The sequence below is a fragment of the Strongylocentrotus purpuratus genome, unplaced genomic scaffold (assembly GCF_000002235.5).
Source record: "Strongylocentrotus purpuratus isolate Spur 01 unplaced genomic scaffold, Spur_5.0 spur5_scaffold_4, whole genome shotgun sequence".
Lineage (NCBI taxonomy): Eukaryota > Metazoa > Echinodermata > Echinoidea > Camarodonta > Strongylocentrotidae > Strongylocentrotus > Strongylocentrotus purpuratus.
Window position 1 is genome coordinate 12,944,426 of NW_022145610.1, and position 144,179 is coordinate 13,088,604.

Genomic DNA, 144,179 nt, shown 5'->3' on the forward strand with positions numbered 1-144,179 from the left:
GTGACGATATATGACCATTGACCCTGTGCAGAAACCAGTTACACCTTTGACTCTAATTTACATCATAAAGAACGCATTTTGACGACTTTATCTAATTCAAAGAAATGAAAATGTAATTGATAAATAAGAGCTCATGCCTGAATAATAAAAAGTGAATAGTGTTTGACGTCACGATGTCCCGGCGTAAATGAAAATTCAAAATAAATGTGGGAATACATATTAATTAAGCGATCATTTATAGTTGTTGACGTGAGATTCGCTAGTTGCTTGATAATAAAATCTTTAAATATCGGATGGATATACACTGTCACTGTATTAGGAATTGGAGTAGATCGAAGTTGAATTAACAGGAAATAGTGTAGAAAAGAGAAAGACTGACATGCAGGGAGTGTGACTTGGTTAACAGACGCTAGTCTTTCAATAAATATCGATGAATTTACTTTTATCCGTGAGAACAGAAACCATGGTCGTAGCGGGGGTATTGAAATGCATACAGCGGACTTACATAATTATTTCCAAAGAGATGACCTGACGCTTGATTCAGAAATATGTGACTCCATTTTTATAGAAATAGTTTAGAAAAGAGAAAGAATATTATAGTTGGTTGGGTATACAAACCCCTAAATACTCAGACCGAATGTTTTTCTGAAGCACTGGAGATTGTGTTCAACAAAATAACTAGCGACAACAAAATGTGTTATGTAATGGGTGATTATAATATCGATTTATTACAACATGTCCACTCAGTAAAAAAAACGTGATCGATATAGAATCCAGTAACTCATGCTACCCCTTAATCGACAAACCTTCACGAATTACGAAGTCATCGACCGCTTTAGTAGATAATATACTTTCAAATAACCTACTTTCATTTCATGATACTGGTCTATTGTATGGTGATGTATCGAATCACTTGCATTTTGTTACCATTTCAAATTTAATGTTGCAGATGTAAAGTCATCGAAAGTAAACATCGGTCACAGAATTATAAATCAGAGGAATAGTGAGGCCTTAATTAGGAATTTGCAAGAAGTCGACTGGAGGGATGTTTGTGCTGTAGAAGATCCAAACGTTAGTTATAATATTTTTTAAACAAACTTCGTGCATTGTATGATAAGAATTTTCCAATTGTATATTGAAAAAAAAGAAAACAAGAAATTAAAATGTTGGATGACGAATGGACTGTTACAGTCGATCCGACATAAGAATAAATTATGCAAAATTTATATAATAAACAGTCAGACCAAAATGCTTATGTGTATAACAATTATCTTGACGCCTTAGAAGCAAATGAATCTGCAGTTGGAGTTCTTACAGATCTGTCAAAGGCCTTTGACACAATTAATCACAATATTTTAATATTTAAACTAAATCGTTATGGAATACGCGGTGTAGCTCATAAAATGTTCACCAGCTATCTTAACAATCTATTACAAGGTACTAAGTATCAATCTTCTATTTCGGAGTTTTGGACAGTAACATGCGGAATTCCACAGGGTAGCCTGCTTGGGCCACTGATATTTATATTATATGTGAATGATGTTTATAAATCTGCTTATGAATCGTCTTTTATACTGTATGCAGACGAAACAAACATATTTCACAGAGATTCAAACTTGAAGTCTCTTATGGATACAGAAAATGTAGGCCTTGCATATATATGTGAATGGTTCAAATAAAATTATTTCTACATGTAAAGAAATGTAATTATATGATTTTTCACAATCAAAATAATGCAGATTTAAATGGTTTGAATATTGTTCTTGATAACGGAGTATGGCCAAGGGTAGATAATGGTCAAATTTCTTGGCGTTTATTCAGATAGTTCCTTGTCGGTCTTGGAAATATCATATTCACGAAGTTGAAAGTAAGGTGTCCAAAAAACATTGGCATTATATCAAGACTCAAACATCTCTTGCCCAATCACATTCTACGAATGTTATACCGTGCTAATATACAATTTTTTTTTTACTGTAATCTTGAAAAATGCTCATGTTCCCTATGAAGCTCAATTTAAGTATTTTATAACCAGAGAATAAAAGAAGTCAGTCAGTCACTCAATAGTGTCTGACAGTAGAGTCTAGAGAGTAAATGGGTTTTATTCAAATGAAAATTGGGACATGATTTCATCATCTGATCAAAAAAACTAAAACCACACTTTTTATAGGCCATGGTCTCAGCTATAACATACCGAAATTTGAGAGAGAACGGAGCACAAATAAGCTAGATAGTGATCAAAGATGAGTGTCATGCAGATTCATGATGTGAACGGAATTCACCTTCCTTAGATATTACACGCAAATTAAGAAAAATCTGACATATGGCCTTTAATTGAATGTTGTACTATGATGACGTCATTAAAATGAAAATTGATGTTTATTAATCTTGTAGAAAATTGCCTCGACTACAACATATTAAAATTTGAGCAACAATTAATCAATATTAAGAGAATTACACTAAATTTTCCATAAATATAATGACGTCATAGTATGCAATTTTGTATTTTGAATTCCAAGGCCATTATGATGACGTCAAGATGTACTTGATGGCTAAATGAGATATTAAATCATACCTCCGACTCATATTCTATCTAAATATTGACAAAAAATAAGCAGTCCTTATTCATCTCAATGGACTTTTTATGGGCATGTTTTTGCCCATATATGCTATGTAATACAAAAATCGCGCGTACGGACGGTTATCTTGAACGGACGCTCATTCTGTTATTAATAGTGATAAAGAGATAAACATGGTATCAAATTATTCGGAAAAATATGAGGAATGTTCTGTCAAAAGTTTTTGCGGGGGATTTTTTTTTCGTTCGGCCGTGACGAACGAAAACGTGCAAAAATGCGTGTTTTGCGTGATTTTTTATGAAATGCTTATAATGGCCTGAAACGTATGCAAACAAAATTTAAGACGATTTTGAGCAATTTACATTTTTACGCGCGCGTTAAAGCGCGCACGTAAGCGTACGAATTTTTTTGTGCGCATTTATTGATCGGAAATTGACCGGACAAATATTGACCTTGATCGTGTTAAATATGAATGAGAAATGGCTTTCTGTTGTGAAGATATGGTCATGAGTTGATTTTCACAAAATGGCGCCTAGATGACGTCATGATGACCTTGAGTCACTGAAAAGTCACGCAATTCTAAGTTAGACTAAGATCCATCATCATAGTAAGTTTCAAGACGATGGGTTTATCCATTCTTGAGATTTCTTGCGAACAAAATCGAAGAAGAACAATAATAATTTTTTGTGAATAATAAAAATCTTGACGAAATAAAAAGTTGATACGTCTACGTACGTATCACTTAATAAGTAATAAATAAAAAAATAATAAAAATCTTGACGAAATCAAAAGGTGACACGTAGACTTCGTTACGTATCACCTAATTACAACTGTTAACAAATGTACATGTGTTAGACTTTCTCACTCATTTTCATCAGATCTATACAAATCCTAGAAAGCGAAAGCTAATACACCTCCTGGATACAGAATAATGTTTGCCTATTTTTCAATTGACAGGAGCAAGCTTCAACGATCGAGTAGTCATGATTATCAATAGACATTAAAGAAGATCCTCTATCAAAGTAAGTGACGGAGAGACTCCTTGGCATGAGCGGAAAACGGAGGAGGGGGCGGTGTGGAGCGCCCCCAAGATTTTCGAAGTGGGACACAATTTCCAATCACTCCCCACGATTTTTTGGTAATCACGTGTATAGGGGTAGAAAGAAGAACCCAATTTACATATCCTATTGTAGTTCCAAATGCTTTTTTTAATAAAATAGCAAGAGAACTTGGGAAGAAAGTAACTCCCAAACTTATGGTGACATTCTTAATGTATATTCTTATTTTTATTCTGCAAAATAAAACGAGTAATCGAAAATAATAGTGTTTCTCCTAAACTCCCAGGTTATAATTGCGAAAAATTTCTTGAATTTGAAAGTTAAAATCTCTTACTCTTCGAAAATCTACAATCGGTTTACTGGTTTTGTGACTGTGATGTTATTCTGATCAAAAGTTATATTTGTTTTCTACTAAAATATCATACATTCTCAACTGCCTTCATAAAAGATGTACTCTATTCTCTAAGAAGACATGTGCAGAAGATGGTAATTATGTTGTTCCTTCAGAGAAGACATTAAAAGAAACCGAGTAAAACTAGTCGGTACAAAATGTCACTGAGAAATAAAAACATTTTCTATCATAATATCCAAGTATAAAGGAGTTGATGTACAGTATATATGACAGTGATTAAACGAATCTACCCATGAGAGATTCCCATAATCATTTACAAAAGGTTGTATTGCAGAGTCTAAAATAAAAATGAATTTCCCTTGTGTAAAGCTCCACTGCGACCAAATAGATAGTCAGAATTTTCTTTGCTGTCACTGGACCATTTAGAAAATGTCGATACAACAACAAAATTTGTCAAAACCTGTTAATACCGAATCTTTAGAATCAAACATCGGATTCCTTTTCAGTAGGCACATTGTATCTTGATTGTAAATCATTACGAACGGTCTGATATGCTTCATATGCAATCATGGCTGAATGAATACCATACAGCGATGTTAGGGGCTCCAGAAGAACACCGATGACCATGCCTTGGGTATGTCCGTAAAATGTTGTCAGCTCTACCCAGGAGGCAATTTCCAAACTTTCAATCGCCCACTGAGTCGCGTTCAGGATACCGGTGTAGATCAGGCAAATAAGCGTCCATCTCGCTTGATCCGTACCAACAATCTTCTGCCGCTGAACGACGACTAAGAAGGATGTCATGACCCAGGCTGAGTAGGTTTGGAAGATGGCGAATATACCAGTGTAGCAAGCGAGAACTTTGTTCTCACGAGGTCCGGAGATTTCTGCAAGGATCCCTACTGCACTGGCAAAGCGGAATATGTTTAATGTGAAAATACCAACACAGCTTATCAGGATAACGCGGTCTTGTTCTCCTATTAAACCTGATACAAGAGATACTGTGTGTCTCGGACGAAAGGTCTTGGCACTATCAGTCAGGAATATACGAAAGTGGTACATGACCAACAAAGGCAGATAAAATACGATATGCAGGAACCATTTTAGATATGTTAGAGTTCTTTCGGTTGAAGGAAGTGATTCTTGTAATCCCAAGCTGGAATAATAAAAAACTTGGCGTAAGGAAAAATACGTGATTCCTAGCAATACATAGAAGGCCACTGTTAAAGTGATATTCAGTGGGGTTTCTCGGAAATCGCTTTCTTTTCGGTCTTTTGATTTTGGCACGAGGCTTCGTCTTTCTTCTTTAGATGATCCTAACAAAAGGAACTTCAACTTTCTACAACGGAAGATATTCTTCAGCCAAGCACGGATCGTTCCCCAGAATGGTCCAACGTAGGTTGGACCGAGACTCTGAAACTGTGAGGTGCTTTGAGCCGTCTTCAGAAGGGCTCCTGGGAGTGTAGAGTACCACATTTGCCACATCATTGCAGCAGCAATAATGGCGCTTTCAGCGTAAAAAGGAGTCAGAGCTAACTCATGGTGTTTGGAAAAAAGTTCGAAGTTTCCAGGAAGGGAACAAGAATAGTCCGGCTGCCCGTAGTTTGAAGTCATCAATTCACCCAAGGGTAATATTATCTTGACGGCGGCGATCCAGAAGCAACCGGCGACCGCTACTGATAGGGGGAAAGTAAACTTTTTTCTGTCGACGAAAACTGCATCATAGTAGTTCCTGAAGAAAAATATCGCAAATAATATCAAAGTGGCGAATGTGAAATCTAGTAGCACTTGTCCTACAAGGACAACATTGGCAACTACGGAACCGTCCAAAGTTATAAGGCACATGATGTTGTCAAGGAGTGGTATGGGAAGGTTGATCACGGCAATTGTGCCAAAAAAGTAGAAGGTGTTCAGCAGAGACATGTGTGGTTTGTGATACAGTTGATGAACTTCACTGAATGGATTCGCCTTTCTATCCGAAGAAGACGAAAGAGATTCGGCCTCACCATCTTCATCGTTATCCGTAAGGTACGGTAGAAGGCCTACGGCATGGGCACAGTGTCGGCATCTCAATGGCCAAAAGACTTCCTGCTTCTCATGAAAATTATCTCTCTTCCGAACAACGTACCACACAAACGTTTCAAAGAATATCAGGACGACTGTGAGACAGGACCGAGTGATGGCGTAGATTAAATCCCCGCGTGGAGAATTTGTGTCGTTTTCTCCGAACGGTAAGCTTGGGAGGACAGCGGCGCATATTCCCAAACTGAGTGTAAAGCACAGCATAAGCGAGTTGTGGTAGACAGACCGTTTTACCCCGGCATCTACCTGCTCCGAATGGCACTCCATTTCTTCTATTTATTGCGGAGTTCAATCATTGAGTTTTTTCTCCTTTATTTGATACATAAATAACTGACTGGAGAATAGTACCTCGGAGGTTGTGTTTAACCCAATCTTCGAAAGTGACTGCTGGAGCTAGGCCAAATCATGAAGTTATATTTGTTTTTAAGATCAAGAAGCTGATGCATATACTTTGTAATTTAAAAAGAAATAGGTAATTGATACAAACATTACTTGTAACTTGACGATAACAAACTCCTGATATTTTATATCCCTAATAAAAGTTGTACAGCGAAACCAAAACACCCATAAATAACTTGTTCAGCATTATCATGTAAACAATAAATTCAAATAAATTAAACTTTCTTATAATATGGACTGAAGATATATAATGGATTTTTTTTTCCATTATTTTTATAATTATCATTACTTAAACCGCGCTTTTTCAACAAGCCCCGATTCGTTAACAATCAAATCAGCAACGCAACAGGGTATGAGGTATTAGTGGTGACTGTAGTTTATGTAGGTTCAGAGGCCTCGGGTAGGGAGTGTAGTACAATATGATTAATTAAATGGTTCAATTAATTGGTGTAGTGTTGTGTATTAATGTATTTTGAAGAGGCTCACATATAATATGATGTGCTAAATAAAGACTTCGAGATGATCTTCATTATTGCATTGTCATTGAATTCATGCAGATCTACATTAACGTCACAGTTAAGATAGACTAATATCTTTTTAATGTAAACCAAAAGTTAATTGGGTTTGTTTACTGTAACAGAGAACAAGAGACTGCAACTCGGTATTTGGGGAATAGGATTGGAACATTTAAGTATGTTTGCAAGTTGCAATAAGTAGCCTATAGGCCTACAAAGATTAATAATTTACTGTCTGGTTACCTCGCCTACATTATCAGTTGTCAGTAATATATGACGTTTCTGCAAAACCGACTGTTTATACTTTTTGATGAGAATCTGTACTTGCATTTATAACTGCCATTTCCTGATTGATTTGCTGGGTTTTTAACTACTGCTAAAGTAGACGATCATCAAATAAAATTGGCTCATCAGCCACTCCTCAATCACTAGCTGCTTGGTTGAGTGATTCCCGTATCAGGACAATTACCCCCTGGGCGATCACTCCCCGGAAAATTACCCCCGGAAAACTACCCCCGTAGGACGATCACTCCCCGGAAAATTACCCCCGTAGGACGATTACTCTCCGGAAAAATTCCCCCGGAGAAATACCCCCCGACGACAATTACCCCCCAAGGACAATTACCCCCGGAGAATTACCCCTGAGACAATTACCGCCCGAAGACAACTTCCCCCGAGGACAATTACCCCCAGAGGACAACTAACCCTCCCCCCTCCGAGAACAACTCCCCCTCCCCCCAGGACAGTAACTCCCGGAGGACAACTATCCCCAATGACAATCACCCCCCGAGGAATTTATAAAACTGTGACGTTTAATGCAAGCTTCTCTCCAAATTGCTATTTACAAAAAAATTCATAAACCTTAATTTTCTTTGTTTTTTATGAAGTTAATTTCAGTCTTTTCAAATTATTTAATTCGATATGGGGGGGGGGGGGGGGGGTGGAGGTTGCCCAATTCCCCCGTAGTTTTGCTACCGAGTAAAGAACAGGAACTACATTTCTTAGAATTTGAACAATACATTGCGCGCAGATGAGTACGCGTTACAACCCTCTCTCACCACCAATGGCACAACAAAGAAATTAGGATGTAAGATTTCCTTTAGGCATCCTCTGTAACTTTTTTAATCAGCTGATCGTGTATTTGTCTTTGTATGTATAAAGGGCCCTCATCCATGCCTCATCTATTTATTTCTGTTGTCATGCTGAAGTATAATATGTTTTCGTGTACGTAAAATTGTTTTGAAATAGATATTGCCTTCGAGTTATATGTACGGTGCCATGTTGAAAGAAAATAAATTGATTTTGTAAAAAAAAAATCAAATACCAGAAACGGTTAAAATATGTAATTACATGATAATTTAATTTTGAAGATATTAAAGTATCTTCCTTCCTCGCTCGCTGACAGTATTTTGACAGCAAGGCAAATAAGGGCAACGAGAGGCCCGAACATCCTCATATTCGTGTATCAAGGTCATGACCGAATATATCACTTTTTATTTATGCACATTCGGCGGGAAGGTGCCCGCATACAGTACTTTAAATAGTTTCTAGTTTGTGGATTACAAACTAATTTTTTACCAGTTTGAAAATGTCTTCACCTTTTTATTCTTAAATGTGCCCATACGTGTGTGCATAGCACTTGACGAGAGCCAGAGTCATGCACAATTAATAGTCTGTAAAGACTTTGGGATTTGGGAGAAACTTATCATTTCTTAAGAGGGTACCGTGACTATAAACAAAGAGTTAAAATAACGCTGCTCTAAAGAAATGTATGTCTATGCATTTTGAAAAGTGCTACAGCCTTCGTGGTAATTAGCAACCGCACTGGCGTTGAATAAATTATAATAAAAGGGAAATGTGTAGTAATGAGAAAGACAACGCTATAGTATTTGAAAGCATATGGGCTCATGCAGGGGATCTTATGGGCTCGTAGCCATCTCTTAATGTGTCAGATCGTCTTTTGCTATTGAATGCTGATTTTCCACGGGGGTAGTTGTTCTCGGGGGGGGGGGGGGGTAATTGTCATCGGGGGGTAATTATCATCGGGGGGTAGTTGTCCTCGGGGGGTAATTGTCGTCGGAGGTGATAGTCATCGGGGGGGGGGGAGGGTAGTTGTCTTCGGGGGGTAATTGTCCTATGGGGTAATTGTCCTTGGGGTAATTGTCCTAGGGGGTAATTGTCCTCTGGGTTAATTATCCTAGGGGGTAATTGTCCTCGGTTGGGTGATTCTTCGGGGGTTAATATTCCAGGGGGTAATTGTCCTTTAGTGGTAGTTTTCCGGGGGATAATTTTCCGGGGATGATTGCTAAGGGGGTAATTGTCCTAGAACCGATACTCGCACATCGTGGAAATATTGTAAAAGCGTGTTTTTTTTTTTTTATAGGGATGAGAAGACATGAGCCCCTGAACGCTGGCGTTCTGATAAGGGGGGGGGGGGGGGGGGAGGGGGGGGGGGTAGGTCATTTCTTATTCGATATCAATGATTTAAAAATGCTGCTGAAACTGTGAAAGACATATTTTTCCGGGTAAGTCATTTCCTGTTAACTTTTCTTTGAATGGAATTTTATGTGTTTTAATTCAGGTTTTGTTTATAATTGTTATGTTCTTTGGGGTTAAAAATACAAACCATTTTTACTCCTTTACTGCTTTTTTTTTTTGGAGGGGGGGGGGGGTCGTTTTGGGGGGTAATAATGAATTTTGCCCCCCCCCCACTTTTTTTGGTGGGGGGAGGGGGGGCAAGTGCCCCCCTGCCACCCCACTCCCGGCGCCTATGTCCTACCCTTCCCCCGCCTCCTTATTATCATCATCATCCCCATCGTCACAATAATATATCATCATCATTATCACTACCACTATTATACCACCATTATCGTTTTCATCATCAACATCATCATCATCATCATCATTATCATATCATCATCATCATCATTATCATCACCATCATCATTATCATCATCATAATCTACATCAATATCTCCAATATAGAAACCGGTGATTTTCGCAAAGAGGTGTAAAGAAATTGAATGCAGAGAAATTTACGGGTAGAAGTATTTATTAATCAATAGGCCCAAACAAATTCCAATACCAATCCGAGAAAAAATATATCAAAGAGAAGGACATTACGACTACGTCATGTTTGTATATTGCACGTAAACACTTTATCTCAAACAGATATACAGTACTAATATTAATAACATATACGTAAGTCGATCACTGACTGCAGTAATAGGTACTTTAAATTTATTGTAATAATTATATTTCTTTTTCTCACAACCAATTACCAGACGTTATCATCTCTAATCTTGACACAATCAAAATTATGAGCGCAACTTCCTTGTAGAATCGTGGATGGTTTCCAGTAGCAGATCCACAATACCTGGTGGGCTGGCAAGGGGGGGGGGGGAGAATATTTCGAAAATTCAAAAATTCGGAAAAGCAAATCTTATTTCATTTTTTTGAAAGTATAGACATTCGGAATAATGAACCCTATTTCACTTTTGGAATAAACGAAACTTCGGCATAACGCAACAAAATGTATAACATCCTATTTCATTTTTTCCGAATTATGACCCCCCCCCCCCGGTATAGAAATTTGGGATTCGGAATAACCATAATTATGATGATAAACCTACGGATTATCATGAGCATTTGGAAAATTGAACTTTCGGACAAATGAACGAACGAATAAATGAATTTATTACCATTTCTGAAAAGAATATATTTACAGGGTATAACCAAACTACATGTATATGGTAATGGGACACCACGAAATGGCTGAAATGGATAATGCCGGAAAATATGGTTCGTTGATCATGCTGATTATGATACGTCATAATACCATAATACTGGGATAATAATTAAATAATATTGACTGCCTTCAGGGCAATACGACATAATCGCCAGAACCGAAGGTGAGGGTGATATACAACTGTATGGATATGAGAAGCCGCATTGCCCTGAATTAAGCAGTTAATATATGCGCAATGAAAATTACAAATACTTTGATGTTGGCTATGCATTATTGCCCGCTAGTTTAACACGCATTTTGCCGTTGACTTTTCTGATCGGGCAAAAATATTTGTTCATTGGTTAACTGAGTATTATTATTCAATAATATTTCTTTCGCCCGTAGTTTTGTTGGCTTATCAATGAAAACTTGAAAATTGCCTTGCTCAGATGTTTAATACGGTTAATAATATGATTTTTGTCAACACTAGTTAAAAAGAAAAGCACTGTATTTTATATCATAATAAATTAATATAGCAAACTGCTTTATAATTATATGCCTTGGAAATGGTTTATATTATGATGTATTTCAAAACTACTTAAAAAGCAAAGCACTATATTTTATCTCATAATAAATTAAGATAGCAAACTACTTTATGATTATACAACTTCGAAATGGTTAATAATATGATGCATTTCAACACTAGTTAAAAAGCAAAGCACTATATTTTATATTATAATAAATCAAGATAACAAACAACTTTATGATTATACGCCTTGGAAATGATTAATAATATGATGTATTTCAAAACTAGTTAAAAGGCAAAGCACTGTATTTTATCTCATAATAAATTAAGATAGCAAACTACTATGATTATACACCTTGGAAATGTGAAGAAAAAAAAAGCGAGTGCTTCTCCATTGTTCTTGTTTTGTATTCTTTAGCTAATCTTTTCATATGTGACTAAAGAAATGAAATGGAATGACATAAAATCATTAAAATCTTGGTTGGAGTCGTTTGCCGACCAGCTCAAAACGGAATGAGATCAGTGTGGTCTTTGACGACCACCACGCCCACTGCGATATGATTGGTTTTCTTGGCTGTCGTTTGGGTTATCGGTGCCTTCATTATTATCATTCCTTCTGGGTTTCTAAATAACAGTAATCACGACTTCATTACGATGAGGCTGAGGGTCCGTTGGTTTGTCATAAACTGTAAGAAAAATACAATAAATAAATAAGTACATCAAATTACTTGTACGTTTAATTTTTCTTAACTAAGGGTATACGCAGCCTCATCAGCTTCACGCTTGTTCATCCTGATGGCCCTTCAATTTGTTAATGTTGTTTGCTTGTTTGTTTGTTTTACCGGACTGCTAAAAAGTCATGTGTAAGTTTGAAGGAAGCAAGGAGGGAACCGAATGCGTTAGGTCCTCTCCGAGGGACTTGTTATTGCCAGGTACACATTCACACTGAGGTGGAGAGTGGCAAATGTGGATTAGTGTCTGGCCAAAGGACGTTAGTGCCGGCACGCTGAGATTTGAACCCTCAACCCTTGGATATAAATTGAGTGAATGAACCACTATACCACGATACCCCCATGATGTGATGATGTTGATGATGACAATTATAATAACAATAATAATTATAATCATAATCAATACTACTACTACTACTAAAATAAATAATAGTTATCATCATCACCATCACCATCTAAAATAATATACAATAAAGAAAATAATAATAGTATGGTTATCGGGAAAGTTTTCCTAAGTGGATGATTGCCACATGTACTACATAATTACTCACCTGCAACATTATACAAGTTTCCATAGTATAGAATGCCCTGCTCGTCGAGGTATTTACGAAGCTTTTCGTATTGCTCCACCTCATTGTGATTGGGCCCAAGAAAGGTGATGCCGTAGAGCTCAAAAGCATCCAAGTGCAGTAGCTGAATCCCAGAGTCCTTTAAAAAGAATGAAATCCACAATATCGATTAATTCGATTTGAAACATTTCCCGTTATTTATCATGTTTTCAAACAGAAGTTGTAGCTTTTTTTTGGGGGGGGGGGGGGAGGGGGGGGGGTTCAAACGTTCCCCCAATTGGTTCAGCCTTATTCAAGATTATTTAAGTAAAATTTGGGCCGTCAGTGCCTTTCAACAAGATGATAGTGAGAAAGAAAGAAATAACGAGTCCTTAGATCCTCAAAACTGCCGATGTAAAGGATAGCTTATTTAGAAAGTAAGGATGACAGCAACTATAGCGGACCAGGCAGGTATGGCAGGCGGAACGTCCCATATTAATTACAGCTATACAACTTTATATAACTCACTTAAGAAATCCAGCCGTCTGATTGGTCGGAATTGTAGACGTGATTTTAGCCATTCCCGTAAAGCAAAAGAAAAATGTCAATACCGGTTTAGTCCAAGAGTGAGATCCCTCAAAACTCCGGTTACCATAAAAATAGCAGAATTTTGCTGCGATACCTATTAATTTACGTGCTAAAATGTTCCTTGTGCGAGCGCGGATACCATACAGTGCTTTTTGTCTGCGATTCCCAATGATTGAAATTTCAGTCATTTTTTAAGCAAAGATTACAGACAGTGTCTCAGATTTTCAGTGATGTTTTAACCAATCTCTACTCAATAAACGGATAAGGTAAGAATTTTTGATAGATTTTTGTTTCAATTCGGCATATAAAAGACATATCGACTGCTTTGATATTCGAGGTCTGGCTGCTTTATATGCTGTCGGGAACTAGCACATCCTGCCATGATCCCTCGGTGGCCGGCGCAATTTTTGTGTACACGCTAGCCTCGCCAGTTTCGCAATAATACTCGTAAAAGTGCGCTGGTGGGAAAGCCTACACATAAATATAACATACTTTGTAAATTTAGTCTTTATTTGTAGAGGACAAAGGTAGCCAGTCTAGCATTTTCTTAAATTAGCAATGCCTTTACTCCTATGTGTAATTATAATTGAAGTAGTTATTAATTTAGGTATGTGCACACAACATGTTATGAGTTCAAAACTATCATTATGTCTCTCTATTTTTAGTCAAAATTGTTAAATTAATATCAATAATATTTTCAGTAATTCATTAATTCATATGACAATTGACTGGTTCCAGTAACTTTCGGTTTCAATTGCTTCCATTTACAGGGGGTGGTTAATAATAACCCAAAGAGTAATGTTAAATCTCTGATTGTACAAAGACAACAGGCTTGGCATGCACATAACCAAGTCTTTTGGCGTCACTTAAAAAATAAGGTAATCTTTGCTATAAAAGCCGTAAAGTCTTACCCACCTACAATCGATGAGTTAATTAAAACCAATTGCACTTACTTCATATTTTGCGAAGATTGCAGAGTCATTTATTGCAAAATGGCTGTGGGAAGATATTTCAGCCAAATTGATCCAAATCAATTTGGAAATAGATAGAACATGGCTACATGTCACTATCTGATTGGACTATTACACGTCTTGTATATTAATGCTGAAAAACTTAAGTCACTGTCAACACTCATTCTGACTGATTTTTCAGCATTTGATCGGATTAACCATAATATCATCATTGCTAAATTATGTGAATAGATAATAGATTTTTTGAGTAGTCGTCAACAAACCGTTAAGTATAGAGGTCAGTTATCAGAATCAAAATACAATGGTGTAGGCGTGCCTTAAGGAAAAAAACTTGGCCCAATTTTATTTTTGATAATGATAAATGATGCCTGCAGAGATACTTCGTTGTCATATTTATTATGTAGGTGATTAAACACTAGTAGAAAACCAACAAATACAATTTACGAAGCGTGAATAAGTATCAAGGATTTTCTTGTAAAACTAAGCGATTCCAGAACAGTGCTCTTCCCAATCTCACACGTATGTTAAACTTTTACTATGCAAATCCAAACTTATAATTGGCTTAAGAACTGTGCAATAGTATGCTATTTTTAAAAGTATGGCAATATCTATCAGTCATTTTAAATTCAAATTTAAATGTACTACCTATCAAATTTTAAATGATGCTTGTACACATTATATTTAATTCCATTTTTCCTGATCTCATGTTGTTATTTTATACTTGCATTGCATTTTACCTGCACTGTGAAAGCATTACAATTCAGTCTTGACTGCCATTCATGTCTTTAATAAACCTTGATTGATTTGATTTGATTTGAGAGGGAGAGATTGACAAATTCAAACTGATTGTAAACTTCTCCAATACCCCAATGTGGGTGACATGAGAATACATTGTCATTGTCATTTGTTGCTCGCTGATAATTGGCATGCATGATGTGTATAATGCACCTAGCATGGAGGCTGCTAGACTCTATTACACTCACAGTAACAAAATGAAACGGGATGCGTTTTTGCGGGTACTTGAGATTTAATAGAGGATGGAATCTTGTTACCCCGAATATCAACATCATGACAATAATAACAACTACGACACAAACTTTCCCAACTGAATATAAAATACTTTTACTTAAACGTTACAATGCTCCAACCCGCCCCAGGGAAGGACCCGGGTATTATTTTCGAATCTTTTGATCAATTTATACAAGTATCTGCACCTGAAAAACTGGATGGAGCGCACAATCCAAAGTACTCTCTGCATCGGGCCACCAACAGAAGAGAACTTGTATACAACCCCCCACAGCCCGTAAAAAGGCGACACTGTTTCCTCATTAAAGAGGGCGAGCAGAGTTTACCTTCTCATTTGGAATTTAACTGTGAGTACCACAAAGTGGGCTAAACGTATAACACCCCTCTGCATACAAAGAAGACACACAGTTCCACTGCATCAAACAGGCGAACAGATGCCTACTTTACAGGCGGGTACATGTTATAAATAAACGACAGGACGAAATGCCTGTTATCATCGGGGCCCCAACCGGAAACCAATAAATATTGAGCTCTACAAGATGCAATGGCCAATTAAAATAATCCAATTCATATTCTCAAAAACACAAACTTCCCATGAGGTATTTTGCAGCAGTGCGTAATACGCATAATAACCTTTATATGTATATATTAACATATACACAATATATATATGCGAAGAGGCAAAAATGCCAATTTCCGAAAGATATAGGGGAAAAAAGGAACTTGGACGAAGAGTTGTCATAGTTAATTTATGACAACCCCATGATCGGAACCACCAACGACTCCGCACCAGCCCGGGACGGCCCGTCGTCGCTCGCCATGGACAAGTTCGGCCAACATAAAGAAACGTACGCCCTCTTTCGAACTTGCCATCCTAAGTGCAACGAAAAAGCCGACCCGGCGTTAGTGCGGAGACGAAGGAGGTCCCGACCCTTACCCCAGGATTGGGTGAAACCCTGGTAAAACCGCAAAGCGGGAACAAAAAATCGCAGGAAAGTCCCAACCTGCCAAGCATTGCTTCGACATCAAGATTACTTGACTAAGGTGAAAAAAAAACAATTATTACTAATCCGTTATATTAATCACTTGACACACTTCCAGACCACTTAATATTTAGTAAAACATACTATCGAATACACTTGAACAACGTAAGGAGGAATGAAGTTCGGGGTGTTGGAGGGTAAATTAATTTGCCACCGAATAATGTCTACGTCCATCCTCTAAAAAATCTGCAAGGTGAATGAGAATTCTCACGCCAACACCGTGGGAACCCAATACATCCCGGCTAAAATAATTCAATATATAGATTCGAAACATACCTTGCGCAAATTCCGTTTATAGATACGCGTACATGAAAGAAACCGCGCGGCTGACTCAAAGGGTGTCGGCATGTTATTGTTTTCTCCCAAGATGCCGCTAAGGGTCAACACAGAAGAGAAGCCGCCGCGAACTCGTGATGTCACTGATGAATGTATATCGCCCTACGTTCGACAAAATTTCTTATATACCTCACTTTAGAAATCCAGCCATTTGATTGGTCGAAATTAGAGTCGTGATTTTAGCCATTCCCGTAAAGAAACGTAAAATGCCAAAACCGGTCAATAGTCTTTTGAAAAAACGCCCTAGGGAACTATTCAAAAGACTATTGACCGTTTTTGGCATGTTACGTATATGCGTGTAATCTCAATGGGAAGGATTTTAGCACACAAACTCGAGTGTTGCGTGATAAGGCAGCGTAAAAAAAAAATTGATTACCATAATTGGTGATCGCCATGACTGTATTCGGACCCTTTTTGGTATATAAAAGTTATAATGACTGCTTTTATATTCGACCATAGTTGTTGTTATAGGCTCTCGGGGAGGTTACATCGTGCTATCCTCCCTCGGCACGCCTCAGGGCGAAAGCACGATGTAACCTACCCTTGGGCGTATACAAAACTATGTCTCTCATAGCAATCATTATTTTACTATAATATTAGTCGCTTCCATGGTATTTATCACAAAAATGGCAAGGCTAGCGTGTATACCAAATTTGCCCGTGCCGCCCACCCAGGCGCATCTCAGGGTCATGACAGGAGGTGCGCGCGTTCCCTTGAGCATAAAAAAACAGCCAGGCTTCTTCAAGCAGTCGATATCTCTACATTTATTATATGGATGTATAGTTTTAACCAATCAGAACGCATGAAACTGTACGAATATACAACCATAACGGGCCAAGCAGGCCAATATTCGTATAATTATTCAACTATACGATTATACGTCTATCCAGCCATCCAATCAAAACGCAGGAAATTCTACATCTATACAACTATAATTTATATACAACTATAAATCCATTCGAAGGCTGTATAATCGTATACAGTCGCACAGTTGTATAGTGTAAACACGTACAGTAGAAAGTACAGGTTCCTGCTGTACTGTACGTGCCGAGCAGGCCAATATTCGTACAATTATCCAACGATGATTATTATAAACTGTATTGCCCGAACTCACAAAGGAGGTTTGTCGACAAACCTTGGTTTTCGTGCGTCATAATGACGCGTTTCGACGCGTTTTTACAAACCAGGTTTGTAAAAAAAACGTGTAAAAACGCGTCATATGGCGTACATAAATTGCGTCGCTTATTTCTCTTCTTATTTCTCGGCTATTTCACCGGACATTTTTCACCAACCCCTTTCACAGTGGCCGTTTCATCTGATGCGTCCGCACTAGACGCATCCGATGAAATTCTGGGCCCCGTTGCAAAAAAACTTACCATTGATGGTAACTGTGCCATCAATGGTAACTACCATGGAAACCTTGATTTTGATTGGCTCTTGAGCCCTCTTACCATTTTATTTGCTATTGATGGCAAAGTTCCCATCAGTGGTATGTTTTATGCAACGGGGCCTTCACTGTGCCCTAAACTTACCGCCATAAGGAATTCTCATTAAAAAAAAGGCTTCCCTAATCCAGGAGATATGGATTGACAAGCTGAAGTATTTTCTGGCGGGACAACGGGTTCACTGTCTGTTTAAGATGTTTAAGCGCAACCAAATCTGGTGTCAGCGAATTATGATGCAATACACCTGGACACTATACTACTGCGTGGTTTTAAAGGTACTATGTCCCATTTGCAGGCCAAACAAATTAAAAGGTAAAGACCAGTTATGGTCATGCGATTGCATTATGAAAGAAACGTTGTGGAATCGATCAGAAAAGGTTGATCATCTAGCATTTAAGTATTGGTGTGTACTGCAAGGTTCTGGAATCATCAAAATGATAAGAAATATGGCCCAGTCTTCGTAAAGTTACAAGCACTGTACACAGAAAGATGTATATTGGACTATACGCACACATGGGCGACACGTGCGTTTATCTCTCACATACCATGTAGATAAACTAATTTACCCAATATATCAATTAGTAGGTGGTTTCCCGGCAAATTTGTTATCATCATGTATTAGTCAAAACATATTCCTTCACATGATTGGTAATTACAGCTTCCATTTCATTTTTTGAAATTGGGGCGTTTCCAATATTGGTCTTTACCTTTAAAATAAAAGGACTTGAAAATGTCTGTTGAATCGAATTTTAGCGAGCGCACTCGTTTAATTAAATAGTCTGATTTTCAGACCCTTGTACCCAATGGTCGTACGTTTTGTGCTGCGTAAAGATTCAATCAGTTTAATTTTGGCTATTACAAGAAGTGTGTAATGGATGTAGACAAATGCTCATGTAGGCTACTGTATGTTATCACCACAGAAAGAAAAGTCTGTCAGTCAGTCACTCAACTAGTGTCTGACAGTGAAGTCTAGAAAGTAAACGAGTTTCCTTGCATAGTTTGAATACTAGGACACTGCTAACGTTTAAATATTACCGATATGATATACGTATTATTATGTATATTATATTCATAATTCCTGCAAAGTTCTACATAATTTGATGTTGGCTGAAAAAGGAATACACTACCTGGGATTTAATTTTTGTACCTGTGATGGGATTGGAGCGGTTTCTTGCGAAGCTTCAGGGATGAAGCGGAAAAGTTCGTAGATTTGGTCACAGCAAGGGAAAGATCCTGATTGGCCGGTACACGAGGAATTTTGCCCGGGTTTGTTTTTCTCGACTCTCAAAAAGATTGGTGTTGACTCAATCATGTTGTTGTCTAGCAAAACAATTCGACATGAAAGAAATGTTGATAAAATACAAGCCAAATACAATATTTATCTTTACAAGTGCCATATTATACATCCCTCCTATATTAGCTTGAAACAATTCATCAAGAATACAAAAAGAAACGGAATATTACATTGCCAAAAAAGAATGTAAATTGCCGTTTCATTTTAGGAAGCGGAAGTTTAAAATCTAATCTGCCATCTTCACTTTTCTCCCATGTCGAATGACTGATTTAAAATGATATCTATGCTTATATTTTAAAGGAGGAGAGGGAGTCATTTATTCTCGTTTGTTTTATTTAAAAAAGATAAAGTAGGCACAGTAAGATATCTGTAGAAGTCCTCATTCCATTTTCTTCCCTCGGCTTGTCCCCCTCCCCGCCCCTCCTCCCTTCCATATCTTTTCTCTTACTTTCTCTTTAAAAAGGCTTTTATATTCAAATAGATAAGGAAACAGGCTACTGGATTGCTATTTTCTATTTTTGGATAATGCTTACTATATATTATTCTTAATAATTAGAGGTATATTGTACACAAAATATACGAATACATAAATTATGGCGATATTCTTCCAAAGCTAACGTAAAGAAAAGCAAGACGTTGGAAATCAAACGAGAATTAAAAAAAATATACTAAATGTATAATTCGAATAGATGAAAATCATCAAGAAATAATCATCAAAAAATGATGTAGAAGATAATTTTGATTTTATCAATTTCTTGCCTGGTTATGATTATTAATTACTTGTTAAATCCGATAAGGGTACGTCCTTTTTAGGAGTAGAATGCATTATGCTAGTGCACATAAACCTAATATTTGTTTGTTTTTGTTTTACGGCAGCTAACCAATGTTGTCCATTTATTATCAAATACCCGTTTAAACTTATTGTTTTAATCAAAGGTTTAGTATTGTAATGAACGATAATATCTTAAAATGGCTTTGAAATAATTGATCAACGATAAGCTAGACTTACGTTTGATAGAAAGCGTGTAGTATTTGGCGTATAAGATGATAACATTAGATCGAATTCATTCACTTCCATGAAATCCAAACAAAAAGCTGACCGTATTTAAAGTAATTTTATCATCTAAAATCAAATGTTGGATAAACCTTCTTCTAAATTTGGCAATCTCAGTATAAGTGTTCTATGCTTTCTTCGGAATTATAACAAAATGTACAAAAGTCTGATTCTCAAAGCTTACCTTCAAGGTAGGCATCGAGGTCACCTACGACTAAACCTATTGCTTCAGTTCGGTCGCAGGTTGGAGCGACCTTATGCACCCATGCACTTTGTTCCATCCGTCTCTTCCACATATCTGAACCAATTTCTTCTAATGTAGTATAGACGGGGCACTCGTAGACTGCAGATAGATAATTAAATAAATTGATAGATAGGTAAATAGGGTGCCAGGTAAAAATGTCAGAGGAAAAAATATCAGAGGTAAAAATGTCAGAGGAAAAAATGTCAGAGGAAAAAATGTCAGAGGTAAAAATGTCAGAGGTAAAAATGTCAGAGGTAAAAATGTCAGAGGTAAAAATGTCAGAGGTAAAAATGTCAGAGGTAAAAAATGTCAGAGGTAAAAATGTCAGAGGAAAAAATGTCAGATGTAAAAATGTCAGAGGTAAAAATGTCAGAGGTAAAAATGTCAGAGGAAAAAATGTCAAAGGTAAAAATGTCAGAGATACCAAAAAAAAGGAAGGTTAAAAAAAAAATGTAGGGGAAAAATTGGTGCCATCATAATATCTCGGCACTTTATCACACAAAATGTCAAGATGTAAGCTACTGGGCTAGTCTATTATATTTTATAAATGTCTGTGTGGTATACTTCGTACATGTCCTGAGGATAATACAATGTGGAAAATTGAAACTTGTATTTTGTGATGGTTTGCATATATTAATTTCTATCATTTTTCGATATTTTAAATTGGTTGATGTTTTAATGTTTATTTGGTTTTGAGGAAGTAGGCCTAAGTACATAGAATATTAAGATTGAATGAGATACAACAGGGAATCAGTTATAAAGATTGCACAGAAATTCCACAAATTTAGTAATTAGACCCATCTTCATGTCAATCCCAGCAAAGACTGTTATAACAAGAAAACATTAATAAAAAGACTCGGATGCTTTGTCCCCCTCATCGATACTTTATTACAAAAGTTTAACAAACAATATCAAAGCTTCGCTTGAAGAATGTCAGATAGTAGGCCTACAAGTGGTAAACGTTGAGACATATCTACCTAGGTATTTTGTCATGTGCTTTCGAGTTTCGACCATAACACTGCGTAACTTTATATTTAAAAAAAAAAAATCATGTTTGTGATTAAGAAACGTGGGAGAAATACAGTATAAGTACCTCAATTTCAACTGTTTTTGTTCTGCCAAATTCATGATGCATTGTGTTTAATGTGTAGACTTGTACGAATATGTACCTGCTGGAAACTGTCGTATACAGTGTATGCCAGCACACCTCGTATAAATCCTGCACCAAATATCCTTTAAACAATATTATCATGTATACAAGCAGTATCATGATCAGGGGCGTCAATCCTGGGGGGGGGGGGGGGGGGCGGGGGGACACGTCCCCCCCCCACACGAATTTTCAGGTGGTGAAATGTACCCCCTATGTTTTGTCAGAAAAGAAGTTCTTTGATAATTTAATGTAACGTCAAAGCTTCCGCGCGGGAGGGGGGGGGGGGGGGGAGGAACTGAATTCAAACAAGGATTAAGAGTCGAGAACGGTATACAACGAATCGTCTTCTTTCTCTAAAAATGTAATGAAACGTCAAATATAAAAAAGGCAATGAATGAACCGGTCACCAATGAAATTACATGCCGTGAAACAGAATAATAGAGAGAGAGAGTGTGTGTAGCAACATAACGTGGTATACTTGTCAAAGTAACTGTTAATGTGACATGTTTATTGTGTCCCCCCCCCCCATGCTCTAACTCGGATTGACGCCCTTGATCATGATGCTATAAATGTGTACAGTAAAACTATGTTTCTGATATGTTACTCATGAATAAATATTTGTCAATTTCAGAGTTTGATCTCTCACAGCAAATAATTATAGAACGATGTAGCTTAAACAGAACCTCTACAGAGCGCGCACTTATCTGGAATGTGATGGTGCGGTTAGTATTTGATGTAACATTGGCGGCTTTCTGCTTTGTATCAGAGTATCGAGCTGCTTATCGATGTTCTCCCAGACTATTTATACCGCAATAGTGATCGACGATCAACTCTTTGCAAAGCGCACGCTTCTCTGGAATGTGATGGTGCGGTTAGCATTTGATACAGCCCACAAAAAGTGAAATTGTTGGAAATATGCATTTGTAGGAAATTACATTTTATAGTAGTCATTGCCACATTTTAAAATGTCCATCAATCTTCAGAAGGGATGGTGAAGTGGGGGCGGACGGGGGGCGGAGGGGTGGCGGGGGTGGCGGAGGACTCACAGCGTGATATCTTATCTTCTTTCTTTTTTTGGGGGGGGGGGGAGGGGGGGCTGTGATGACTTTTCTTTTTATTTAATGATTACACCATCGAGCCACAACTCGGCCTATAATTATTCATTGCCAAACTATTCGATTTTAGACATTCTTGTTTCCCAGAAGTTTGCTCAGTGTACCAGTATCACTTGCTTAGACAAAGGCATATGAGGGGGAGGCAGCCGGGTCACTACGAAGGATGCACCCCCCCTTGTCTCCCCTCGGCAATAATCGGGCAAAAGGTCCCAATTTCGGGCAGAAAGATAATTATAAAAGTTACAGAAAGAAGAAAATAAAGCAGCGCTGAAATTAATGAAATTTTTTACCTCTGACATTTTTTCCTCTGGCATTTTTACCTCTGACATTTTTACCTCTGACTTTTTTTCCTCTGACATTTTTACCTCTGACATTTTTACCTCTGACATTTTTACCTCTGACATTTTTACCTCTGACATTTTTTCCTCTGACATTTTTACACCGAGCCGTAAATAGATGAAAAAACAAAAAAACAAACATGGATCAATAAATCAATAAATGCACAACTAGATAAATAAATGAATACATAAAAAATACTTTCATACATAGTCTACTAAATGCACAAATACATAATTATATACAAATAAATTAATATATCTATTGAAAGACTCACTTGCACATTTGGGAATTCCATTAGGAGGCTGTGGGGTCGTGGTCGGGGTCGTGGCCGGGACTGCGGTAATCGACATCGCGATGAAAGTGAGGAGACAAACTGCCAACATGATTAACGATTCTGTGTGAAGAAAACAAATATTGAAAAATCTTCTCAAACACGATGGCAAAGATTTTCAAAAAAAATATTTTTTAGTAGATAAAGCAAGTTTAATAACTAAACAAACGTGCTAAAGGTGGAAATTGAATTAATTCTTAATTTTTAAGCAAATAAGGTGGACGATGCTCCGCATGTTAGTTGATGCCAAGAAAACAAAACTAACGGGTGTTAAAAAAAGCTACAAAAATCGGATCGCAGCTTTGCGGCTCGTAAACGATGCTCTGCATCGTAATTGGGTCAACCCTCCCCCCCCCCTGGGAAAAAGCTAGATCCGCCCCTGCTTTTTTGTAATATTCATATGGAAACGTTTGCTTGTATTTGTCTCATAAAAGAATTTGATCACGAATGGACTCCCACACGGTGTTGAGTGCTCAGTGGTCATAGGCCACTGGCTTCATCGGGCAGGTAGTTCCATTATGTGAATGGGTAAATTAACTATTACAAAAAGGGGGGACACATTAAATTGTACAATAGGGACACACATTGTTTTTTATTGTGCAAAACATACTCTTTTATTGACTTACTTATTGCATGGAACTATAAAACCAAAATGCATTTTGTATTCTAACAATTGGAGTACAAAGAATAATAACAGGTGAATGAAATGCATAAACAGCACAAACACCTGGGGAGGAAGCATTCATAAATTTGAATACATATAGTTGATAAACGACTCCGATGAAACTATAAAACCAAAATGAAATTTGCGTTCTGGCAATTGGAGTACAAAGCATGATAGTAGGTGAATGAAATGCTTCAACAGCAACACAAACACCTGGGAAGCTAGGAAGTATCCATAAATTTGAATAATTTAGTTGATAAACGACTCCGCATGTGGACGTTTGTTGGAGCAGAAAGCAGTGGATTCTTAACAACACGAACCCATTTAACAGAATGTCGGAACGTTAATTAAATGCATCTTTCTACCCTGCGACTTTAATGGTACGATCCAGTAAATTAAAACAGTAAAATGGGTCTTATTTCAAAATTACTCATTAAACAAAACCAAAAACTTCAGTGATATCAGAAAAAATATGTTATATCTTACTAATAATTAAAAAAAGATGTATAAACATTGTGAAAGTGTCGCATTTTACGATAAAAGATACCGATTTAGCAAAGATGACGTCATTAGTGCGCTTGCATCAGGGAATTCAAGGTCAAAATGTCACTTCAGACGCTGATAAGTTATTGGTCGAGCCTTTTTGTTTCCTTTATTCCGACAAAATTATACAATCAATCAAAATAAGTTTGATACCAGAAGAAAGCTAACGATTAGTGTTTTCATTAACCGCAGTGAAACGAGTGAGAGCTTGCGAGAGCGGCCAAAGTGTGATTGAAACTCGCTATTTGCTCTTCTCCAACGCAAAAAGAAACGACATTGTGCTGGATAAATGTATTTTTTCCGACAAAAGTACAGAAAATTTGCATATGGTCTTTTTATATTATACTTTATGAAATGTTACCCGAGTGACTTCCGGGCGCCCCAATGATGGAAAGAAACGCACATTTTAGAAAACTTCACTTTTTCATGGAAAAATGCTTATTTGTTCTATGCACGCAAGTCAGATTGAGCGGATGATACAACGTTTCCATATGGTATGCAAGAAATTGCCACTCCCGGTGGTAACATTTCACACTGACTATATGCGTACGCATGATTATTATAACTTACGCGTAATTAATAAATGTAATTTTTAGGGCGGTTTGCAAACACTAAAAAGCCTACATGTACTTGTATTATTTTATTTTATTTTATTGAAATATATTTATTCAGGATAACAAGAATGAGATATACATTGTCGATACAAAATCTGTTTTACATCATGGTCCTGAACACGATAAAAATGTAGTACACGGAAGTAATGACTATCTCCAAAGCTCACAAGCAAAGGTAAGAACAGTATAAAACTAACATATAAGCATAATACGCATTAAAAGTTGTAAAAAGCACAAAACAAAACAAAAACGACAATGTTATAATTGAAATTAACAGCGGAAAAAACATCAAATCACTTTTATAAAAGGCATTAAAATATCACCCCCCCAAAAAGAAGAGGAGAAAAGATATAAGTAAACTGGTAAAAAGTAAAGGAGGAAAAAGGGAAAGAAAGAAAGAGGGGAGAGGGAAATGGAGAGAGAGAGAGAGAGAGAAATAAGCCATCATGATGTCAAAGCAGTAATGAATCGGCATTGTATCACACAGGTTTAAAAAATTGTCCTTGTACATACATTTAAAAACATCGATAGATTTAGCATTTTGAAAAGCAGAAGGTAAACTAGTCCTGTCATTTTACCACCAGCGTATCTAAAACAATTCTTAAAACATTCAAGATTAGGCTTGGGTAAAACAACATCCAGCGTATTGCCAAGTCTAGTGTTAAAACCATGTCTGTCAAAAACCATTTCCACTTCATTGCATAATCGTACTGGGGCTTTTACATGAATACAGTTGTTGTTGTTTGGTATTATCGGCGTTTCATTCTTTATTCTGTACATTATACATGATAAAAAATAGTCCCGTCATTTTGGATTGCCATTTTAATGAATTCATTATATTCAAGCTATGTACATCATAATCAAAGTTCCCTACGACAATACGTGCGGCTCTTTTTTTGTAGTCTTAAAATAAATTTCTGTTTTGTAAAGAACAGTTTCCCCATACGGAACAAGAATAATCTAAGATTGGCTGTATGGTACATTTGTATATTTTATTCAAAATGGAAGAGCTTAAAAATTTACTGAGCTTTCTCAAAGTAAAAATCTTATAACTTAATGATTTGGTAAGAGATTTAATGCGGATATCCCAAAATAATCTATTATCAATTTCAATCCCTAAATATCTGATACTTCTTACTTGTTTTATTGTTTCAGTATCAATATGCACCTTCAGACTTAATTCATCGTTACCTCGTGTGTTACTACTCAACAGCAACACACTACTCTTATTAGTATTAATACGTAATCCATTTTTACAATATCGTTCATTTATAGCATATAAATCTGCTTGGAGCTTAGATGATATAAATATCCATACCAGAAACATATATTTGTAAAGCGCTTAGAGACATTTGTATTAAGCGCTATATAAAAATTAAATATTATTATTATTTTTATTTTTATATACGACAACATCATCAGCGTATATATTACATGTACTTAACCGTAAGCAATCAGTTATATCATTTATAAAAACTAGAAAGAGGGAGGGGCCTAAAATACTCCCCTGAGGAATTCCTATAGTAATGTCCTTTGTTTCGGACAGTTTACCATGACAGTAAACTGCTTGTTTCCGACCAGATAAAAAAACTAGAAAACCATTTCAGTTCAGTATTTAAAATACTTTACTTATTCAATTTGGACAACAAAAGTTCATGGTCAATACGATCCAATTTTTTTGAAATATCAAGGTAAAAATCCACAATTTAAACCTTCATTAAAAGGACAGTTAAGAGAAACATTAATATAAGGAGCTGAAATTTGAAGTAATTTTCTATCAAATTCTAAGATATCAAGGCTACTCTCTTTCGACAATAGAGAGAGATTATGTTTAGTTTTCCCGGGACTGATTGATTTCAAGACGAAGTATGTATACTTTCAGGATGGTTCCATGATAGATCATGATTACTGAAAGCTTCTGAATTTTTTTACCAATATTTACAAAATAATCGTTCAATTTATCACTGTGTAAATCAGATGGTAAAACATAATCCGCATGGCACTTCTTTCAAAGAAATGAAACAGTTTCGCGTCACCCCAATCCTAAATAATTTACAGAAGATTCAGTTAGGATCACTCTAACACGCGTCAAGTACCATCTACACTATGGCAATTTTTTTCTTCTAAATTTTGCGACCGACCGGAGCAAGCGAGCAAAAAATTATGATACTTTTGTTATGATAACAAAATTTACCTTATGATTAACACACATGATAAAATATAGAATTAAGAGCGCGAGAATCTCGCTGCAGAAAACATGAATGCCAAAATCATTTGATGCGGTCGATTCGATGCACGAACATGAAGAGATTCGGGCTTCTCATTGGTCAGAATAATTATCATCTTTCTAAATGTTGCGAGCGAGTGAAGCAAATGAGCGTGGTCAAAATGTAATTTGATATAAAGGATGTAATATATATTCAGGCAACTCTCTATTAAATAAAAGTCTATTTAATGGGCACTTCATTGCTCAACGATGAAGGTATTCAGGCACTTCGCCTGCCAGAAATTATCCTGTTTTTAAAAGTTGTGAGCAGCGAAGAGAGCGAGGAACAAAGACACTCTATCACCTTCGAAATGCTATTTCCTCATCAAATTACATACTCTAACGGTTTGTAATAATTTGGTTTTCATATAATCGACATTATTCCCAAATAATGATTTTTAAAAAGTATTACTCAAATTCTCTCGCGGCACCCCGGTTGAAAATTAGGTGCCTTCTTAGATAGCACAAAATCTAATAAAATCTTATTCAATGCGCTCAATGTTCACGAACTCGAAAACGGGTATTTCTTTGTAAAGATCAATTAATTTGAGGAAAAGCGACATATTCTCAGTATCGATGTTCGCAAACTTTGCAGATCGACATGTGAATGTGTATATATATATATATATTTGTTTTGTTGTGTGTGTATGTTGCGAATGAAACATGGCACTACTTTTAAATGTGTACTCAATTAGCAAAAAAAGGGTTAGACCTATAATTTATATAGTTCCCATTTTGTACTTGTAAAGTTAAAAAAGGGGTCACGTACGTATTGAGGTAAATATTCTTGAACGTATGCAAAATTAAAGGGTCATTAAAGGGACTTTGTAACATTGTACAGATCAGAGATAGCAGTGCTAAGGTAGTGACGTTAATGCTAGATGTACAATTGAAGATAATCTGAAAATCTGAGTGAAAACGGATCATTATTCATGGTACAAATTAGGAAAAACTGATCTGATCGATTCCTTAATTCTCCCAACTATATTATTCTACTTCTATTCTGCTACTTGTCAAAGCCCGTTCAGCATCAATACAAGGACAATTTAATTACATTTTAGGTGAATGTAAATCGTCACAAAGCAATAAAATGGCTCTACATTCCATTCCAAACAGTTAAGAGTTGACATATTTTTATAGCCTGTTTTATGTATTTTTCTCATGGAAAAACGGTTGGGAAAATTCAAAAATGGTTGGGAGAATTTACTGTTAATCAGTGTAAGAGGGTGCCTCACATCGACGCCTTCAAAGAAAACCATAAATATCTTTGTGGTTTAAGAATTTGTTCAGGATTTGTTGCATGTCAAAGGGTTAGTATAGTAGAAGGAATATAGTAAGTAACATTTTATACAACAAATTTAAGCAATTTTTTTCATCAACCTTCAACAATGTTACCGAGTCATTTTAAATTATTGACTCCGCGCTAACCAGCGTGATCGAAAACTTTAGAACAGTTGTTAAAAGTGAATTGGCATCACTGCGTCCACTAAACGTAACTTACCAATGGTTTACTGTATTTGTAGAGAGTCTTTAGAGTCTTGCAAACGGCCACCCTTTGTGCTGCTCAGTGTATGACGTTCTGGTTTGCCCGTATCAACAGCTTTGACTCCAAGCTGAGGATACTGGTGGTTTTATGGCTTTCCAATAGTAGCGTATGAAGAGGCCAGGCCGGGCGGCGATTTTTTTTCCCAAACAGTTTTACCTATGAGCGTAAAATCCTACCTGATTGGTTCAGAGGTATACGCATCATGAGTATTCATGACTGAGCTGCAAAGATACTAGTAGTATTACGCATGCGCGTGACACAAGTCGAATTAGCTGCTTATATCATGCAGCTATATGCTAGCTAGCTGTGTACGTACGTACTCTGCATGCATGCGCAGTGATTGCTTCAAAGATGTAACTTTTACATGAGCAATTATGGCGGCGTCTGAATCTTAGAATAAATAGTGAGAGTTCAGGTTTTATTTAAAATTGGGATATTTTAATGCTTAAATTCATGAAAGTAGGTCAAAGGTTATGAACCTGCTGATTGTATTTATTGTTGAAAGCTCAAATTAATGCAAAGAAATGGAAGTCCTTTAAATATTAAGACTCAATATGTTGTTTTTAGATCAAGGGGCAAAAGAATCCCAGATAATATTGACCCCCTGACAATAGGTGGTCATCTGATCAACCGGAGTCAAAATGTAAGGTTTCTTGGAGTTACAGTTGATGAGCATTTAACTTGGAAAGATCACCTCAGCAATGTTTGTACCAAGGTCTCGAGGAGTGTTGGTGTGATTTTTAAGTTACGCTTTTTTTTACCAGAGCAAACTTTAGTAACTCTTTATAATGCTATCATTATGCCTCACTTAACTTATTGTAATGTTGCATGGGGAAATACATAAAGGAGCCATATAAACAAGTTAATAGTCCTTCAGAAGAAAGCTATCAGGCTCATTACAAATTCAAATTACAGAAATCCAAGTAATCCTTTATTTGTGCAACTTCAGATGTTGCCTCTTGATGAATTAGTCTCCATGAATTGTTTGATATTCATGTACAAATCTCAATCTGCTCAAAATAATTCATTTTTAAAAGATGCGTTTATTGTAAATTCGACTGTCCATTCGTACAACACACGTCAGAGAAATCTTATCCATCAGCCGTTTGCGAGAACACAAACTGCTTCGAACTCTTTTGTAATTAATTGTATCAAAGAATGGAATAAGTTGCCACAAAACATCAGATCCAGTCCAACACTACCTATGTTTAAACATAAATGTCGAGAATATCTTTTTGAGAGATTACAAAATATGTTAAAGTAAATCCTGGAAAGCCATGTGTGTATGTGTGTATGTGGGTGTGTCTGTGTGTGTGTGCGTGGGTGTGTATGTGTATGTGTGTTATCTTTTTTTTCTGTTCCCATATTTACTCATTAGTTATCATTGTAAATATGTTTTTGTCATCGGTTATTCTAAATACTGTTATTTTGTTTTTGTTTATGTACCTTTTAAGGGGCCCCCCTATCACAAGCTCTGCTTCTCCGGGGTCCCAAACCTATCATGTTTTTTATTTCTTTTGTGTCAATTGATTGTAAAATGTTGTGTTTGATTGGTTTGAATAAACTTGAACTTGAACTTGAACTTATTGTTTCGTTTCTGATTTAAGTTGGATGATCTTGAGAAAAGAAGTTTGAAGATATATAAAAGATTGCAAAAGGACTTAGTCAGATAAATCAGTATAATGTGCACTAGGTATGCATATTTATAATAGAAGCTTGTCTTTGACACGACTTATGTATTACTTTATTTTCTTTGTTTTTTCTGGCCAGGTTCTTCTGTCACAAAGGAACCAGAACCACTGATATGTCAGGATATCATGTCCAGAGCAACACAGTAGCTTTGACCCACACCTTACTATCCAACGGCGTACGCAGGGGGGGGGGGGGGGTTAACCCCCCTTGAGTTTTTTATGTGTATGTTTTGTGTATGATTTTTTTTTTGGGGAAAGAACTCTTTTGAGTTTTAAAATTTTTTTTTTTTAAAATATTAAAAAAAAATAAAAAATAAAAAAATAGAGGACCTAAAAAAGATGACCTTACCCTCCCCCAAAAACGGTATGCCGATGGGTCAGAATTTCAAATTTCGGCCCCCCCCCCAAAAAAAAAAAAATGTCCTCTTACCCCCCCCCCCCCCTGCTTATTCAGTGACTGGGTGAGTCGTTGCGATTTTTAGGGACCCCCCCCCCCCCCCGCTTATTCAGCGGCTGGCTGAGTCGTTTAAAAGAATTGGCCCGATTAAAAAAAAAAACATTGAAAAATCCTTCGTACGCCCCTGCGACCATCTCATGTCTTCAAGGACCATCCTGATAAGATTCATACTCATTGTGTGTGTCTATTGTGTATTATTGATAGCTAGTGTGTGCATTTGTTGCTTATGTGTTTGTAAATACATGAGGGTGGGTTGGTATATGTTTAGAGAGACAGGGAGAGAGAGAAAGAGAGAAGAGAGAGAGAGAGAGAGAGAGAGAGAGAGAGAGAGAAAGAGAGTGTTTGTATGTATAGCCTATGTGTGAAATTGCAAATATAAGTGTGTGTACTGTAAGTGAACTCTGTGTCAAAAAATCCGCAGTGTAAAAAATAGATGTGGGAAACTATACAAACCAAACATGCACCAGAACAACCAGGAATATTCACAAACACACAGACACCCCCACCCTCACTATGAACATGACTGACTAAGAAAGCGGACAAAATATACAGTTCCTCAGGTAGACAAAGGAACATCCCTTCACTGCTATTATGTAAAAAGGTGAATATGCATGTGAGTGACACCTGTTTTACATAATAGCAGTGAAGGGATGTTCCTTTGTCTATCTGAGGGTCAGGTACAAGTTGCTAACAAGTTGCGGATCGGGATTAGGGTGGGGCAAAAGGCCTTTGCCTCCTCCCGCCCCCGCTAAAAAAAGAAAGAAGGAAGGAAAAGGAAAAAAGGAGAGCTAAAAGGAACCAACAAAAAGGAGGAAGAAGACAAAAAAGGGTGAATTTTTTTTTCGATGCGGTGTTCGAGTAGAATTCTGTGAGATGATGCTATACTTTCTGACTCGTAGCTTGAAGTGTCTATATCCAGATATCTGTTGATAGTATTATAGAATATAGGAGCCTGAAATGACCTTCTGCTCGTAACCGACAAGTCACCGCATTGAAATTAAATTGCAAATAGTGTTCAACAACACGATGGTGGATGAAGCTTTCTAATATTCGAAGATATATGACCCTGAGACCATATTGTTTCATTATTTTTTATTCAATCAATCAACGTCAAAGAATTGATTTATCATCGCTCTTCAATTTATTATTTCACCTTTGTATGTACACTGTTGGTCATAATGGTGGAATAATTATTTTTACCCCAGTTTAGGGAAGGATTTTATTTTTTTTTATTTCTAATTGATCTAGATAATGGCATACATTCTCAGATTTTATTGAATATTAATTTGCGAGTGTTTGTTTTGCGTGACTGCTAAATCATATGTGTGCTACTATGCTAATCAGCTAGGGAACCTACGTCCTTAAATCATAATTGACAGTAATGAGGATTAATGCCTCACAAAAGGGCATTAATATAGCTGATCGACACGATTTTTATACTGGGGCCTCACAGTAATGAGGCCATTCTTTAGCCCCGGAATCATGACTGTACGCAGTGTTTGCTAGGGTACGCGGCCCCTTCCACAAATCCCCCCAAAACGAAGAAAATGCAATAAATTGTCAAAAATTCATTGCATTTTTCCCTGGCCCCCAACAGGAAAAATTCCTCTGTAGGGCCATGCATTATGGTTCAAGGCATGGCCACACAGAGGAATTTTTCCTGTTGGGGGCCGGGGGAAAATGCAATGAATTTTTGACAATTTATTGCATTTTCTTCGTTTTGGGGGATTTGTGGAAGGGGCCGCGTACCCTAGCAATCACTGCGTACAGTCATGATTCAGGGGCTAAGCAATGGCCTCGTTACTGTGAGGCCCCAGTATAAAAATCGTGTCGATCAGCTATATATTAGTACTCTTTTGTGAGGCATTAATCCTCATTACTGTAAATTATGACTTAGGACGTAGGTCCCTTAGCTCATTAGCATAGTAGCACACATATGATTAAGCAGTCACGCAAAACAAACACTTGCAAATTAATATTCAATAAAATCTGAGAATGTATGCCATTATCTAGATCTATTAGAAATAAGTAATTTTTTTTAAATCCTTCCCTAAACTGGGGTAAAAATAAATATTCCACCATTATGACCAACAGTGTACTTTCATTCGTATGCATCACGACAGAACACTGAATTAGATTCTCCAATGTTTGTTTTGATTAATTTTCTCTCCTTTTCTTCTCCCTGTTAAACACTGATACAATTTTCAATTTTTCTTAATCAAGGCACAATATTATTTTCATATTTACCTTTATGCAAGACAGGGAGAGAGAGAGAGAGAGAGAATATGTTAAAGGGAAAGTCCACCCTGAAATTAAGTTAGTTTTAATAGGAGTAGAAAAATGAGAGAAACAAGTCAGTGAAAGTTTGAGCATATTCCGATTAAAAATAAGGAAGTTAGGATTTTTGAAGTTGTGATCAATCAAACACAAATTGGCAACTCTATGACGTATCACGCGAGCTCAACTTCCATTTGCTCAGTACTAAAAAAATCTAAAATTTTCATTTTTCCTCAAGAAAAATTTCAACCATACATGCACCCTAAATATAATAATTGCAAATATGTTTCTATACTCCCCCTGCAAGGAACAAATATATATTCCGTCATCAATAACGAAGAAAACATGATTTTATGGAATATTATGCACAAAGCAAATGAAGGAGAGCTCGTATACTAAGTCACAGAGTTGCCAATTTGTATTTGATTGATCACAACTTCAATAATTCATAACTTTCTTATTTTCATTCAGAATTTGCTCAAACTTTCACTCACCTGATTTTCTTATTATTCTGCCTCTATCGAAACAAACTTATTTTGGGGGTGGACTTTCCCTTTAAGTGAGAATTATCGAGTACAACCATGAATTGCATCCTTTTTTAATATTATTCAATTCGCTGAAAATATTCATAATATGAATATGATAAATCCACATAATACACCAACGCTGTTCAACGCATCCAACGCTCCAACCATAGCCCATATGCCAATGCACCATATTTATCAAATATGAAAAGATTTTTAAATGAAATGTGAAGAAAAATCAAATGTACAATGCACTAACGGGCATCAGTTGAAATCATGAATTCTCTGTGACTGGCTTAGCACTAGTTTCTGAGGGACCAGTCACTGAAGAGGAGATAAAGGGAAGGAAAATTAAGGAAGAAGTAAAGAAAAGAAGGGGGATATCAGTTGCAATTTTCCCGCCAACAAGTTGCGGATCGGGATTAGGGTGGGGCAAAAGGCCTTTGCCTCCCCCCGCCCCCACTAAAAAAAGAGAGAAGAAAGGAAAAGGAAAAAAAGGAGAGCTAAAAGGAACCACAAAAAAAGGAGGAAGAAGACAAAAAAAAGGTGAAAAGAATTTCGATGCGGTGTTCGAGTAGAATTCTGTGAGATGATGATATACTTTCTGACTCGTAGCTCGAAGTGTCTATATCCAGATATCTGTTGATAGTATTATAGAATATAGAAGCCTGAAATGACCTTCTGCTCGTAACCGACAAGTCACCGCATTAAAATTAAATTGCAAGTAGTGTTCAACAACACGATGGTGGATGAAACTTTCTAATATTCGAAGATATATGACCCTGAGACCATATTGTTTCATTATTTTTTATTCAATCAATCAACGTCAAAGAATAGATTTATCATCGCTCTTCAATTTGTTATTTCACCTTTGAATGTACTTTCATTCGTATGCATCACGACAGAACACTGAATGGGATTCTCCAATGTTTGTTTTGATTAATTTTCTCTCCTTTTCTTCTCCTTGTTAAACACTGATACAATGTTCAATTTTTCTTAATCAAGGCAAAATATTATTTTCATATTTACCTTTATGCAAGACAGGGAGAGAGAGAGAGAGAGAGAGAGAGAATATGTTAAGTGAGAATTATCGAGTACAACCATGAATTGCATCCTTTTTTAATATTATTCAATTCGCTGAAAATATTCATAATATGAATATGATAAATCCACATAATACACCAACGCTGTTCAACGCATCCAACGCTCCAACCATAGCCCATATGCCAATGCACCATATTTATCAAATATGAAAAGATTTTTAAATGAAATGTGAAGAAAAATCAAATGTACAATGCACTAACGGGCATCAGTTGAAATCATGAATTCTCTGTGACTGGCTTAGCACTAGTTTCTGAGGGACCAGTCACTGAAGAGGAGATAAAGGGAAGGAAAATTAAGGAAGAAGTAAAGAAAAGAAGGGGGATATCAGTTGCAATTTTCCCGCCAACAAGTTGCGGATCGGGATTAGGGTGGGGCAAAAGGCCTTTGCCTCCCCCCGCCCCCACTAAAAAAAGAGAGAAGAAAGGAAAAGGAAAAAAGGAGAGCTAAAAGGAACCACAAAAAAAGGAGGAAGAAGACAAAAAAAAGGTGAAAAGAATTTCGATGCGGTGTTCGAGTAGAATTCTGTGAGATGATGATATACTTTCTGACTCGTAGCTCGAAGTGTCTATATCCAGATATCTGTTGATAGTATTATAGAATATAGAAGCCTGAAATGACCTTCTGCTCGTAACCGACAAGTCACCGCATTAAAATTAAATTGCAAATAGTGTTCAACAACACGATGGTGGATGAAACTTTCTAATATTCGAAGATATATGACCCTGAGACCATATTGTTTCATTATTTTTTATTCAATCAATCAACGTCAAAGAATAGATTTATCATCGCTCTTCAATTTATTATTTCACCTTTGTATGTACTTTCATTTGTACGCATCACGACAGAACACTGAATCGGATTCTTCAATGTTTTTTTTGGATTAATTTCCTCCCCTTTCCTACTCCCTGTTTAATACTGATACGATTTTCAAATTTTCTTAATCAAGGCAAAATATTTTTTTTCATATGTTCGTCTTATTTCTCTACTGATTTAATGAAACGTCAAAGCTTCCGCGCTTCGCGCGGACGGGGGAGGGGGGGGGGGGTAAAATGAATTCAGTCGAGGATTAATTTTCGATAACGGTACAACGAAACGTCCCTGCAACATCCTTGCTGATGTTCTTCTCAATATTTATTTATTGGTCGAGTTACATTATTTGTTGTTCTTTTAGAACAACCATATTTCAGAGGATTCTTTTTACAACGAAAAACCTCTCTATGTTTCAGTCCTTGCGCGATCGTCTCCAGCTCCAGCAGATATTGGGCGTCAGCGTGCACATCGGTACTACCGGTGCAGTATAGCCACTGCTGACGGCCGCATTAGCTGCACTGCGAGCTTCCGTTGTTTGTACCGGTAATACATAGAGATGGGAGAGAAAGCGCCATCTAAGTTCCATTTCATTGGTTTAAGGTTTGAAAATTGAAACTTATTTTGTGTTAAAGTTATATAAGAAAATATAATCTTTATTTTATAATTCCACGGGGGCGACTTTTAATTTTGCAATCGTCCCCGTGGGCAACCTGACGGGGGCGATTATGGAGCTCACGGGGGCGAGATGCCCATCGCCCCCGTGTATTTTGGGCGCTGATAAGGAGTAATATGAAAGTACAACAAACAGGAGCAATTGATAATGTTAGTTTATATTTTGCACGATTGGAGAAATAAAGTATCTTAAATCGTAATCTTGAATTTTGTGCAAGAGTATTGATTTAACTTAATAAGATTTCGTTTGTGATGTGAGCAAAATCAACGCAAATTTCTAAACGAATGTCAATCAATGATTTGTTACCTTCCTTCCATTACCCCCACCTAACAAAACAAACAAAAAACCGGATACACATTAGTATACTCGGGAGAGGGAGGAAGAAAAAATAATGAGTGCAGTTTTCACATTTTAATGAGATTTATTGAATGGAAGAGTCAAATCAACCCAAATTTCTAAACGACTATAACGATTTTTTATAATTCATTGCTTTCCTTTCATTATTCATCACCCTCTCCATCTAAATAATGATAATAATAATACCAAGATGATGATTATAATGATAATAACAATCCGGAGAAACACTAGCGTACCGGGGGAAGGGGGGGGGGGGGGCACGGGGCAGAATGCGGATAGGAAGGCAGACTGCACCCATAATTGGTGGCCAGTGAAGAAACAAAAGAGAGGGAGAAAAGAGAGAGAAAGAGAAGAGAGGGAGGAAAAGAGATGATCCAGAGCAAGAGAAAATATTTTCTTTGGAGAGGGCTTTATACCAAGTTCAAAGAAAAAAAAATATTTAAAACCTTCCGTAAAATGTGTTTTGCCTCAATGAGTCAAATGACAATGGAATAGCATAGTCTCCAAACAAGAATTCATGAATCAACACATTGGCTGTATGGGCAGCACGCAATTGTTTATACCAGCGAGAGAGAGAAAAAAACACTAGTCTTTATTTCCATGAATTGCTGAAAAATTAAATATGAATGGGGCTCCCATAACCCGTGTGTCTAGACACCTCCAAGTTACCTCCCCGAAAAAATCTACTTTTTAAATATTCATTCGGTTATATATACACAGATAAAACGTTGTTTAAAATGCTAACAGTTCATTACAATACAACAGCTTGTTGAATTTTTTGAACAGGTGTTATTATTTGTAAACAACCCTTTTAAACGGTGTTTTGATTGTGCATAATGATCCATTCCAAACATACAGTGTGCAGTGCTAATTAGACACGAAATCAAGCATAGATAAAATAACTTAGTTTAGCCGCAGAGGGAGTATGACGAGTATGACGAATCTTTCAATGGGTTGAAAATTAATCGCGGTTTTTCTGGCTTGAAAAAGACGTCACGGTCTTCGTACACACACAATGCGGCTTTTCGTGGGCAAATCGCACATCTGGGTTAACTCAATACAGTTTTCATGCATGCGCTCTCAGGTTAAAAGGCTGCAGCTTCTCGCACATGAGAATTAATCCAAGGCGCCTTAGGAGGGTCTGCGCTGTTAAGTGGAAATATAATAATATGCAATCCATCGATATTTGTTAAAAGTGCCCCAAGAGTGAAGGCCTTTAGAAGAAAAACAGCAACTAATGATATTTATGCACATGACAAACGGCAGACTTACCCGCGACTACGTCACAATCCACTGATCAAACTGCAAATTTGGGATTCGCATATAATTAGTGAACTCATATTTCAAACATCCATAACTTTCTTATCATTGGCCCGATTTGTTTTAAACTTTCGCCATTGTGTTTATCTTTTTTTTATGCTTTAATACTAATGAACTTATTACAAGGGTTGGATTGTTCTTTAAGAAAATGCTCATTTACAATCACAATTCATGATATTCTCTTTGCAATGATCACATAATCTTGAATATCTTTTTCATGAAAGTATATTTTCAATTTTTTGGGTAATTTATCAACAAGTTTTCTTTCTTGTACTTACTAAATCTTTGAGGTTAGTACACTCATGAGTTTTCATGTGCTGTTCGTGACAAAAACTTGCATGCACCTTTAATACACATCTTATGCAATTTGAAATGATGCAACGGACAAGTGAACAGGTAGATCTTAGATAATAAGACAAGACGTTAGTAGGCTGTTTCAAATAATTTTAGGTTATCCTGTCGATTGAAACTATGTCCTTTGAAAGCTTAGACAAATTGGATCACTTTAAACAGAGTGCGCCCCACATTCTCGAGCACCCCCAAAAGTACCCCTTTATTTCTTTCTGGAAAATGCCCCTTTACTTCAGATTAGTGTCCCACCCCCTTTTCAAAAGTGCCCCTTTTCACCTCTGATGAGTGCCCCTTTTTAAATAGGAAGATTGTATCTTTGTACTTTGTACTTTGTACAAATGAGTGCCCTTTTTACTTTCTAACAAGTGCCCAACGTTCCCTATTCTTATATAATAGGTTCCCTTTTTACTTTGACAAGTGCACTATTGTAATAATTTGTAATAAATGCACCCATTTCACATTTTATAAGTGCGCCTTTTCAGGTGCAAGAAGTGCTCCTGTTTACCTCTGAAAAGTGCCCCTTTTCCTTAGCTTGCAATAATTGCATTTCCCCTTCAAAGAAGTGTACCCTTACATCTCTGATGAGTGCCCCTTTTTACGTATGAGAATTACCCATTTTAAGCTCTGATTATCAAGATATTTATGATTGGAATTACAAATTTACAATTTTCATAACACTACCCATAGGAAAGAAATGAGCCTGCCGCATACTCCTGCGGCAGACTTGCGGCAGACTTGCCGCAGATCTGCAGCAGACCTGCCGCAGACAGTCATCTTTTTCACATGCAAATTAGTTTTGCCGCAGACTTGCCGCAGACTTGCCGCATACTCTTTCAGTATGATGAAGAGTCTGCGGCAGGTCTGCCGCAGACTTGCTGCAGACTTGCCGCATACTCTTTCAGTATGATAAAGAGTCTGCGGCAGGTCTGCCGCAGACTTGCTGCAGACCTGCCGCAGACTCTTCATCATGAATATCCATATCTCATATAGACCTGCTGCAGACCTGCCGCATACTCTTTCATATCCAGTACGTGGCAATAAAGTATGCATGTAGAAGAACCAGTGATAAACTGATCGATACTTCATAATTGATATTGGAAATATCGATATTACCAATTAGGTAATACCAATATATATCGATATTACCAATTAAGTATATTCTATTCTCAATTGTATTAACTCCATCACATAGATCATTTTAAGTGTATTCAAGAGTAACATTTAAGCGACACAGGCTCGTACACTTATAATATATACTAAATATGTATATTGTTTCTTGGTTAGTAATCATATAATCAATATCAATCTATCAATTTATTGCTAAAACGTGAATGTAATTGTAACATGATCAGACAAAATAATCTATTGGTTAATAATGGCAAAAGGAAAAAAGAAATCACAAAAATGATGTACATTGTCTTAATTTGCTTAACAAATCATGATAAATGTATTTTTCTGTCACACGTGTAAAGTAATAATGAATATGCATGAGATGATTGGTTTCAATTGGTTTCAATTGGCCCTATTAGACTTTAATGGGATTTCAATTGGACCAATCTGCCCCATTAGACTTTAAAAGGTTTTCGATTGGTTTCAATTGGACCAATTGAAGTCCAACTTTAGGCCAATGGGGTCCCATTAAAGTCTAATGGGGCGTAGGCCAATGGGGGCCAATGGGCCCAATTGGTCCAAAAGGGACAATCTGGACCAATTGAAACCATCTGAAGTCCTATTAAAGTCCCATTGAAACCTGTTAAAACCTATTGAGACCAATTGAAACCAATTGAAAATTCAATTGGTGTTCAATTAGTTTCAATTGGATTTTCGTCTTGGGTAGTTACAACAAAAAAGTGAGTTAGTGGGGCTGAAGATAAGATCACATATGGCACAACAAAAAAGTTTGAAACAGTCCGTTAATTCCTCAGTCTCCTCTTATGTAATAAATTCCTCTTATGGTACCAGTTGAACTTGAAGCAAATTGTTTGGTTTGACAGAAGCTAAAAAGACAATTAACAGTGCTAATTAACACAGGAATTTACAAGATCATGGGCTCAGCCTTCAACCTCATATGGTACTGCATGTCCTACAAAATGGCCGCCTTTAGCCTTGCTTCAGACTGTATAATTTCCCACATTTCTGTGGCAGACCTGCCGCAGACTGTTCCTGTGGCGTACTGGTATGCGGCAAGTCTGGAGCAAAGTTTCGCCCTGCCGCAGACCGTTCCTGTGGCATACTAGTATGCAGCAAGTCTGGAGCAAAGTTTCATCCTACCGCAGATCTGCCGCAGACTGTTCCTGTGGCATACTAGTATGCGGGCGGCAAGTCTGGAGCAAAGTTTCATCCTGCCGCAGATCTGCCGCAGACTGTTCCTGTGGCATACTAGTATGCGGCAAGTCTGGAGCAAAGTTTCATCCTGCCGCAGATCTGCCGCAGACTGTTCCTGTGGCGTACTGGTATGCGGCAAGTCTGCAGCAAAATTTCATCCTGCCGCAGACTGTTCCTGTGGCATACTGGTATGCGGCAAGTCTGCTGCAAAATTTCCTTCTGCCGCATACTTCGGCATACTCTTTGCCGCAGACTAAAAGTCTCTGCGGCAGGTCTGCGGCATACTTTTCACTTTCCTATGGGTACATTCTAAAGGGGAAAAGGAGTGTGGTGAAACCGGTCACTCAAATTTTTTTTTTTTTACTTTTTTGAGGCACTTCTTGATCATTATGTAGCGCCTCTTTTTTAGGGATCCAATATTACATCATATCACCTCTTACACCCCCCCCCCTGCTTATTCGAAATTTTTGGGCCGATTTCGAAATGTAAACCCCCACCCCCCCCCCCCCCCCCCCCCCCCCCTTGAAAAAATCCTGCGTACGCCACTGGTTACATTGGATGTTGTACAGAACCCTCCGAGGAGTCTTTCATTGTGCGCTCATCCTTGGGATGCACTAAGGAACCACGTAGTTTTTGAGAAGGGTGTTGTCGTGGTGTCAATGTTGTACTTCTTGAGGACCCTCTGGAAGCTAGCTTCTGATGTTCCCTTGACATATGATGGTAACCATGTCTTTCCGTCTAGTGTTACGGGTTGGTTCTGATCCAGGGGTTGTGGGTTTCATGCCGGGGTTTCATGGCTGCTTCCGTTTTTCTGAAGACCCATTAATCCGGGTAGCCACACCTCTTAAGGCATGCTTCGATGTGGTTGGTTTCTGTCTCTAGACAGGGTCTGTGAGTGGAGACTGGGCATCCCATCGAGGCTCCGAACTTCTTGCGGTAGATCTGACCATCGAATTAGAAATAGGTAGTGGTGACAGTGGCGGATCCAGGGGGGGGGGGGGGGGGCCGCCCCCGGGAAAAAACGTGTAAAAACACGTGATTTTTAGCCTTTTTGGGGGATGCCCCCCCCCCAGGCGCCCAAGAGTGGGGGGGGGGGGGTTAAAAAAATTTAAATTTTCGAGGCCCCCCCCCCCCAAAAAAAAAAAAAAAGAACTGTGCTCACACAGCGCTAATATTGCTGTAAGTTGGTATTCTGAACCTTGTTGTATCCCTGTGTTATCTCTTGAAGGACCGCCTCTATCTTATCTTTGATCACTTTTGACACGCCCATCTTTATGGACCCTACCAATCAAAATCTGTTTTATATAAGCATGATAAGTAGGTTAACCAATATGAATACTTTATGCCATATCAGAAGATGCGCCTTGGGCGTAATTAGTTAATTGAGCGCTTATTACGCTCAAAAATTCGAAAAATTCCTATATTTTAATTTGATCATGATATTGTAGAAGTTGTTGATGAATACGTCTATCTTGGAACTACTTTTAACTACATCAACAAATTTCGTAAAGCACAAATTAAGCAACTTAATCAAGCTAGACGAGCAATGGATAGTCTATTATCTAAAACTTATCAACTGCACTTACCTATTGATATCCTCTTGGAATTATTTGATCAACTTGTGTTGCCCATTCTGCTCTATGGAAGTGAGATATAAGGATTTTAAGTGCTACATGATCTTGAAATTTTCCACATGAAATTTTGTAAGCAAGCCCTTTCTGTCAACAAAACAACTGCAAATTGTATGGTACTTGGTGAATTGGGGAGGCTTAAACTTGAGAAATATATCGAAAGCAGAATGATAAACTTCTGGTGTAGGATTGTACATAGTGGACAGGATAAATTTTCTGGTAAGGTGTATATTATCTTAAAATTACTCGTTGAGAAGAATATATATCAGGCACTATGGTTAAAAAAAAATCAAGCTGACTCTGGACAATATGGGGATGTCTAATTTATGGGAAATTTGTGAAAATACTAGCTATGAGTGGGTCAAACAAACTGTGGAACGTCGATTGAGAGATTCTCATGCTCAGTATTGGTCTGCTTGAATGTACGATAATTCGCATTGTGTTAACTATCGAATCTTCAAACATTCTTTATGTTTAGAAAGATACTTACTCGATTTCATTAAAAGAGATCGGACAATATTAAGTCGTTTTCGCTGTGGCAATCATTACCTGCCGATTGTAGCTGGTAGATATTCAAATACTCCAAGGGAAATGAGGCTATGTACGCTGTGCAATTTGCAATCGCTTGGGGATGAGTTTCATTACTTGTTTGTATGCCCTACCTTTCGTTCAGAAAGAAAATTGTTCATCGATAAATATTTTATTGAGAGACCAAATACACTGAAAATGGATCAGCTTTTTAACTCCAATAATGTACAAACACGTTTAAACTTAGTAAAATTCTGTCGAAAAATAATGCTTCGTTTTCATTAATTTAAGTATGTGCAAAAACATGTTATGAGTTTAATATTAACTTTATGTTTCTCTTTTTTGTCTTATATCAATTTATTAAATTGATATCAAGAATGTTTTCAGTAATTCATTAATTCAGATATCAATTTACTGGTGCCAGTAAATTTCTTTTTCAATTGCTTCCATTAATTTCGTCATTAATTATCGTTTTAATTAATATTATCGTTTTGTTTTTGATTATTATTATTATTATCATCATCAATATTGTTATTATCATTATCATCATAATTTTTCTCACTATTGTCGATAGTGTTATTTTGTATGGATTAACATTAACTCTATTTGTATTGTATATTTCACAGTGTTTAATTGACAAATTCAAACTGATTGTAAACTTCTCCAATACCCCAATGTGGGTGACATGAGAATAAATTGTCATTGTCATTGTCATTGTCATTGCGCGTCATCATATGCGCTGTGGTATGTGGATCATGAACACAAGTCACGCTTTCACTTTTATTGGTATGATGAGAGCATTAAAATCGTCATATCCTAGCTTGTAATATCTTTAAAAGTTCTCATCTGTGATGTTTCTGGTCAACACACAATCTTCTTCCAACTCGTCTATTGGCACGTAGTTTGTTCTGGGCAAGAAAGATTGCCGCCATAGTATCACCACAACAATACAACAACCCCCTGCCTGTTGTAAATATTGTTGTAAATACCATGCAAGATAAGATAAGATAAAAGATACAACAACTTCCAGAATACCAATTATCTCAACATATTATCTCTCTTGCGCATATGCAAATGAGGATTAAATTTTATAAATAATTGGAACATTTTAGTATGTTTGCAAGTTTCAATAAGTAGCCTATACGCCTACAATGATAATTAATAATTTACTATCTGATTACCTCGCCTACATTGTAAGTTGTCAGTGATGAATGATGATCCTGCAAAACTGACTGGTTATACATGTTGATGAGAATCTGTACTTGCATTTATAACTGCCATTTTTGATTGATTTGCAGGGTTTTAAATTACTGCTGAAGTAGATGATCATCAAATAAATTGGCTCATCACCCACTCCTCACGTACTAGCTGCTTGGTTGAGTGATTCTTTGTAGCTTCTGTACTACGCTCTACTTTTACTCTTACCCCGTATTACGACATTTCGAGACAGAATGAAGTCCATCAAGCGTACCTTTACTGATAATTATGTATCAATTATTCATGATCGATTTTAATATTTTTAGCCTAGGTGGCCTACTCAGAAATTAGCTGGTCTACCGGGGAAGCCCTGGAAAACATGGTAACTACCTAATACATGTAAGGACATGAAATAAATACTCATTAATGTGTAAAAGCATTAAAATACAATTGAATTCGATATAATTATAGATGAACATAAACTAAAAATAATACTAAAAATTACAAAAGATTTGTATGTCATGTCTTTTAATAACTCACTGCTAGAGAACAATAATCATTAAATCGTATGCAAAGCAGTTTTGTGAATAAACAATATATTACAAACTTTGGGATTTAAAAATAAGATTTTTTTAAAATTTTCATATCTTGCGTTAAAATGATTGGAATTGTCAGCACACTTAAACATATTATAAAACATTTGTACATGCAAGCCAATTAATATATACGTCACACGATCGTTAGATAAGAGCCATTTCATGTTATGAAAGTTTTCTTTTGAGGGCGTATAAAAGTTGCATGTTAGGATTATTCTAGCCGCTATTTTTGCAAGTTTGATGATTATAAAAAAATCGCAGCCTCCATCTTTCATAGCAATAATTTGATTTGACAAATCATAGGTCTGACCCTTCGTAACCAAATTATCAATATAGATTAAGAAAAGAAGGTCCTAGAATGGACCCTTGCGGCACTCCTAAAGAAACAGAATGTTTACATCAGGGTGTTTTTACTCTTTCCAGACAGACTTAGACTTGATTTTGTTTTTTGTTTTGTTTCATGAGATTCATTGGAAGCATCGTGATAATGTTGACAGAGTATAAAGAAAACTGCACAGAATTTGTAGCTATGTCTTCCTTGCCTAATTTCTAGTGTTTTCCCCTCCGCACAATCACATTATTTATCTCAAGTGTGACATCGAATGTTAGTTTCAAAACGGCAGTTTAGTTATTTGGGATTCATCTCTCTGCAGTTAAAGCAGCATTTGTATCTTATGTCAAACTTGTGCAAATACCATGCAGTGTTTCCAATCGTCAGAATAACATTTTCTGAAATAGAACATCGGATTTCGTTGGTTTGAATTCCCTGATATTTCTCAAAATTCCTCTTACGCTCCATTTATGTTGTTTACTAGGCCGAGGATAACGTCATACGTCTTTTGGTACACCATACTAATCAACTAAAACCTCCAGTTTTGCGAGGAAAATTAATATACTGATACCATGGTTCGCTAAACACTCGACTGTCAAAGCGGTCTGGGTGGGCACTGTGGGGATATGTCAAGTGTTCCTCGCGTTGATTGGTTACTTAAAACGGGCATTTCTCTTCCTGATCAGGGTGCCTGTTAGCCGCGACATCCGCATATTGGATATTAACCCGTGAAAGTTGGCATTAAACCCCGAGTGTTTCGATAGACGTGTTCATTGTTTCTCATTTTGTTGTCGAAACAGAATTAGGCAAATTGTAATGTGAGTTACATTTCGAGAAAAAACAACAACAGACTATTTGCAATACTGGATCTTTTATTCACGTTTTTACTTTATTTTGAGGAGTTAAGGAGTAAAGACTACATTGCAAGAAAAACTTTACAGAAACTATAATGCTGCTGGATGAACAAGTGTCGAGTCGTTTTGAATTATAAAGACAACACAGCAAGGAAGTTGAGCAAAATCTTCCGAAAACCTAAATTATGGCATTCTTGGATGGTTGCTTCGCATTTTAAATACATTTTGTCTCATTCTAAGAGTTTACTTTATTTGAAATGTAAAGACAACGTTGCAAAAACAAAATACAATCAACCAACTGTTGTTCGACTGGATTTTATCGAATAATTGGGATTTCTGTTCCATCAGTCAAAATGGTGAGTCCTCGCCTTTATTTATTTAATTGCAAACATATGCATATATGCCCATGTATTTTTTCGCTTTGGGAAGCCCCTTGTAGGTGCCCCTATTTTCTGTAAAAAGTGCCCTTTTTGTAGATGTCTTTACTTTGAAAGATGCACCACCCCCTACATAAATGAGGATGCTAAAATGAATACAGAAAAAATGTATAAATTATTACTTTCATCTGCATATAACTGGACAAACATGTGTTTCGTATATAAATGGTATAAAATGCGATATCGATTTAAGATTTTTTTTTAAAAGATCGTGGATAAATACCTTGGCTGTTTTTCTCTTCCTGTTTAAGTTATTACATGCATTGAATATCCATATTAATTCATATTAATTTACTTTTACTTAAGATATAAGTCGAAAAAACGCCTTGCCTGTTATATTAAGAATATCTCAAATTTCATGGTATTTTTAATAATTCATTTGGTAATGCAACCAAATTTATTCTTGTGAAACGCCTCGATGCAAATTAGTCAGAATACAAATTGAATACATAGGACAAACATTATGGTTTGCCCTACCTTATACAACACATAATACATGAAATGTTGACTATTGAAATTCTGTGCAATCATTCGTATGGAGGCCCTTAAGTATACATTTGGTTACATTACGAAAATGGCCTATTTAGAGGGACTGAGGTCTTAAAGATGAATGTCCATTTACAAGATTTATCTGCAGGGAAGTAGAGTTAATTGTCCAAAAATGGCAACATATCACATGCAGTCTCTGAATTATTATGTACAGTTACGTCAACTGAGCTGCATTTATCAGTATTAATTAATAGACATTTTGATCATCGAACTTTATGCCTCTTATCATCTAATATGAAGCCTTTTCCATTTCTTTTTTTTTTCACATGGAAAGGACAAATATCTCATACGAGGCGTGATCCTTGTTTTCCTGACATGTGTATCCTTCGGTACGTATGATTCTGGTATTAAACGATGATTCATCATTATCATTATTATTATCATCATTATTAATACAGTGATAGAAGTAATAGTAGTATCAATATTAGTAGAAGAAGTATTAGTAGTAGTCGTAGTAGTAGTAGCAGTAGTAGTAGCAGTATTCAACATAAATACAATGAAACATTGATATTGACATTATTAATCAAAAATTGATGTTATTACCATTTATTTGGCGCTTTCAATACATGTATAAACAAAAAGAACGTACAAATGAGTGAGCAAAATATGGAAATAATTTCATTTTCAATTTCAATTTTTATCTCAATGGTGGACCCACGCTCCGCTATATGGTGTAGTTACTGGGTTCTAATGGGTTAACACCAGAAAAGATTTATACTCTTTACTCAATTTGTATTTTCTCCTTTTATATCTCATTCAAAGCCTCTGTCGTTTCTTCGAATGAGAACACGGGTACTTGTTGTTCGGACGGATTAGGGCTGAGTTACACCTTACCAATGTTCAACGAATGTAAGAAGGAAATGCATCATAATGGCAGTATGGTACAGACAATTCCAAAGCTCATCCCATACACATCTAAGGAAGCTTCTTGTCCAAGAAGGAAGAGTAAACTGGGGATCCCGCCCGGACACAAAGTGTGCAGATTTCCTGGTAAGTCGTTCTTTTCGAGTTAAATGATGATGCCTGCTACAATAGTAATAAATTGTAGCTGATCTCCCGCCCCTCCCCCACTTTACACACCAGAGATAGGGGTTGCTTTCAAAGGAATGGAACATGCAAACGCGTACCCTAAATAACACTGAGGGGGGGGGGGGGGGGGTGGACCTGTTCTACGGTTCGATTCTTTTGAAAAATGTAATCATGTAAATCCTTGCCAAAAGTGCCATAAGATTCGACACTATGTTAGAGATTATTTCATTGTCAACAGCGGTTGAAAGTATATCCATAGCATCCGGGTGTTATATCCTGAGAGCAGCCGGAAAAAAATGCCCCCCTCCCAAAGATTGTGTGACTCCATCTAGTCCATGACAAACCTTTGTCAAAAAAAGAAGCGATGTCATTTTACATTACAAAACACAAAAAAGACTCACAAAAGCCGAAATCTTTTGTTTTTAGTTCCTAGGTAGATGGGGTTGATAATCCCTGGTAAAACAGGTAAAAAGGTTTACATAATCCTCTACGGTTTATGATGAATTTTATATACCTCTCTTTAGTATTTTGAATGAATCTAGTCATCCGATTGGTCTAAATTGGAGTCGTGATTTTAGCCATGCCCGTCTTACGGTCAATAGTTAATATAAAAGATGCCCGTTGCCCTTGGTAACGGGCTTCATAGGTAAATTTGGCTGAAGACAAGATTGAATCGCCCAAACGGACAGGGTTTTATAAGGGGGAGCTTTAGGTGCTAAACCGACGGTTAACGGTTAGGTTGACTTATTACACGATGGAAAAACTCTTTTTATGAAGTTCTGAAATCAATTGTCATATAATTCAATTATTTTAATTTGATTGATTGATTTATTTGCAGTTTTATTTAACAGTGTAGCATTGCCAATTTCAAAATTGCTTTCCACAAAGGCGTTTGTGGTCTTGACTAAGTCTGTATACAATATGATTAATTACCAACATTATAATTTCTAAATTTCTATTCAAGCCTATCTGCACTAATTTAGCCAGGAGGGATTAGACCTCTCTGCGTGGTCACGGAAAGGTGGTTATCTCATCAAACCAGCTCTCAATTAACATAGGGAAAAGGGGATTATGGGGGACCAACTGTTGGTTACATAGAGGGCACAAGTAGCTACAAGAAGTGCAGTCCCAATTAGTGTTGTTTCCCCAAAAGCTTTATATTCGATTATAGTTGAAAAGGCAATTTGTTAACCAGAAATCGCTGATTATTAAGAATATGTCGGAAGGCATTGCAACCAAAATCAAAACAATTAATTATTTTGTGGGGGTGTGGGCGAATATGGAAGAGTGTGCATGTGATCCTGTTTCCAAACTCTGTATTTGTTTAATTTACTGTACTTCCATATCAGGATTGGTCTGCCTGCCTACTTACGAATAATATGATACATCTCGTCCTCCATCATGAGGTCAAGAACGAGCTACACTTAAGTAAATTAATTCCATTTTGTTGGTGTGTAGTACGTTACGCGTGTGGTTGTCTTAGCAACACAAAATGTCGATATACCCGAGTGATTCTAAAGCTAATCTAATTATTGGATGATTAATTAGCCAACTGGTCCTTTTAACAAGTTTACGATTATTAGTAGCACACTTTTTCAATGAGAGGTTTTAAAACGAGATCTGTATAAGTCAGTATTAATATTAGAAACTTCTACTAACTACTACTACTACTACTACTACTACTACTACTACTACGACTACTAAAACGAGTACTGCTACTACTACTCCTACTACTACTACTACTACTACTACTACTACTACGACTACTAAAACGAGTACTGCTACTACTACTCCTACTACTACTACTACTACGACTTTTTTCAGACCCCTCCTCCACTTCCTGGGGGGGGGGGGGGGGTCCATATTGTCCGCCAAAATGGCTTATATAAAGTGCAATGGGGAAATTGGGTGTCTTCGGGAAAATTTGAACCCCATCAATTTCTGATAGCTTAAATGCCTAAATGAATCAAAAATGCACCAAAAAAAAAAATGGCAAAAAAGTCCTACGGGAGCTGTTTCAGTGACATACCGTACCACACTAATATAGTTGCAGTGTCTTGTTCTCCTCTTTTAACTAAAGATTGTGGCGAAAATACCTGTCAAAATGGCTGGTGTGAGGAGACTATGGAAAACTACAAATGCCACTGCTCTGCTGGATATCGGGGGAAACGCTGCAATGAACGTGAGAATAAAAGCAATCACAATAATTATCTGAAAAGTCGGTTTGACAAAATTAATTAAAAACCATCTATACAACTAATTTTCATCATAATCAACCGATAGTCAGACCCCCCTTCCATCGTTCTCTCTCTGTCCCCTCCCCTTCTCCCTCTTCTTCTCCCCTTTGTCCTCCATATTTTTTGTCTGCCCCTCTCTCTCTTTCTCTCTCTCTCTCTCTCTGCCTTTATCTTTCTCTCTCGATCTTGCTTTTGTTATTTATCTTTCCTATTTCCCCTTCTCTTTCTCAATTCTCTCCTTCTCTCTTTCTATTTCACTTTTCGCCTCTCTTTATCTGTCTATCTTTTTCTGCCTCTCTCTCTTACGTTTATAATTTTCTTAATTTGTTCATTCTCTCTGACTTTCTCTCTCTCTCTCTGTGTCCGTCTGTCTATCTGTCTGCCTCTCTCGTTTACGTTTATAATTTTCTTAATTTGTTCATTCTCCCTCACTTTATCTCTCTCTCCCCTCTCTCTCTCTCTCTCTCTGTCCGTCTGTATGTCTGTATGTCTGTCTGTCTGCCTGTCTATCTCTCTGTCTCTCTTTTTTTTTTCTCTCTCTCTCTCGGCCTTTCTCTTTCTCTCTCGATTTCTATTTTAGCTGTCTTTCTCGACTTCCCTGCTCTCCATCCCTCCATGCCTCTCTCTTTCGCTTTCACTTTCACGTGTATATAATATGCTACACCGTGAAAGTAACATCTTGTTCTCGGCAGTCGATGAGGTATCAAAAGCTAGGAATTGAATATCATGTAAGGATTTGTTCAGTCAAATTTTAGTAAATATAAATTTAAATGTAGTTTGCTCCCCGGTTGTGTCATCAGGGCCCTGTTTTACAAAGAGTCTTACAAAGTCCTCTAATCAATTGCGAGTTTACAGTCCCCCATCTCTTTTGTACATAATTGCGATCGATATCAATCGCAAATAAGTTGCGACTAATATTAACTCTTTGTAAGACAGGGCCCCGGTGTATAAATCATATTTCTTCTTCAGAAACAACTACTACACAGGACACCAAAACGATGTCCACGATGGATAGCACCACCTCGGATCCTACCACTACTACTCGTAAGAAAACTACATTTTAATACACTATCTCTCTCTCTCTCTCTCTCTCATCCTTCTCTTTCCCTCTCGATTACTATTTTACATGTTTTCTCACTTCCCTACTCTCTCTATCTCTCTCTCTTTCTCTCTTTCTCTCTCTCTCTCCAATTTTCTCTCTCCGTCTCTCAATGCCTATCTATTTCACTTTTACTTTCACGTGTACAGAATATGCTACCACGTCCAGCAGCATGCATCTTGTTTTCGGCTGCCACCCAAGCGTTAAAACCTATAATATCATGTGATGATTTATCCTGTAAAGTTGGGGAGATATGAATATATTTTTATTTGGACGAAGGTTGTCTTGTCAAGTAAATATATATATATATATATATATATATATATATATATATATATATATATATATATATATATATATCTATCATATTTCTTCTTCAGAATCAACTACTGCACAAGACACCACAACGATGTCCACATTGGAAGCCACTACCTCACATCCTACCACTACTACTCGTAAGAAACCTTCATTTTACAATCTCTGTCTCTCTCTTTCATTTCTTCCTCTCTCTTTCTCTCTCTCTCTCTCTCTCTCTCTCTTTCTATCTTTCTCTCTATCTCTATCTCTCTCCCTCCTTCGTTCTCTCTAAACATGCTCACCCTTTTCGGCTACAATTTCACAATTTTTTTCATTTACCTTCACTCTCTGTCCGTCTCTCTTTCTCTCTCTCTCTCTCCGCCTTTTCTTTCATTCTCGAATATTATTTTTCATGATTTTCCTCTTCCCTTTACTCCCTCAACATTTTTTTCTCTCCGTCTTTCTCCTCTTCTCTCTCTCTCTCTCTCTCATCCTTCTCTTTCCCTCTCGATTACTATTTTACATGTTTTCTCACTTCCCTACTCTCTCTATCTCTCTCTCTTTCTCTCTTTCTCTCTCTCTCTCTCCAATTTTCTCTCTCCGTCTCTTAATGCCTATCTATTTCACTTTTACTTTCACGTGTACAGAATATGCTACCACGTACAGCAGCATGCATCTTGTTTTCGGCTGCCACCCAAGCGGTAAAACCTATAATATCATGTGATGATTTATCCTGTAAAGTTGGGGAGATATGAATATATTTTTATTTGGACGAAGGTTGTCTTGTCAAGTAAATATATATATATATATATATCATATTTCTTCTTCAGAATCAACTACTGCACAAGACACCACAACGATGTCCACATTGGAAGCCACTACCTCACATCCTACCACTACTACTCGTAAGAAACCTTCATTTTACAATCTCTGTCTCTCTCTTTCATTTCTTCCTCTCTCTTTTCTCTCTCTCTCTCTCTCTCTCTCTCTCTCTTTCTACCTTTCTCTCTATCTCTATCCCTCTCCCTCCTTCGTTCTCTCTAAACATGCTCACCCTTTTCGGCTACAATTTCACAATTTTTTTCATTTACCTTCACTCTCTGTCCGTCTCTCTTTCTCTCTCTCTCTCTCTCCGCCTTTTCTTTCATTCTCGAATATTATTTTTCATGATTTTCCTCTTCCCTTTACTCCCTCAACATTTTTTTCTCTCCGTCTTTCTCCTCTTCTCTCTCTCTCTCTCTCTCTCTCTATTCCACTTTCCAAGCGTCATGTGATGATGTAGCCTGTAAGATTTGTTTAATTAGGGTAAATGTGAATATGATTTTTGTTTTGCCCCAGGTTGTATTATCAGGTGTATATATGATATTTCTTCTTCAGAATCAACTACTACACAAGACACCGTAACGATGTCCACGATTGAAGCCACCACCTCACATCCTACCACTACTACTCGTAAGAAAACTACATTTACACTATTTCTCTCTATCTCCTTCATCTCTCTATTACATCTTTCTCTCTCTCCCTTTCCCTCCCTCTCACTGTCTATCGTTTACCTCTCTCTCTCTTTTTTTCTTCTCTTTCTCTCTCCCTCACCCTCTCTCTCTTTCTCCCTGTTTCGTTCTCTCTAACGATGCTCACCCTTTTCGGTTACAATTTCACAATATTTTCATTTACATTCACTCTCTGTCCGTCTCCCACTCTCTCCTTCCTTTCTTCCCTTCTCGAATACTACTTATATGATTTTTCACTTCTCTTTTCACCTCAACAATTTTCTCTCTCCGTCTGTCTTTCTCTTTCTATCTCTCTTTTTTTTCTCTCTATCTCTCTTTTTCACTTCTCTTTTCACCTCAACAATTTTCTCTCTCCGTCTGTCTTTCTCTCTCTATCTCTCTTTTTTTTCCTCTCTCTCTGCCCCCCCCCTTTCTTTCTCTCTCTCTCTCTCTCTATTCCACTTTTACTTTCATGATCATAAAATATGCTACCACATAGCAGCATCTTGTTCTCGGCAGCCACCCAGGCGTCAAAAGCTAGAAATTAAATAGCATGTGACGATTTATCCTGTAAGATTTGTTAAATTTTGGTAAATATGAATATGATTTTTATGTGGCCCCAGATTGTATTAACATTTACATTCACTCTCTGTCTGTCTCTTTCTCTCTCTCTCTCCTTCCTTTCTTCCCTTCTCGAATACTACTTATATGTTTTTTCACTTCTCTTTTCACCTCAACAATTTTCTCTCTCCGTCTCTCTTTCTCTCTCTCTCTCTCTCTCTCTCTTCCCCTCTCTCTCTCTCTCTCTCTCTCTCTCTCTTTCTCTCTCTATTTCGCTCTCGCTCGCTGTCTATTGCACTTTTACTTTCATGATTATAGAATATGCTACCACGTAGCAGCATCTTGTTCTCGGCAGCCACCCAGGCGTCAAAAGCTAGGAATTAAATAGCATGTGATGATTTATCCTGTAAGATTTGTTAAATTTTGGTAAATATGAATATGATTTTTATTTGGCCCCTGATTGTATTGAGAGGTGTATATATCATATTTCTTCTTCAGAATCAACTACTACACAAGACACCATAACGATGTCCACGTTGGAAGCCACTACCTCACATCCTACCACTACTACTCGTAAGAAACCTTCATTTTACAATCTCTGTCTCTCTCTTTCATTTCTTCCTCTCTCTCTTTTTTTCTCTCTCTCTCCCTCTCTCTCTCTCTCTCTCTCTTTCTCTCTCTCTTTCTCTCTATCTCTATCTCTCTCCCTCCTTCGTTCTCTCTAAACATGCTCACCCTTTTCGGCTACAATTTCACAATTTTTTTTCATTTACCTTCACTCTCTGTCCGTCTCTCTCTCTCTCTCTCTCCGCTTTTTCTTTCATTCTCGAATATTATTTTTCATGATTTTCCTCTTCCCTTTACTCCCTCAACATTTTTATCTCTCCGTCTTTCTCCTCTTCTCTCTCTTTCTTTCTATCTCTCTCTCTCTCTCTCTATTCCACTTTCCAAGCGACATGTGATGATTTATCCTGTAAGATTTGTTAAATTTTGGTAAATATGAATATGATTTTTATTTGGCCCCTGATTGTATTAACAGGTGTATATATCATGTTTCTTCTTCAGAATCAACTACTACACAAGACACCATAACGATGTCTACGATTGAAGCCACCACCTCACATCCTACTACTACTACTCGTAAGGAAAATACATTTTCACAATCCCCCCTCTCTTTCCCTCTCTCTTTCTCTCTCTTTCATCTCTCTCTCTTTCATCTTTCTCTCTTTTCCTTTCTCTCTTTTTCTTCTCTTTCTCTCTCTCTCCTCTTCCTTCTTCCTCTGTTTATTCCACTTTTTCTTACATGATTATAGAATTATGCTACCGCGTAAAGTAACATCTTGTTCTCGGCAGGCACCCAGGCGTCAAAAGCTGGGCAGTAAATAGTATAGTAATAATAACTGCTTTGAGAGACAAACTTGTTTTTAAACGCTCAAGGGGAGGTTACAATCGTGCTATTGCCCTCGGCTTAACCTCCCCGAGAGCGCATAAAAACAACTATGTCTCGAAAATTAAAGCAGTCACTATTACTTTTATATACTGAAAAAAGAGTCAACTTATGACACCACCTTTGCTTTTCTCTAGTTTATCTGCACGGTTGTTTTTTGTGAGTGTATCTTTGAGAGTTAGATAGTCTAGATCTAAGTATGTAGCATTTCCTCCTAATTCCTCACAAATTTCAAAGCTGTTGAGTGTCATAACATCAATAAATACCTTGTCCTGAAGACCAACAGGATCATCCAAGGGTACGTTTATGCTCAATTTTGAAGGCAGAATGAGCGATTTGAAAAGCTCATCGTAAACGTTTATCGTAATCGCAGTTCCACGGTGTACTGTTTATGCTCACTTCTCTGGCTCCTCCAGGCATGATTCTGGCTCAGAGCCAGAATCATGCCTGGAGGAGCCAGAGAAGTGCAGTGCAGAGTCTGCACTGCGCATGCTACGTTGACCCCATTTAAACGCGTTTACAAATGATTGTGCGTTTATGCTTCCCCAGAATCGCCGATCCAAAACGCACCTTTTCGTGAGTTTACGATCAGCGATTACGATCACCGTTTTTCTGTGATTCTACAAAAATGAAAAAGGACGCAACCGTGTTTTGAACTAAACGCGTAACAAATGCCTCATTCTGGCCAGAAAAAGTTGAGCATAAACGTACCCCAAATCGAGCGAACCTTGGATTTTGTCCATGTCTCCTGCCGAGACAGCTGGTTTGTGAGTCACAACTCCCTTTCCTTCTTGTTTAAGCATTGCTGAAAAACGCTTAAAAACCATCGTCGAATTGGAAAAATCTTCATGCTTAATTTATGATGTCGACATTGTTAGAATTGAGGAAATGACGCCGAAGTCCGAATCTAACAGTTAAAATTGATTTCTTCATGCATACAAAACCGTTGTTCCGTCTAGACTATAGCACCAGTGTAAAACTTTTGGAGTAGGCCTAGGCCTAGATCTACGTTGTCCAGCTCCAAATTTGGCAGTTTTTTTACGCTATCGAGGTCTGTGTTGATAACTTGCAGCTAGCCTAGATCTAGACCTAATCATGGAATATATTTATGAAGATTTTTACGTACCATTTTGGTGTTCTTGCTGTCAGCAGAATTAATCAAATCTTGAAATAATTGATCATCATCAAGAAGTTGAAATCTAGGAATAGTTTATTCAGGCATTTTTGCCTTGTTTGGAAACTATAAGTAGAATCTAGGTCGGATTTAGTAGTACGATCGACATCGTCGGTCGTCTTATTAAAAAATATAACAAGTTAAGCGACCAATTCGCACACACACAATGTATGGTATTCGCTCTCGCTCAAATCATATTTTAACACGTGAACCAATAGGTATGTCAGCAAGATTGAACTATTTTCCCGGTAACTGTAATTTGCCGGGATTTTACTGATTTACTCTACAACTATTGCATAGGTTTGGCATTTTTCGTTTATTCACGGGAAAGGCTTAAACCACGACTGCAATTTTGACCAATCAGAAGGCTTGATTTCATAAGTGAGGTATATAACATGTGATGATGTTTCCTGTAAGATTTCTTAACTAGCCCCAAGTTGTATTATCAGGTATATATATTATATTTCTTCTTCAGAATCAACTACTACACAAGACACCACACCGATGTCTACGATGGATACCACCACCTCGCATCGTACCACTACTACTCGTAAGAAAACCACATCTTCTCTCTCTCTCTCTCTCCATGTCTCTCTCTCTCTTTCTTCTCTTTCATATCTCTCTCTCTCTCTCACTTTCTTCTCTCTCCCTCTCTCTTTCTCTCTCTCTCTCTTTCTCTCTCTCGCTATACCACTTTTACTGACATGATTATAGAATATGCTACCACGTAAAGTGACATCTTGTTCTCGGCAGCCACCCAGGCGTCAAAAGCTAGGAATTAAATAGCATGTGATGATTTTATCCTGTAAGATTTGTTAAATTTTGGTAAATATGAATATGATTTTTATTTGGCCCCAGGTTGAATTATCAGGTATAATATATATAATTTTCCTCTTCAGAATCAACTACTACAGAAGACACCATAACGATGTCCACGATTGAAGCCACCACCTCACATCCTACCACTACTACTCGTAAGAAAAATACATTTTCACAATCTCATCCTCTCTTTCCCTCTCTCTTTCTCTCTCTTTCATCTCTCTCTCTTTCATCTTTCTCTCTTTTCCTTTCTCTCTCTGTATATTTTCTCTCTCTCCTTCTCTCTCTCTTTTCATATTTCTCCCTAGTCACTTTCCAATTCTCTCTCTCTCTTTTTCCCTCTGAATTTGCCTATCTTTCACTTAGTGCAAAAATGTATTCGTTTTATTTTTCCTTTCCTTACATTCATTTTTTCTTTCGGCGCTTCTTTTGAAAAAGTTTTTTAGAGTTCCATATTTAATACATGTATAATTGTCTTTTTCGAAATTGTAACGATTGATGATCGTATATGCAGTGGCATTTACTCTTTTTTTATAATTTGAATTTTAAAAAACAAGTAAGACCAAGAATTAGCCTACAATAGGCTGAAATCTTTAGAAAGTGTAAATGATAACATTGAAGAATAAAAGAGTAGATGTAGAAGGAGAACCCCTATTAACATGGAACTAATGCCTCGGAGAAGAACAGAGCTGTTTAATGGTTCTGAATAGAGCAATCTTTAACGTATATTCTTTGAATAATTTATGTGCCTATTTCTTAAACTTCATATGTATTGATACGGATCTTTTCAGTTTATCTACTGTAGGTGATATATACATTATCGAAACTTTGTGGAATAAATTTCCTTCCTTTCACCCATCTGTTTAAGCATCGACTGCCAAGATCTTTGTGACAGATGAAAGCACCGAAAACAAGATTTTTGTTGCATATCTACGAGACGACCTAGTCTTCACTTCTATACCATCCACTAAAGAACCGCGTTATATTACCTATGATTCCGTGGAGAAGAAGATCTACTGGACTGACAAGGATACAAAACGAGTCTATCGTGCTGATGAGGATGGTGGAAATAGGGAAGCGGTCACTTCTGAAAGCGGTGATGGTATGATGTATTCACGTAGTCTTAAAAAAAAATCTTGATATGATTGTATGCATTTGCGAGGAATAATGTAGATCAGAATATGATGTTGTTTGTATTTACAATCCAAACATAATAATACTCGTGTGGCTAAGTTATTCATATTACATACATTACGTTGAAAATAGAGCCAATGGTCTTGCAGATTTTCCATATAAGAGATGCAGGCTGCACACCTTATGTAAAAAGAAAGTTTATACACATGTTTATATAACATAAAGTTGAGGGTTGTTGACATCTTTATTGAATGGAATCAGAAAATGATATTGATACACTGTTGGTCATAATGGTGGAATATTTTTTTTACCCCAATTTATGAGATGATTGTGACAATGATGTATTCCTAATAGATATAGATAATAGTATACATTCTAAGATTTTCTTCAATAATAATTTGTGAGTGTTTGTTTTGCGGGACTGCTAAAGCATGTGTGTGCTTCTATGCACATCAAATAGAAAAGAAACTTCAATTAGTTATCAACAGTTCATTGCATTTTGCCTCGACCCCCAACATAAACAAATCCTCTATGTGGACATGTCTTGAACCATAATGCATGGCCCTACAGAGGATTTTTTCCTGTTGGGGACCGGGGGAAATGCAATGAAATTATTGATAATTGATTGCATTTTCTTAGTTTTTTTTTTGGTATTTGTGGGGGCGGCAAAGTTCCCTAGCCCCCGCTGCGTACAGTCATGATTCATTGGCTAAGCAATAGCCTCGTTACTGTGAGTCCCCGGAATCAAGACCGTGTCGATCAGCTATATTAGTGCCCTTTTGTGAGGCATCAATCCTCATTTCTGTCAGTTATGACTTAAGGACGTAGGTCCCCTAGTCGATTAGGATAGTAGCAGACACATGCTTTAGCAGTCACGCAAAACAAACACTCACAAATTATTATTCAATAACATCTGAGAATGTATACTATTATCTAGATCTATTAGGAATAATTCATTGTCAAAATCATTCCATAAATAGGGGTGAAAAATAATTATTCCACCATTATGACCAACAGTGTATATCGACCGCTATGAGAGGCCAAGCTCTTTTTAAAGGCTCAAGGGGACATTGCATCCTGCCATAACCCCTCAACGCCTGTCTCCGAGAGCCAGTACAGAAACAGCTAGGCCCAAATATTAAAGCAGTCGATATATATATATATAATTTGTATACACCGAATTCACACAAAATTCTACCAAGAATTCATACCTTATCCTTTTCTTGAGTAAAGATTGGTTAAAACATCACAGAAAATCTGAGACACTGTCTGTTAATCTTCGCTGGAAAAATGACTGAATGTTACAATCAATTGGGAATCGCACACACACTGCATTGTATGGTATCTGCGCTCGCACAAAGTAACTCTTAACACGTAAACCAATGGGGATCACATCAAAATGTATTTATGCGGCCCGTTAATCGCGGCATGCGGGTATCTTTTCAAAAGATTATTGACCGGTAGGCGGGCATGGCTAAAATCACGACTCCAATTTCCACCAATCAGATGGCTAGATTTCTAAAGAGAGGAATATAATTATATAATATTGACTGGCCTTGAGGGGTATATCAGATATATTGACCAAGCTCAGATCATATTGCCCCGAGTCGAAAGACGAGGGCAATATGGTCTTAGCGCGGTCAATATTTCTGATATCCCCGAAAGTAAAGCCAGTCAATATTTTTATTGTTATCCAAATCAGACATCTAGAGCAAATACAGAAATCCACCATGTCAATCTCAAGAACTGAACAAACTTTGTCAAACCAGCACTGTGCATCCAGTGCTTGACAAAATTTTCGATACACTGCAAACAGTGTGCATTTGGTGTGATTATTACGTCACAATAGAGTGCGCGCAAAGTGCGCAGGTTCTCGTACGCATAATAGATGCGCAATGAAAATGACAAAATACGGCGCGGAGACCGTGGAAAATACTTAAGTAATATTGACTGCCTTCTGGGCAATACGACATATATCGCCCGAACCGAAGGTGAGGGTGATATATGACAAGTCGTATTGCCCTGAATTAGGCAGTCAATATTACTATTATTAACCACATCAGACATCTAGAGCAAACAAGAAACTCTTACTATCTTATACTCTTAAATTATGTAGGCTACACAGGGTTTCCTAGCATTAGAATTTGCAAAAACATTGTCAAACCAGCACTGTTCATCCAGTGTTTGACAGATTTTCGATACACTGCAAACAGTTTGCCTAGGGTGTGATTGTTACGTCACAATGGAGTTCGCGCAAAGTGCGCATTTTCTAATACACGATGCGCGATGTAAATTACAATAGCTGATGCGCGATGTAAATTACAACTGGCACTACATTATTGCGCACTAGTTTAACACGCATTTTGCCATTGACTTTTCAGAGCGGGCTAAAATATTTGTCCATTGACTTACTGTATAACCTATATTGCCCGCCAAATTACACACAAATCCCATTGACTCTTCTGAGCGGGGTAAAATATTTGCGCATTGGTTTTCTATATAACCTATATTGCCCGCCAAATTACACACAAAATCCCATTGACTTTTCTGCGCGGACTAACTTATTGTAATTTTGTTGACTTATCCATCAAAACCTTGAGGGCAATACCATTTAAAAATTGCCCTGCTCAGATGTCTGATACGGTTAATAATAAGGTATATTTTCACTCGTCTCTACACGCAAAGTCAATACGCGCAGGGAGACCAAGGAAAACACAAAGAATATACCCCTCCGTTCCCACTGCTAGTGAAAACTAGGGCAATACGGTTTTGTAAATGACCAGCTCAGATGTCTGATACGGGTAATAATATTGTTTAAAGGCCTCCTCACTATTATGGGGGTAATGATCTCCTTATTTATTGCTAATTCGTTTCATTATTTCATTTGTTAAGAGGTATCACCGGTAGGTGGGTATGCGGGCATCTTTTTATAGATTATTGACCGGTAGGCGGGCATGGCTAAAATCACGACTCTAATTTCCACCAATCAGATGGCTAGGTTTCTAAAGAGAGGAATATAATATTGTTTAAAGACCTCCTCACTATTATGGGGGTAATGATCTCCTTACTTATTGCTAATTCGTTTCATTATTTCATTTGTTAAGAGGTCTCGCCTGCCTTGTTCCGACAAAATTTATATTGTTTTAATTAAATCCTAGAACTACGAGGAATTGCTATTGACGAGACATCTCGCATTCTCTACATCGCGAACAAAAGTCCGAAGAAAATAACATATGTATCGATCGCACAAGGAAGCTCGTTTCCTAGGGATGAGACGCCCTTTACGACCGAGTTCTCTGAAGAGCTATATTCCGTAGAAGTGGATGAAGAGAAAGGGTGAGTCTACCATGGTGTATTTAAGATATACCATGTCCCTTTTTTTCATAGTGGAACAAAAATTGAGGTATTTAATGTCACTTGATTTGATTTGATTGATTTATTTACCAACAGCAATACAGTACATTTCATACACTGATATTGACAAGTACAACAAGATCAGAGACACTATTGGTTGGTAAAAGGGGCCATTTAATTGCTCATGTGCTAGTCGAGCCCAACTCCTTACAGTTCTTTTGGTACAAGTAAGTTCAGAAAACGAAACAAAACAAAACAATGAATTTTCTAATACAATCTGGGATCTTATTTTGTCATGTTTATGTAAGATCATTTCCTACCGCCCCTCCCATCATATGGAAGTATTATTTATTGTTCAATAGAGCGAACATAAACATAAGATGCGCCATTTGGTTGAAGAAAATGTTGAATCAGGAATGTATAAGTATAGGTTAGTATTCATGTTATGTTCATTGTCTATCACGTTAAAATATGATTTTGACCTTACCGCTAATTCCAGTCATGACATCTAAATCTCTAAGACATTTAGGACGCACAACTGCTCGGTGTTTAGAACATTTTTTTGATGAAATACGGATACGGAGGTGCATTTCAAGACCAACGAACAATCTCCATGCCAAATGAATCGTTTAATCGCCCGCCAGTAGCGATAGAACCCAGGAAAAACGAGATGCCCCTCTACTTTTCCAAAACCAAGACAAAATAGAGGGGAATTTATCATATCGGTAGAGGGGGCAGAAGTAAGCATATTGTGCTTATACAAAACATGTTAAATGTCGGGGGGGGGGGGGGGGGGGGTCTTATACATTTTCAGTTGGGATCAATCTTGCATGCATTAGCGTTAATGAATTATTACAACAATAACATCGCGAAGATATACATGTAAGAAGGTATACACTGGAATCAATATGCACATGCCTATAGAGCCACTTGACGTATTACATAACTTTTTCTCAAATAATACAGCCACATACAGCCTCAAGAAAGATATCATTATACATTCGTTCCATTAGCTCAACATTGGTACAAATTGATTTTCACAAGACAGAAATATTATGAATAGGGTACCATTGTACAGAAAAACAAGTTATTCTTCATCATGAAAAAGATTTTTAAAGCCATATTGGTTATGACTTTTGAATCAGAAGCTACTAAATTCGGGTTCGCCTATTTTATACTCACTGTAGACATGTATGATCTTTTAAAAACATTAAGTCATAAAGACGATAATTTTTTTCATCAATTAGAGTGGAGATTTTAACATCCGTACGCAATGATATCAATCTTTTACATGATGTATTTATAGAAGCCCCTTTCCCCAAAATGTGCCCTCTTTGGCAACGCTCCTCCCGCACGCTTTGAAAACAAGTTAATCTCTGATTATGTTTATGTTGATATTAAATGACAGGACACATTTTTTTCCTTCAGATTCTTGTATTGGTCAGTGAACGACGAGATCCTACGCAGACCTCTCGATAAGTCTTCAGGCAGAACTACTGTATACCAAAACGACGATCTATCCAAAATCACCGGATTAAGCATTGATCTCAGCCGTATGTATTATTTAGAAGGATTTAGTAAAATGACATGTAATTTAGCAAGACAAATTATCTTCATGGTTCCACTCAGGTGTTAATGGTTACCCGGTATGATGCGAACGTCATTGTGGTTGGATTAGCATGTAGGCGACTAATGTTAATGCCCTTGTTTGGAGTGAAGATTGTGCACTGTATTATGCAAAATGGTGATATAATTCAATAACTGGGGTAGTAATAACACTGTTAGCGTGGTAGTATAAGCTGTTCGTGAAAAACTGATATAATCATTTTTGTTTCTTTTTTTTCCTCGCTGATTCTCTAACACTAAGGCATTTCAAAACCTTGACAAAGAGATGAATTCGATGAGAGAATGAAAATTATAAATGGAGAAACCAATAGTTGTTTTGATGGGGATAGGCACCGAATTTTGAAAATTCTGTACACAATGCATTGGTATTGTTATAAACAAAAAGTGTAGTTAGAAAATGTCATTAAAAATAATAAAGACAAGACATGCAATACAATAATTATATGAGTTCCAAGCACTGAAAATGATAATAATTTGTGTCGGTTCTAGTATTTGACCCTGGTGCTCTACTGATATTACCCTTGTATTGATATAAGCCGTGTATGTATTTCGTAGTTATAAGGCCAAATTGACATTAGCTATGTACGTGGATACATGGAACGATTTTTCTCGACGGTCTTTGGAATGCAAACTACTGTATTTATCATGAAAAGATAACTATATGCTGCATTTTCATTACAATTTCACGGTATTTCCCTCATTCCATAATGGAAACATGACTTTGATGATATGATATAATCAGGTAACAGTCATTGTAACGGTCCCTCACATTATCTTTATTAACCGGGCACGGTGGCTCAGTGGTAAGAGCGCCCACCTCATGAACGGGAGGTCGTGGGTGGGTTTGAATCCCGGCCGAGTCATACCAAAGACTTATAACAATGGGACAACGCCACATATACCACACACATTCAATATATTCAGGTTGAACGTAATCTTGTCTTGTCTTCTAAGACTATATTTTTAAAAAACTAAATATTAAATTCTTAAGAAGACAAATTCGTCTCATTTCCTTGTAAGATTTGCTGATTTTCTTTGTTTATGCAGGAGATCCACGACGCATGTTTTTCTGTGACTTTGCGGAGGAAATATATTTTTACCAGGACATAGACACCGGGAGTCTGCCTGTGATTATCCCTGGCACCAGTGGCGAAGAAAAACTGCGAGATGTGAGCTACTTCAATGGCGACCTCTACTGGACAAAGGATGACAGTCAAAGAGGCATCGCTGTACTGACCAATTACGGTAAAAGCAGCCCATTATTCGACATCAAAGAAACCAGTGAGATTAAGTCACCCTTTCAATTGGTCATCACAGATGTAGAAAGAGATATTATATTACATTAACTCGATATTATACGAATAATGAATGGTTATGAGTTTAATAGTGCGTAAACGAATGAAAGACATTAATTATTGGTTTTATACAACATCGAAGAAGATCTAATAGAACGTTAATCAACAAATTATGCTTTACTCCTTATATTAAAGATAAATTAAAGTTGGAGTCAAGCCTCCTCAATTACATTTAGATTGCCTTCGCGTCAGATACACGCAGGAATACGCACACGGCAGAGAGGTACGCAGTCTGCATATTATACAAATATACAATGACACTCGAGGATCTAGCTGAAACTATTCGCATCGAAGGAACATCAACTAGTACTATTCTCTCGAGGGTCATCGGCCCGAGGGAGAAAAGTACTAATGATGTTCCTGAGTGCGAATAGTTTTAGCTTGTTCCGAGAATGAGTCATTTTATATTAGTTTTATATCCCTTTCATCTGTATTTAATACACTTCTGTAATAACATGAACCTTATAATCACATTCACATCTACATTCAGATCGAAAAGAAATAAAGAAAATTGCACGGCTCAAATGAAACATTATAGTATTAATGACTGCTTTGAGAGAAATAGTTGTTTTATTACGCTCAAGGGAAGGTTAGAATTGTGCTATTCCCCGAGGCTTGCCGAGGGGAATAGCCCAATTCTAACCTTCCCGAGAGCGTATGAAAACAACTATTTCTCGAATATTAAAGCAGTCATTAATACTTTTATATGCCGAAAAAAAAATAGACTAAAAAATGAAAAATTAAAAATATTTATCATTTTTGTCGAAGACGAGATTCGAACTCTTGCGTACAACAAGAGGTGTACCGTAAACCAACGCTTAGACCACTCGGCTATGGCCCACCGTTAACATGCTTGGCAGTTTTCTCCAATATATACATTAAAATGGATTGAAACCGGCTTCGCGTGTGATGAATGCTTACTTTTGCAATGCATATTGGCACGAACTTAGATCAAGATCTATCGGCAGATGTTGTTTTTAATACTAGCAGTCATTAATACTTTTATATGCCGAAAAAAATAGACTAAAAAATGAAAAATTAAAAATATTTATCATTTTTGTCGAAGACGGGATTCGAACTCTTGCGTACAACAAAAGGTGTACCGAAAACCAACGCTTAGACCACTCGGCTATGGCCCGCCGATAACATGCTTGGCAGTTTTCTCCAATATATACATTAAAATGGATTGAAACCGGCTTCGCGTGTGATGAATGCTTCGCAAAAGCTCCATATACGGACTCTTCTTTTACTTTTGCAATGCATATTGGCACGAACTTAGATCAAGATCTATCGGCAGATGTTGTTTTTTTGTTTTTGGAAGTTTATTTTCGTCTTCATGTCAACAATGCAAGATAAAATTGTCGGTAAGATCGATCGAGATTCAATTGTATTGAAATTACCGACCAATCCTTCGCACACATACGGCATCCTCCATCGCTCAAACCATTTTTTAACATGTAAACCTATGGGGTAACCATGGACGCTGACCAACTTTTTTTAATAACCATGGTTATTAAAAATATTGAAATGTTTTATGCATGGTTACCGAGAATTTTACAGGAACAGTTGAAGTTTATGAATGCAATTCGACCAATCAGATGGCTGGATTTCTTAAGTGAGGTATATAATGAAGGATGTAAAAATGTTTAGCTGGCGCTATTGTAGTGCAGTTATCGCACAGCGTAAATTGCATATGGCTTGAGCGCCGTGACAGCGCAGGGGTTGACCGCGCAGAGGCACTTAAAATCATGTACGCGCTCGCTGGGAAAACGCATAGTTCAAGAATATGATTTTTTTTTATTGTGATGTCACGCATAGTACCTTTTTTTCCCTAGGGAAAAAAAGGTACTATGCGTGAATACATCAATAAAAATGAACTATTTCGATCTAGTCGGCAGGAAACGTCTTTTACAGTAAAACTATTCTTTTTCTTGTTGTGTACACACCTAATGCAACAATCTTACGATAAGGGATATAAAACCAAATATGCACGGCGCATATAACCAAAAATGCACGCCCGTGCAATATAACATCAATTGAATATCATGTGACCAACAATCCTCCAATCAAATGACAAGGATCCACATAGGTGTTGTATAAACTCGCATAATTAATCTGACTAGCTGTATTAATGTCCCGTGGGGAACAAATACTTTGATTTTGAGACCTGGTTTAAATCTAATAAATTGTCATTAAATCTTAGTAAAACAAATTTCATTTATTTTAAACAGACCAACGTACATGACATACGAAATTGTAATATTGAGATTGATCGCTTGCCTCTCATTGAAAAACAACCTGTAAAATTGTTAGGAGTCACCATTAACTCTCATCTACATTTTGATGAGCATATATGTAATATACATACATCAAAAATTGGAATACTGTATAACTTTAAAAAATTCTTTCTGAAAGATCTATGATTATATTATACAATTCTCTAATTTTATCACTTGTGATATATTGTAATATTTTATGGAGTAATTGTAGTTTAACAAGATTTTTTTTTTTTTTTTTGCTTCAAAAGAGAGCGATTAGCATGATCACTAACTCACATCATATATCACACACGGAACCTTTCAGCGTTTGAAAATATTACAAATACAAGATATTCACATTTTTTAGACATGCATTTTTATGTATAAATATTCTCATAATCAACTACCATCCCTATTTCACAATATTTACAGTTTAAACTCAAACATTCACACATACCCAACCCGTTGTTCAACAAATTATCACTTAGAAAATCCTAAAATACTTTTGGCCTAAAGATCAGTTAGATATCATGGACCAGATGTTTGGAACTCCTTACCAAATTCAATAAAGCATTGTTCATCTCTCTTTTCTTTTATAGCATCTCTCAAAAAAAACTCTTATATCGAAGTATCTACATTAACTGATTTCAACATGCAGTAGATAATTGTCAAATGTTGGTCACATTGCAACTCAGGTTTGCAAATTTTGTTTTCTATTTCGTATTCTTGGTTTCCTTTATTGCAAAGGCTATATTTGTTTCCACTCCACTATACCACACAGAGCTACGTGCACTTCCACTATTCGTTACAAACACATACAAAAACGCACGCTCGCGTGCACATGCACACACACACACGCACACACACACACACACAATACATATATATATATGTTACCCGGGCCGGGGTAAATAATATAAATTCTGAAAAAGAAATGAAGACGCTGGTCAGAATAAGTGTTCCCTGTGAAGCATCAGGTATAAAACTCCTTTAATAACATAAACAATAAACATGGAATAACATATTCCACTAATGAAATTAAATACAAGTAATACGGATTAAATATGAATATGAACACAGCTAACTCTAAATTCATAAACAACATTGGCATAGGCATCTGACTGCTTATCTTCTAATCTGAACACGGCTAACTGTAATTATAGACCAAGGTGAACCAGTTAGAAGTAGGTTTGTGTCTTTTTACACAATAACCTAACTTTCTCCAATATCCTGACCTGTCTATAGTCGCAGTAACCCTAAAATCCTTTTCTAAACTAATACACAATTACTTTCTCAATTCTAGCAAAACTTTTCTCTATATGCAGGGACAAAAGTATAATAAAAGATACAAGGAATATATTCTAACAAAATCACACTCAATCTTCAAATATGATATCAACAGTTAAAGAGAGAAACCAGAAATGAGAGGGAGTAAAAGAGAGAGACATGAGAGAAAGCGAAAGAGAAAAAGAAAGAGAGAGAGAGAAAAACCACGAATGCATAACAACTCATTTATCAAAGACCTGAATCTTGAACTATGAACCCAAATTCTCTCTTTTCTACGATATTCCCTCATTTGTCCAGTTGGTGGACTACTGCTGACCACAAGTCATTAGTCATAGCATGTCACAGTTATCTCTGATAAAGACCAGAGAAACTTCTCCCAATGCACAGACTATTGAATTGGTATCAGGATTAACTTTACTACTACTCTTGTAGAGTGGGGTATGAACTCGTCACTATACATCTCACATTAAGCATACACACATTATGAGGTGTGTTCACACTAGTTGGTTTAACCTGACTTAGTATGAATATATAAAGATTTACTACTTCTACTACACAGTTAAAATTTTTGTGAACAAGTTGTTTAAAAGTTTAAACAACTCTTGATTAACGGGTGACCTGATCTGAGAGTTGTTTAAAATGTTAAGCATCTCGAGTTGTTTAAAGTTTAAACACTTAGTTGATCAACATTTTGAACAACTTGTTTAAAATCACAATTTAAACAACTGGTGTTGTTTAAAGACGGTTGTTTAAAAAGGAGCTGTTGTTCAGTGGGGGTTGTTTACACCAACTGGATTGTTTAAAGAAAGTTGTTTAAAAAGGAGCTGTTGTTCAGTGGGGGTTGTTTACACCAACTGGGTTGTTTAAAGAAAGTTGTTTAAAAAGGAGATGTTGTTCAGTGGGGGTTGTTTACACCAACTGGGTTGTTTAAAGAAAGTTGTTTAAAAAGGAGCTGTTGTTCAGTGGGGATTGTTAACACCAACTGGGTTGTTTAAAGAAAGTTGTTTAAAAAGGAGCTGTTGTTCAGTGGGGGTTGTTTACACCAACTGGGTTGTTTAAAGAAAGTTGTTTAAAAAGGAGCTCTTGTTCAGTGGGGGTTGTTTACAACAAAAGGGTTGTATAATGGGGTATAATTTGGGTTTGATACTCTGAATAAGTGCACCACTACTTCTGGGTCTCTATATAGGTATATGAAGACTAACAATATGGTAGGGTAATTCTGCAATTCATGAATTAGCGCCAAAACAGTGCCCATTTTGCATGAGCGCGCATGCACGCACCTATAAACTGCATATATGGGGACGCATGCAATCTCTATGGCAAGGAATTTAGCACACGTTATAACCGAGTGCGCGATCAGTGCCGCACTGCATGACGCGACGATTTTAAGTCTACCTATATTCTGACATTTGCGTACAGATACTGAAAATTGTAACTGTGAACTTACGCTATAAGTTAAAAAGTTCAAATTGGTTAATAGAAAAGTGATTTCAATTAAGCCATTGAATCCCCAGTGACTTAGAAGCACGTCGGTAGCTTGGTCGGCCATGATGTGTGTTGTGTTGTGGGTTGGAAAGTAAAAACTATTAAGCTAAATAAATGTAAGTATAGAGACAAACAAAATGGAGCCTGCAGAAACACGTGTGGTTGCTTTGGTAGTTTAATCCAGACTCAATGTCCATGTGCTTTTACATATGTATCAATCTGTGTAGTCAACAGAAGACCCTTGCATATACTTGCATTGTGTGTATGCATCTAATATGAATAACAATGAGCTGTGCCTGAACAGCTGCACTGCATTTCTAAGTGGCATGTTAATTTCAATTGCATGTTAGTTTCAAGGAACCTGTTTCTAAACATAACAATGTGAAATAAAGCTTTTAGCCAGCGCGCACTTTACTGGCACGAGACACATGACGTCATATGTAAACAACACTGTCTAAAAGCTTTCGTATAGTAAATATAGCAGTCATTAAATTTTAAACAACGAATGTTTAACAAAATTACTTTTGTTTCGAGCAACATTGTTTACAATTTGTTCAACTGTTGTTTAAGATAGTGTACAACTGTAAGTGAACATCACTTTTTTACGCAGCGTTTTTACTGTGTACATAATAATACAACCATTATATAATCTAAATGCTTCATAAACATAACTAACACCATACAATAGACACCATGTCACGTAGATACATATGTTAAGCCTGCATCTCTCATGATCAGTCTGGTTTAATAAAATACACTTAATTGGTTCGAATATCACTAATAACATTCATTTCATCATTAAACACGAGTTGCAGCACAACAATGTAATATATGAATTGAACAATAATAATTAACTTAGACAGAATTGAAAGAGATTAAAAGTTGTAATTTCTTACCTGAAAAAGAAATGAAGACGCTGGTCAGAATAAGTGTTTCCTGTGAAGCATCAGGTATAAAACTGATGCTATCAGGCAGAAACCACTGACATGACCAACGCCTTCGATTTGGTTTCGTTTTTGGGAGAGGGCACAATATGAGTCACCACTTCTTGGAAACAGGGGTTGGGTTTCTGCATCTTTGCAGCAAGCACTGAAGAATGTGTAAACTTTTTAAGATACTGGTGTGTAAAATATATGACAAGAATAAAAGATATATGTACACAAAATTTAGAGGGAGGCCTATTTTCCAGGGCCTTACATATATATATATATATACACTTGCACGACACACTCACCAACTCATACACAAAGACCGTTTAAACACTTTTTCATTTTAAGTTTTACCCTAAGATTTTTTTTTTTTAGGCCGCCATTCTTGTCAAGCTTTGCTTATGATTGCAGTCTTCTGCACCTTTCCAACAGAATAGTTCGGATAATACTTTGAATTTATGATAATATGTTATGGAAATATTAAGTTTCGTTATGATAAGTACATAATTATGTAAAAAAAACATTTTGACATAAAGAAATTATTGTTTGTATATGTTGTATTATACCTTACATTTATATGTTCTTTGTTATTCAGTTATATTATATTTGGAAAAATGCAGAAATAAAATTAAAAAAAAAAAAAAAAAAAAGAGAACATGCATGATCAACTATTGGACACAAAAGAGCCTAGCTGTCTCCTGTTTAATTGATTCAACGTTGTGAACATTGTCATGTCAGATACGACGTACGTGGTAAACGCTGCATTTTTTGTGTTGGGGGGGGGGGGGGCGAGGTTTTTCTTCAATGAATGCCATCAAAGGCCCTGCACGTATTTACAGACCTCTGTGTTGTAAGATACAGACATGTGGAAGTATTACACTTCATTTTTGCGTCAACTGCCGCGGTTTTCCAACGTCATATCCGAAAGAGGCTGAAAGGTGGTGTGTCCCTGCATGTTGCAGGCTGAAAATAGAAACTTGTTTTAAACAAGAGATAATACCCCCAAAAAACTCACCTGAAAAATGGTAGAGACTCTTTGAAGTGATAGTTTTGTATCATGCTTGCTCGAATACCAGCGATCAAACTCTCATTTGCTATCAAACTTTCCATTCTCATAACTAATATTTGTATATATTGGCCATAAAAAATGAAAGTTATTGTAGTCCAATGTCATTATCTACGGAATCTCAATACAGTCTCGTAAAATGTTGAGAATGCAGGTAAACTGATAAGAGACACTTGTATTAAAATCACTACCAATTGTTTATTAATCATATACACTACTTGTACATAGTATTTCAGTATATTGATAATTTATTTTCTTCAAATTTGTTGTTCATAGGTGTTACTAACAATGAAGAAGATTTTATCTTCTGATTGAGTAAAATATATCTTTCTCTATATATAATATTTATATATAAATATATAAATACATATATGAGAGTATCTATGTATCATGTAGAAGGTAAATTATGTAACTGTACATATTTATTTAATCATAATAAACATAATATAAGGTATATTATATTCTTAGGGATGATATGGGCCTTGATGTGCTCAGCATTGGTCAAAACTACATTACTTTTAAATATTTTGTTGCAAAACGTTCATTTGTTTGCTGTTGGTTGCTGTGGAAATTAAATTAGACTGATTGTGTTACACCTAAAAAGAGAGAATCCATTGTAATGATTGTGTGTCATGTTTTAAAAACCAAATAATGCTACGCGGTTGTAAAAGGTTGGCAAAGAGGTACGATTTCCATACAGTAGTATGTTTCGTATGTTTATGGGTTAATGGCTGTATGATATATTTGATGAACTTCTAATATCTTCCTGTATATAAATATTGGAAATCTAAATACCGAAAATACACGTTAAATAAATACAACCTAGCAATAGAGGGAGTTTGGTTATGCTCATCGGTGTTCTCTGACTATCGACAGTATATACAGTAGGCTTGCGGATGCACCATGTGAGAGAGAGAGGGAGGATTGAGGAGTCCTGAAAAGGACTCTCGGTAGTCTTTCTTGATCATATGTAGTCCTGTAAAGGACTGGTGGTGTAGTCTTGAAAAAAACTGTTGGTTATCTTTCTTAGCATATAGTTCTAAGGAGAACTATAAGCCAAGAAAGATACTCAACAGTCTTTTTCAGGACTATTACACCAACAGTCCTTCTCAGGACCACACAACCTCACAAATGTTGACCTAAATGTTGCCGGGAGTTTGTGCGACATACTAAAATATGTCGTTGGTACCAATTTAGTGTGATTCCAAGTGAAAATTGTCACTAATTCTAGTATTTTCTCTAAATTCTGTGTCTGTAACGTGTCGCAAGCTGTTGCAGCCGAATGTGATACTAGCTTTACATCCATTCCTAGTGCGATGTCACTTATATTGCGCGTCAAAGATCACGCGTGTCGTTGACGCAGTCCTAAGTTAGTAGATGACGTCTCATGTGCAACGGTAATAACTACTTTTGAACTTGAGATGAATTATTGACGTATTCCAAATTCTCTGGATCAGCGATGTCATCGTAAACCCCTTCTTGGATGATGCTGCTCCCCGTTCCTTTGAGGCCCTGGTAGACATGTTGCCTGACTACACTCGGTTGAGGTAGCTCGTAGTGAGGGCTCTGTGGATCGCCTGCTGATGGGACAGCATGTAAACGAGACAGGTCCTCCTTCTTCTGCTTTCGCTTGCTGTTGGTCGATTTAGAGAAAACAGACAGAAATGGTCGATAATCACTATCGTCATCATCACCATCACCATCCATCTTCCCAATCATCATCATATCCATCTTCCCCATTATTATCATCTCCATCTTCCCCATCATCATCATGATCATGATCATCATCTCCATCTTCCCAATCATCATCATCATCATCATCATCATTATTATTATCATTATCATCAAAATTATCATTATAGTCGGCGAATCATCAAATACTATTAGTGTAAAGATACTATGTATGAGAAAATTTGCATTGCAAGGTCTTTAACCTTCCACGATTTTTCTGATTGTTCGGGAACGCATATGGATGGCGTCCCGCCGCTCGCAGACTTTTTTCTTTCGAGTCTTGCGCATTTTTAAAAAGATTATTTCAGAAAATCGGATCTACAGTTACAAGGTCACGTGACCTTTTGTCTTTGCATGTCAGCCCGAAAATCGCTCATTTTCGTGATTTGCGTACAAAACATATCGAAATGTCATTTTTCCTAAAAATAGATCAAACATTGGTTATTGGGTCTTGTTTAAAGTTTAGGTAGTTGTTTTGGGAGTCAAAATAGTTAAATTGTAGTTGGAAATGAAATAAAACAACAAAAACAATAAAATACATGAGTTAACAAAACAATGAAATACATAATAAATCATCAAAACAAGAGATAACATTTAGGAATAAGCTGGCTCTTCCAAATTTTGTTGTATTATCATTCCAAACGATCTTATGAATATATGTAGTGAAAAAATTGCTTAAATATGAATACTATATGATTTATGGGTTAAAATGTGATTTTCATGACCTTATTTGCATAAATTACCATAAATATGCAAATGAGCGAATTTTTCAAAAAAAATTAAAATTATCATAGTATTCTATACACTTCTTTTGACATGCGTTCCCCCTTTCGCGGAGATCGGCCGTTTCACGGCCGAGATCTTAAGGGGGGGGGCATAATGGACCCCCCCCAGCCGTACTAAGACCTCGAATAGCCCGGCCTTTTTAGGGTTAACGGAATCCAAGAATAGTGTATAACCACTTCATAATTATATTGCAGAATTTCAGGTTTATGATTATCATGATGAGATTAACATGATTTTTGTTACCCTTTTACCTAAAAATGCCTTTTTTGCAATGCAGACTGTACAAGAGAAATAGATGGCAAGCAGCTCTATTGTATGCATTATGTCTGACCCGAGTAAATGGCCATAGAGTTGGGTATTGAAATACCCCTTTCTTTGCTTGCTGCAGAGGAGGCCTAACCCAGCTGATCAACTTGTTTTCCAAACATAGCGTTCGCGCTACTTTCGATCTCTCTCTCTCTCTCTCTCTCTCTTCGTCCATGCTTCGACCCTGTTTCTTTGAGACTGCCTCCTTCAGTCTCTCTCCTCTCCTTTCTATCTATCTCTCTTTCTCTTTCTCTCTCTCAATCCCTCCCTCCTCATGTTTATTTATGTCTGTCTCTCCATTCCCCAGGTGTCCGTCTCTGTCTCTGTCTCTGTCTCTCTCTCTCCCCCTCTCTCAGAATATAATTCTCTCCTCTCTCTCTCTCTCTCTCTCTGTCTCTCCGGTTGGCGGCTCTTTTCTTTTTCTTCTTCTTCTTCTTCTTCGCCTTCTCAGTCTATAGTGGCCTAGTCTTTGTATTATATTTTACCTGTATATAGCACGGCCGCCGATCCTATAGTGCAGTCTCTGCAGACTTCCTTCTTGCGTTTCACTTTCTAATTATTCTCCATTTTTCTTCACCATTTTTCATTTAAGCAATCACTAATGTCTTTCCAGGAGCCACCCCTCCCCCATTCAATCATGTTCTCAGTCCTCAGGTTTTTTTTTACTGTTTGAAAAACCCCATACATAAAATTTGAGTCCTCAACTCGGGTTTTGAAACACCCCTTATCACCCGCGCATTGATAATAACAAGAAAGTTCTCTTTACACTGCACTATTTAACGATTTTCTGTCTTGTGTCGGAAGCTTGTTATTATATTACTTGTACTTTTTTAAACAGTGAATACTCTTGCAACGGAATTCTGCTTCTTAATGAGGACTAATTTTTGTGCGGATTGTTATTAGGCGGACACTTCGTCTGCGCTCGGCTGCCCAACTCAGTGCAGGCACTTTAGGGTCACTACCACTGAAGGTCAGTGGTTACTATGGTGATCTGTCAATCTCTCTACTCCCTTCCAGCAACGATCACTGGCAAATATTGACCTAGGGATCAGTGGTTCTTGGCAGCCTCCCAATACCTCCATCCAAGCCTGGAGCAAGGGGGTATTTCAATTTTGCTACGAGGACTTTACGTCATGGAACTAGTTAAAATTAGGAATTAAACAATTAAAAAAAAAAAACAATGTAAATATTGCGAATCCAAGTTTTGCATTCAAAACGTTTTGAAAAGGGCTTTACTCTTGTGCGAGAAAATAAAATGGATTTATTCATACCATGCAATCACCATGGCAATAGCAAGTATGATGATCCCCAAGAATGATATCACCAATAAAACCATCATCCAAAGAGCACTAGTTTTCCTCAGGTGCTGACTCTCTGCAACATTGAAAAGATAACCGTTAATCACCAAGATTTGTCAGTTCATTGCTAATTGCAGAATAGACATATACTATTACTACAACAAAGAATGCTATAAATAGGGACATAATATACACTGTTAGTCATTATGGTGGAATAATTATTTTTACCCCAATTTATGGAATGACTTTGACAATGATTTATTCCTAATAGATCTAGATAATAGTACACATTCTCAGATTTTATTGAATAATAATGTGTGTTTGTTTTGCGTGACTGCTAAAGCATGTGTGTGCTACTATGCTAATCAACTAGGGGACCTACGTCCTTAAGTCATAACTGACAGTAATGAGGATTAATGCCTCATAAAAGGGCACTAATATTATAGCACATCGACACGGTTTTGATCCTGGGGGCTCACAGTAACGAGGCCATTAATTAGCCAATGAATCAATGAATCAATGAACCCCTAGAGGGGGGCTAGGGTACGTCGCCGTCCCTACAAATACCTCAAAACAAAGAAAATGCAATAAATTATCAACAATTCATTGCATTTTGCCCCGATCCCCAACATAAAAAAAATCATTTATTTGGGCATGCCTTGAACCATAATGCATGACCCTACAGAGGAATTATTATTTAATCAAATCTGAGAATGAATACTATTATCTAGATCTATTAGAAATACATCATTGTCACAATCGTTCCATAAATTGGGGTAAAACAAATTATTCCACCATTATGATCAACAGTATATTTTGATACCACTGTCCCTAAAAACCTCTTAATCTAGGATCGATGACCAAGGGAACCAAAAGGACAAAGGGACAGTGGTATCAAAATATATTATGTTCCCATTAACAGGACCGATCGCCAAATCCATCAAACAATAAAGGACTATATTGAGGCGTTTTAGCCGATGGTTGAATGTTTCTGTTTACGTGCACATCCGTATACGGAGTCCTTATCAATATCGATCTTATCACGACTCACCGAGGAAAGGAGTCGTAACGGTCACAGGTGGACCCCTTGGTCCTTCTCCACCGGGACCTTCTCTGACGGCGGATACACTGATATTGTATTTTGTTCCTGGTTCCAACTCGGTTAATACAAACTCCATTATTCGTTGAAGATCGCCCTCTCCCATATCCGAGTCGATTATACCAACCACTATCCATTCCTCTTCCTTAGTTTGTTGATAGATAAGGTAACCAACAATTGGTCCGTCGCCGGAGTCCAGACAAGGTATCCAAGAGTTCCAGAAGTCATTGACTGATGACGAATTGATCTCTACGACTGTTGGGCTAGATTGTAGCTCTGGTAAAGCTGGAAATGATAAAACTGTCCTGTTAATAACTGGCTTATGTGTGAATTACCTCTATCTTATGAAAAGAAACCCTATAGAAACAAACAAATAAAACAAGTGAAAAAAAAACCCATACCAAAATGTAATATCTTAAGGCCTACTTTAAATTGACATGTTAAAGATTCAAGTAAGTTGCTTTCTTAAATAGGTAATTCGGAAATTATCCATGCCTGGACATTATGTATGTTGTCATAATATATTGCATCCAGTTAACAACTGAATTAGTTCGAGGGATCGTGAGGTGGAAACTATTTGTACGATAAAATACAAGGAAGATTGGAAGTGGTAGAAAGGCAATAAAATACAAAAACCTAGCAGTAAATGATAAATAGCAGGCGAAATTAATGCCGCTTTATGTGTTAGACTTGAGTTACATTCGGAGACACATACGCCTATTAAAGTTTGACTCACAAATTCCTTTCTGGCAAATCAAGTTTCTGTCCAATGTACAGCTGACATCGTCCCACTGTCCATCGTCATCCGCCCCGCCCGACTTGAGGCAAGCACAATTTTGATCTCCAGCCTTGTTGTCTGGTTGACCTTGCGCCCAACCATCATATCTAATTTTAAACACAAACAAATAAAATGCATGACAATTGCAATATTAACAATGAAATATGCAGGCTTGAAGGTGAGCAAATACTAATATTTGTATTGTAGACTATTAACTCCTACAAGACTAATGCCCGTTAAATAATCGTTTATAGGACAGAGTCATAACCATTTTAACGACATTGAATTTTTTTGTAAACGCCTTTAGAACGTTTTGCGTTTGCTGGTATTTTAATTGAGATAAATCTAGAATCGTGCATTCCTCATAAATTCTGACAAGCTTAATCGCCCCACATGTAGATCAAAAGTGTAAAGACAAATAACTGTCAACTGACATGAATTAGTCCTAGAAGATTAATCAGCGAAATTAACTTATTATATTCTCGATATCGTGATTATAGTGCTTACGTCACTGGTGTGCCATCAAGCCATCTAAATTGACCTTCGACCTCTCTGTCATTGCAACCAATCCAAAAGCACGGCGTAGGTCGTAAAGGCGGAGAGATGAAACTCGTCAAGAAAACCTACATTGATATTGAAAAATACAAAACATACGACTCACCTCCCATTCCTAAAAACAACACGATATTAATTAGAAACCATTTAACAAAAGCGAAACAATCTCCATATCTTTCTATAATATAAGTGTAATCACTCGAATGAAGAATCGTACACATATGTAATGATTTAGGACTATTTTTTGTATAAAGAATTGGGAATTTTTAAATTTTATTATATGAATATTACCACTTGGATACGATGCGTCTTTTCTGACGTAATATTGCGTCAGCGACTGGCGCAGTGCCTGGACTTCTTGTGAGGGTGACATTCAAGAAGTAAATTGTCCATAGCTGGCATTCCTCGCCCATTTTACACTAGCTGCCTACATAGGCTCGACAAGCGTAGGTTATGACGCAAACCATATTGCGCAATCCTTGTACGTAATAGACATTATCGCATGCGCCAGTAATGGGGCTTTCACATATACACTCCGGGGCCCGTACGGCGAGTAAAAAACAGACATTTTGGGAATTTTCGGCCGGTGTCCGGCCGGTTGCCGTAAAGTTCCTACGGGCGCCGGGACAGTTTTTTAAGCCGTACGGGCGCCGCAGTGCTAAGTTGGCTGCTCCCAATTCTCCCGGCGTTTTTATCTGGCTGTAGAAAGCCCGTAAAGGGCCCGCAGGGTACCTTACGGGTCCCATGCGGGCTCAGGACGGTGCCCGGCCGGGCCCCTCACGATTTTGGAGATCAATTCTCATGAAAAATCTTTACGGGCGCCTTGCGGTGCTCAAGGGTTCCGTACGTGTACACTACGGCGTCTCACGGGCCCTCCAAGAGCCCCGGGTGATATGCACAACAACAGGCGTCTGCCGTCCGGGGCCATTTAAAATGAATATTGCCTGTGCGGGTCCCTCACGGCGGCATCTTGAAATGTACAACGCAGTTTTAAATACAGGAGGTGCGGATACCAGAGAAAACAAACAGAGTGAGTTAGAAAAATGATCCACTTGTTAAAAGTTGTATTGTTTGAAGTATGAATATTTAATCATGAGTTTCGTGACATGTCTTGATATAGTTATCCTCCCAGTACATTTAGGTACCATTTTCATTTGAATGTTCAATGTTCAATGTTCAACGCACTGTTTTATTCCTCACCCAGTAACTTGGCGCAAGTGAGATCTGGCTGTCTTGTAAAGATTGTCTGATTCAGTGATGCATGCAGATATTCAAATGAAAATGGTACCTTAATGAACTGGGAGGATAACTCTATCAAAATATATCATGAAACCCATGATTAAATATTCATAAAAAGTGGGACATTTTTTCTGACTCACTCTGTAGTTCAGTGCACCGCACGGCAACCGGCCGGGCGCCTTAAGGACCCCGGCCGGGCCCCGGCAGGGCACCTTCCGGGAGCCAACGGTACACCTGCTCATCGGACAGAGCTCGTAAGGTTACCGGCCGGCACTCGGCCGGCACCCTTACGGGCGCCTTGCATTTCACTCGACCAGTTTTCTCCGGGCACCTCCCGGGCGCCGCAGAATATGTGCCAAAAAATGCCGTAGAAATGAAGATCGGACGGTTCCCGTACGGTCTCTTAATCAACGGCAAGTCACTGGGTAGGGACAGTCGTACGGGGCCCGGTTTATATGTTTCCTAGGCATTACAAGGCAATTATTATTAGTGCACCGTTCACTTTGCATTCATTTTATTACTATATTTATCACCCTCACATGTCGCATCAAAGACTGTATCAGAAGCCGTCACAGCTACTCCTACGTCAGCAAATGAAGCTTCCAGAGCAACGGTGAATGTTAAACGACAAAACGCTTTAAGCAGCACTTAGACTAAGATATAAGCTGTCCATCTATCACGTAACAAGCTAAATAAGTTATTGTGTTTACTAGCTGACCACTATTTGAATCCTGTTAATACCTGGATCTTGTCTGAGTCAACCCTTGCAAGATTCGCTCCGTAACCTTGACAGAGAGTCTGCGCCTGATCGTACCCTGCTGGGGTGGTGCTATCCACTAGATAGACTGCGTCATCCAGTCGGTGCCATTCAGGACAGGATGGCTGACTTGTTACTGTATTATGATATGAAATTTACAGTTTCAAAATTAAATAGCGAGTTTTCGCAACCGGCGACATACAACGTAAATCTTAGCGTAGGCTTGCAATCAGAGCGAAAATTTCCGCGTAGCGTCCAAACCTACGACGGTATTCAGCCGAATTAACGTCGGGAGTCGAGCTATTACGGGGTGGCGTGACCAGCCAAGCAGAGCGCTTGTTTACTTTACTTTACTAATACGTCACGCAAGCGCGGAAACTCCCACGCAGTCTGAGTTGCGAAACTGCAAATAGTTCGCACGGGAGCCAGAGTACGGAGACGGTCACAGCTCATTTAAATACCCCGTAGTCAGCACTTGCGTCGTCGTGCGAAAACTCGCTAATACCTGACGCAGCGGAATGTTGAAACAGCACATATAGTTAATAGCACCCCAAGGTAGGATAAACTGGAAATGATTTCCTCCTTTTTGAACAAGGCGCCGAAGGTCTTTACATAATATGGGTGCCCTTTCACTCCAAACTGAGAAGAAAGCACCACGTGCAGCAGCACCGAAGCACCCCAGCACATCCAATGCAGGAGATGAAGTGCACCCCCGAAAAAACAAAAACGAGGGAGGGTGCTGCAGCGTCCCCAGCACCTCCGTGTTCCAAGATGAATAAAGATAACTAAACAGAGAATTAAGAGAACATAATATCGTGCGCGTAGCAGTGGATTCGGTCCGTCTTTTCAAAGTACCCTGAAACTATTGAATCGTTCTTGAATAACATTCTACAAGTTATATGTAAAGCACACAAAACATTTTAAAACGGAAAACAAAATGCGATGAGTTTTTATGACGAACATGGATAGTTTTCTAAGTATTCTTACCCTCTTGTAAAGACACGATGGCTGCAATGGCGATAGTAACAATCACTGTCTCCTCGGAGGCGAACTTCATTTTAAATCAAAAAAATTGTTGGGAATTGATGCCAGAAACAGATACTATTCATTTATGTTTGTATTTCAAAATGTATGTACAAGGACTTAAAGAGAAATGAACGTTGACGTGTCTCGCGCTGCAATGACCTAAAACAAACTTGGAACCTTCTGTTTTGTTTCTAGGCTTGTTGACATTAACTTTCCTCTTTCAGTTTCAATTAACAAATTTGCTACATCACCCGGTCTTATTTTAGAATAGAAGTAACCGTTTCCTTTTATGTTCATGCTTCCATATTTGGCAATGAAATAATTTTATCGATTTCTTTCAAAGACGAAAAGCCTATTTGTAAGCGAAAGAATGACTTCTCAGTTTAATTATTGTTTTCTGTGTGTTTTCCTGAATGCAGTGTGGAGGTAAATTCTAAATAATACGACGATGTTGATGAATGTTGATAATGATATCCACAAGAAAACAATAATCATTATAATAATTATCATGGAAGTAGTAGTAGTAGTAGTAGTAGTAGTAGTAGTAGTAATAATAATAATAATAATAATAATAATAATAATAATAATAATAATAATGATTATAATGATAAAAATAAAGATAACAATAATACAAAAATTATAAAAACAAATATAATGATAAAAATAAGAAATTGATAAACAGAAAGATAATAAACACATACATGACTATCATGAATACGACATAAACATCATCCTAGGAGTAAGATTTCTTTTTTTGTCTACTACTAACGCTCATGTTTATAGTTTATACTTCAAATACCTTTGATTGTCATATTCATATTGTAGTCCGCGAAATGTATAATAGTGCATCATGACAAACAGATATCAAGGTACAAACATGTACAAACCCTCATATATGATCTATTTTTGTTTCTGTTTACTACTGAGTTCCTTTTAGCATGGTTTTACTGGTGCTTTATATGTTTATATAAGGGTTATGGCTTATTACATTTGTAATGACTAATGTTTGTAAATATTAAAGATTGTCTGTCAGGTTCGGTTTCATACTTGTCAGTGAAATCTGTATTTGAAAACCTGCAATTGTCTTCGCAAATATGACAAATAAGATGATGGTTAATTTATATGATTCTTCTGAGCCTATTCTAAATTTGAATTGTAATCGACAAGAAGAAATGGAAAGCTTACAAAAGACCAGCTGAACCAGTTCAGTTTCGATTAAAAAAGTCAGTCATGAATAGAAATAGGAAATGAGCATTTGACGACAGAAAAGGGCCCCCATCAAATTTTTATGAAGTCCTTTTATATGAGGCGAAAAGGGTATTTATCAAAAGGGGATAGGTCCCGTATTAGAAATGAAAAGGGGCATGTATCATTGTTAAAAGGCCACTTATCTGAAAAGGCAATTATCGTACCTCAAATAGGGCAACGACCAGATATGAAAAGGGGCATCTGTGTAAATGAAAAAGAGGTACTTATAATAAAGGAAAGGGACATTTTTTAAAACAAAATGGGCACCGATCATATTTTAAAGGGGCATTTATCGGAGGTGAAGGGGGCACTTATCTGAGGTGAAAAGGAGTAACTTGCCGTACCTGAAAAGGGTCATTTACCAGAGATGAAAAGGGGCATTTATGAGAAGGGGAAGGGGCTCGGTTATTAATAGGGGCACTATTCATTAGGAAACGGGGCATTTATTAGAAAGGTAAAGGGGCACATGTGAAAATATTAGGTGCGCTTATCCGAGTTAGAATGGGGGTAGTCATTAAAAGGGGAAGGAGCACTTCTTACAAAGGAAAATGGGCACTTTTCACAGTAAAAAAGGCACCTCTTAGATTTAAATGGGGCAATTTATCAAGGGTGAAGGGGGCACTTTAATATAACAAGTGAAAAAAGGCACTTCTCGTACCTGGAAAGGGGCACTTGCTATAGAGATTAAGAAGGGCATTTATGATAATGGACAATGGACACTTTTTGCAAAGGAAAATGGGAACTTGTCGAAGGGAAAGGGGCACGCGTGTGAAAATAAAAGAGCACTTATCAGAGGTGAAAAGGGGAAGGGGCATTTTTACAAATTAAAAGGGATACTTGTCAAAGTAAAAGGGGTACCATTCCTATTTAAAAAATGGGGCACTTCTTACATAGTTAATTGGGCACTTTTATATGTAAAAAGGGGGACTTTTCAGTTGCTTGAAAAAGTGCCCCTTCTGCCCCCCCCCCCCCTTGGAGGGCCGCCTCTGATGTCACGTATACCACACACATTCAGTATCTTCAAGTTGTACGTAATCTTGTCTTGTCTTCTCAGAATCTGATGATTAATCCATATTGACTGTTGTTTGTTTAGTCACGTTTTAAAAAAAAATAAAGATTACATTCTTAAGAAGAATATTTTGTCTCGTTTCCTTGTAAGATTTGCTGATTTTCTTTGTTTTTGCAGAAGATCCAAGACGCATATTTTTCTGTGACTCTGGGGAGGAAAAAACTTGTTATGGGGACATAGACATAGATCTGGAGGTGACTATCCCTGGCATCACTGGCGAAGAAAAACTGCGAGATGTGAGCTACTTGAATGGCGCCCTCTACTGGGCGAAGGATGACAGTCAAAGAGGCATCGCTGTACTGACCAATTACGGTAAAAGCAGCCCATTATTCGACAACAAAGAAACCAGTAAGATTGAGTCACCCTTTCAATTGGTCATCACTGAAACCGTTGCTTCAATTGTTCAGCACTGAAACAGAATTAGAATCATGATCAATATTTGACACAAAAGAGCCTGGCTGTCTACTGTTTAATTGATTCAACGTTGTAAACATATCGTCATGTCAGATATGACGTGGTAAACGCTGCATTGTTTTTCCTTTGGGGGGGGGGGGGGTGTAAATGAATGGCATCAAAGGCCCTGCACGTGTTTACAGAGCTCTGTGTTATGAGACACATGAATGTGAAACGTATGACACTGCATCATTGCGTCAACCACCGCGTTTTTGCAACGTAATTTCCTAACGAGGCTAAAGGCCCGGTCACACAGAGGGGACGCATGGGGGACGCACGGCAAGCGCATTGGAAATTTGCAATTTTGGCCAGTTCGTCGAGCGCGCTGGACCCACGCTATACATTCGTCGTCGTTCGCTGTGTGCGTCGGGATTTTTTGAGCATGCTCAAAAGTGTGCGCGGAGCTCGACGCATGAATGTACTCGCCAAAGGCACGCCAGACATGCGCGGAGCGCGCTAGATCAGCGCCAGACATACGCGGAGCACACGCCATGTATACGCACAGTGCGCTAGCTACACGCTGTTCATTTTGTGTCAGCTCGCTACCTTTTTCCAAAATCATGACAAAAGTGAGGCACACGGCCTTTAGGGGAAACTTAGGGGAAACTTTATTTAGACGAACCGAGAACGGTACAACGAATCGTCTTCCTTCTCTAATAATTAAAGGAAACGTCAAAGCTTTCGCGCTTCGCGCGAGAGGGGGAAACTGAATTCAGACAAAATCAATACACCAGTTTACAGTTGTGTGCGCCATTTTATTTGGCGATTAAACAAAGGCAATGACCTAGAGGTCATGTATTTATGCGTAAATTAAGATTGCGCCCATGCAAATTATGATGATATCACTGCCTGCGCGCTGCGTTGTGCGCGCATATCATCATTTGCATGGGCGCAATCTTAATTTACGCATAAATACCAGAGGTCAGAGGTTATTGGCCCCGGAACAGGGCCAAATTAGCCCTGTTCCGGGGCCAATGACCCGAGGTCAACTGTCTGCTCATGCGCACTGATACAACTGTAAACTGGTGTATAGGACTTATCTAGAGTCGAAAACTGGACAACGAATCGTGTTCTTTCTATAATAACTTGAGTAAACGTCAAAGCTTTCGCGTCTCGCGCGAGAGGGGGAAACTGAATTCAGATGAATAGGGCTTAATAAGAGTCGAAAACGGTACGATGAATCGTCTTCCTTTTTCTATATTGAGATGAAACGCCAAAAATTCCGCGCTTTGCGCGGAAGGGGAAAACTTCATTTAGACGAGTCGAGAACGGTACAACGAATCGTCTTATAATTGAAGGAAACGTCAAAGCTTCCGCGCTTTGCGCGAGAGGGGAAAAATAAATTCAGACAAAAAAAATACGGCATATTTGGAGTCGAAAACGGTACAACGAATCGTGTTCTTTCTCTAATAATATGAGGAAACGTCAAAGCTTTCGCGCTTCGCGCGAGAGGGGGAAACTGAATTCAGATGAATAGGGCTTATTAAGAGTCATAAACGGTACGACGAATCGTCTTCTTTCTCTAATAATTTAATGAAACGTAAAAACTTCCGCGCTTCGCGCGGGAGGGGGAAGCTTCATTCAGATAAGGATTAAGAGTCGAGAACAGTACAACGATTAGTGTTCTTTCTCTAATAATTTGAGGAAATGTCAAAGCTTTCGCGCTTCGCGCGGGGGCGAAAAACCGAAATTAGACGAATAGAGCTTAATAAGATTCGAAAACGGTACGAGGAATCGTCTTCCTTTCTTTATATTGTGATGAAACGCCAAAAAATTCGGCGCTTTGCGCGGAAGGGGAAACTTCATTTAGACGAATCGAGAACGGTACAACGAATCGTCTTCCTTCTCTAATAATTAAAGGAAACGTCAAAGCTTCCGCGCTGCGCGCGAGAGGGGGAAACTGAATTCAGACAATATCAATAGGACTTATTTAAAGTCGAAAACGGTACAACGAATCGTGTTCTTTCTCTAATAATATGAGGAAATGTCAAAGGTTTCGCGCTTTGCGCGGGGGCTAAAAACCGAAATCAGATGAATAGAGCTTAATAAGATTCGAAAACGGTACGAGAAATCGTTTTCCTTTCTCTATATTGTGATGAAACGCCAAAATTTCCACGCTTCGCGCGGAAGGGGAAAACTTCTTTTAGACGAGTCGAGAACGGTACAACGAATTGTCTTATTTCTCTAATAAATTTAAGGAACGTCAAAGCTTCCGCGCTTCGCGCGAGAGGGGGCAACTAAATTCAGATGAATAGGGCTTAATAAGAGTCGAAAACGGTACGATGAATCGTCTTCCTTTCTCTATATTGTGATGAAACGCAAAAAAAAAAAAAAAACACGTTTCGCGCGGAAGGGGAAAACTTCATTAAGACGAGTCGAGAACGGTATAACGAATCGTCTTCTTTATCTAATCGTTTAAGGAAACGTCAAAGCTTCCGCGCTTTGCGCGAGAGGGGAAAACTGAATTCAGACAAAATTACTAGGGCTTCGCGCGGAAGGGGAAAACAATTTATTTAGACGAGTCGAGAACGGTACAACGAATCGTCTTATAATTGAACGAAAAGTCAAAGCTTCCGCGCTGCGCGCGAGAGGGGGAAACTGAATTCAGACAATATCAATAGGACTTATTTAAAGTCGAAAACGGTACAACGAATCGTGTTCTTTCTCTAATAATATGAGGAAACATCAAAGCTTTCGCGCTTCGCGCGAGAGGGGGAAACTGAATTCAGATGAATAGGGCTTATTAAGAGTCATAAACGGTACGACGAATCGTCTTCTTTCTCTAATAATTTAATGAAACGTCAAAACTTCCGCGCTTCGCGCGGGAGGGGGAAGCTTCATTCAGATAAGGATTAAGAGTCGAGAACGGTACAACGAATTGTCTTATTTCTCTAATATATTTAAAGGAACGTCAAAGCTTCCGCGCTTCGCGCGAGAGGGGGCAACTGAATTCAGATGAATAGGGCTTAATAAGAGTCCTATTCAAAAGTTTTGACGTTTCATTAAATTATTAGAGAAACAAGACGATTCGTCGCACCGTTTATGACTCAATTCACAACGAAACTTCCGCGCTTCGCGTGAGAATGGGAAACTGAATTCAGATGAATAGGGCTTATTAAGAGTCATAAACGGTACGACGAATCGTCTTCTTTCTCTAATAATTTAATGAAACGTCAAAACTTCCGCGCTTCGCGCGGGAGGGGGAAGCTTCATTCAGATAAGGATTAAGAGTCGAGAACGGTACAACGAATTGTCTTATTTCTCTAATATATTCAAGGAACGTCAAAGCTTCCGCGCTTCGCGCGAGAGGGGGCAACTGAATTCAGATGAATAGGGCTTAATAAGAGTCCTATTCAAAAGTTTTGACGTTTCATTAAATTATTAGAGAAAGAAGACGATTCGTCGTACCGTTTATGACTCAATTCACAACGAAGCTTCCGCGCTTCGCGTGAGAATGGGAAACTGAATTCAGACTAATAGGGCTTATTAAAAGTCGTAAACGGTACAACGAATCGTGTTCTTTCTCTAATAATTTGAGAAAATGTCAAAGCTTCCGCGCTTCGCGCGAGAGGGGGCAACTGAATTCAGATGAATAGGGCTTAATAAGAGTCCTATTCAAAAGTTTTGACGTTTCATTAAATTATTAGAGAAAGAAGACGATTCGTCGTACCGTTTATGACTCAATTCACAACGAAGCTTCCGCGCTTCGCGTGAGAATGGGAAACTGAATTCAGACTAATAGGGCTTATTAAAAGTCGTAAACGGTACAACGAATCGTGTTCTTTCTCTAATAATTTGAGAAAATGTCAAAGGTTTCGCGCTTCGCGCGGGGGCAAAAAACCGAAATCAGATGAATAGAGTTTAATAAGATTCGAAAACGGTACGAGGAATCGTCTTCCTTTCTCTATATTGTGATGAAACGCCAAAATTTCCACGCTTCGCGCGGAAGGGGAAAACTTCTTTTAGACGAGTCGAGAACGGTACAACGAATTGTCTTATTTCTCTAATAAATTTAAGGAACGTCAAAGCTTCCGCGCTTCGCGCGAGAGGGGGCAACTAAATTCAGATGAATAGGGCTTAATAAGAGTCGAAAACGGTACGATGAATCGTCTTCCTTTCTCTATATTGTGAGGAAACGCAAAAAAAAAAAAACACGCTTCGCGCGGAAGGGGAAAACTTCATTAAGACGAGTCGAGAACGGTATAACGAATCGTCTTCTTTATCTAATCGTTTAAGGAAACGTCAAAGCTTCCGCGCTTTGCGCGAGAGGGGAAAACTGAATTCAGACAAAATTACTAGGGCTTCGCGCGGAAGGGGAAAACAATTTATTTAGACGAGTCGAGAACAGTACAACGAATCGTCTTATAATTGAAGGAAACGTCAAAGCTTCCGCGCTGCGCGCGAGAGGGGGAAACTGAATTCAGACAATATCAATAGGACTTATTCAAGGTCGAAAACGGTACAACGAATCGTGTTCTTTCTCTAATAATATGAGGAAACGTCAAAGCTTTCGCGCTTCGCGCGGGGGCAAAAAACCGAAATCAGATGAATAGAGTTTAATAAGATTCGAAAACGGTACAAAACCACAGCCAAGGGAACGGGCTTGGCAGAATCAGCGGGGAAAGAAGACCCTGTTGAGCTTCGCGCGAGAGGGGGAAACTGAATTCAGATGAATAGGGCTTATTAAGAGTCATAAACGGTACGACGAATCGTCTTCTTTCTCTAATAATTTAATGAAACGTCAAAACTTCCGCGCTTCGCGCGGGAGGGGGAAGCTTCATTCAGATAAGGATTAAGAGTCGAGAACGGTACAACGAATTGTCTTATTTCTCTAATATATTTAAGGAACGTCAAAGCTTCCGCGCTTCGCGCGAGAGGGGGCAACTGAATTCAGATGAATAGGGCTTAATAAGAGTCCTATTCAAAAGTTTTGACGTTTCATTAAATTATTAGAGAAAGAAGACGATTCGTCGTACCGTTTATAACTCAATTCACAACGAAGCTTCCGCGCTTCGCGTGAGAATGAGAAACTGAATTCAGACTAATAGGGCTTATTAAAAGTCGTAAACGGTACAACGAATCGTGTTCTTTCTCTAATAATTTGAGAAAATGTCAAAGGTTTCGCGCTTCGCGCGGGGGCAAAAAACCGAAATCAGATGAATAGAGTTTAATAAGATTCGAAAACGGTACGAGGAATCGTCTTCCTTTCTCTATATTGTGATGAAACGCCAAAATTTCCACGCTTCGCGCGGAAGGGGAAAACTTCTTTTAGACGAGTCGAGAACGGTACAACGAATTGTCTAATTTCTCTAATAAATTTAAGGAACGTCAAAGCTTCCGCGCTTCGCGCGAGAGGGGTAAACTGAATTCAAAGGAAAATAATAGGGCTTATTTAGAGTCGAATACGGTACAACGAATCGTGTTCTTTCTCTAATAATTTGAGGAAATGTCAAAGCTTTCGCGCTTTGCGCGGGGGCAAAAAACCGAAATCAGATGAATAGAGCTTAATAAGATTCGAAAACGGTACAAGGAATCGTCTTCCTTTCTCTATATTGTGATGAAACAGGGGCGGATCTAGCTTTTTGCTAAGGGGGGGGGGGGGGTTTGACCAAAATAATCACGATGCGGAGCATCGTCCACGAACCGCGAAGCGGCGAGCCGATTTTTTTTGGGGGTGTTTATTTGAACCCCGTAAGTGATGTTTTCCTTGCATCTATTAAAGGCCCACTGCACTACTTGTAGGTACTTGCGCCCTCTATATAACATACAATGCCTAATCGGTGACCATTGGTCCCCCATGATCCTCTTTTTCTTATGTTAATTGAGAGCTGAGTTGATGAGATAACCACCTGTCCAGTGACCTTGCAGAGCGGTCTAATCCCTCCTGTAAACTATGGCAGATAAGCTTTAACACAATGGAGACCATAAAAAGCAGTGCATTATATCCAGATTCATCATGTGTTTGGTTAAGTTACCAGATGAGTTGAATATCTTCTCACAATATTTGCACTTGAAAGGGTTTCTCTCCAGCGTGCGTTCTTTTTTCTTTCTTTCTTTTTTTTCTTTCTTTTTTTTCCTTTTTTTTTTTGTTTTTTTTGTTTGGGCCGCCCAAGGGGGGGGGGGGGGGGGGTTTAAACCCCCTAACCCCCCCCGTAGATCCGCGCCTGTGAAACGCCAAAATTTCCACGCTTCGCGCGGAAGGGGAAAACTTCTTTTAGACGAGTCGAGAACGGTACAACGAATCGTCTTATTTCTCTAATAAATTTAAGGAAACGTCAAAGCTTCCGCGCTTTGAGCGAGAGGGGAAAACTAAATTCAGACAAAATTAATAGGGCTTATTTAGATTTGAAAACGGTACAACGTATCGTCTTCTTTCTCTAATAATTTAATGAAACGTCAACACTTTCGCGCGGGAGGGGGAAGCTTTATTTAGATAAGGATTAAGAGTCGAGAACAGTACGCCGAATCGTCTGCTTTTTCTCATAATTGAATGAAACGTCGAAGCTTACGCGCTTTGCGCGGGAGGGGGGGGGGAAACTGAATTAAGGCAAGGATAAACCATCGAGAACGGTACAGCAAATCGTCTTTATTTAATAATAATTTAATGAAACGTCATAGCTTTCGCGCTTCGCGCGGGAGGGGGGGGGGGGGATGGGACTTCATTCAGCCAAGAATTAACAGTCGAAAACGGTACAATTAATCGTCTTCTTTTCCTAATAATTTAATGAAACGTCTAAGCCCATCAATCACACCCCCCTAATGAGCGCGCTTTTTAGTGATTCTCTTGCTCACTACCGCCCCTCCCTAAAACAAGATCCTAGCTCCGCGCCTGCATTAAAATATAGAGCTATGATGCTGACTACATTGAAGAAATAATTCGTATATTTATGTCGTCGAGGAAAATGACCATTTTGCGCATATGCAAGTACTATAGATAGTCCATAGGAAAAACAATTTAGCCTTCGGCCCCAGGTTTATAGGGTTGAATTTGTAGATATTGGACATTTAATTTTGTCGGTAATTGGTGGCTAGTTTTGTCGGTTATCGTTGGCCTCTACACCCCCCACTAAAAAAGGTCTAGCGACACCCCAGGCCGTGCGTCGTCTCTGTGACCACCTCTGTTGAGAAACAAGTGCATGCGTGGACCATTCGTCCAGCGCGCTAGCAACCCGCTATGCATTTGGTGTCAGCTCGCTGTAGCTTCGACAAAAGTTGGGCGCACGACAACGCACCGGCCAAAATTGCAAATTTTCAATGTGCTGGCCGTGCGTTCCCCATGCGTCCCCTCTGTGTGACCGGGCCTTTAAAGGTGGTGTGTCTCTGCATGTTGCAGGCTGAAAAAAGAAACTTGTGTGAATCCTACGTTAAACAAGAGATGATACCAACTAAAAAACTCCCATAAAAAGATTAAAACTAATGTGGAATTATATCGACCGTTAGGAATTTTTGCAACGCGTTTCGAAAATGATGATTTTCAGATTTTGTACCGTATGGTCGTACGCTTCGTGATGCGCAAAGATTCAATCAACTTTGATGGGTCCTCCAACCCAACTAACTTATCCTTTTAAAACATGAATACACCTTTACTACTTAATATTGCAACCTAAGATTTTTTTCAGAAAGTCTATATATTGAGCAAAAATTGATAATAACCATCAATTTTTCACAGATCTCACGCTTGCTAAGCCCCAACCCTCGAAAAAGGGTAAATACGGTCACGTGGCTTGATGACGCATTTGACGCCATTGCAGGAATTTCCTTGTATTTGTCCCGCAACTGAGGATCTTACAATTTCATTGTATTCAATATTAGAAATGACAAAATGGCTACAGAAACGTTCTGGGATTTTCAAGTGCATATTATTTTTCGGATAAATGTCCCTTTTTTTTCCGAATTAATATCATAGTTTGCATTTTATTGGACATTTCAATGCCTAATTCACCCCCCCCCCCATGCGTGTAACCAAAATGTCCGGTAAAGGGGTACTTTTCGTGCGACAAAGTCCGGCCCGAGAATCGTTAAAAAAAGGGGTGTATTAACTTTTCACCCGGAGATTTCTTTAAAAAGGGGGTGTTTTTTCATTTTTTTTTCTCTCATCTCTTTGGACTTCTGAGAAATTATTCCGAATTTAGGGGGTTACATTAAGCATTTTTCATGATTTAGGGGGGTCTCCAAGGCAGGAAAAGCCCGCGAAAATCCCGTGAAAGGGGCGTTCGGAAATGTTGGCAGTCTTCAGATAGGGGGTGCTTTCAAAAAGAGGGAACAAGCATATGAGTACCCCAAAATGTCCGGTAAAGGGGTACTTTTCGTGCGACAAAGTCCGGCCCGAGAATCGTTAAAAAAAGGGGTGTATTAACTTTTCACCCGGAGATTTCTTTAAAAAGGGGGTGTTTTTTCATTTTTTTCTCTCATCTCTTTGGTCTCTGAGAAATTATTCCGAATTTAGGGGGTTACATTGAGCATTTTTCATGATTTTAGGGGGGTCTCCAAGGCAGGAAAAGCCCGCGAAAATCCCGTGAAAGGGGCGTTCGGAAATGTTGGCAGTCTTCAGATAGGGGGTGCTTTCAAAAAGAGGGAACAAGCATATGAGTACCCCAAATAACACTGAGTGGGGGAGGCGGGAATTCACCCTCCTTTTCACTGAGAAGTCACGGGCAGACGATTTTTGCTTAGATTCATACCACAGTCACACTATCAAACGAGTGGGCAAAGGGTACGGGATGTTTATTTTTATAATGACTTTGTGCATTCATGCTTTACGCTTGTGGTTTAGTTTCGTTCTTTTAATTCTATGGCTAGAATCTGCCGTGATATGCAGTGGCGGATCCAGGGGGGCCGAAACGGCCGCGGCCCCCCCTATTGGCGGCGCAAAAAAAAGGAAGAAAAAAAAGAGGAAGAAAAGAAGAGAAAAAAAGAAAGGAGAAGAGGAGAAAAAAAAGGAGAAGAGAAAAGAAAGGAGAAGAGAAAGGAAAAAAGAAGAGGAAAGAAAATAGAAGAGAAAAGATAAATAAAAAGCCCCCCCCCCCCCCCCTCCCTCCAACTCCGGGGTCGGAGGGACCGAATTTGTGTTCCCTAAATTTCCGATAAAGAGTTACTTTTCACGAAACAAAGTCCGGCCCGCAATACACAAAAATCCGGCCCGTACTGACTTTACACACCGGAGACAGAGGGGTGCTTTCAAAGAGAGGGAACATACATGTGCGTACCCTAGATAACACTGAGAGGGTGAGGGGGGGGGGGAGAAAAGTCGGTGAGAAAAGGGGAAAGGCAAGGAAATGGCGCTAAGTGACAGTAACGACAAATATGGGAAAACTGTAATCGGGAGATTAGGGGACATTCCAGAAGGCTCATTGGCAAACGTTATTGAATAGAGGGGGGGGGGGGGGGGGGGGGAGGGGGGGGGGGAGGGGGGGGGGGCGGGCCGGCCGCATAAAATCTCGAGCCGCGGATTCAAAGTTAAACGTTAAGAACAGCCCCTGAGTTCATCACTCTTTAGTGAGAAATTTGAAAAGGGCACAATATTTTGGATGTCTTTTAAATAGAAGTTATATACTCAACAGTCAAATTTTAAATTAACGGTAGGGCCGCTTGACAACTCTTATTTTGCCCTTCATTTGGATTCAGCTCGTATCGACTCGCTTGTGATTGTATTAGAACTCATGTTGGTAGTAATCATGGACAGGGGCGGCGATCCTGGGACTCGTTCTTCAAGTGCCCAGTACCCGTCTAAAAACATACGGGGATAGAGCCTTCTCTTCATCTGCTCCGCATCTTTGGAACTCTCTACCTGTCCAACTTCGAAATTGTAACAACATTGATACCTTTAAATCTGAACTCAAAACCTATCTTTTCCGGCAACATTGCGAATAATATGTGACATATTGAGGGAGCCAGGCGCCTTTGAATGCTTTTGCAGATAAATGGCGCTATACAAATGCTGTTCATCATCATCATCATCATATGGGGACAAGTCTCCCAGGAAATTTAGAAATATAGCTAGAAATAAATATAGCGGAAAGAACGTACATATCGGGCTTAGGGATTTTTTAGAATGCATAATTTCAGCATTCAACATTGCAAAATCTCGTTTGGTCGCTACGCCCCGGCCCCGGCCCTCGCCCGATAACACAAAATTATGACGCTCCCGGCCGTGATTTATCCATGGTAGGTGTAATATAGAACGGTACAACGAATCGTCTTCTTTCTCCAAAAATTTAATGAAATGTCAAAGCTTCCGCGCATCGCTCAGGAGGGGGGCAACTGAATTCAGACAAGGATTGGGAGTCGAGAATGGTAAAACGAATCATCTTTTTTCTCTAATAATTTAATGAAACGTCAACGTTTCCGCGCTTCGCTCGGGAGGGGGGGGGGCGGGAACTCAATTCAGACAAGGATTAAGAGTCGAGAACGGTACAACGAATCGTCTTCTTTCTCTAATAATCTAATGAAACGTCAAAGCTTCCGCGCTTCGCGCGAGAATGGGGGGGGGGGGAGGGAACTCAATTCAGACAAGGATAAAGAGTCGATGACGGTGCAACGAATCATCTTCTTTCTCTAATAATTTAATGAAACGTCAACGTTTCAGCGCTTCGCGTGGGAGGGGAAAAACTGAATTCAAAGAAGGATAATAATTTAATAAACCGTCAAAGCTTACGCGCTACGCGCGGGCAAGGGAAAACTTAATTCAGACAAGGATTAAGAGTCGAGAATGATAAAATGATTCGTCTTCTTCCTCTAATAATTTAATAAACCGTCAAAGCTTACGCGCTACGCGCGGCCAAGGGAAAACTTAATTCAGACAAGGATAAAGAGTCGATGACGGTACAACGAATCATCTTCTTTCTCTAATACTTTAATGAAACGTCAACGTTTCCGCGCTTCGCGCGGGAGGAGGGGGGGGGGGGGGGCGGGAACTCAATTCACACAATGATTAAGAGTCGAGAATGGTACAAAGAATCGTCTCCTTTCCCTTATAATTTAATGTAACGTCAAAGCTTCCGCGCTTCGCGCGGGAGGGGGGGAGGGGGCGGGAACTCAATTCAGGCAAGGATTAAGAGTCGAGAACGGTATACGAATCGTCTTCTCTCTCTAATAATTTAATGAAACGTCAAAGCCTCCGCGCTTCGCGCGGGAGGGGGGGGGGGAAACTCAATTCAGACAAGGATAAAGAGTCGATGACGGTACACCGAATCATCTTCTTTCTCCAATAATTTAATGAAACGTCAACGTTTTCGCGCTTCGCGTGGGAGGGGGAAAACTGAATTCAAAGAAGGATTAAGAGACGAGAATGGTAAAACGATTCGTCTTCTTCCTCTAATAATTTAATGAACCGTCAAAGCTTACGCGCATCACACGGGCAAGGGAAAACTTAATACAGACAAGGAAGAGTCAAGAATGGTACAAAGAATCGTCCCCTTTTCCTTATAATTTAATTAAACGTCAAAGCTTCCGCGCTACGCGCGGGAGGGGAAGGGGGACGGGAACTAAATTCAGACAAGGATTAAGAGTCGAGAATGGTACAAAGAATCGTCCCCTTTTCCTTATAATTTAATTAAACGTCAAAGCTTCCGCGCTACGCGCGGGAGGGGAAGGACGGGAACTAAATTCAGACAAGGATTAAGAGTCGAGAATGGTACAAAGAATCGTCCCCTTTTCCTTATAATTTAATTAAACGTCAAAGCTTTCGCGCTACGCGCGAGAGGGGGGGGGGGGGAATGGGAACTCAATTCAGACAAGGATTAAGAGTCGAGAATGGTACAAAGAATCGTCTCCTTTTCCATATAATTTAATTATACGTCAAAGTTTCAGCGCTACGCGCTGGAGGAGGGGGGGGGGGGGACGGGAACTTAATTCAGACAAGGATTAAGAGTCGAGAATGGTACAAAGAATCGTCTCCTTTTCCTTATAATTAATTAAACGTCAAAGCTTCAGCGCTACGCGTGGGAGGGGGGGGGGCGGGAACTTAATTCAGACAAGGATTAAGAGTCGATGACGGTACAACGAATCATCATCTTTCTCTAATAATTTCATTAAACTATGAAAGGCCAAAGCATTCGTGCTTCGCGCAGGAGGGGGGGGGGGGGTGAATTCAGTCAAGTAATAAAAGTCGAGAATGGTACAACAAATCGTCTTCTTTCTCTAATAATTTAATGAAACGTTAAGCTTCTGCGCTTTGCGCGGGAGGGGGTAAACTGAATTCAGAGAAGGATTAAGAGTCGAGAATGGAACAACGAATCATATTTTTCTCTAATAATTTCATTAAACTATAACATGTCAAAGCTTCCGCGCTTTGCGCGGGAGGGGGAAAACTGAATTCAGAGAAGGATTAAGAGTCGAGAATGATACAACAAATCGTCTTCTTTCTCTAATAATTAATGAAAGGTCAAAGCTTCCGCGCTTCGTACGTCATTGGGGGGGGGGGGGGTGAAGGGGGGTTAGCGAGCTACCCGCATATGATTTTTTGACATCTTTTCTCGTTTATTTTGGTTATAAATAACACTTTCACAAAATACATATTTTGCTCAAATTGTTGCTCGGTCGCTTCACTCACTAACCGAATTGTGAAACCAGAAAGTTACTTTTTCGGATAAGAGGCTATAGCCCCCCCCCCCGATGAAAATGTCAAAAATTGTAATGGTATGGTGCTTCTAATATGACCTTGAAGAAAACGGTCGGCGCAATTTTTAAACTTCCGGCCCCCCCCCTATTGGAAAATCCTGGATCCGCGCCTGATATGTATGTGTTTTTCACGATATTTTTTTAATTTCTCCTTGAAAATACCGTCACGCTGTGTTGTCGCTGGTTGCAGCAAAACAAACAATGGTGGAATAAGCATAAATTACTTCCCGAGAGAGATGAACATTTAAGAAGGGTTTCGTTCACATACACCCTACCCCTACCCGGCAAGACTTGATGGCTTCAGCGATGTGTCTATACCTACCCCTCGCTCGGCGCTGGTCTCGTATGAGTATATGTACTGCACAATATGACTGTAAAAATGTACTATTCAGACCTCGAATTGGTTTTTTAAAGTTACAAAATACTCACCAGTTTTTGTTTCCTAATCTCTGTTCAGGACCGTGCTCCTGCTAGATCTGCCTCTGCCTCTGCCTCAGGCGCCTTGTCGAGCTCTAGCCCGGGCTCTGGCTTTCACTGTCCGATTGATCATTGAAATCACTTGCATCCTCTTCGTCGCTCTCATTATCTTTCTTCAGTCATTTCTCCTTATATTTCACGATGAAATTCTTCCATGTTAACAGAGGAAAGAATTTTCCAGACTTAATGTTATCCGTATACTTTTGATACGTATCTGCAATATTTTCTCCTGCAGTGCTGTCATATCCAATTGCGTAATACATCTCCGAAACTTTTAAAGCTAGATTTCATAATTATTTTTCATTTCTAGCTTTCAGCTTACTTTAGTGTATGTTATTACCAAAGGAAAACAAAAGTTTTACGTGACATATTCATAATTCCTTCAAATTTATACAGAATATGATGATGGCTGCAAGAGGGATAGTACACTACCTTTAAAAGACTAGGGTGTGGGGTCGGGTCAACCACAAAAAGCGTGCCTACAAATTAAAGAATAATTACGTTACAAATGTTGCTGGTAAAATATTTAGTTTCAGACTTTTACAATCTTCCATCCTCCACCATTTGTTGATAAACCGGCAGTGCCCCGCTGTACCTACACTTATTTTAAAGTGTACTCATCTTTAAGGGAGAATGCTTGAAAGTCACATTTCTACTTAAATTTTACAGCATATATTTTCTAGAATGTAGGCTAATGTTGGAGTTAGCGTAGTTGTTTAAGAGAACGTATATTAAGATGATACGTCTTTTGCGTTCATGTTATGTCTTGTTGAGGTTTTTGCTTTTAATTGATATGCTCCTTATATTCTATTTTGTTTTTCAGTATAAAATTAATGGAACCATGTAAATCCGAGATACGAACCGAAATTTTAAGACATTGCTAGTATCTGAATGCATCATGCATAGTATAGCCTCCTTGAAGTGATAGGTTATTATCATGCTTGCTCGAATATCAGGTATCAAACTCTCATTTGCTTCAAACTTTCCATGCTCATCATTATGATTTTTATATATTGGCCAAAAAAACAAACAAGTGAAACTTATTATAGTCCCGTCATAATCTACGGAATCTCAATACATACTCGTACGATTTTAATGATGCAGAAATGTAACTTGAATGATCGAATTATCTACCTAGATAAACCGATCAGAGACACTTGTATACAAATTCATTATCAATTGTTTGTTAATCATATACACTACTTGATATTGATAACTTCATTTCTTCAAATTTGTTGTTCATAGGTGTTACTGACGATGACGAAGATCTAATCTTCTAATGTAGTTTACTGTGTGAACAAAAACATACCTTCGTCAGTTTATCTATTGTGTTAAGTGGGATTCATTCAAATGTATTCATATATATATATATATATATCTTTCTCTACATATAATATTTATATATGAATATATAAATACATATATGAGAGTATGTGTATATCATGTAGGAGGTAAATTATATAACTGTATTTGAAATATTTTTAAATCATAATAAACATAAGATAAGATAAATTATATTCTTAGGGATGATATAGGCCTTGATGTGTTCAGCATTGGTCAAAGCTACATTAACTTTAGATGTTTTGTTGCAAAACGTTTATTTCTTTGCTGTTGGTTGCAGCTGTGGAAATTAAACTAGACCGATTGTGTTACACCGGAAAAGAGAGAATCCATTGTAATGATTGTGCGTTATGTTTGTAACCAAATAATGCTACGCGGTTGAAAAAAGGTAGGCCACGAGGTACGATTAAACAGTAATATGTTTTGTATGTTTATGGGTTCATGGCTGTGTGATATATTCGATGAACTTCTAATATCTTCCTTTACAGAAAAAAAAGTACACAACAATAACTATTTTAGCCACATCAATTAACGTTGTGACTTTACAAACAATTGAAAATTCATCATTTTGAATCCTTCATGCGAGTAGTAATGATACGTTATATTTCTCTTTATGCGGTCTTTATCTGCCCACAATCAATTCAAAATTGATTTTCTGCCCCTACGTAAACAACCACTGAGGAACTACTATAAAAGTGACGAGACAAAATGCATATGTTTTAAACAATTGTATTTTACCCATGCACGCACACAGGCAAGAACACATACACGCCCACACACACATATATACACAAACACGCGCACCCGCACACACACACACACAACTCACGCAAACACACGCACACTTTTTCCAATTACATACCACAGTTTGTATATTATGCAACAATTGGCTGTATGATGAATTATTTCATTCACAAATTGAAAGGGAAAAAAAATCATGCTTGGTTGCTCCACTCCCTCGCACAATACAACAAAATATGATGCATTATCATGCAGTCTGAGGATTCCTCATGGAATTATTGATCAATACACAGCCATCGACTTGATTGCGTGAAATACAAATTTCATAAAAAATATGGGACTGCATAGAGCGATGGTCCAGTGAAATCCTCACCAGGTACGTCGTCTCGGAAATTCAGAGGATATTGGGGGGGGGGGGGGGGGGTTCAGCTGAATATGTATAAAATTACCCCCGGAAACCTAACCCCCTCCAGAACAACAACCCCCCGAAAATCACGCCCCGAGGACAATAAGCCTCTAAGACAATTACCCCCCCTCCTGTTCATTAAATAAAAGTATATTTTTCCGGGGGTTAATAATTGTCCTCAGGGGCAGGGGTGAATTTTTTAGGGGAGGTGAGGGGGGTAGTTGTCCACGGGGGTATTTTTCCGTGGGTAATTTTCCTCGAGGGGTAGTTCTCCCGGGGCTAGTAATCTTCTGGGGAGGGGGGGGGGGTTATTGTCCCGCTGGTAATTTGCCGGTGATGATTGTCCAGGGTAGGGAGTAATTGTCCTAGAACTAGATGTCTATCTCATTGAGCGAACGGACAAAGGGACTTACATTTGCATGTGTGATCATTCATACAACAGTACAGAGTGCGGAGGTAGACCGCAAAGAAAAACATCAATACATATATTGTCGCTATGTTCCCTCGAAAGTTGCAGTTCCCGGCTCTCGCCGACAATGTTTTATTCTTAGATATAGATAATAGTATACATTCTCAGATTTTATCAGATTTTACTGAATAATGGTTTGCAAGTGTTTGTTTTACGTGACTGCTAAAGCATGTGTTTTCTTCTATGCTTATAAGGTAGGGGACCTACTGTCTATGTATACTATTATCTAAATCTATTAGGAATAAATAATTTTCAAAATCATTCCACAAACTGGGGTAAAAATGATTCCACCTTTATGACCAACAGTGTACATGTATTTTTGGTATTGTATTGTATTTATTAAACTTCATTGAGATGTACATCAATATTCTGTTTATGAACATATAATCACTTTACAATGTAATGTATAACAATCAATATTCTGTTTGGGAACATATACATCATATAAGTCAATTTACAATGTAATGTAACATATCAATATTCTGTAAACATATATACCGTATAAATCAATTTACAATGCAGTGTTTATAGCTAAACAGAAGGAAAATTATATCCAGCAGAAACACTCTTTTTTCTTTTAGTAATAACATGACATAATGCATATAGTAATATAATGTACCATAAAACACCCGGCGATTTAGATATATAAAACATAATACAGCACTTTTCTAAATAAATTATAACTCATGCAATACAAAATAGGTAAATGAGGTACATGGAATGCCTAAAATAAATGACGTAATAGTACTTATACATAACTGCGACCTACTGCAGAACTAAACTAAAATCATAAGATCGTACATTTCTACTTTGTTATAACATATAGTATCTAAAAATTACCCCTCATTGCAATTATGTTTTTGGTGAACAAAGAAAAACTATCTATTACAACTTCATTGTATAATCTCATTATAAATATGAATTTTTCTTGACTACCAAATTATTACAATTTTCTTCTAGATTACTAATTTTTTCTATAAAAATCTACTCGTAAATCTTTATACTTGTCACATTTCATACTTATATGGAATTCATCTCCTACAAGATTCATATTACATGTACATCACCTTTATAGTTACAACCGTGTGGATGTTTAGAATTTTATTACATTTTTTGCATTTGATTGTTTTATTTACTAACAGCAAATAAGTACCATTCATTTCAAACAATGATATTTATATGGACAAAGAGAGAATATACTCGGGTTGTTAAAATGGGCCGGATAATAGCATATGTGCTTGTCGACCTTGCAACTTAACAATATATTTTGTACAAGTAACCTTCAAAAAACAAAACAACCAAACAAACAAAGAAATCAATTACCATTACAATCAATACTATGAAAATATTTAACAATGTCTTACAAGATACAAACTGATAATATGAAACATAATTTTTATACATTATACAGACTATTTGCATGGATTTTTGATTTATGATATGTTCAACAAATGTGTTGTAAGAGAATCTGACATTAACAGGTAATCAAGTAACTATTAAACAAGAAGAGATAATGACAATCGACCTTGTGTCGTTCTAAATTTTGTCAGACGTAATTATTCACCTTCTGTTTGCCTTGTGGAGTAGCTTTACTCTAGAATATCACAGTAATCTATCAACATATGAAACGAACTGTTATTAAACAGATCAAACATTTACACTGCTGGTCATAAAGGTATAATATTTTATGTTACCCCAGTTTATGGAATGATTTTGACAATGGTTTATTCTTAATCGATATAGATAATAATATACATTTTCAGGTTTTACTGAATAATGGTTTGCATGTGTTTGTTTTACGTGACTGCTAAAGCATGTGTTTTCTTCTATGCTTATAAAGTAGGGGACCTACTGTCTATGTATACTATTATCTAAATCTATTAGGAATAAATAATTTTCAAAATCATTCCACAAACTGGGGTAAATATGATTCCCCTTTATGACCAACAGTGTACATGTATTTTTTGGTATTGTATTGTATTTATTAAACTTCATTGATGTACATCAACATTCTGTTTATAAACATATAATCACTTTACAATGTAATGTATAACAATCAATATTCTGTTTGGGAACATATACATCATATAAGTCAATTTACAATGTAATGTAACATATCAATATTCTGTAAACATATATACCGTATAAATCAATTTACAATGCAGTGTTTATAGCAAAACAGAAGGAAAATTATATCCAGCAGAAACACTCTTTTTTCTTTTAGTAATAACATGACATAATGCATATAGTAATATAATGTACCATAAAACACCCGGCGATTTAGATATATAAAACATAATACAGCACTTTTCTAAATAAATTATAAACTCATGCAATACAAAATAGGTAAATGAGGTACATGGAATGCCTAAAATAAAAAACGTAATAGTACTTATACATAACTGCGACCTACTGCAGAACTAAACCAAAATCATAAGATTGTACATTTCTACTTTGTTATAACATATAGTATCTAAAAATTACCCCTCATTGCAATTATGTTTTTGGTGAACAAAGAAAAACTATCTATTACAACTTCATTGTATAATCTCATTATAAATATGAATTTTTCTTGACTACCAAATTATTACAATTTTCTTCCAGATTACTAATTTTTTCTATAAAAATCTACTCGTAAATCTTTATACTTGTCACATTTCATACTTATATGGAATTCATCTCCTACAAGATTCATATTACATGTACATCACCTTTATAGTTACAACCGTGTGGATGTTTAGAATTTTATTACATTTGTTGCATTTGATTGTTTTATTTACCAACAGCAAATAAGTACCATTCATTTCATACAATGATATTTATATGGACAAAGAGAAAATATACTCGGGTTGTTAAAATGGGCCGGATAATAGCATATGTGCTTGTCGACCTTGCAACTTAACAATATATTTTGTACAAGTAACCTTCAAAAAACAAAACAACCAAGCAAACAAAGAAATCAATTACCATTACAATCAATACTATGAAAATATTTAACAACGTCTTACAAGATACAAACTGATAATATGAAACATAATTTTTGTACATTATACAGACTATTTGCATGGATTTTTCAGTGATTTATGATATGTTCAACAAATGTGTTGTAAGAGAATCTGACATTAACAGGTAACCAAGTAACTATTAAACAAGAAGAGATAATGTCAATCGACCTTGTGTCGTTCTAAATTTTGTCAGACGTAATTATTCACCTTCTGTTTGCCTTGTGGAGTAGCTTTACTCTAGAATATCACAGTAATCTATCAACATATGAAACAAACTGTTATTAAACAGATCAAACATTTACACTGCTGGTCATAAAGGTAGAATATTTTATGTTACCCCAGTTTATGGAATGATTTTGACAATGGTTTATTCTTAATAGATATAGATAATAATATACATTCTCAGGTTTTACTGAATAATGGTTTGCATGTGTTTGTTTTACGTGACTGCTAAAGCATGTGTTTTCTGCTATGCTTATAAAGTAGGGGACCTACTGTCTATGTATACTATTATCTAAATCTATTAGGAATAAATAATTTTCAAAATCATTCCACAAACTGGGGTAAATATGATTCCCCCTTTATGACCAACAGTGTACATGTATTTTTTGGTATTGTATTGTATTTATTAAACTTCATTGATGTACATCAATATTCTGTTTATAAACATATAATCACTTTACAATGTAATGTATAACAATCAATATTCTGTTTGGGAACATATACATCATATAAGTCAATTTACAATGTAATGTAACATATCAATATTCTGTAAACATATATACCGTATAAATCAATTTACAATGCAGTGTTTATAGCAAAACAGAAGGAAAATTATATCCAGCAGAAACACTCTTTTTTCTTTTAGTAATAACATGACATAATGCATATAGTAATATAATGTACCATAAAACACCCGGCGATTTAGATATATAAAACATAATACAGCACTTTTCTAAATAAATTATAAACTCATGCAATACAAAATAGGTAAATGAGGTACATGGAATGCCTAAAATAAATGACGTAATAGTACTTATACATAACTGCGACCTACTGCAGAACTAAACCAAAATCATAAGATTGTACATTTCTACTTTGTTATAACATATAGTATCTAAAAATTACCCCTCATTGCAATTATGTTTTTGGTGAACAAAGAAAAACTATCTATTACAACTTCATTGTATAATCTCATTATAAATGTGAATTTTTCTTGACTACCAAATTATTACAATTTTCTTCCAGATTACTAATTTTTTCTCTAAAAATCTACTCGTAAATCTTTATACTTGTCACATTTCATACTTATATGGAATTCATCTCCTACAAGATTCATATTACATGTACATCACCTTTATAGTTACAACCGTGTGGATGTTTAGAATTTTATTACATTTGTTGCATTTGATTGTTTTATTTACCAACAGCAAATAAGTACCATTCATTTCATACAATGATATTTATATGGACAAAGAGAAAATATACTCGGGTTGTTAAAATTGGCCGGATAATAGCATATGTGCTTGTCGACCTTGCAACTTAACAATATATTTTGTACAAGTAACCTTCAAAAAACAAAACAGCCAAGCAAACAAAGAAATCAATTACCATTACAATCAATACTATGAAAATATTTAACAACATCTTACAAGATACAAACTGATAATATGAAACATAATTTTTGTACATTATACAGACTATTTGCATGGATTTTTGATTTATGATATGTTCAACAAATGTGTTGTAAGAGAATCTGACATTAACAGGTAATCAAGTAACTATTAAACAAGAAGAGATAATGACAATCGACCTTGTGTCGTTCTAAATTTTGTCAGACGTAATTATTCACCTTCTGTTTGCCTTGTGGAGTAGCTTTACTCTAGAATATCACAGTAATCTATTAACATATGAAACGAACTGTTATTAAACAGATCAAACATTTACACTGCTGGTCATAAAGGTATAATATTTTATGTTACCCCAGTTTATGGAATGATTTTGACAATGGTTTATTCTTAATAGATATAGATAATAATATACATTCTCAGATTTTACTGAATAATGGTTTGCAAGTGTTTGTTTTACGTGACTGCTAAAGCATGTGTTTTCTTCTATGCTTATAAAGTAGGGGACCTACTGTCTATGTATACTATTATCTAAATCTATTAGGAATAAATAATTTTCAAAATCATTCCACAAACTGGGGTAAATATGATTCCCCCTTTATGACCAACAGTTTACATGTATTTTTTGGTATTGTATTGTATTTATTAAACTTCATTGATGTACATCAATATTCTGTTTATAAACATATAATCACTTTACAATGTAATGTATAACAATCAATATTCTGTTTGGGAACATATACATCATATAAGTCAATTTACAATGTAATGTAACATATCAATATTCTGTAAACATATATACCGTATAAATCAATTTACAATGCAGTGTTTATAGCAAAACAGAAGGAAAATTATATCCAGCAGAAACACTCTTTTTTCTTTTAGTAATAACATGACATAATGCATATAGTAATATAATGTACCATAAAACACCCGGCGATTTAGATATATAAAACATAATACAGCACTTTTCTAAATAAATTATAAACTCATGCAATACAAAATAGGTAAATGAGGTACATGGAATGCCTAAAATAAATGACGTAATAGTACTTATACATAACTGCGACCTACTGCAGAACTAAACCAAAATCATAAGATTGTACATTTCTACTTTGTTATAACATATAGCATCTAAAAATTACCCCTCATTGCAATTATGTTTTTGGTGAACAAAGAAAAACTATCTATTACAACTTCATTGTATAATCTCATTATAAATATGAATTTTTCTTGACTACCAAATTATTACAATTTTCTTCCAGATTACTAATTTTTTCTATAAAAATCTACTCGTAAATCTTTATACTTGTCACATTTCATACTTATATGGAATTCATCTCCTACAAGATTCATATTACATGTACATCACCTTTATAGTTACAACCGTGTGGATGTTTAGAATTTTATTACATTTTTTGCATTTGATTGTTTTATTTACCAACAGCAAATAAGTACCATTCATTTCATACAATGATATTTATATGGACAAAGAGAGAATATACTCGGGTTGTTAAAATGGGCCGGATAATAGCATATGTGCTTGTCGACCTTGCAACTTAACAATATATTTTGTACAAGTAACCTTCAAAAAACAAAACAACCAAACAAATAAAGAAATCAATTACCATTACAATCAATACTATGAAAATATTTAACAACTTCTTACAAGATACAAACTGATAATATGAAACATAATTTTTGTACATTATACTGAGTATTTGCATGGATTTTTCAGTGATTTATGATATGTTCAACAAATGTGTTGTAACAGAATCTGACATTAACAGGTAATCAAGTAACTATTAAACAAGAAGAGATAATGACAATCGACCTTGTGTCGTTCTAAATTTTGTCAGACGTAATTATTCACCTTCTGTTTGCCTTGTGGAGTAGCTTTACTCTAGAATATCACAGTAATCTATCAACATATGAGGCAAACTGTTATGAAACAGATCAAACATTTACACTGCTGGTCATAAAGGTAGAATATTTTATGTTACCCCAGTTTATGGAATGATTTTGACAATGGTTTATTCTTAATAGATATAGATAATAATATACATTCTAAGGTTTTACTGAATAATGGTTTGCAAGTGTTTGTTTTACGTGACTGCTAAAGCATGTGTTTTCTTCTATGCTTATAAAGTAGGGGACCTACTGTCTATGTATACTATTATCTAAATCTATTAGGAATAAATAATTTTCAAAATCATTCCACAAACTGGGTTAAATATGATTCCCCCTTTATGACCAACAGTGTACATGTATTTTTTGGTATTGTATTGTATTTATTAAACTTCATTGATGTACATCAATATTCTGTTTATAAACATATAATCACTTTACAATGTAATGTATAACAATCAATATTCTGTTTGGCAACATATACATCATATAAGTCAATTTACAATGTGATGTAACATATCAATATTCTGTAAACATATATACCGTATAAATCAATTTACAATGCAGTGTTTATAGCAAAACAGAAGGAAAATTATATCCAGCAGAAACACTCTTTTTTCTTTTAGTAATAACATGACATAATGCATATAGTAATATAATGTACCATAAAACACCCGGCGATTTAGATATATAAAACATAATACAGCACTTTTCTAAATAAATTATAACTCATGCAATACAAAATAGGTAAATGAGGTACATGGAATGCCTAAAATAAATGACGTAATAGTACTTATACATAACTGCGACCTACTGCAGAACTAAACCAAAATCATAAGATTGTACATTTCTAATTTGTTATAACATATAGCATCTAAAAATAACCCCTCATTGCAATTATGTTTTTGGTGAACAAAGAAAAACTATCTATTACAACTTCATTGTATAATCTCATTATAAATATGAATTTTTCTTGACTACCAAATTATTACAATTTTCTTCCAGATTACTAATTTTTTCTATAAAAATCTACTCGTAAATCTTTATACTTGTCACATTTCATACTTATATGGAATTCATCTCCTACAAGATTCATATTACATGTACATCACCTTTATAGTTACAACCGTGTGGACGTTTAGAATTTTATTACATTTTTTGCATTTGATTGTTTTATTTACTAACAGCAAATAAGTACCATTCATTTCATACAATGATATTTATATGGACAAAGAGAGAATATACTCGGGTTGTTAAAATGGGCCGGATAATAGCATATGTGCTTGTCGACCTTGCAACTTAACAATATATTTTGTACAAGTAACCTTCAAAAAACAAAACAACCAAACAAACAAAGAAATCAATTACCATTACAATCAATACTATGAAAATATTTAACAACGTCTTACAAGATACAAACTGATAATATGAAACATAATTTTTGTACATTATACAGACTATTTGCATGGATTTTTGATTCATGATATGTTCAACAAATGTGTTGTAAGAGAATCTGACATTAACAGGTAATCAAGTAACTATTAAACAAGAAGAGATAATGACAATCGACCTTGTGTCGTTCTAAATTTTGTCAGACGTAATTATTCACCTTCTGTTTGCCTTGTGGAGTAGCTTTACTCTAGAATATCACAGTAATCTATCAACATATGAGGCGAACTGTTATGAAACAGATCAAACATTTACACTGCTGGTCATAAAGGTAGAATATTTTATGTTACCCCAGTTTATGGAATGATTTTGACAATGATTTATTCTTAATAGATATAGATAATAATATACATTCTCAGATTTTACTGAATAATGGTTTGCAAATGTTTGTTTTACGTGACTGCTAAAGCATGTGTTTTCTTCTATGCTTATAAAGTAGGGGACCTACTGTCTATGTATACTATTATCTAAATCTATTAGGAATAAATAATTTTCAAAATCATTCCACAAACTGGGGTAAAAATGATTATTATTCACCTTCTGTTTGCCTTGTGGAGTAGCTTTACTCTAGAACATCACAGTAATCTATCAACACATGAGGCAAACTGTTATTAAACAGATCAAACATGACAGTAGTGTAGCTGTATAAGTTATTCACTCTCTAAATGCAAAAAAACACGAACTGCCATTTTCTGTGAATACAATATGCTTTTTAATAGGCTATACCTTAAATTGCTTCCCCACACCTGTGTGGTATTATCCACGTATTATATGACAATGGATAATGTCAAAGTTCGCCAAGGAGCAAAATGTCGCAATCCTGAAACACGGACTTACATAACAAATATGACTATTCCATGGCAGATTTCTATCATAAGTGGCAACATCAACCTTTTGGATTTCCTCTCCAGCTATTTTCAGTTTACCATTTATACTTTTTTTTTTTACTCCTACTACTTAACATGAAATACGTTTTTGTTGAAATAAGTGTAAGTTTGTTAGCAATGAACCTATTTCCCGTGTGCTGTTCATTATTTCATCCACATTAATTTCGCCCTGGTGAGCTGGAAAAATATGAATTATGTTAGAATCATCGGGAAACAGCCGCAAATTGAAATAATCAGTTACTGATGGCAGATTAATATATAGATATAACACAGAGTTGGCCCTATTACTAATCCTTGTGGAACACCACATCTTATCTTATAGATAACGTTTAACCACATTGAACAATCTGGATTTATTACTAGGTCCTTAAACCATGCAAAGGTTAAACTCGATTGCCATGTTTAGAGAGTTTTGCTAGTAGTATATTAAGATTAATGGTGTCAAAATTGCTTTCTTAAAATCGATAAATATGCCAAGAGTGAATCTCACTTCTTCGTTCCTGTAAAAGCAAGCAATGTATACTTTCTTGATGCAGCGAGGCATATAACAAGAGGGTAAACGTTTACACACTAATGGGTATAATAGGTTTATGCAATATTGGGTAGTAATAATTTACCCAACAAACAATTCTTTCCAATTTTTGGTCAATTTTATAGGCCCGAATTGTTCTAATATTCAAACCCGACGCTGGATTTAGACTTTTGTCAAAAAAGTGGTTTAAAAAAGAAAATTGGACTGAGATTTAGGTTTTCTTTCAAACATGATTTAAGACCCTGGATAGGATATAAATGAATTAGGAGAATACTGACCTGACAGTATACCTATATTTTGTTTCGAGCTAATTATCTAATCTAATGATTTGGTTTGTTAAAACCAAATGACGGTTACTTGGTGGATTACAACATCCGTAATTATAGTGCTATGTTCATAGGTTTTCTGAATAACGAGCCATAGACCATGAATTAAAGGGTGATATGGAACATATTAAGTCTGTTCCCTAATCACTGGTGTCTGTGTCATCATCTTCCATCTGATCTTTCCGAGGATTAGCTGACTTTGTTTTCTCAAACGCATAGTTCTCGCAGAGCTCTTGGCAATCCCCACGATTCATGCGTTCGAACGCCTTGGCCAAGTCCCCAAGGTTCTGAATCTTCTTTTTACTCTCAGCAAGTTCGAGTAGTTCTTCAGTCGGATTCTTGCACTGCTCAAGATGTTTTATGTATTCTTCAAGTCCAAGCTGATCGGCAAGACCCCTCCAGTCACCAAAAACTGGGCTTTCTCTGTTCAACCGACAACGCAGCTCATGCTGTAGCCTAGGAGGTACTACAGAAACAATTGCAACAGGAGCCACAGTATTTTCTTGAGGATTATTCCCTTGGGGGTTGTTGATGACATTCTCTTGGATGTTGATATAGACGTTCCCAGAACGATGGTGCATCTTTCGATCTGCTGAAAGCCCTTGAACGAATTCTTGGACAATGTTTGCCACAGTTGCTGGTGGGGCTAACACTCCCATTGTCCCCTCTGCTGAAGCCTCTAATGTATGGACGTGCATAGTACATGATGTTGAAGCTTAACACAAAACGAACACAAAGAACACAAAGTTAATCAACTAGACGTTCAAATTTCCGAAGAGCATGTAAATGAAATAAGCGTATATCACAATAAATGAATGCGCTTCTAAAGGGCTTTATATAGTATACAAATAATACACATCAGTGAGGGCATTAGAAGGAATTCCCACACGAGGTACCTTTGGAATAGTCTAACACTGTTTTGAAAGTACCAAGTGTGGGTAATTTTACTAATTTTACTAATGCCCGAACAAATGCCTCAACGAAATGATGTGTATTATTTGTTTTATAAGATTATATTTTATTTGTTTTATAAAATGAGGTTCTCACATGATTTTAATAATGACCGGTCATTACCATTGGATGACCGGTCATTACATAAATTACGCGCGATTACGCGTTAGACAAAATAAATGCCTGGTCAAGTGTACGCTTTCAACCAATCATTTGTTTAGGATCCACGTCATCACCTTATAAATAATATTACCCCGGTTATGTTCCTCCAACTGTTTCAGGTAGCCTGCCCCCTTATTACACATGGATCGAGTGTAGCATATATATATAGAATAATGTTTTGGCAATTAATTTTTGTAAGATACAATTGACTTTTTTGCTGTTACAGAGCCGAGAACACGACTTTATCTGTTAGCTCCTTACCAATTGCTCCTGTCTCTGTTACCAAATCATGTGTGACTTGGTAGGCATGTTCACATGACGATGACTCTTTCGATGGTGGAGTCAAAGGGCTAGGACTTGTAAGAACATCAGTATGACTACTTCCGTCTGAAATAAAGCAACGCAAAATTAATAGTTTTTATGAAATGGTTACACCAGACTCCGACCTGTGCTCTTAATACCTCTGACTGATCCGTTATCTATCGCATGTTGACCCTCGAATTATCCTCATCATTGAGATAATATCATGGAACATGCAACGAAGAAATGAAATCGATCAATTTACAGAGTAAAAATTATACGGTATAAAAATTCATTTATAATACATTAAAGGATATTCAAAACAAAGGCCAATTTCAGGAATATAGGCCGTAGTAGCAGTTCTAGAGCAGTTCTAGAAGCACATGTAGAAACGAATGCTAGAAGACCCCACCTCCTGCACCCCAGCGTACCCCCGCTCAAATAACATATACATGTATTCCTCCTGGACTGCTCCTTACCCTTTGTGTCTGCAGGCTCAGGCGATGTTGTACCTATCGTTTCAAGATGATGGTCGCTTCTTGTCACCTCTTCGGAGAGCTGACGTGCTGATAATGCAATAATAAATGAAAATCAAATCAGAAGCAAATCAGAATAGCACAAATATCATGTTATTTTTTCGATTTCGTTGAAATCGTCCCTTTACAATAAGGAAATTGTTTCGTGTAACAAGCTCGCCGCCATCCCATTAAATGCGTGTTCATTTTTACACTCGTTTTTCACTTGTACCTATGACGGTTTCCTGAAACGATGCCCTGCATATCAACAAGTTTGTATATGAAAAAACAAAAAATAATAACAAAAAAAAAGGAAAAAATAGTATTAATATTTGTTGTTAAATCTTACATTTCGATGTTATCCGTCCAACATCAGTTGGTTCAGCTTTGCCTCTGGGCGATGCAGTTCCAGTCGGACTTGATTGGGCACTAGGATTCTCATGGGGAACATCTAAATTGTGAATACATGATATCAACGTGATGAGAAGCGATAAAGCCTAAAATAATAATTATTCAAAATTGGAGTCACTTGCCATGGTGCTTTTGCTACACTAAATGAACTGTTTAGCATTATACGCAAACATATACATTATATGCCCTATTATATCAATTCATATATATTATATATATACAAGGTGGCCCAATATGAACGAACTAGATTACTTCCTAAGATGTGGGGCCAAATTCACCGGTACCAGCAGTAGTAGAATCTTTCCAAATTAAAAGAAATGAAAGTAGGATTCTACGAATTTTTTTCGGGAGCACTCCGTCCAGTTTCAATACAAATGCGTATTAAAAATTCGGATAATCTCACGTCTTTCTTACACAAATTATTAGATATTATCTAAAAATGAAAAAAATAATGATTTTGGAATGTTATGTTTGTGTTTAATCTGACGTTTTTTTTACAGCTTGTCTGAAGCTCAGGCAAAGAACCATTCCTGAAACTGAACAAGAATAAGATCTTCCCCTGCCAGCAATGCCAGTGGAAGTCTTCAATCTATCCCCCTCCCCAAAAAGAAATCGTGCGCTTGACATTACCGTTGTACCATACGTGGAATTGGATATCCTTCTTGATCTTTTGCTCCAAGATGAAAGTGACGAGAACTCCGGACACTATTTCTTCACGTCGCTGAAGAGTAAACGGCATCCGATTGGTCGTCATGTCATAGAAAGCACATTCTGCAAGTTCCTTTATTTTTTAAATAGAAATAAGACACATAGTAGTTAGCTATCATGGGGAATACAACACCATTCGGGTGTTTACCCAAGAAGAGGTGCTGTCAATCACCAGAGTTGGCCTTCAGTTTTATGACCAGCAGGCCTTATGTAATGTACTGCGATTTCCACCCATTCCCCCACACTGTAAAGACATTATCTCACTTTTCCCTCACCTGGAGAGTTCCGAGAGACGAGGGGGGTATTTCTCGATTGGCCTACGGGTTCGTTGTGTGCAGACCTGTACAAACTACATACGATAATGATTTTGTTCCAGCAAGTCTGGTGTCAGCGAATTATGGCCTTCAGCACATGGAAACTGACGAGTGATAAGGACTGTGCCATGGTTCATTCTAATCTAAAAGTGATACCATAATAGAGTTTCTTAGAATAATATTATAATAATTATAATAATATTAATAAGTTACCCGCAAAGTAATTTCATGCATTTATTCGCTTGACGTGTTAATTAAAGCCACGGTGTACTAGATGCACTACGGTACCGCAAATCCCATCTAGCTCCATCTCGGGTCAACTGTAGCAGTCAGGCGCGGATCCAGGATTTCTTAGGGGAGGGGGCCCAACTTTTTTTTGTTTTGCTCCCGAAAATTTGATAATCGCGCCGGCCGAAAAGTCGCTCAGTGGGGGGGGGGGGGGGGGGGGGGAATATTTTGCGCCGACTCAGTCAGCCGGTGAATAAGCGGGGGGGGGGGGGGGGGTTGGACCACTTTTTTTTTTTTTACTTGTTTAACCTAATTCGTGAGAATTTTTTAAAACAATTGTTTTGTTGTTGACCCGTCAGCCCCCCCCCCCCTCGTGGATCCGCGCCTGCAGAGGATCCAGACGGCGTCAAGGGGGTAGCCAAATCTTAATAGAAAATTTAGTGCCGACTCAGCCGGCCGGCGAATAAGCGGGGGGGGGGGGCGCCTTTGTTTTTTGTTTTATAAAGGTTAACTTTACGTTTTTATCCTATTTTTTTATCGTTTTTGGGGCTAGGGGGGGGGGGGGCGGGCCGGAATAATCGCTACGTGGATCCGCCCCTGTTGGGACCTGCATAATAAGTTACAGACGATTGTTTGTCAGGATCAGTCCTTCGGGGAAAACAACAGTAAAAAAAAATCATTTATATTTAGATTTTTACCTTGTTTGACACTTCGTGTTCGTCTTCCTGATGTTTGACAAATAGGGGTCCCTTTCCCCAATATACACAGTACTGCTCACCAAGACAGGCTGCCTTGTAGTCTCGTATGGTATCCTACAAAAGTTTGAACATGTGAATCAATATTAAAAGAATGATAATAAAAATAATAATAATGATAATAATAATTGAAAAAATAAAGAATTGGGAAAATTGGAGATAATTCTGTTCTTCCAGAGGGCACTGCAATATACTACATACATTGCCAGGTTCTTACTCAGTTACACGTGGTTGCCAAAAATGGATTAACGTCTTGCCAAAGCAAAGACCGTTAGCACCGGTATGGCAGTCAAACCCTCAACCCTTGGATTCAGAGTCAAGTGAACACCTCCAGTGCACGAAAATGGGTGATGAATCTTTCATGAGTCTCTAACTGATTGTTTACTTCAAGATGTGAGACGTTGTTTATCGGGTTTAAATGATTATATATGTGATTCTTTTTTAGCATCTGCTGTGAATTCGTTCACTATGCGGTTCAAATTTGTCTTTGTGCAATAAATTTCATTCAAATTCGTCGCATAGACAAGACCTTCAAACGAACGAGGGATACATTTGTATGATGCTTTGACAAAATCGGTTGCAAATTGATTCATGCAATTGTACGTCGGCGGCCAAAGATGACGAACTTGATTGGATCTTTGACGAAATTAGATGCAAAATGATCAAATCGATTGGGCAAAGTCTTAAATGGACTTGGTAACATTGTTCAGATGAGAGATAGTGGTGCTAAGGTAGTGACTTAAATTATAGATGTACAATTAAAGATAATCTGAAAATTTGAGTGAAAACGGACCATTATTCATGGTACAAATTGGAAAAAACTGATCTGATCGATTCCTTAATTCTCCCAACTATATTATTACAATTTAATTACATTTTAGGTGAATGTAAATCGTCACTAAGCGATAAAATGGCTCTTCATTCCATTCCAGACATTTAAGTGTTGACAGATTTTTAATAGCCTGTTGGGAAAATTCAAAAATGGTTGGGAGAATTTACTGTTAATCACTGTTAGAGGGTGTCGTCCATTGACGCCCTTAAAGAAAACTATAGATATCTTCGTGGTTTGAGAATTTTGTCAGGATTTTTTTGCATTGGGTTAGTACAGTAGAAGGAAAATAGTAAGTAACGTTTTATACAATTCATCAACCTTCAACAATGTTACCGAGTCACTCTTAAATGAATGACCATATACGAAACTGACTATGAGATATGTGTAGTATTAGAAAGTTTCGTGATGAAATGAGAGGGAAAAAAAGATCATTATCCATAACATTGGCCAGAAATATACAGAACTGTTAATGAATAACAAAAACTACCTCTTTCATGCCGTAGAAGTCGTCTTTAATGACGAGCAAGATGTAGTTCATGACGCCTCTGGATGTTGACAGGGGAGCGTATGGCGTACAGATGATTCGTTTACCGATGAAATATCTCTTGATTAAGGAGATAATCCACCATTCCGAGAAATGGTCTAAGTACAGAGTAAGGTGTTTCTTTGCGACTACACACCGAGCAGCATTGTCAGAAGCAGGAACTATCCTTGAAAATGTATCAGACCCTTTCAACAAGACACACAAAAAAAAGAGAGGATCGTGTTAATTTTGTAACGCTCTGGGATTTACTTTCATATGCTAAAGAAAGAAAATAGTTTTTGTAGTTTTTTGCGGATCGATACCGGGGCTTTGTTACAGGGTCATGTTTTATTCATAGGCAACGTCGTAACCAAATGTCAATTGCTTTTTAGTGATTGGGTATTAACAAACTGTTTTATGTATTAGATCATGCATATAATATTTGTTATTCCTACAATTCCCAACGATCTTTCCACAAGAATCTAGATAAATGGCGGCTGTTTGAACTTTGCGACTTATAAGTTATTCAAACACAAAGACTTAAACATTTTCTTTTAAGTGAATTTCTGTTCTAATAGAAGTTTACCAAGTAAAACTCAATGAAGTAGAGCATTCTAAGATGAAGATCAACTTAGAAGCGGGCCATATGATACCAAGACAAGTAAGAAAAGAATAATTTTGTGTGAAGATCTCTGTCAAAATTGTCAAGGGTTTGTCGTGGCAGTCAGGGGATCTCTGCACTGTCAAAATATATTTCCCCCTATCCCATTTCTGTTTCTGTTGTCTGACCAAAGAACATTAACTGATTGAATAAACTGTTATTTAATCAGTCGACAGGAACATTTACAATAACAATGAGAAGTTTAACAAAGATCATTGCATTGCGAAACTTCTCGCACTTTGAAAGTTCAGTTCGGAGCTTGATTATTGCCAATAATCACTGGAAGATATATGGACCTGTTACAGAGATTGCATTGTGATCCAGCTACAACTTAGTTTTGGATCTAGTCTACATAAAAAGAAGAACATCTCTCTCCTGGGCTTCCTAATCCTATCCAGCCCCCTGCCTCTGATTGACATATTTAGCGGGGAAAACACTTATTCTGAAAAATATATTGTTATAACACTAAAGTCTTTATTTATTTACATTAAATGTTTAAGACTATGCTGTTCTAAAACAAGTGCAGCTAGTTTTTATTTCATTTTCTTCCTTCTTTCTTTTTTGTTTTATCGTGCAGCTTCTCCCATGTATAATGAAAACGTTATTTATTATTTTGGTTGTTCTTTGTAATAGCTTGAATAATCTTAATTTAAGTATTGACAACATTTCTTAGGGATGCTGAATTAGATAAAAAAAAATAATATAATGTATAAGTAGTAGTAGGAGTAGTAGTAGTTATAACAAAACAATAATAATATACAAATATACACTGCCTTGAGATGTTCTGGTTAAAACTATGCGCAAGAGGTGACTACAATTACTATTTGCTGAGGGGCGCAGCCCCGAAGCAAATGGTACTTTTGGAGTCACCGAGGCCCATAGTTTAACCAGTACCTCGAATAGAAGGCATGGGATATTTGTTTATATCCTGCATCAAAAATGTATTTAAAAAAAATATTAAAAAAAATATATTTTTGGGAGAAAAAAAATTTAGAACCGCAAAAATGTCAATTTTTATCTAAAAAGATTTAAAATATTTTGTTTTCATTAAATTAAGATTTGAAGAAAAAAAATTGATTCAATTCCAAAAAAAAATTCACATTTTTTTTTCAACTCCCAAATAGTAAACCAAAATAGTACTTTCTAAAAATAGCTCAAATATTTCTGGTCATGTGACGAGCTCTCAACCAATCAAAAGCCAACAAATTGTTGATGCAGGATAATAATACAAAATATTCTCACAAAGCAAACAATGTTAAAAACTCAATATTTGCCAGTGCTTTAACATGTTAATATTTAACTCCCACGTTCATTTGTTACATTTATTTTGTTGATTTCATCTTAAGTTGCATTTCAAAAGATAACTATTCAGTCATTTTGATAAGTTAATAAAGGTTAAAAATAAAGTTTATTGATACTGCCGAGGGTTTCTTTCCCTCTCATTTTGTGAAAGATTCGTGAGGTGAGGATGTTTATGATGATCATGATGATCCGGAAAATTTCCGATGATGATGTAGGCAAAAAATGTCGTGATCTGTAATGACAAAGCTGTATGACTGCAGGTTCGATATTGACGATGCAGTATTATGCAGAATTGAGTTATTTGTGTTTACCCTTGTGATGTTTGTCAGTTATTCAGATTTGAAACTGTTACTGTCAAAATGTATATTTTCTTATCGAGCACGATCACAAAGGCCTTCGAAAAATGAACTCAAGGGAATTTTTGTAATAATCTTTAATATAAGATGGATCTAAGAAAGTAGCCAATGGCAAACCTGTATTGGAGTCGAGTGTTCATGCTTTAATTATTTTCCATCACGTTCAGCTGTGCTATTTTTGTGCAGCAGCTATGCAAGTCGTGTGCAGCAATATGCAAGCTCTGTGCAGCATTCTTGATCTACGCATATCTCGATGCGTTCAAAATTCTGACGCGATGCAATGCACGCAATAGTATATTGCATGATGATGGAAATCTGCTGGGTACCCATACCTATGGCACGCCTTTAGGGAAACAAATAAATATATGTGACACTTTCAAAAAAGTATATTTCACTCAAATGTATATATTTAAGACTTTCAGAAAATATTTGACAACAAATTTTATTTGACAACAAATTTTATTTGACAAGAATTTTATTCGACATAGATTTCATTCGACAAAAATGTAATCGCCAACATTTCATTTGAATCATTTTGTTTTGTTCTACAAAAATATTATGCCAAGAAATTATTTTAATGTTTATTCTACAATAAAGGTATTCAACCAAAAAGATGTATTCAACAAAGAAGCTACATTCAACAAAGAAGCTATTCGGCGTTCCATACATATGCATGCCACGAAAAAGTTTTTCGTCTCAAAAAGGCTATTCGACTCACCAATAATACATGCGATACTTAACACAACAACCTGCATCGTGCAGTAGTACATGTGCGCGCAACAGGCGCGTTTACGGTACGAAGACTAGATCCACGTCGCGGCCTATAGCCTCTAGTCAATGAACAGTGGGCAGGATTGTTTGAGGGTGATGAAAGATGAGAAGAGGGAGGGCAAAGTCATGTAGCCTGGATGGGCAGGGGCCACTGACCTCTTGTTAGAGGCTAGTTGGGGGCGTTAAGGGGGCACAAATTAGTGTTTATTACCTACTGTTTTAAGGTGATAAAAATGAGGGTTTGGGTATACTGATGTAGCCGCAGTGATAAAGAGCTAGTGGATTTGGGGGGGGGGGGGGGGGAGGTGGAAACGAAGTAGGTAATGTACACTCCGTTATATTCCAAAAACGCCCCCCCCCCCTTCCCACCACCACTATCCCATAACTATTCAATTCCAATCTACATCACTATGCCCTCCCTCTTCTCATCATCTTAAACAAATCCTGCCCACTGTTAATAATTACAAAAAAACCTTAAAACGTAGTAGGTAATATACTAATTCATATACATACTCTTTTGAAAGCAGGCTATTGAACTTCAATTCAATTCAATTCAATTAAATTCAATTCAATTAATTTCTCCATAAAGGCCAAACATACTAAATCAACTACATACATACATACAAACGACTCCATATGGTGCAATATATTAGCAAATGTAGAAGGGGTAGTCGAGGACTATATCCTCCCCCCCCCCCCAATAATAATACAAAATTATATTATCAAAAGTAAATATAAGGTCAAGTGATGAGGTGGTAGGCCCTTCCAATATTGAGAAAGAAGAGGGAGAAAATATCATAGAGGGGGGGGGGGGGAGCATCCGTGCATGTTGTAAATGATGGATTACTTATCAGGAATAACCTTATCTTAGATTGCAGGTGGAACATGACTCCATTACATGTAACCCAATTGAAGGGTGTCCGTTTTTGTAAGAAAGTCTTAACTATTAAAGCTTATCTGCCGTAGTTTACAGGAGGGATTAGACTACCCTGCAAGGTCACTGGACAGGTGGTTATCTCATCAACTCAGCTCTCAGTTAACATAAGAAAAAGAGGATCATGGGGGACCAATGGTCACCGATTAGGCATTGTTTGTTATATAGAGGGCGCAAGTAGCTACAAGTAGTGCAGTGGGCCTTTAAGGGTATATATGAAAACAACTTACATTTCTTGTAGCATAGAAGAGTTCAGTATAAAAAGTTCATCAAATTAAGACAGGTGGCAAGTTGTAATGTTTGTACTGGAACATGAATTGACTGAGCTGCATCATATATAGATCTAGAATTAACATTAAAAATATTCATCCGTTTTAATAGGAGGGCAGTATGTGCACAACCCCCCCCCCCCACAAAAGTAGGTCTGTATATTCAATACTGAAGTTGACTGAAGTTAGGAACCCAAAATAATAAAACACACTAAAGTATAGGATAAATTGGTGACCTGCCTGAGCCATCTAGCTATCTAGTTGCGCTGCATGCCTAGACTACCTACATGCCGGGGCGGCCCTAGTCTACAAGCACAGACCCTAATTTGACACTTCAAAACAAAATTATTGTGCCTTGAGAGAAGCCTAGCCCAGCTACCTACTGGTTGTGTCAGGAGCAGCTATAGTACATGGTATATGGTAGTCTTATAGTGCAGACTCTCTTTTACGAATGACCAGGGTTTGTGCTTGCCCGGCGGCGAATTTGCGATTCCCAAACCATTCAGCTATGGGAGACTTTATGAGCAACGTGATTGGTCGAGAGAAGAAATAAATATTACGTCATTTACTGCACGCTCGGGCTCGCTCACAGCTGACACAGACACACAAACACTCACAATGTTAGTCTGCAAGCACAGACTCTAATTTGACACTTTACGAAAGATATCATGTCTGAGGGAAGTCTATCTACATGAAATGGCCTACTGTAAAATTAAAAAAATCATCCAATCGATATCTATATTTCATTAGAACATACTTGTATCTAACTTAAAAGATCTATCATCTAAATCTACATGTAACTTGTGTTATTGTCATTGTTCAAACAATGCATGACTAGGCTCAACAAAACACTCAGGACTGCACATACGCTATGTTGTTAGGTACAATGCTTCACACGCGAGCAAGCTACAGGCACATACAGGCCCACTGTTATCCATTGTTTATGTGCAGCCCATTCATGCAAACATCATTCCAAAAGTCATATACACGGATCTGATCATGGCGACTTTATAATAAAATAATTATATATAGGGTCTAAATATCTACTTAGACCTACATGCAGATTTGGAAAATCATTTTGAAGATTTGATGGTTCACTCGGACTTGGCCCCAGACACATTCGCACCGCCATGATGAGATGGCTCCATAGAGATATCTCTATGGATGGCTCGCGTCGATGTGGGTGTGTCTTTATAACTTTTTTAACCAATCACGTTGCTCAGAATGTTTCCCATAGCTGAATGGTTTGGGAATCGCAAATTCGCGGCCCGGCGTAGTCCGACCAGAGGCCATCTTCGTCCGTAAACACGCCTGTTGCGCGCACGGTGCAGGTGGTTGTGTAAAGTATCGCAAGTATTCTTGGTGAGTCAAACGGCTTTTTTTTTAGACGAATAACTTTTTCGTGGTATGCATATGTATGGAACGCCGAATAGATTCTTTGTTGAATACATCTTTTTGGTTGAATACCTTTATTGTCGAATAAAAAGTAAAATTATTTCTTGGAATAATATTTTTGTAGAAAAAAACAAAAGGTGTCAAATAAAATGTGTCAAATAAAATGTGTCGAATAAAATTTGTTGTCAAATAAAACTTGTCAAATATTTTCTGAAAGTGTTGAATATACACATTAAAGAAAAGGAAGATCTTACCAGTCCTTCGGGTGTATAGCACGATTTCCGCCTTGTCTGGGTTGCTGAAAATAGCGCTATGCGAGACCGTGACTTCCACCGGAGTTTTAAACTGAAGACCAGGAGGGGAAAGCTTAAGCCCAACTGAGATGATAACTTCGTCTTTTCCCAGGTTTAAGTCAGGTGGAATGCTCGTCAATGCTTCTGCTCTGATATTTTTGGCTATGTTCAGATCGTCTGGTGAAAGTGGAACCTTGATTCTGTACTCGTCGAGACTTATAATCATTGTCTCTTCTGTGATGCTCTTCCTCGAGGAGCGAGAGCTGTCTCGTTGACTGGTAAGATATGGATCGTATGTTCGGGAGTATGGGGGCATATAGCCAGGATAAGCTTCACCCCCAAAAGGAAGGTAGTCATAGTTGTCCTCTTTAAACCCAATGAATGGCTTAACGATCTTTAACAGAAAGGCATGTATACTGAGATGGCCGCCATGAAAAGCAAGACGTGAAGGTGTCCAGTAATCATCAGCAAGTCTCCCAAGGTCCGCCCCTTTACTAACAAGGTATTTGACAACATCAAGATGACCCTCGAATGCTGCTATGTGAAGAGCTGTATACCCATGTTTATCACTGATTTCAAATCCTGCTCCTCTGTTCACGATATACTCAACGACCTCAAGATGGCCTTTTTGAGAAGCATACGACAAGGGTGTCCTGTCGGTTTTGTCACATTTGTCAAGCTGTGCCCCTTTCTCAACAAGATATTTGACAATATCAAGATGACCCTCCAATGATGCTATGTGAAGAGCTGTAAACCCATCTTTACCAACTTCAATGCCTGCTCCTTCGTTCATGAAATACTCGACCACTTCAAGATGGCCTTCTTGACAAGCACGAGACAAGGGTGTCCTGTTGTTTTTGTCACATTTGTTTAACTGTGCCCCTTTCTTAACAAGATATTTGACAATTTCAACATGACCCTTGAATGACGCTTTGTGAAGAGCTGTAACCCCGTCTCGATTGCATTTATCAATATTTGCTCCTACGTTCAGTAAGATCTCGACAATACTCAGATGGCCTCTTTCTGTTGCAAGACACAAGGGTGTCTTGCCGTTCCTGAGTGCTTTGTCAATCTCTACCCCTCTGTTCACGAAAACTTTGACAATGTCAATGTGTCCCCCAAATGAAGCCAAACTAAGTGCGGTCCAACCATCGTCAGTGGTCCTATCCAGCTCTGCTCCTTGCCTGGTTAGAAATTTTACTCCATCAATATTACCAGTTTGTGACGCAGTATGTAGTGCTGTACATCCACCTTTACCACACGTGTTAATATTGGCTCCTTCTTTCAAAAGGTACTCTGCAATGTCAAGATGGCCCCCGTCTAAAGCAAGATTCAGAGGTGTCCAGTAATCATTAGTAAGTCTTTCCAGGTCTGCTCCATTCCTAACAAGGCATTTGACAATATCAAGATGACCCTCGCGTGATGCTACTTGAAGAGCTGTAAACCCATCCTTATCACTAATTTCAATGCCTGCTCCTTTGTTCACGATATACTCGACGACTTCAAGATGGCCTTTTTGAGAAGCACAAGCCAAGGGTGTCTTTCCGGTTTTGTCACATTTGTCAAGATGTGACCCTTCGCTAATGAGATGATGAACTATCTCAATGTGTCCGTTGTACGATGCAATGTGGAGTGCTGATGACCCGTCTCGATTACAGTTATCAATATGTGCTCCTACGTTCAGTAAGACCTCGACAATACCCAGATGGCCTCTTTTTGTTGCAAGACACAAGGGTGTCATCCCGCTCCCGAGTGCTTTGTCAACCTCTACCCCTTCGTTAATGAGAAATTTGACAATGTCAAGGTGCCCCCCTGATGTAGCAAAACTTAGTGCGGTCCAGCCATAGTCAGTGGTCATATCCAGCTCTGCTCCTTGCCTGGTTAGTAATTTCACTCCATCAATATTTCCAGTTTTTGATGCAGTATGTAGAGCTGTACATCCACTTTTACCACACGCGTTAATGTTGGCTCCTTCTGTCAAAAGGTACTCTGCAATGTCAATATGGCCACCGTTTAAAGCAAGGTGTAGAGGTGTCCAGTAATCACTAGCAAGTCTGTCCAGCTCTGCCCCTTTACTAACAAGGTATTTGACTATATCAAAATGACCCTCGAATGATGCTATGTGAAGAGCTGTAAATCCATTTTTGTCACCAATTTCAATGCTTGCTCCTTCATTCACTAACAGCTCTACCACATGAAGATGGCCTTTCTTTGAGCATAAGTGAACTGCTGTCTGTCGTTTATAATCGCCCACATTCACTTTTGCTCCATGATGGATAAGGAATTTAACCGTTTGCAAATGTCCGTTTTCCGAAGCAATGTGAAGGGCCGTCTTACCAGACGCATCCGAGTAGTATCCCGAATCCTCTGACCCGTCTTCCGATTCAATTAATGACTGTATACTTTGGACGTCTCCTTTTGCTGCTGCTGAAAACAGCGCCATGTTAAACGTAATTCACACCACCACGTTGTTTTCATTATGGTATTACTGTGCTCTCCAAACACAAAGTTATGTATAGTCCTGTCACATTGAATCACTATGTAAATTAGCACGTCCGTTTAGTATAGATGATCTTTGGACTATTTTGAGTGTCACAAGGAATGTAGTTGGCTTACTGAGTGGCGATTCACACATATAACAATAATCAATCAGAATATGAGTTGCAGTTTGGTAGGTTGAATTTTAATTAAACAATAAACGAAATAATACATAAGTTTACATGTATTGAACGTTGCCAAATCGAAACTGAATCAAATCGTAGTCTACTAAGAGGGTCGAATTAAATTAACACTGCCATATACTAGACCATTGTTCGTTTAATAAAGGGGTAATGCGATACGAACGTTGGAGTTCGTAAAAATGTCCACTGCGTTAATAGACGATCTTTGCAGAACGAGATCGGGATCGAATGGATCGATGGCTCGTGATGAGGTGACCAGCGGAGAGTAGAAATCAGTCTCTCGTAGACAATGGGTCATCGGAGTGTGGTTGAAAAAACAACCTAAACGGCTGTAATTAAATAATAAGCAATAATAAACATGGTATCCTATCATATCAGTTTGATACAAAAAACATTAACAAAATGTTCTTAGAATGTAATAATAATAATGATAGCTTCTTATATAGCGCACATGTCCGTCACGTTGTGACGCTCCTGGCGCTGCCCAGATTAATACCCCGGCTTTAGCAAGGCAGCCATTGCGGCGCTCTAGCTTTTCAAGGAATTAATTCCTGCCAGGTTCCCATTTACATCACCTGGGTTGAGTGTGGAAAATGTAGATCAATGTCTTGCCAAATGACATTAGTGCCTCGGCGGGACTCGAACCGCGGACCTTAAGATCGACAGTCCGTCGACGTATCCACGACACCTCTACATGTAAGTACTTTTTCCCAATATTAACACACGTTGTTGACTTAACCCTATTTTAACCGGGGTAGGGGTCAATTTGAACCCCCCCCCCCCTGTAGTAATTTAGCGACTGCTCCTGAACCGCGGCATACAAAGTTTTCCTTTCATGACCTTTTTCTTCCGAGTCTTACGCATCTTTTGAAACAATTTTCTTTTAAAAAATGTGAAGTATAGTTACAAAGTCACGTGACCTTTTGTCTTTGCATGTCAGCCAAAAAAATCGCTCATTTTTGTGATTTGTGTACAAAACATAAGGAAATATCATTTTTCCTAAAAAAAGAGATACAAAATTGGTTATTTGGTCTAGTTTAAAGTTTAGGTGTTTGTTTTGGGGTCAAAATAGTTGAATTGTAGTTAGAAATGAAATATAGTAACCAGAATAATACAATATATAAGTTTAAAAAAACAATGAAATACATAAGAAATTATCAAAACAACATATAACATAAGGAATAACCTTGCTCTTCCAATTTTTGTTGTATTATTATTCCAAATGGTTTAACGAATATATGTAGTGAAGAAGAATGCTTGAATATGAATAATATATGATTTATGGGTAAAAATGTGATTGTTATGACCTTATTTGCATAAATTACAATAAATATACCGGAGTGTTGGCTTAGTCAGTAGAGCGTCCGCCTCACAACCGGGAGGTCGTGGGTTCGAACCCCGGCCGCGTCATACCAAAAGACGTTAAAAGATGGGAGCTGTTGCTACCTTGTTTGGCGTTAAACAATAAGGGATAGAGCAACGTCGATCTGGCGCTGCTCAGTGGCTGCCGGGCTCACGATCAATTGGGCAAAAAGAATTTCCGTTTCGGTTTAATAGAATTTGGAGTGGACTATTAGGCTATTATTATTATTAATATTAATATTATTATTATATGCAAATGAGTGAATTTTTCAAAAAAAATGATATTTCCATGGTATTCTATACACTTCACTTGACATGCATGCACAAATAGCACAGTTAAAATAGGGTTGAACATCATTAAATAAGAATACTTGAAATCAGCTTTAACACATCTTAAAACAGAAAAAAAATCTTTCGAGTATTTCATGTCCCGCCTTAGTAAAGAATGCTAATAACATTTTAAATGATTTCTGACTTTAGAAAATATGTTTACAAAAAGAAACAGTTAATTCCTTCTGTTTGCATCAAAATTTATAAAAGCTACCTGCCATTTATAATATCCAAAATGGCTGACATTCAATATGGCTGACTTTCAAAATGTCTGACTTCCAGCATGACATTTCAGTGTTTGTCAAAAAAGGACGTTTATAATATTTGTGTCTTGTCACATGACACAAATCCCAATTGAATTACTTTAACAAAAAATATTTATACGCAACAAATATATACATTACTCAAGGCGTCCATTTACATTATAGGGCATAAAACAGGGTCATAATTGTAAAGAAAATGAGGGCGAGCTTAAATTTAAGACTTACATTTATTATGCAGATTGAAGAACCCATTGCCTGCCTCCCGGATCGTGTCCAAAGGACGGTCGTCTGCTCGTTCCGCTCTCAATAGCAGAAACAAAAAGCAGCAATAAAAAGGGGGTAAACACTCGCTCTCAAACAGCAAGCCCAAAATCTTTCCGCACTCCAATGTTGTAGGAACTCCCTTCCCAAAGGCGACACAGCAGGTTTTTCTTCAATAGGGACTTTCAGATTGAGTGGGCGAGAACACGACGAACGCCAACTGATCAGGCGTGTCAACATACTCAACTGCCCATGTTGACTACGATTAGAAATCTTTTAGATTTCACTCGACGATATACATGCATGCAGGAAGTAAGCATACACGCATGCGCACGCGGCATACTAGTACCGTAATAGATTTAGGAAAATCAAGGTCGACGCATTCTCGATCGCCGACTGAGACGACGTAAAGCATGCGCAGTGCTTTGAAATTACGTCACGCGTTGCAGTCAAAGCTGTCGACGTGCAAATCTAAGTCCCTAATCACGAAAAAAATGACGTCTCCCACTTTCAATACTAAATTCAATCCTTACTGTCAAGCCTCGCCTCCAATAACAACATTGGCCACTCGCATTCTCCCAAAACCAATCACATGATCGCTATCATTAAACTTGCCTATCTATATTCCTAATGGAAAAAAAGAAAACAAAGGGTAGAATGAAAAGAATTTAAACCTTACTTTACCTGTGCTAAAACACTTCACCTACCAGAGGCCTAAAGCCGAAACCATTACAAAAGGAAAAGGAATGTGACGCATCCAGACTCCGCAGTGTCTGATACGTTACACCAGCGCATCTGAATAAGAATTAGAGAGTTCAAGAGGGCAAACGAATTCTATTTTGACACTGAGGAGCAATAAAGCGTGATCACATGAAAGCATTCTATAAATTGGACTTTGCATTCATATCCATATTCGACTTCTAAAGTCGGACTACATTACTGTACAGCGTATTGCAACAATTTAGTAATAAATGCTCTTGCCACTTTTTTGTATTTCTGGGGGCCTGAAATATACCTGGATTCAGATTTGTGCAAAAGAAAAAGAACATGGCGGATCAATATGTAATGACGCCTCATTCATAACCAGCACTGTAGATGTAGGTGGACGCGCCACCCTCCCAACCCATCAGACACACACCCACACACACGCACACACACACAAAACAAAAAATTCAAACACAAAGATCGCATAAACACATTTTCATATTTTTCACACGTATGCATCGTCATCTCATTTGGGGGGTATTTGAAAAGACATTAATCAGTTTGACATCAAAGTTATGGGTTTGTTACAATCTTCTTAGAAGGGAAATCGACATTTGAAAAAGGAAAAGAAGTGAGAAACGGGAGAGTGTGTGTGTGTGTGTGTGTGAGAGAGAGAGAGAGAGAGGGGGGATGAAGCAAAAGATAGAGAGAGAGTCAGAGAGAGAGAGAGAGAGAGAAAGAGAGAGAGAGATATATATAGAGAGAAACAAAATATATAAATGAAAAGAGGGGAAAGGGAAAGAGAGAGAGAGGGAGAGAGGGATAAAGAAAGAAAGATAGAGGGATAGATAGAGAGAGAGAGAGAGAGGAGAGGGGGAGATGGGTGATTATAGATGAAAGATAGAATGGGGTAGAGGGAGAAAGGGGATAAAGAAGGAAATAGATGAGGAAAAGGAGGGGGGGGGGAGAAATGGTGACAAATAATCATATATACAGCCTAACCGCGTGCAGAGCTCGGCCTAGTCCAGAATCTGGCCTATTTAATTTTGATCTCCACCACACCAACGCTACCTCTCCTTACTTACTCGCTATCAGCCGATGATGGCGTGCGTGATCATTAAACTAGGAGGCCCGGCTGCGCATTATTTTTTTACACAACTGTTTAGCCACTTCAGTCAAATATACTGTGCAAACGACTAGAGACAGAGTCTATCATTACCCTTGGCAGTTTTGTTTAATTGCTGGAGCTGTACATACTCGTCACCGTTTTCACGAAGTGGCCTCGTAGCCCGCGCAGCGACAAATTAAAGTGAATTTCGAGATAAACGCATTTTAACATTTCATTTTATTACAACGGGGGTTAACGTACATCTTCAAATATTTCCTTTGACAACCACAAGGTACAGATTTAACGATTCTGCTCATATATATTTGTTTACAAAAAATATATAATTAAGTGGGAATATTTTAACAAACTGTGGGAACGGTTCGTGAAAACGAAAATATGCGCATTCAATATACACGTCGATTTCACTAAGCGGTCTAAATGGGTGCGCGGCCGGTTCTTGTGTGAGAGGTCTCGCCTTTTCCGTTTTCACGAAGTGGCCTATTAGACAACAGGCCCGCCCCCACCTCCCCCCCCCCCCATTCAGTGTTATTTAGGGTACGCATATGCTCGTTCCCTCTTTTTGAAAGCACCCCCTATCTGAGGACTGCCAACATTTCCGAACCCCCCTTTCGCAGGCTTTTCTCAGGCTTTTCCTGCCTTGGAGACCCCCCTAAATCATGAAAAATGCTCAATGTACCCCCCCCCCCCCCTAAATTCGGAATAATTTCTCAGGAATCCGCAAAGAGATGAGAGAAAACAAGAAAAAACACCCCTTTTTAAAGAAATCTCCGGGTGAAAAGTTAATACACCCCTTTTTTTGTACAATTCTCGGGCCGGACTTTGTCGCACGAAAAGTACCCCTTTACCGGACATTTTGGTAACACGCATGGGGTCCGTCCGTTCTCGGAGTGGGGGGGGGGGGGGGGGGGGGCAACAGGCTATGGAAGTTTTGATAAAGTATTACGTAACCACTATCTAGGGATTTGGTTTCCGTTCATCTGATGAAGTAGTATTACCCCCTTAACAACATATATTTTTTCGCAATTTTAATTTTTGCACATTAATGAGTTTTCATAATTTTAAGTTTTTAATTATGTTTGTCGCCCTCTTGAGTCTAAAAATTGAAACAAAGACAAAAGGTGTCTTTCAACTCATCTTTTTGTTATGTGAGGGAGAATATGATTTAACCTAACTTCTAATAAAGTACAATGTGAACTAAGCTTGAGTTCTGGTAATGCGATTGCATTGTGAAAGAAAAGGTGTGGAATGGATCAGAAAGTTGATCATATAGCATGTAAGTAATGGTGTGTAATGTAAGGTTCTGGAGTCATCAAAATCATCATAAATTTGGCAGAGTCTCAGTAAAGTAACAATCACTTACACAGAAAGATGTATATTGGACAACACACGTGGTGTCGGGGCTAGTACTACCCTGATTTCCTTATCTTTCTATGCTCATTACTCAGCCAGTATACATTTTCTTCCAAAATTGTTCAGCACATGACATTTATTTGTAATCTTGAACATTCAGTGTAAGTTTCGTTAGATTCTGTGAGTTACCAGAACTCAAGTTTATCTTTACATTTTATTCGAGGGACACTCTAAACGTCTTTTCCCCTTGTTTACTGAAAATGTTTCTACTTGAGGGTCACATTACTTCTTAATTCTAGTTCACTATTATATTATCTCATGGAACATGATAAAGGAAATGGTGTATTGATAATCATATCAAGAATAAATTATAATGATCTTATGATTATTACAATTATTCCAATCATTCTTATTGATATTATTATCATTATTATCTCTCTTCTTCCAATTTCTGTCGTGTGTAGCTTCTTTTTTTTTGCCTTGTCCTGTGACTCCTGTCATGTCTCGTTTTATCTTGTCCTATTATTAATTATGAATTGTGTTGACATGTCTGTCTTATCGTATTATGTCAGTTTCTGTCCTTCGTGTTCCGTCTTGTCATTCTTTCCTTTATTTAAAATTGATTATGAAAATATGTTTTATATTAAATATATTTTTCTGTGATTATTAAGGAACTTTAAAATGATTTATGAAAACAATGTTCATTGTAAATAATTGATATGAAATGGAATCAATCCATCATTATCAACAAATTGTGCTCATAGACATTACTTGTTTAGGGGAGTCCGGAAATATGCTTGTGTATCCGTTCTGTCAAATATGAACCCCCCCCCCCCTATGAAACTATATTTGTCATACCTAGCTGACTCTGTCTCCTCGAAATCACGGCACCATATTCAATATTAGACTCACATCACTCTGCCCCATCCAGAAATTCATCTTTAATTTTTCACAGAATGCAGGAAATGCAATAATTTGTTAGTGACTCTGAATGCCCATTATGGAAATTGTATACTGTCCTGCTTTATATGTGACTTAAGTTTAATTGAATATTTTTGTCAATGATCAGTAGCATATTTGTATACTTTTTTTTGGGGGGGGGGGCACACCAAGCACTATGTACAATTTCTTCTCAATTCTTTCTTCTCTCTCTCTCTCCTCTCTAGCTCTCTCATGCTAACAAGAACATCCCCCTCTCTTTCTTTTTCTTTCTCTCTCTTTATCTCTCTTTTGTTGTTTGTCGTTTTATTGCCCCTCTTTTGTTTTCACATAGTCATTAACATTTTAGTACATTACTCTCTCATACACATTTTCCTAATAAACAAATCTAACTAAATAAGAATAAACGTTGAATAGCACAAAGCAATCAAATCTTAAGATTAATACTTTCGTCTTGAGTTATGACTGCATTTATTTCTTTGCAATATAACTGGAATCATTTCTGTACAGTTCATGTCACAATTACATGTACAATCATTAAAAATTGATAAATCATAATGAATCATGTTTGAATATCAAAATTGGAACTTATTTAACTGTAGCACATGCTCATGGCAAAAAATACAACATGGTAGCTCTTTAAAGAAGGGGGGGGGGTATCAGTGTTCTCGGACAATTTTGAAATGCAAATTCACGAGGCCACTGGTTAGGGGGAGGGAGGGTTACAATATGCTATCTACAATATACTTTGAGTACTGCCACAATGGAAGAGGAGCTTAAAAGAAAATCATTAATTATTTATATTTGTTGTGTATGACATACAAAGTTGTCAGCTGCATACGTCCCTATTGCCTCATAAAATTGCCGATATGAGATTTACATAGATGTTGTAATCTAACTTTTCAAACATTATTTCTTATTCTATGTCTGATTTCTTTCAAACTTTCACCAGTCTATTTCACTCATTTATTTCTGCTATAACATAAATCAACTTTTACAAAGGTTGAATTACCCTTTGAAATATGAACTATTAGCAATTAATATTAGTCCTACATGCCAAATTCTTTTAAAATACATACAACACTGTAACTTTATGGGATTAAAACTTCTTACATGCAACTTTCATATTGTAACGGACCAGCCCGTTACAGAAAACGTTACAGAAAACGTAGAGGGCAGTAAGCTTTTGGGGCTTTTGGGGCGTAAGGGCTCAGAGCGCGATTACGGACGCACCATGCGTAAAGCAGCTCTCAGAGCGTCATAGATGCTATAAATTGCAGTAACCAGCTAATATTTCGTCACTTCGACGCTGGCCCTCGTCTTGGTCAGATAGCGAACTCTCTGCTTTGCTCCAGCTGAGCTAAAGTAAGGAAAAGGACTGGAAGCGAGAAATAGAGTTCCTACAAAAGGCAATCCCTGCCTTTACTACTTGTTGAGATTAATACAGGTAATTGGTGTCGGTGTTAACTATGATAACGTGTTGGAGAAGTTGACTTATGTATGTATTAATAAAGTATACAGTTAAACAATCCATCGTTTCATAACGTGTAATTAGTTGAGTCTCCATAGACTGATGTAATATAATCCTCTCATAGAGAATACACGTCCAGCTATCCAAAACACCTCTCATCTCCACACTCATATACTTTGGGAAAACGGAGCCACGTCAGGGCCTCTAAACTACAAGCCAAATAGAAACCGCTCGCATTATTCAGGATGGCAAATTCTTCGTCAGATGACGGTAATAGAGGCAAGGGACAGACAAGCCCTCCAGCATCCAGGACCCGTTCTAGGATGGATGGCCGTAACACGTTTGGTGTCAGAAGTGGGATTGAGGACGAGATGAAAACTGGAACAGATGGCAGTCATTCTACTTCGAGAGATGAATCAGTTTCCATTAACTCTGGAGTACATCGTTCAACAAGTAGGAAAAAGCAGAAGGCGACGGCTTTGACGGAAATCGCCGAATTGAGGCAGCAGATATCGGCAATTAATGCAAGGATTGAGGAACTATCACAAGGGTTCTCAAACATAAAGGCTACCGAAGAAAGGTCGAAGCAGAAGAAACATAAAAGGCGTACCAACACGCAAATATCCAGTAATGTGACGTCAAGTTCGGATGAAGTACAACTAAAGTCACAAGAAGAATCCTTGAATACAGAAGGGATTCAGACTTCTTCACTGTCAAGCAGGGCAGTGAAAGTAAATGAAGAGCAACGGATAAAGAGGCTACATCGGAAGGATGAGTCATTGCATGCAGCTATACCAAGGAATAGAGACATCTCTATTACGCCTGACAAATATGATGGGTCTACCTCATGGATTGACTACTGCGAGCACTTTAAATCCTGCCGTGCAGTGAACGGCTGGAATGATGAAGAAGCAGGAAATATTCTGGCATCATGTTTGAGAGGGCAGGCTTTGAGATTGCTGCGGGAACAGAAGCAGGGAATGAGCTTCAATGATCTGAAGAAAGAGCTGGCTAACAGGTTTTTGGATGACGGACAAGCCGAAAATCATTTGCTGGAGCTTAAGCAAAGGCAGAGACGTGAGGGCGAAACACTCAAAGAGCTAGGGCAAAACATCCGAGAATTAACTTCCTTAGCTTATCCAGAGTTGGACTATGCTGTACGAGAGAGATTGGCGAAAGGGCATTTCATGGATGCTCTACTGAAACCCAAGCTCAGAGAGGCTATATTCAATTCTCAGGATAAGACACTAGACGAGGTGATTCATGTAGCTGTAATAGCTGAGGCCTTTCACAATTCTGAAAATCAGAGGATGAGCACTAGAAGGACATCAAAGTACTGTAGGGGAATGACAAAGGAAGAGGGAATGGATCAACAGCCAGCCGACCCAACCTCTGAAGTGAGGAACACCCTAATCAGCCTGAAAGAGGAAATTGTAGGACTGGTGGCGGCATTAAAGGGCGCTTTTCAGGCGTCTCAACAAACCGCTCACTCTGATGGAAAGCAACAACGGGAGAAATCAGCTGTATCTGATGGTTGTTGCTTCTACTGTGGAAAGAAGGGGCACATCAAGAGAAAGTGCAGAAAAAGGCTGAAGAGTGAGGCTCAAAGGCAAACTGAACAACAGCAACAACAGGTCTCAACGGACGAGAAAAGGCCACCCCAGGGGGACGTGCATGGTGCGGCCAATGCAGCAAGATCTGACAGCCCCTCAACAACAAATACCACAGAACCAATAGGCACCTCTAAGCATAATAGAGAGATGCACCAAGGAAAATTAAAGGGCATGTATATACCAGTTATCATCGCCGGGCAACAGTTACAGTTTCGTGTAGACACTGGGGCTACCGATACATACATCTCCAAAGCAGGATATGTGAAACTGATAGAGCAGCCTTCTATTGAACCTACTACAGAGAGAATAATGCTTGCAAACGGCTCAAATATGAAGGTGGACGGCAAGATCCACACTGAAGTGACAATAGGCCAGGGAAAGGCAAGGGTCACTTTGATTATCGCTGATGTATGCGGCGATGGAGTCTTGGGCATGGATAATCTTCTGTTGTTAGGAGCAAAGCTTGATTTGGAGACGGCTACTTTAGAGACCAAATGGGGATCAGTTCAGTGTCGCCATGAAGGCAATACCACAACCTGCTTCCGCATTGTAACTACGGAGATGCAGACTGTACCCGCAGGACGAGAGAGTCTAAGTACAGGAAAGACGTCGCCACTGAGACGGAGGAAGAAAAAGATGGTGAACAACTGTTCGAAGCCGCTAGAAGCCTGCGTCAAGCTGGAGGCGGATGTAAGGTGACGCAGAAAACAAGACACATCATTCCGCCAGGGATGAAGATCACCTCCCAATACGAGTCACTGCACCTGCCGGATGGAACAGTATACACTCGTATTACCAGGGAAGAGAAGAGAAAGAACAATGAGCCAAGGGATGCCTAGAAGGACAGGAAACGAACTAACAGTAAAAACAAAGATGAACTGTTAATAAGACAACAGCTTTCAGGAGGAAACAAAAGGCATCCTCATTGTTTATATCCATACATGTATCTATTTTTTAAATCATTTTTATGTCGTAGTGTAAGCTATTCATTTGTTTGTAAAACACCACACCATTATCTTTTTGGAAAAGTTCAAGGATGTGTCATAATGCACAAAAATTCATGAAAATAATTGGCATAGAAAGCACTCGCTGTAATGGTTATATTCAGAGTTAATGTCGATAGAATGAACATGTTTTTATATGAGAACTTCATAGAAAGAGATTATGAAAGATATAGAGGGCATTCATTGTTATATGCGTGTCAGTAGTCTTAAAGAGTAGAGGACCTAACTCTCAGTATGGTTAATACAGCGATGCATAATTCAATATGTTTTATTGATTATAGATATTTTTTGGAAAACCCCTCGTATTAATGTGAGGGTGACAATGTGAGGACACATTCCTTGAAGAGGGGTGCTGTGTAACGGACCAGCCCGTTACAGGTAGTTATCTTGCAGAAAACGTAGAGGGCAGTAAGCTTTTGGGGCGTAAGGGCTCAGAGCGCGATTACGGACGCACCATGCGTAAAGCAGCTCTCAGAGCGTCATAGATGCTATATATTGCAGTAACCAGCTAATATTTCGTCACTTCGACGCTGGCTCTCGTCTTGGTCAGATAGCGAACTCTCTGCTTTGCTCCAGCTGAGCTAAAGTAAGGAAAAGGACTGGAAGCGAGAAATAGAGTTCCTACAAAAGGCAATCCCTGCCTTTACTACTTGTTGAGATTAATAGAGTTAATTGGTGTCGGTGTTAACTATGATAACGTGTTGGAGAAGTTGACTTATGTTTGTATTAATAAAGTATACAGTTAAACAATCCATCGTTTCATAACGTGTAATTAGTTGAGTCTGCATAGACTGATGTAATATAATCCTCTCATAGAGAATACACGTCCAGCTATACAAAACACCTCTCATCTCCACACTCATATACTTTGGGAAAACGGAGCCACGTCAGGGCCTCTAAACTACAAGCCAAATAGAAACCGCTCGCATTATTCAGGATGGCAAATTCTTCGTCAGATGACGGTAATAGAGGCAAGGGACAGACCAGCCCTCCAGCATCCAGGACCCGTTCTAGGATGGAGGGCCGTAACAATATGATGGATGACCTTAGTCTGTGCTGTTCTTAAGGCCCGGTCACACAGAGGGGACGCATGGGGGACGCACGGCAAGCGCATTGGAAATTTGCAATTTGGGCCAGTGCGTTGTCGTTCGCTAGGCGTGCGTCATCATTCGTTACTCGTTCGTCGAGCGCGCTGGACCCACGCTATGCATTCGTCGTCATTCGCTGTATGCGTCGGGATTTTTTTGAGCATGCTCAAAAGTGTGCGCGGAGCTCGACGCATGAATGTACACGCCAAAGGCACGCCAGACATGCGTGGAGCGCGCTAGACCAGCGCCAGACATACGCGGAGCACATGCCCTGTATACGCACAGCGCGCTAGCTACACGCTATGCATTTTGTGTCAGCTCGCTAGCTTTTCCAAAATCATGACAAAAGTTAGGCACACAGCCTTTTCCGATTTCCAATGCGCGGGCCGTGCGCCGTCTATGTGTGACCACCTCTGTTGAGAACGCGGTGCATGCGTGGACCATTCGTCCAGCGCGCTAGCAACACGCTGTGCATTCATGGAAGTTGTTATCATGTGCGCTCTGTGTACGGTCTGTATGCGCACTGTATGCGCCCTGTATGCGATCAGCGCGCTAGCAACAAGCTATGTATTTGGTGTCAGCTCGCTGTAGCTTCGACAAAAGTTGGGCGCACGACAACGCACTAGCCAAAATTGCAAATTTCCAATGCGCTGGCCGTGCGTTCCCCATGCGTCCCCTCTGTGTGACCGGGCCTTTAGTGAGGCAAGAGGAAGGTTGTCACTGTCAGAGTCGAAATAATAATAATAATATTGGATATTTATACAGCGCACACATCCACCATTCATGATGCTTAAGGCGCCCCAACTATTAACGTGGCTCTGCTAGGCAGCCGCTTTCGGCGCCCACAGCAGAGTGGCAAATCTAGTGCCAAAGGACATTAGTGCTGTGGCGGGACTGGAACCATGGATCCTGTGATGTACAGTCCAACATTCGGAGTCGGAGTCTTCTGTCAGCGTTGCAGTCCCTGTCCAGTCCTCATCCATCTATCTCATAGTAACTTTTGAACCCACCCTAAGCCTTTCGTTATATCGAAGATCTCGTTTCTTGACACAATTGATCTCTCTATCACAATCCCACCTTTTGTATTTTTGTCCATCCTAAGAGATAATTGATAAAAGATTGTTACAATCGAGTTATCAATAACTTGGTTCAATGGTTAGTAGAGAGGACATAGTATTTTTTTTCTTCATGAAACAGGAATTATACCTAGAAACAGGAATTAAATAAAATTGGTTTTACTCTGTCCTAAATTCATATATTGAAATATACAGTAACTATGAATGAAAATCAGAATATGAGTTTAAGTTCTACTATTAACAGAAAAAAGCAAACCATGCACCGAGTAGAAAAGTAGATTTGTTATTGTTTTATTAATACTGTTGCACCATTTATTCACTTGAAATGCAATTTGTGACATTGTGGCACTAAATTGACTGGCTCACATTTTGGTTGAAATGAGACCATATTGCCCTCGTCTTCGAAAGACGATTAGGTATATGATTATATTTGGGCTTCATATTCCCAATAAAGCCAGTCAAAATTATAAAAATATTTCATACTAAAAGAATACAAAATGGAACAAATTAGGTTAAAACTTACTTTTGACGACTGAGGGGACTTAGCTATTCAGTCGGTCGGTCTGTCATTCGTTTGGTCTGACCTCCAAGCCGTGGTATTGGAATAGCAATCAGTTCAGGGGCAGAGGCTAAAGGTGCTGGGTTAAAAGGAGAATATATTTGATAACTCATGATGGATGCAGGAAAGAAGAAAAAAACAGCTCGAACAGGAAGCTATACTGGGATGATATGATTTTAAAATCGCATCTCTTCAAAAAATTACAGGCATCAGATTAATGCATATAATTTTGTTTGTTTGTCATGAAACAACACAAATTAGTGTTAACTCTCCTCCCTCACCCCCTTCCCCCTATTGAAAAAAGACAATAAAAAAAAAATACAAAATATAAGATGAAGCCTGTCATCTTGTAAGTTGATACACCATAAGTAGCTCAAACATGACATGTTGGCAACAATGAATGTCTGTCACGCACATTGAAGGGATAGCTGAGTTCTGTTTTCAGACTGCAAACGCCTTCAAAGGGCATGGTTATTGCTGTTATTCTTATCTATGACATTTCTAGTGCCCTTTTAGAACCTAAAATTGCTATGAAGGTAATTTTAGACCCCAAAATGTGTGAAATATATCCAATACGATCATACCAATTCAGCTCCACTTTCAAAAAATATAGTGACCGTTAATTAATGATTTAATCAAAAATAACAATACATGGGCCAGCTGGTCGTGCGTATAACCAACACGAAAATTCCAACAAAAAGCCAACATCGGCATTGGCTGAAATACAACGTAAAAGGCACTATTTCGTTTTTTTCAACAGCTTTTTCAAATTATTAAATATTTGCGGTGGTACACAAGTATTAGATATCATTATATTTATGGATATTTCAGCCATCTCTGAACCAATTTTGATCAAACAAAGATGATTTTGTCATTTAAATTGTATGTTCTTTTAAATTTGACATTCAGTTTTTCATTATCTCACAACAATTTTTGTGTGTGTAGCACCCTCTGCAACAGAACTCAACTATCCCTTTCAAGAGCGACGAACTTGTGTTTGATGCCTTCCAATACCATCAACTGCCTTGACCCTTTCAAAGCAAGATCAGTCATTCGTTTATGAAAACAATTGAGTGTATGGGAACCTGTCATCTTTGAAAGGCCCTCCTAGCACCTCCACCATTTTGCGCACATTAGACAATTATTTCCCAGCATAGTTTTGTCCATGGATCATTTTGTAAATGAAAATAGTTAATTTGTTTGCTAAAGATTGACCCCCTCCCCTTCCCCAACCCAGCTCCCAATCTATAACTTTTCTTTTGGAGCTAATTTCCTTACCACACAAACTTCGTCAGTTAGCTCTCCACATCAGCTGCACAAACTCCTACTTGGAGATCAACCACTTGGGGTGCTAGTGGTCCCTCATCTCTTGCGTATACCAGCTGTCTATTCTTTTTCTGCACTTGTTCAAACAAGCCACTTCATCTCATGGTTGGATTTCCTTTTAACTTACTAGCAAGCATATCATTATTTAAAGCAATTAAGCAGACCTTGACTAATCAAGACTCAGTCTTGCAAACATGGGATGAAACAACACAACGGACATGTGGGCTATACAAGAAGCCACCAGCACTATTATTATAAGCAAAATACCCCCCCCCCCCGGAAAAAAAAAGAAAAAAAAAAAAAAAAAGCCTGTCATCCTGTAAGTCCAAGGCAATAGGTACACTTTAAGTAGCTCAACCACAACTATGGTGGCAAAATGAAATTTTCATGCACAATAAAGAGGGAGGAATTTGTAGTGGACGTCTTCCCAAACCATCAGCTTTATCTTTGTCTTTAAAGCATATTAATTAAGAGCAGGCGTTTATGAGCATAAAGCCAAGTGTATGAGTAGCCATCAGCCACTGGGATTGTAGTGGTGGTCCTCTCAGCCGGCTATTCTACTAGTAAACCAGGAAAAACCATGAAAATGTATTTACTTAATTTTTCTGCATTTGCTGAAATTAAGCCACTTCATCTCAATTCCCATGGTTGGATTTTCCTTTAAATTATTAGCAAGCTCAAAAATGTTTATTCATTCAAGCAGACCTGACTTTACTAATCAAGTCTCAGTCTCATATTTATAACATGAACATGGAAAGAGCTGACGAGGGCGCGAGGGGCTCATGTAATGTTTTAGTAGACTAGACCTCTAGTAAGTAGTTTTAGATGTAGACTCTAGAGTCTAGGCTCTAGCCTACACTCAACTCCTACGCAATTGCCATTTTATGATTTGGTATTGTCATATTAACATTGACAGATGGTCCTTTGGCTTGGGCCTTGGGCTGGAACTTCCGCGAACTCGCCTTGTGACTTGGGCTGTGACATTGTTGTTACTGTAATCATATGTTACTGCTCCTGGTTTCCTGCACTTATACATGTTCAAGCTTATCTAAGATCCTGTGTTACTTATTACTAGTATTAATTAGTAGCCCTATGTTGTTTGTCTTCACTCTCACTTCTAGTGAGAGGAAGAAAAAAAACCAGTATCCTATTATCACTTGTGATAGACCTCAAGGAGGAGACCGTCCCTGGTAGCACTCAGTGTGAGGGGACGACCGACTTGTGTGGATACAGGTAAACGTCCTGGTTTCACCTTTTCGCCGGTGGGGGTGACTAGCTGACAACCAAATTTGTCAGCTACGAACGAACCAGGGTGTCTAGGAGAGGACCGACTCACCCGCCTAGCTAGTTTTGAGCGAAACTACTTCATGATGAAAAGCCATAAAAGCACCAGGGTTAAAGCCCCTGCCTCTACTAATTTGCCACTTCTTTCCGGGGGCCTACAGAGAGTAGTGCAACATGACGTGCCAACTCCAAAGCCAATTGGAAGAGATGGTGTTGATAAACCACGGAAAAGAGATGCTTTACTAACAACAAAAAAGACAATTGGAATAGGAACCTGGAATGTGAGAACGCTACATCAACCAGGGAACCTCGAAATCCTACTTCACCAACTAAACAACTTTAAATGGGAGATAGTAGGTGTGTCAGAAACACATTGGACTGACAAGGGAGAGTTTACCTCTGAAGGGTACAAAATACTATGCTCAGGAAATGAAACTCTACACAGAGGGGGTGTAGCACTGATTCTGAACAAAACAGCCCAGAACTCACTCCTAGGATATCATCCTATTTCATCCAGATTGATCACTGCCAGATTCCAGACTCAAGCAGGTGCCATCACAGTGATCCAAGTTTATGCCCCAAATACAGCTGATAACGAAGAACTAGTAGACGAATTCTATGACCAACTTCAAGAAGCAATCAATTCTGCACCAAAGAAAGACATTCTGATAGTGATGGGGGATCTAAATGCAAAAGTGGGAGACAGTTACTCACAATGGAAACAAGTTCTAGGCCAACATGGGTTTGGAAAGGCAAATGCCAGAGGAGAGAAACTACTCAATTTTTGTGCAGCGAAGGATCTTGTTATCACCAATACCATGTTTAAACAAGCCAAAACAAGTAGAAAATGGACATGGGAATCACCTGATCAAAAGACTCACAACGAGATAGAATTCATAATGATTAACAGCAAATGGAAAAGCTCAATCAACAACTCGAGGAGTTTCCCCAGTGCTGACATAGGCTCAGATCACCAGTTAGTCATTGCAAACTTAAGACTGAGATTTAAAGTTAGAGGAAAACCCAAGTTTCTAAAGCGATATGATGTCTTCAAACTCAAAGAAGCAGACGTCCGCTCAAATTATGAAATAGAAATTGGAGGAAGGTTTAGCCCACTTCTAGATGATGAAAACACAAATGTGGAAAATCTATGGGAAGGCATCAAGTCAGCATACAGCGAGACATCGACCAAACTTCTCGGAAACAGAAAGAGTCAACCTCAGGACCCTTGGATAAGCGAGGAGGTGCTCCAACTAAGTGACCAAAGGAAAAGGGTTAAGCAGGAGAAGTTAAGTGATCCTACAAAGAGAGCCCACTATAATTTCCTAAACAGGGAAATAAAGAGAAAGACAAAAGAATGTAAGGACAGATGGATTCAAGATCTATGTAAAAAGGTTGATAAGGCACACCAAGCAGCTAAGTCCAAAGAAGTCTACTCAACAATCAAGAAACTCACTAGGAAACCAAATATCAAGATGCAAACAGTAAAGAGCAAAGATGGACAAGTACTGACAGAGATAGAGGATGTAAAAAGGAGATGGAAAGAAAGTTACGAAGAACTTTATAACAACCAGAATCCTATCAACAAGGATGCAACTGAGGGAATTGCACAGATGACTAGTATGGAGGAAGAGCCTGAAATACTTAAAGAGCAGGTCATTAGTGCTATCAAAAGGATGTCAGATGGAAAGGCCCCAGGCTATGATAGTATAACAGCAGAGAAGTTAAAAGCATCCGGAGAGAGTGGCACTGACATCCTTCACAAACTCTGCAACCTAATCTGGAGAAAAGAATCTTTCCCAACTGACTGGGGCAGAGCCATTATAACACCTATATTAAAGAAGAAGGATAAGCTTGATTGTGGAAACTACCGGGGAATCAGCTTACTTAGCCATGCAGGAAAGATATTTGCATCAATCCTTCAACGAAGAATCTTGAAGAAGACAGAGGAAATTTTATCAGAGTCCCAGGCAGGTTTCAGACCAGGGAGATCAACCATAGACCAACTGTTTACTCTAAGACAAATTGCAGAAAAGCACCTTGAAAAGAACAGAAGTCTGTTTCGCTGTTATATAGACTTCGAGAAGGCATCCGATTCAATATGGCAGGAAGGACTTTGGAAAGCTATGAGATTCTTTGGCTACTCCAATAAGACAATCTGTCTCCTAAAAGCACTATACACAATCTCAGCTAGTGCAGTCAGGGTAAATGGCGAACTTACAGACTGGTTCCCAACAACTGTGGGTGTACGCCAGGGCTGTATATTATCACCACAGCTATTCAACATCATCCTAGAAATGGTTATGTTACATGCCACCTATGACACCCCTATTGGAATAAACATCCAAGGCCATCTGATCAACAACCTCCGCTTCGCAGACGACATAGTTCTTCTTGCATGCAACGAAATAGATCTCCAGTCCATTGTAGATTGTGTACAACAGTGGAGCTCAAACTTTGGCCTCAAAATCAATATTGCCAAGACAGAGGTCCAGGTGATCAGTAAACAGCAGCAAGACATTAACATCAGCATAGGTGGAACCAAACTACTACAGGTGGAAAAGTTTGTTTACCTGGGAGGTACCATCACTCAATCAGGAAAATGCACAGAGGACATAAAGAATAGAATTGGAAAAGCCCTGGGTGCTGTTCAAAGTCTTCACAGCATATCGACAGCCAAAGACATTAGAGATGTTACAAAACTTCAACTATATAAGGTACTCATCCTATCCATCCTTATGTATGGATCAAAAACATGGACACTGAAAAAAGAAGACGAGAACAGGCTCCTTACCTTCGAAATGATCTGCCTCCGAAAAATCTTTGGGGTAACCGGACTAGACAGAATAAGGAATACAACAATTCGGAAGACTCTAGGACTGGATGAAACCATTCTGGACAAAATAGCCAAAAAACGGCTACGATTCTTTGGCCACGTTAACAGGATGAGACCATCACGATACCCAAAGATACTCCTAACTTCTGATATCCATGGTGATAGACCCCGGGGCAGACCAGCCAAGAAATGGATAGATTGTGTAAAGGCCGATTGTGCTACTAGATGTCTGGGATCCCTCACAGAAGCGACCAGAACGTCACAAGACAGGAAGATCTGGCTTGACGTCATGAAGCAGAAGCCATCACACATCTCTCAGATGGTGCGGAAGGCTTAGGACAAGGTCAAGGTTGTTTGTACTAGTAGTACTAGTAGTAGCCTAGGTAGTACTACGTACCACTATTTATAGGCCTATCATGACCACTATGAGAGACACCACACCACAATATCCTCGTTTAGGTGCTGAAAAGGCTTTTCACGAGTACCAGCATAGAGGTGGACGTAGACTGTACTAGGCCAACTAGGCGTTGTAGCGTGCGCCTGTAATCCAGCTAAAAAGTGGAAGTTACAAACTGATCCAGCCGAGGACGCAGGTTCGAAATTGAGTCACGTCTTTCGGATGGTGACGTTAAAGGTCGGTCCCCAGACGTAAATAATTATATATGATTGATACACGTCTGTAAAAACCCAATTACACACACACACACACACACGCAGTAGTTAGTAGACCGACAATACAACTCACGCAGAAAACAGTGCGTGGGACTGTAATGACCAATCTCGCCAATTCGGTTCATATCCGTTCAGAATATGAGTTTGTTTATACTGCTACAGACAATATTAGCTGAATTAGCGCCCAATATTATTGAATGAGGCATAACATAGTTGGCGCTAATTCAGCAAGGTATCCAAAATATAGCCTACTAAAACAGACCCCAAATTTCGGTAAATAAATAATGAAATGTCCCAATGAAGATAATGATTAAAGAGGCGTTATGTTTCTTACCTGTTTCGTGTAAATTTTGTTGTATTTGGGAGTGTATTTTTCTGAAAAACTTTGATTTTAGCATGCACTTTTTCACAGTTTTCACGCCAAACCACAGCACAATACAAATGCATAGGCCTACTGCACTGATGGTGGATTGCGTGCGCGGTCGCGCGCTCCTGTGTGAAGTTATCTACCTTATGTAATCAGGATATGGGACAGAAGATAATAGTTGCCAATTTGAGTATATCTAAAAATGTATTAAATAAAATGGAATAGTTTTGATTACAGAGTGGTCTTGTTCATTATTACTATGTTGATGGGAGAGACAGAGAGAAGAAAAAAAGGAAAAGGGGGAAGATA

The 144,179-nt window shown here is 37.9% G+C and overlaps 4 protein-coding genes and 1 long non-coding RNA gene across 5 annotated transcripts; 2 read left to right on the forward strand and 3 right to left on the reverse strand.

Annotated features, from left to right (window-relative positions):
- Positions 1 to 12,538: 12,538 nt before the first annotated feature.
- LOC115919052 lies at positions 12,539 to 29,385 on the reverse strand. Its single transcript, XM_030998156.1, has 4 exons — positions 29,039 to 29,385; positions 23,394 to 23,513; positions 20,456 to 20,614; positions 12,539 to 12,674 (listed from the first exon to the last, which is right to left on the reverse strand). Exons 2-4 carry the CDS (start codon positions 23,500 to 23,502, stop codon positions 12,637 to 12,639), a joined length of 306 nt encoding a protein of 101 aa, XP_030854016.1. The 5' UTR covers positions 23,503 to 23,513; positions 29,039 to 29,385; the 3' UTR covers positions 12,539 to 12,636.
- A 20,827-nt stretch (positions 29,386 to 50,212) lies between these two features.
- LOC115929234 lies at positions 50,213 to 51,912 on the forward strand. The gene is made up of 3 exons (XR_004066391.1): positions 50,213 to 50,306; positions 51,331 to 51,405; positions 51,841 to 51,912. It is a non-coding gene; the product is annotated as an uncharacterized LOC115929234 (long non-coding RNA).
- A 691-nt stretch (positions 51,913 to 52,603) lies between these two features.
- On the forward strand, positions 52,604 to 55,190 carry LOC115929312 (salivary glue protein Sgs-3-like). Its single transcript, XM_030998044.1, has 5 exons — positions 52,604 to 52,662; positions 53,135 to 53,209; positions 54,307 to 54,381; positions 54,874 to 54,948; positions 55,162 to 55,190. The coding sequence occupies exons 1-5, from the start codon at positions 52,617 to 52,619 to the stop codon at positions 55,188 to 55,190; spliced, it is 300 nt and encodes a 99-aa protein (XP_030853904.1). The 5' UTR covers positions 52,604 to 52,616.
- Positions 55,191 to 109,495: 54,305 nt separating this feature from the next.
- On the reverse strand, positions 109,496 to 112,967 carry LOC105440187. The gene is made up of 5 exons (XM_030998045.1): positions 112,844 to 112,967; positions 112,152 to 112,253; positions 111,767 to 111,853; positions 111,249 to 111,374; positions 109,496 to 110,589 (listed from the first exon to the last, which is right to left on the reverse strand). The coding sequence occupies exons 1-5, from the start codon at positions 112,965 to 112,967 to the stop codon at positions 110,015 to 110,017; spliced, it is 1,014 nt and encodes a 337-aa protein (XP_030853905.1). The 3' UTR covers positions 109,496 to 110,014.
- Positions 112,968 to 118,081: 5,114 nt separating this feature from the next.
- LOC115929313 (ankyrin repeat domain-containing protein 50-like) lies at positions 118,082 to 123,997 on the reverse strand. Its single transcript, XM_030998047.1, has 2 exons — positions 121,491 to 123,997; positions 118,082 to 118,235 (listed from the first exon to the last, which is right to left on the reverse strand). Exons 1-2 carry the CDS (start codon positions 123,995 to 123,997, stop codon positions 118,082 to 118,084), a joined length of 2,661 nt encoding a protein of 886 aa, XP_030853907.1.
- Between the last annotated feature and the right edge of the window lie 20,182 nt (positions 123,998 to 144,179).

Coding starts and splice junctions, on each gene's coding strand:
- LOC115919052 (XM_030998156.1), bottom strand. CDS start 23,502: ATGTTGGCAGTTTGTCTCCTCACTTTCATCGCGATGTCGATTACCGCA. Junction 20,615..23,393: donor TGGAATTCCCAAATGTGCAA/GTGAGTCTTTCA, acceptor ATCTATCTGCAG/TCTACGAGTGCCCCGTCTAT. Junction 12,675..20,455: donor CCTCGATGCCTACCTTGAAG/GTAAGCTTTGAG, acceptor TTCTTTTTAAAG/GACTCTGGGATTCAGCTACT.
- LOC115929312 (XM_030998044.1), top strand. CDS start 52,617: ATGTCCACATTGGAAGCCACTACCTCACATCCTACCACTACTACTC. Junction 52,663..53,134: donor ACATCCTACCACTACTACTC/GTAAGAAACCTT, acceptor TTTCTTCTTCAG/AATCAACTACTACACAAGAC. Junction 54,949..55,161: donor ACATCCTACTACTACTACTC/GTAAGGAAAATA, acceptor TGTTCTCGGCAG/GCACCCAGGCGTCAAAAGCT.
- LOC105440187 (XM_030998045.1), bottom strand. CDS start 112,967: ATGACGACCAATCGGATGCCGTTTACTCTTCAGCGACGTGAAGAAATA. Junction 111,375..111,766: donor TGAGCCTGCAGACACAAAGG/GTAAGGAGCAGT, acceptor GCTTTATTTCAG/ACGGAAGTAGTCATACTGAT. Junction 110,590..111,248: donor AACAGAGACAGGAGCAATTG/GTAAGGAGCTAA, acceptor TTTTGTGTTAAG/CTTCAACATCATGTACTATG.
- LOC115929313 (XM_030998047.1), bottom strand. CDS start 123,997: ATGGCGCTGTTTTCAGCAGCAGCAAAAGGAGACGTCCAAAGTATACAG. Junction 118,236..121,490: donor ATCTTCCTTTTCTTTAATGT/GTATATTCAACA, acceptor GTTTCCCTAAAG/GCGTGCCATAGGTATGGGTA.